We start from the raw sequence: 143348 nt of genomic DNA, 5'->3' as shown, positions 1-143348 counted from the left end.
ATTACATAGTCAGTGTTTAGATTATTATACCTATGTAAATACTGCCCATTCCTTTCTTCTGTAGCTTTTTGCTTTTCCTGGTGTTAATCATTGCCTCAATGTTTTCTTTGTAGAATTCTCAGGTTAGCTTTTGATAATGTCTTCCCAAATGCTTTGAAAATGTTTCAGATGCCCATCAATTATATTTCTAAATGTTCATTAGGCATTAAGTAATATATCTGTTTCATTATTTTCTTGGTGACCTCTCTTTTCACTCTGATCTGGAGCCATTCTTCCCATCATCCTTCCCTTCTCCATCATTCTGGGACTTCCTCTCACTATTTTCCTGTGGTTGGATCTCCTGTTCCTTGGATCCTGTGTTTTTGTCTAATTTGATTTATGTCCTTGTTTTGCTGGAGCACATCCTCCAATAACTTCCACAGAGGGGTAAGTGGGAAGTGATGTCTTGGTGACTCTGAAATCCTTCTGTCTAGAGGGTTCTACTCTGCTCAGTGCTCATACTGGCCCCCTCCATGATCCAAAGAGACAAAATCATCCAGAACCAAATCCCAGGCCAGAGCCAGGTGAGTTCCAGATGTCATAAGAGTAGGACAAGCTGTGGGTCATCAGCCTCCAGAGGATCCTGCCTCCTGCATCTGCCCAGGGCTCACCCCAGCTGGTCTGGCCTTGAAGGCCCTTCTTTCCCAACCATCCTGCCCAAGCCTGCTAAAGCCTGGCCTCATGGTATGTAACCTCTGCAGGATCACCCAAAGGGGCTCCTGCCTTGGGTACCAGCCTGGGGGCCCAGCCTTGGGTGAGCTTCACACACTCAGTGGCCACACGCTTTCCCCAAACCCCGATATTCTTTTTTTTTTTTTTTTTTCAGAAAAGAACACTACCCCCCAGCCCCCATGTAGCCTACTTCCTTCTCCAGACCTGTCTCTAGTGTGTATCATAAGGCAGTTCAGGTGGGAAGGCCCTGAGCTCAGAGTCAGAAGCCTGGATTTGAACTTCAAACCCAGCCACCATGAGCAAGTCACTCAGCTCCATTTTACAGTTGAGGAAATAGAAGCTCAAAGATCCAGAAATACTTTCCCATGGTCATGTTCAAATGAGAACTTATATGAAAGGGTTTATATAGTGTTTACACACCACACTCAGAGTTTGGGATTGTTATTACTCTTGAAGGAAATGAAGTCATTCCTGGGGGTCCAGTCTATTGGTTGATTTGCCAGGTTGCTGAGATTTTCAGGGTCCATTTTACCCGTGTGCAGATGCTATGCAGAATTGAGTGACTATCTTAAAGCCAGAGGGATGCAGAGTTTCCAGGGGCTCATTTTAAAGCAGAAGGAATAAAAGTGTTTAGAGCAGGGCTTCCCTAGTGGTGCAGTGGTTGAGAATCTGCCTGCCGATGCAGGGGACACGGGTTCGTGCCCCGGTCTGGGAAGATCCCACATGCCGTGGAGCGGCTGGGCCCGTGAGCTATGGCCGCTGAGCCTACGTGTCCGGAGCCTGTGCTCCGCAACAGGAGAGGCCACAACAGTGAGAGGCCCGCGTACCGCAAAAAAAAAAAAAAGTGTTTAGAGCAGTGGTTCAACCTTGGCTGAACATTAGACTTACCTGGGGAGCTTTAAAAAAAATCTTGCTGCCCAGGCTGTACCCCAAGCCCATTAAATCAGGATCTCTGAAGCGAGGTCCTACCATCAGTAATGTTTAAAGCTCCCAGAGAATTCCAGTTGTAGCCAGAGTTGAGAAACTCTTGCATCCAAGATTCCCATGAAGGGGTGATTTTCATCTCTGGCTTGGCATTCAAATCCCCCACTTGGGGGTGTGTTAAAACCCTGATGCCAGACCTCACCAAAGAGGGCTGGATTGACTAGTTTTGGGACAAAAACAGCCCAAGTGATTCAAATGTGCAGGCAGGTAGAGAAACTTTGCTCTAAACCTGTCATCATCCTTCTCTGGGCCCCCAGGAATTAGAAGCCAGGGGCTGAGAGTGGGTATCTTGTGATCCATGGAGCTTCAGGATGTAAAATGTGCTTTGCCTGGAGGAGCCAAAGGGAGCTGGTATTGCCTTTCAACTGCTTGTCCTGCCTTCGCAGTCGGTGCCGGCATTTCTTTCCAAACCATTTGCCCCATCATTTTCTCCGCCAGTGCAGCAGACTCTACAAAACTGGGGGTGATGGAGGGCAGCCTTTCTGCTCAGCTGGAAAACTCCATTGGTGAAGTGGGCGGGGCCCGGGCTGGAGGGTGCACTTCCTGAACGCGTGCCTGCAGAAGCTTGGGGTAGTTCCTTTGCCCACCATAGTCGAGAGGTCTGCCTGGAATCTGGGGACACTCAGACTGCACACAGAATGTCTCACCCTTATGAATATACCATGATGGGGGGGATAATTATTGGGAATGGTATATACCTTTTCCCCTGGAGAGAGATGAAAGAATCTGGGTTTGTCCTCCTGTAGAGAACTTGCTCGTTGTCTGAGACATGGCTTGCTTACTGCCTCTGGGTATACGGAGCACCCTCATGAAGGGTGCTCACTTCCTGGCCCACAGAGGATAGAGGCTTGCCAAAAAGCAGCAGGATTTGGGTTTCACTTCCTGGCCATCAAGACAACAATACCCTGAACTAGTCCTCTTCTTGAACTGTTGGATTCACTCTGATGAATTAACAGCATAATTGCCAGGCACTGTTGAGCTGCCAGAATTCCTGGATGAAGACTGCAGTCCTTGCCTTTAGGACCTCCCCCTGGTGCCACGCCGGCAGGAGGCTGAATCAGGCTCAGCATGGAGGCAGGTGGATTGTAGGTTGGCATTTTCACTCACCCATCCTTGCCCTGGACTTTGGATGGAGGTTTTCTCACCTGTCAGATAAGATAATTGCTTTACTTTACAGGATTTTGTGAGGCTCAAACACGATAATGCTAGTGAATTGGCTTTGAAAAGCATTTCCAAGGCATATAAACACAAGGGATTATAGGGCGAGGTCCCTCTGGCTCGGCGGTGCTATGAAGCTGTGTGCACAGCCCGTGATCCCCCGTGGAACTGGGGACTGCAGAATTCATTGCCTTTGGAGTCTCAATTTGCTGTGTGTGCACAGTGAAGAGGAACGGAGGAGCCTGGCCTTTGCCTTTTATGTCAGTCTGGGAACTTGAAACAAACCCATCATTCTCAAAATGCTTTTTATAGCCCTTCAGAAGCTTTATGTCTCCTTCAGAAGCGTATGTCTCGGAAGATCCACACATCACAGGTGTGCGGCTGGACGGGCTCATTAAATCATGAGCTAATGCAGGGGCTAATTAAATGCTTCTGACACTTGTTACCATCTGCTGAGGTTGGAGTCTGAAAGTTCTGTGGGTTTTATTAAAGCCTTCCAGTCCCCACCACCCCTTGGGGTGAGCTCCTGTGGTTTCAGCCCCAGAACTAAGCAAACGCTATCAGAAGATGGATTTGATCCTTCACTGATTTCCATTTTAAGACACAAGCATTGGGGATTATTACAAAATTACTCTTCAGTTAATTAAAAAAGAGAAAAGCTCTGAAGTAATTTACTAGTGTTTATGCATTCAGTCCCAGAGTGGTCTCTGCAGATATACTAAATTCTGGGACTGTGTGGCTTTCCCTGTCACTGACCGCAACAAGGAGAATCTATGAGATTGATTATTGACATTGATTTTCTTGGTCATCAGATGAATCCCTCAGTAACTCTGAAGAATCTTGGTCAGTTGGGCCTGGAAAATTGATTGACTGGTTTCTTCGAAGTGGCCTTCTTCTTCTCCTGCAGTAAACAAACATGTGAAGAGATCATTTCCATGGTTAAAGGGAGGTTGATGATGTCAACCCCCGGCCCCCCACGTTTCCACTCTCCCCAGATGCAGTCTAAGCCTTCTCTTAATTGATTTTCATGTTTACATTTGGCTCTAGGAGAAAAGAATTAGAAAACTTTTATTCAAAAAGAGTGGCTTGTCACCTATGGTGCAGTGTCTACTTTGTCCTTAATGATTAGTAAGGGCTCTTGATATATTCCAGACATGACTCCTTTGTCAAATATATGTATTGCACATACCTCCTTCCACTCTGTGGGTTGTGAAGCCCTAATGAGCGATCAGCACCTGCCAAGATGGGTGATGGGTCTGTGGATATTCATTATAGTATATCTCTGTGTAAATATTTGAAATTTTCTACAATGAAAAGGATTTTTATTTTTATTTTATTTACTTATTTTGGTTGCACCGGGTCTTAGTTGTGGCAGGTGGGCTCCTTATTTGCGGCTCGCTGGCTCCTTAGTTGTGGCATGCATGTGGGATCTAGTTCCCTGACCAGGGATCAAACCCACGTCCCCTGCATTGGAAGGCGGATTCTTAACCACTGCGCCACCAGGGAAGTCCCAAAAAGGATTTTTTAACGAGGGTTTGCTCCAAGCCAGGCTGTCAGAGGAAGCATTACTAAAGTCTTGAAAGCAGCGAGTCCCTCTTCTCCCTGTGATTTGGTTTCCTGGCTTCACATGCCACTGATCCTTGAGAGCCAGCCCCACGGTGCTGTTCCACTATTCACAGTTCCCTTTGTTTCAGGAGGATGGTGTGAAAGCTTCCAGTTGCCTAGCAATGGTTGGCAGCAAATCGATCCTCCGCTCTGTAGCACAGTAGTTGAATATTGATTACCTGGGTGATTTGGAGATTTGACTTTCTGGATGAACAAATTTTTTTCCTGGGTAATTGATCAGGGCTGTGGCAGGGGTGAGCAAGAGAGGGGCTGGGATCAGGTAAAGAGACTGGCAAGGAAAAAGAGAGTGGTCAGGGAAGGGGTGGAGAGCGGCCGACTGGTGGCAGTGATGTCTGAATACTCAACCCTTGAGTCTGCTCTCCAAGACCTTCCAGAGGGCCTGCACCCCCAGCCCCCGACCCTGCTCTCAATTCAGCACCTCTGCAGCTGGACAGTGCCTTGGGAGGCCAGGTTTCCTGAGGGTGGGCTTCTACAAAGCACATTCCCTCACGTGCTGGGATGGTCCCTGTTACAGCTGGCTAGTTCAGCGGGTTAGCACACATTGTTAAGGAGGCCAAGGCCTCAGCCTGGAGCCTGATACTGACCAACTGGCTTGACAAGCTGAGCTAGCTTTGCTCTACTTATAAGCATATTGATAAGTATTAGGGCGTGGGGTTTTGTTGGGCAGCCTGGGTAGATAATGGGTCTGATTCCATGTAAGGAGACCCTCACTCCTGGAAAAGCTACTCTAAGTTCATGCTCTTCTTTGCGGATGATCAGCAATGCCAATTGCTGCCAATTTCATATTCAAAAGAATAGCTAGTTAAAAAAAAAAAAGAAGAATAGCTAGTGGGAATGTGGAAGGAAAGGAAGCCTGCACCCTTGAATTAGTCAACTATTCTTGCTTACCAACCAATTGCAAAACTCAATGGCACACAACAATAAGCAATTACTTCCCACTCATTTGTCTGTAGGTCAGTGGGGGTTTGGCTGATCTTGTTTGGGCTCAGCTGGAATCGGCTCCACAGTATGAGTGGGGTCCAGACCCACTCCATGTGCTCTCATAACTCATGACTCATTGGATCTGGAGTTATTCGGGGCACATTCTAGTCATAGGTGAAGGCAGGTGGGCAAGAGGACAAGCCTATTCACATATATATACTTCAACCCACTGCTTATATTATGTCTGCTAACATTTCATGGGTCAAAGCAAGTCCCAAGGTCAAGCTCAATATCAGTGGGGCAGGGAAGTATGCTCTGCCTGGAGTGTACACAGTGAATATTTGCTGAACAGTAATTTAATTTATCACATCCCACACCTGAAAGGTGGTCTGTATTCTAGCTTGAATAGTCCTGAGAGAGACATTGGTGGGAGGGGAACTATTAACAGTGCACACTGCAGTTAGCAATTGCATGTGCAGGGTCTGGCTCTCGCCCACCTGCCCTCCATGGGTCCCTGAATGGGATAAGAAGTAGGGAAATGATGCAGGAACCTGGAAGCTGCCAGCTGCCATCATGGGGCTAAGAGAACCCCTGGAGGCTGGGAAAAGTCTGTAGCTTTTTTGAGCTGAGCAGATTTGCAGCGTGAGTTCTCCTCTGTGTGTGTGTGTGTGTGTGTGTGTCTGTGTGCATCTCTCCCTCTATTTATAGACTCCTGAGGGGGGCAGGGATAAGTAAGGCCTCCATCACCACCAGACAGAGAAGGCAAAGGAACTGTCAAGTCTGCCAAAGATGCTTCGAAGATGCAGTCTTGTTTGCACAGAAATCCCTGGCGCACAATAAAGGCTGGGAAGAGCCAAGAGACTGAAATTAAAACACAGGCTGGCTAGTTACTAAACACAGTGTTTTCTGGGAGGTGTTAACAGCTGTTTAAATTCCAGAGCATGGAATAACATGTAACTCTGTCTTACTTAGTAGCAACTACACAGTGCTCTGGCTGGAAACTGACACAGAGTAACTGGAAATGCAAATGCATCAGCAATCCCACGGGTTCCTAGGTTCCCCTAAGGGGACCTGTCTTAGCTCTCACTGCTATAACAAAATAGCATACACTGGGGTGTTTCAGCAACAGACACTTGGGACTTCCCTGGTGGTCCAGTGGGTAAGATTCCACACTCCCAATGCAGGGGGCCCGGGTTCAATCCCTGGTCAGGGAACTAGATCTTGCGTGCATGCCGCAACTAAGAGTTCATGTGCCACACCTGAAGATCCCACCTGCTGCAGCTGGGACCCGGTACAGCCAAAATAAACAAATATTTTTTTTAAAAAACAGACATTTATTTCTCACAGTTCTGGAAGCTTCGATCTAAGATAAAGTTGCTGGCTGATTATTTTCTGGTAAGAGCTCTCCTCCTGTCTTGCAGATGGTCACCTTCTCACTGCATCCTCACAAGGTAGAGAGAGAGCAAGCTCTCTGGTGTCACTTCTTTAAAGGGCCCTAATCCCATCATGAGAGCCCCACCCTTATGACCTCATCTAAACCCAGTCACCTCCCCAGAGCTTCATCTCCAAATACCATCACACTGGGGGTTAGGGTTTCAACATACGAACTGTGGGGGGAACGGGGTGCAATTCAGTCCTAGCAGAGCCTGTGGTGGATTTTGAGCTGCCGTGTGATGTGACCAGGTTTGTGTTTTGAAATGTTGCCCTAATGACTGTGCAGGAGAAATTTGAAGTGTTAAGACTGGTTATGATATTTTATGTGTGTGTGTGTGTGTGTATCTCTCCCTCTATTGGAACAGGTTTGAAATAGCCTGTGGCCATAAGAAAGGATCAGAAGGCAGAGGACACAGTTTTGAGAAATGTGCTGGCAAGAATGGCACTTGGAAGAGCGAGGTAGATCAGGTGATGTGAGCAAGCAGGGCAGAACGCCTGGGCTTCCTGCTTGGGGACTGTGGGCACTAAACCCCCCCTGAGACTTCAGGATGAGATGCTGGCCTGCAGAGGAGTAACAAGAATGTGCATTCTAGTGTGAACCTGCCCAGGCATCACAAACATCCTCCTAGTGAGCCATTGGAAGAGAGGAACCATGGGGACAGGACCTTCTCTGGTTTATTCACTGCTGGACCCTCGGTGTCTCAAACTGTGCTTGTTACCTCAGGAAATGAATAGCTGGTTAATATATGCCTGGGCATTTGAGTCTGGAATTCAGAGAGAACTCTGGCCTGGGATCACGATTTGGGGGGCCATCCAGATCCAGGCGGTCACTGCAACATCTGGGGACCAACTTCTCTGTAATTGTCCTGAGCAGTCTGGTGGATCATGTGGCCATTATAGCTGGTTATTGTTTTCCCCCTGAGTCTTTCCCCCTCCATGGTGAAGAATTCCCATTCCTCCAGCATGTTCCTCTCCAGCCTGTTCCCACCCCCATCAACCCCCTCACTCCCATCCCCTCACTGCACTTTATGGCCTTTCCTTACTGTGGACGCCCCATCCCTCTTTCAGCCCTGTATGACCCTGCCTCTTCCACGCCTTTACTCCTATAGTTCTCCCAGCTTTGCATGCCCTCTCTCTCTTTTTCATGTCCTGAGATGGTACTCATCCTTCAAGGTGAACCTTAAATATCACCTGCTCCATGAAGCCTCAGCACCTCACCGCTCCAAAGGAAGTGCTCCCACCTCACAGGCCCCTGCTGTGGTGTAGGCCTGAAATTAACATGCGATACTAAATGCTGCCTTGAACTTGGAGCTTCACAAGATCCCAAAGGCGTAACTGAGTTCTGCTACTCTCACCAGATATCCACCCACAGTGGGAAGGCTCCCCACCTGGCTAGTTCCCCCACCAGCCAGACCAGCTGCACCTGACTTGGTCCTCAACCTCATGGGTCTCACCTCCCTGCCAGCCTGCAAAATTATTCAAACAAGCCAGTTGCATCCTCCCATGGGAACCAAGGGTCCCCTCACCCTCTTGGTACTACAAAGCCTGCTCGCCACAGTCCCTGGTTTCTCACTCTGCTCCTGAGCACAGCCCCCATGTGGCCGTGCATGACCTATGGTGTCTTCCTCCCCCAGCTGTGAGTATCTGTCTGTGAATATCTGTATTAGTAAGCTGCTGACAGTCTCATCTGTCCAGTGTCTGGTGTGTGTTCCACCATCTCATACTATTTAGTGTGGGCTTCCCTCCATCACCAGTGGGGTGAATAGGATAAGGGCAGAGCCCCTCCCCTCCTGCCTGGGGTTGTTAGGCATTTTTGTGCCCTTTCCTCTCTTCCCCTCAAGGTCAGGGACAATGTGGCCACATCTTGGTAGCCCCAGCATCTTGTTTGGCCCAGGAAATGTGTATGAACTAGAAGTTTCCTTCACCTTTGCTGCCCCACCCCCTCCCTCATCCCCAGCTCTCCCAGTACCCTCCTCAAGTTCTCCATCCCCCCAAGACACATGGTACAAATAAATGCTTTTAACTTGGGGGCATATCTTGCTTTCTAAGTCTTCTTTGTCCACATCTAAGCTGAGTTAGGGAATTCTGGACAAACATTTATAGACCACCCTGAGTCCTTGCAAAGATTTCTTCCAGAATCAATACCCAAGACCATTTAAATATTGTCTGATACCAGGCCAGTCCCCCTGCCCATCCCCGCTGCTCAGCTCTGAATGATGTTTAATTTTTCTATAAATTAACTTGCACAGCGTCACACCACATTACCACACCTTGGAACATTCCTACTTCGATATGTGAGCAGCTGACATGCCGAGTGATGCCATGATTTTCTCCGGGGACATTTTCCCATAATGTAGCTGATTAAAATATAGCTGACTGTAGGAGAAGCAGTGTCGCTCCAGCCGGCCTCGGGCGAGCCAGTGAAACCCAGAGATAATGAATAATGGTTTGTGGCAAAACTGATAATGCACTCGCTATTATATTGACTGGGGCTTCGGTTTCAGTTAATCGTTCTAAATTGCTAGGCTGGAGCTCTGTTCCACTGGAGGCCTGGCTGCTACCGTGCTCTTCTGAAAATGTCCATTTGTCTGAAGTTGGGTTCCTGTTTCTTCCTCCTGTAACTCCATTCAAATGAGATGGCTATTTTTGTTGGCGGCTGCCTGTGGGAGTGTGAGTTTGGAATATGCATGAAAGCTATGAACTCCATCTGCCAGCCTGTGTGCACACCTTCCTATTGGGGCATATATTATGTACGCTGGACCCGGGGTGCCATGCCCTCCAGACACGTGTTGTCCAGGGAAGGAGACAGACACCCCACCCATTGTTTCTGTGCTGCCTATTAAGGGCTATGTGTGGGGCTCTGCAGTCCGTCTGGGAGGGGGTTCGAATCCTACCTTCCCCACTTGGTAGCCACGGAGCTTGAGCCTCAGCCCCTTGTCTATAAGGTGCCCACTTCAGAGTGTCGTGGCATTAAATGGGCCACAGAAGTAGCCTGTTTAACACTATGCTTGGTATAACGCGAGCTCCTGCTAAGCGGGCCTTGTGGTCATAACCGAGGCCTGTGCAAAGGGCCACAGGGCACAGAGGAAGGAGTGACCGGCTACTGGGAAGGTCAGGACAGTTTCACAGAGGAGGTGACCGGGAGTCCAGTTTGTAGGAGAGCAGAGGACAAGGAGTGCTTGTGCAAAGGCCTGGCGTGGCCGGAGAGGGCAGGGGGAGGCCCGTCCCGCCGATCTCGGCCATGGCCGGGGGGCGGCCCTGACTTGTCTCCTGCATCAACCCCTGCTTGGAGCAGCCCCAAAATACAGAGGTGCCAGTGGCCCCGGAGACAAGCCTCCGCCACTGTCCTGGAGTCTTGGCCTCCTGCCCTGTGGTGGGTAAGTCTGGGGCACCGTCCTCACGGCTCCTAGGGGCCCCCAGAGGCTGGGCTCCCAACGCCTCCTTCACCAGCTTGTCCTTGCCTCCTGCTGCCTGGGGTCACCCCCTAACAAACCATCCACATCCACATCCTTGCCTCAGGTTCTGCTTTCGGGGAACCCAGCTGAGGGAGACGAGCATACCCCTCACCATCCCACCGAGTCCACACGTCCCTGGATGAATCTTGAGAAGAGGAAACATGGACACACCCACCCCACACCCATCCTGGCCAGTGATATACCCGCAGCGGGCAGGTCACTGGGACATAAGGGTGGGGAAAAGTCACCCCAAAGAGAAGCCTGGCGGGGGGCTGGGGGCTGCCTGGAGGGATAACTGGGGTCTTCCCCCAGCTGCGGCCCACCCTCCATCTCACTACAGTCCTCAGCAGGGAGTGGAGGGGCCACTGGCCCTTGGTGTCCAGGGCCCTTCCTTAGCTCCAAACCCACCAGAAGGCGCCCCAGGTGCCAGAGCCGCCCACGTGCAGCTAGACTGGCTGACTTGCCTGATGCAGGTTTTGGTTCAAATTCAAGTGTGTCAGTTGTCAAGTGCCACAGAAATGGTGCCATGACAACTCAGCCCTCTCTGGCATGCCACACAGAACAATTGCTTTGGCTCACAAGGCATCTACGGCTGGCGGGGCCATTCTGCAGCTCTGGGCTGGGCTTGGCCAACCTCAGGCCCTTGCAGGCAGGCATCTGCTGTCAGAGGGTTGGCTGGGGTCCACTGCCATCCTCCCCAGGCCGGCCTGGGCTGGTGCTCACCCTGGTGAGGGGGTCTCAGGAGAAAGGGGGGAGGCTGCGGCTTGGAGCTGGCGGGCCCACACTTCTGTCCCAACCTTGTGGCCAAAGCAAGTCACATGGCCAGTTCAGATTCAAGGGGTGGGGAGTAGGCTCTGCATCATCTGAAAGAGTGTGGGTAGAGGGGAGGGCAAAGGATTGGGGCCGTTTTTGCAATCAGTTCAGAGGCAGCCTGTTGTGGGGAAAGAACCAGGTTGAACCCCTTCTCTGCTCCTCCTCGCTGTGTGGACTTGGGCTGGTGCTGAACTCCTAGTCTCCGTTGTATCATCTGCAAAAGGAGATTAAACCCACCAGGAGGCTACTTGTGTGGATTAGAGACGATTCATCTAACCTGTTTACTGAGTGTATACTATGTGCTAAGCGTTCTCTAGGAACTGAGATAACCAACGAATTAGAGCCTGTTCTCGTGTTGTTTATATTCCAGCAGCAGGAGACAGACCATGAACAAGAGGCATGGTCAGTAAATGAAAGAGAATTTAGGAGGTGTTAAGTGCGGTGGCAAAGTAAGGCAGAGAGGAGATGGGGGGAGTCTGGGGTGTGGGAGTAAGGGTGCAATCAGAGCAGGCTTCACTGAGGAGGTGACATTTGATCCCAGGCATCAAGGTGATGAGGAAGTTAGCTACGCAGACATCTGGGGAAGGAGCATTCCAGGCAGAGGGAGCAGTGCAGAGGCCCTGAGGCAGGGGTGTGGCTGGTGGTATTTTTTAATTTAAATTTATTTATTTATTTATTTTGGCTGCGTTGGGTCTTTGTTGCTTCGCGCAGGCTTTCTCTAGTTGCAGCGAGCGGGGGTTACTCTTCCTTGTGGTGCGCGGGCTTCTCATTGCGGTGGCTTCTCCTGTTGTGGAGCATGGGCTCCAGGAGCGTGGGCCTCAGCAGTTGTGGCACGCAGGCTCAGTAGTTGTGGCATGTGGGCTTAGTTGCTCCATGGCATGTGAGATCTTCCCGGACCGGGGCTCGAACCCATGTTCCCTGCGTTGGCAGGAGGTTTCTCAACCACTGTGCCACCAGAGAAGCCCTGGCTGGTGGTTTTGAAGAAGAGTAAGGAGGCCAGCATGGCCGGAGCCACGGAGGTGATGGGGCCAGATTGGGTCGCACTTGAAAGCCCCTGCGAGTACATTTACTTGGTGAAACAGTAACCCGTGGAGAACCCCAAGCATCTGATTGCCATGTGTGAGAAGCTCCCCGTGCTTCCCCATGGAGAATGCTCAATGGGGGCAGTGCTGCTAAGAACCAAAGAAGCAAGACCCGTTCAGGGGAACATCATAATCCATGTGGTGGGAGCTGGGTGGGAGCAGCAGGGAGAGATGGGGGGCATGGTGGTCCCACTCTGGGTCTATTCTGAAGGTGGAGCCATGGGATTTCCTATGGATTTTGGATGAGGCGCAGGAGGGGAAAGGGAACCAAGAGATACTCCACGCCACGTACAGGAGGTGCCTGGAACAGGGTCGTGCAAGGGGAGAGGAAATAGAAGACGTATGTGAAAGGCCTCAGGACAGGAGCGAGAGGTGACTGCAAGCACAGGCTCCCGAGTCCTGCGGGCCCAGGTTCGAGTCCCATCTCTGCTGTTTACTAGCTGTGTGGCCTTAGTCAAGTCGCTGCCTTCTCTGTGCCTCTTTATAAAATGAGGGGTTAATAATGTCATCTTCGGGACTTCCCTGGTGGCGCAGTGGTTAAGAATCTGCCTGCCAATGCAGGGGACATGGGTTCGAGCCCTGGTCCGGGAAGATCCCACATGACGCAGAGCAACTAAGCCCGTGTGCTACAACTACTGAGCCTGCGTGCCACAACTACTGAAGCCCACGTGCCTAGAGCCCGTGCTCCGCAACAAGAGAAGCCACCGCAATGAGAAGCCCGCGCACCGCAATGAAGAGTAGACCCTGCTCGCTGCAACTAGAGAAAGCCCGCGCGCAGCCACGAAGACCCAACAACGAAGATCCAATGTGGCCAAAAATAAATAAATAAATAATTTAAAAAAAATAATAAATAAATACTGGCATCTTCCTCACAGGGTGCCATGGGTACAAAAACAGCTAAAGTCTGAAGCACCATCTGGTGGGATTCGGGACAAAGATGATGATGCTGTGACGCGTGGGGCTGAGGCCCCCGGTGGGGTGCCCACTGACCCCCTCCCGGCCTCTGCCGCCTCCCCCTCTGCTCCGGCACAGGGAGAAGGAGGCCCAGACCCGGTTTCCAGGCCTCATGCAGGGGTCGCCCCTTCGAGCTCTGCGGTGGGCTCCCCATCAGTATTCTCTCAGATCCGCGTCCTGGGTAAGGGCGCGGAGTGAAAGACCAGCTGCTGAGCTGCAGCGATTTCCCCTGGGTCTTTGGCAATTACTTATCGCCTTCACAGCCCAGAGTGATTCATTCTGCACAGCCGGCTCTGCACTCCGGTGTGCAAATCGCAGTGCTGAACTTCCTGACCTCAGGGCTGGTGGGCGTACTCCCTCCAGGCTTGGAAGCCCTCCACCCTCTCCTCCCTGCCCTCTCCTCCCCCATCCAGGCCAGATAATGTCCCCCAGTGGTCGAGGCTTCATCCTGCTCTTTAAAGGCGATTCATTAAATGGACAATCATATGCGAATTGGCGTGCACACTTTTGGTGAGGCTTTTTATATAAGTAAATGGCTAAATCAGGGAAACATCTTTGGGCAGACCATCTGTCTCAATTTGAGCTTTGAAAAATGTGGTCACCTAGCAGTGTTCCCATGTCAGACTCTAAAAACGAAAACCGGGCAGGCAAGCGGACATCACTCATGCTGTCAAAGTGGACTGTCGGCCTCGGCTTCATGAATCACTGAAGACCTCCTTCCAGCCACAGCTGACTGGGTCTGGGGCTGTCCAGAGGAGGGGCCAGCGGGGGGAGGGACTGGGGCTCTTTGTGGAGGAGGGGAGGTGAGCAGCCCCACATCTGCCTCTGGGGCCTCAGTCCGACCACACTGAGAGGTGCATACACAGCGTTATCAGTGTTCTCCTGTTTTATTTTCTACATCTCCGTGGCTTTCACTGTGGCCAAACCGGGCTGGCCTTTGGGGCACCCCACCTCCCCAGCTGCCTATCCCTCGTGAAATCAGATGCAGCAGCTAGGCATCCTTTAGGGAAGCTGAGGCAGCTCAGGACTGAAAGATATGGAGGGATGTGAGAGAGATGGGGTGGGTGGTGAGTGGAGGAGTTGAGTTCCAAGTGTGGAGGTATGAAAGCATACAAGGACGGCCCCTCAGTTGAGAACACAGGAGAGGAGATTCAAGGATGGAGCTTGGGTTGGACCAAATACTCTTTGATAATTTTTTCACTTCCATGACCTTTTCCTTTTTCTTATTATATTATCTGAATATCAGTGAGGGCCCAAACAGGAAATAGAAAACACTCCAGGTATTAAAACTGGAGTGTATTTAATGTAGGGAAGGTTGGGAAAGGCAGTCACAGTGTGCCGTCTTTCCGCCTGCACCGTCGCATACGAACAGGCCGTGAGCCTGGAGCGTGTCCTCACAGAGAGATAAAGAGCCTGTGAGGGCATCTCCCTTTGTTTGGGAATATCTTTCTCTGCTCTGGGTTTGGTTGTACTTCTTTGTTCTGCTTAAGCGGGTCTGCCATACGGCACGTGGCCAACCCCACTGTTAGATCTGCTCCTGTGGGGAGGGGTTGTGGTCCCTCACCTGCAGCATGAGAGGGGTGCTTGCAGACATCGCCCTGCGCTGGCTGTGGGCCAAGACCCACTGGCCATGGGGACCAACACACTTGAAGCTGATCTTGCCTCCTCATCTCCGTGCACCTGGTGCCCACGTAAGTCGTGCCTCTCTTGGCGACCCTGACAGCTGCAAACCCTGGGGCTGCTGCTCTTGGTGGCAGATCCCCCAGCAGTGAGCTCCCTCCCCTGCAGGTGCAACAGGCACCACGTGCTCCAGAGTCAATATTTGCACAGATGTCAGAAGAGCTGAGGATCTAACCAGGGCAGTGAGGCGACCTAGAAGTTGGCATTGATAGGAAGTTGCTACCACCCTTAGGGCTGCAGGGACGAAGGACAGATGTGGAGCTACAGGACCTCAGGACTGGGATCACTGGTGGGGCCACTGGGAGAAGACACAGCCCCTGTGGAGGCACCACCCAGGGCAGAGGAAGAGGGAGGAGCCCTCAGGTATTCCCATCCTCCTGTTTCCCTCCAGTGTCCCCCATGGCCTGAAACCACTCAGAAGCCCACGGACATGGAAGCCCAGGAAAGAGCCTGCAGGGCTCAGACCCCCAGACCTCAGCCACAGAAGGTGAGGAATGGATCTGAGTGCACACAGGTCCCAGACTGACCAGGTCATACATACATTCTCAGGACGAAACTCAAAAGGTATCAGTACAAGGATAGTTTCCTTTGGCTGTTGTAACGAATTACACAAACCTGGTGACTTAACTCAACACACAGGTCCGGAGATCAGAAATCCAAGATCAGTTTCACTGAGCTGGAACCAAGGAGTTGGCAGGGCTGCACTCCCTCTGGAGTCTCTAGAGGAGACTGTTTCCTTGCCTTTGCTGGCTTCTAGAGCTGCATCCCTTGGCTTGCATCTTCTCCATCTTTAAAGCCAGTAGGGTAGCATCTTCAAATTTTTCTCTGCTGAGGTTCTCACACCACCTTCTCTTTTCCTTATGGTCAAATCTCCCTCTGCCTGCCTCTTATAAGGATGCTTATGATTACATGTAAGTCCCAACGAGAGAATCCAGGATAATCTTCCCTTCGTAAGATCCTTAATCACAGCAGCCAAATCGCCTTTGCCATATAAGGTCACATCTGTAGGATCCAGGGAAGAGGAACAGGATATCTTTGGGGGCCATTATTCAGCCTTTCACAGGTACAAAATTGTACAGCCTCCATAATACTTATCTGTTTCTGTATAACAAATTATGCCCAGGGCTTCCCTGGTGGCGCAGTGGTTGAGAGTCTGCCTGCTAATGCAGGGGACACGGGTTCGAGTCCTGGTCTGGGAAGATCCCACATGCCACGGAGCAACTAGGCCCGTGAGCCACAACTACTGAGCCTGCGCGTCTGGAGCCTGTGCTCCGCAACAAGAGGGGCCATGACAGTGAGAGGCCCACGCACGGCGATGAAGTGTGGCCCCCGCTTGCCACAACTAGAGAAAGCCCTTGCACAGAAATGAAGACCCAACACAGCCAAAAATAAAAATAAATAAATTAAAAGAAGGCTCAACATTAAAAAAAAATTATGCCCAAATTCAGCAGCTCAAAACAATGAACATTTATTATCTCACACGATTTCTGTGGGTCAGATATTTTGAAGTAGCTTAGCTGGGTGCTTCTGGCTCAGGGTCTCTCGTGAAGTTGTGGTCAAGCTGTCAGCCAGGGCTGCAGTCATCTGAAGGCTTCACCCGGCTGGAGAATCCACTCCAGGGTGGCTCATTCATGTGGCTTTTGGCAGGAGACCTCAGGTCCTCACCATGCTGGCCTCGGCATAAAGCTGCTTGAGTGTCCTCACAACATGGCGGCTGGCTGGCTTCCCCAGACTGAGTGTTCTGAGTGAGAAAATGGGCTGGACACCAAGATGCCTTCATGACCTAGCCTGTATCAGTTTGCCAGGGTTGCCATGACAAAGCACCACAGATTGGGTGCCGTGAACCACAGAAATATTTTTTTCACAATTCTGGAGGCTAGATATCTGAAGTGAGCATATCAGCAGGGTTAGTTCCTCATGAAGCTTCTCTCCTTGGGTGGCCAACAGCCATCTTCTGTGCGTGTCTGTGTCCAGATTTCCTCTTCTTATAAGGACAGCAGTCCTATTGGATTAGGGCCCACCCATATGGCCTCATAGGACCTTAGTTGCCACTTTAAAGGCCCTCACTCCAAATACAGTCACATTCTGAGACACTTAGGACTTCAACATATGCATTTGAGAGGGGACACAATTCAGCCCACAGCACAGCCTCAGAAGTGATATACTTCTGCTGTATCCTCTTGGTCACACAGACAATCCTGCTACAGTGAGGGAGGTGGGAAATACTAGGAGGTGGGGCTCATTGGGGGTTGTCTTGGAGGCCTCTCCCTTCACTCCAAGAGGAATTCTTGTTATTTATTTGTTTGTTTGTTTGTTTATTTTGGCTGCACTGGGTCTTAGTTGAGGTATGCAGGATCTTTGTTGAGTCATGTTTAGTTGCTGCATGCGGGCTTCTCAGTTGTGGCATGCAAACCCCCAGTTGCGGCATGCACGTGGGATCTAGTTCCCCGATCAGGGATCGAACCCAGGGCCCTGCATTGGGAGCAGAGTCTTACCCACTGGACCACCAGGGAAGTCCCCTTATTTGTTCTTGTATGTGTCTCTAGGGATACCCTACATATGTATAGCTGTGTGTGTGTGTATATATATATGTATGTATATATATAAACACACAAGTGATTATATATATAAATATATATGTATACATATATACACACACATATATATACAAATATATATATATATATATAAACGAAGCGCATAAACCTGTTGTTCTGCTCCCCGCTTTCTTCACTTAGCCAGTCCATGAAGAGCTGCCTGATTCCTTGCTATATTCCACTGTGTGAATTGCTGCCATTTATTTAACCAGTCCTCTGGATGTTTATGTTGTTTCCAATATTTTGCCATGGCACATGATGCTGCAACAAATATTCATGTACTTGTGTCGTTCCTGGTGTGTGCCAGTGTGTTTATAGGATAAATGCCTGTTGTGGAATTGCTGGGTCAAAGGCCATGAGCCTGTGATAGATGTTGTCTGGTCACCAAGTCGCTTTCTTGGAGGTGTTCCCACTTATACTCCTGCGAACAATGTACGAGGGGGCCTGACTCCCCACAGCCTGGCTGACTGACACGGCTGCCATCAACCCTGTTCCTCTTGCCAGTCTGATGGGTACAAAATAGTATCCTGGTGTAGCTTTTTTTTTTTTTTTTACACAATTGAGGTAAAATTCACATAACATAATATTAACCATTAAAGGGACTCCCTGGTTGTCCAGTGGTTAGGACTCCATGCTTCCACTGTAGGGGGCACAGGTTCGATCCCTGGTCGGGGAACTAGGATCCCGCAAGCCACACGGCACGACCAAAAAAAAATTAACCATTAAAAAGAATACTTTATTTTTTAGAGTAGTTTTAGGTTCATAGCAAAATAGAGCAGAAGGTCCAGATATTTCCCATAAACGCTCTGCCTTGACTCACGCACAGCCTCCCCCATTATCAACCTCCCCCATCAGAGTGGCAATTTATGACAATGAACTTCCACTGACACACCATAATCACCCAGAGTCCATCGTTCACATTACGGTTCACTTTTGGTATTGTACATTCTATGGGTTTGGACAAATGTTTACCAATATTTTCCTATCCCATCACAGCTATTGCAGAGATCTTGAAATATCACTTACACTTATCACTATTAAAAATTACAGTGGTTATTAGGACTTCCACTGGCTCATGCTTCAATGTGCTAGTAAAAAATAGTACATAGCTTTCTACTGTTTTTTTAATATTTTGATAAGTAGATTTCAATACAGTTGGAAGTTGCCTGCTTCATGGGGCATTGGTAGTCAATAGTTCATTTCTACTGTCCCTCAGTGTGGGTCCAGGTGCCCATCTGCCTACCAGCACACCCTCTCCCTCTGTGGGCATGATGCCCAAGAAACTCAACTCACCTTCCACCACCCTCACCCTTTGACTCACCCACTCCATTTTCCCCTTACCTTTTCCCCTTGCCTACCAGAAAACTCCTACTCATCCTTCAAAACCCAGCTCACATATGACTGATGATCCCCCCCAAATAGTGTTGGTTACTCCCATGACTCCTCTGTGGGCACACCGTCCGACACCTACAGAATAAATGTTATAAATGTATAGAGTTGGTTGTATAGAAAATTAACATAATACAGCCTGCAGTAGGCAAAAAATCTGCTCTTCCCCTTTCCCAAATAAATGTGCTCTCTTTGATTCATTCATCACTCATTTGGAATTTGGAGGAAATAAGAGAAGGCTAGACAGGCTCCTTTAGCACTGTCCATAATAAATGACTTAACCTTTCTAATCTCCATGTGTAAAATCAGAGTCATAACCCTCTGCACAGAGGTGGTGTGAGGATTAAAAGGGATAATGTGTTCAGAGTGCCTGGTACCTAGTAAGTGCTCACTAAACAGGAGTTGTTATTAATCCTACAAGACAGCAAGAAGTCATTGGCAAAAAAGTGAAACAAATGAGTTATGAGGGAGTTCACAGGATGGAGAAATAGCCTCCAACAGAGGGATAGGAAGATATAGGAATAGATGTTTGCATCTGGAAGGTGCCTGGTAGAAACCGCAAGGCTGTTTCCTGGGAAAGCACTCTGCAGGGTTTGGCATGGTGCATAGGGTACCACCGAGTGGAAGCAGAATTAACTTTCCATCCTTCTCTCATACATGATGGAAATGCTGATTGCAAATTGTCTCTTCCCGTTCGCTCCAGCAAGAAATTTGACTAGGCAAATTCTATTTTGTGAGTTATGTTGCTGTGCGTATTTTAGAAGTTCCTGAAAAATCATCCCAAACTCTATAATTCAGTCTTTTCCCATAGTAAGACAGAGCTTGACTCCAGTTAGTCTAAATTAGAGCTGGTTTTGGAGGACAGAAGCCAGCAGCCACCTATAGGGACCACCTGCTGTCCCTGTTCTCTCCTCGGAGATTATCTGGGCAACACGTGGGGTAATGTCAACCTCCCTCCAAGTGTGGATGCTACGACTCCGTGCAAAGCACCAGTTTCTCCAGATAAATGGCTGTTCCTAAGGCTTAATGAATTGTTTTCATTCCTTTTACGAATTTCTGCCAGCCACAATTCCAGGTACAGGGATGTAAAGGTGTTGGCGGTTTGGACCTTGCCTCCTGGGTTGGTGGTCTGTGACTGGATCAGTCCCCAGTCTGAGCACCCTTCCCCCTCCACCCCTCCTGCCTACTGCCTGCCCCTGCATTTCCTACCCCCGTTCCAGGGGGTGGGAAGCTGCAGCAATCCTGGGGCTCACTGGGCAGAGGAAAGTGGTGCTTGAGAGCACCAACCAGCAGCCTGCTTCTAGTCCTGGCCTCTTCCCCATGCCTCAGTTTCCCCATCTGTAAAATAGAGACAAGGTAGTTGTGAGCATTTCATGAATTAAAAATTATAAAGTTCTAAGAGCTGTGTCCTGCCCAGAGGAAGCTCTCCCTAAATGTTTGTTAAATTACATTCATTCAGTCATCATTTATCTATTATGACCCCATTCTTTCATTATTACTTTTTCTATTATTCATTCAGTTCTTCTTCATTCAGCCCACAGGCCCTGAGCGCTTGCCAAAGCCCAGGCCCTGACTTCACTACTGGGGACATGAGGATGAACAGGGTGGATGTGGCTCCTGTCCGGGAGCACGATCAAGGCCACTCCAGACCCATTCCACCTGCCCCATCCTGAACCCTGGAGAATGCCAGGCCTGGCTGAGGTTAAGTGACAGCCCAGATTTCACAGCCGGCAGATGGCAGAGGAGGATCTGATCCTTGGTGCGCCCACCCTGTTAGGCCCCCAGAGCCCTGCAGCCACACACCCAGCACCTCCTGGGTTTTGGCAGGAGGCCTCTGAGTGCATCTGACACATTCCTGGCAAGTGGCAGCAGGAGGGAGCTGCCCTCTAACAGATGGCACCCAGCCCAGTGCCTCGGCGCCTCCCAGCCCACCTGTGGGACTCCGAGATGTCCTGGGCCCCATCTGGGCTGCTTGTGGGGCATGGAAACCCTGGGAAGGAAAACGGCACAGGGAGGCTGGCCCGGCCCAGCTCCTGGAGTCTGTCCTCAGGTCCTGGTTCCAGAGATGCAGCTGGGAAAGTTATCCACAGACACACTTCTGGAGCAGCCCCGCTGGGCAGGCGTTGATTAGCCGCCCTCCCTTTGGTATTCAGCACTGTAGCTGCCTTGCAGAATCTTCCCTCCATGGAGAGCAGGGGAGCCGACATCCATCAAAATCCCCCAAATCCCCAGCAAGTGGCAGTCCTCATGGGGGTCCCTTGCTCCCAAATCCCTCCCCCACTGAGCTCGCTGAAACCCCCGGTTTCCTGCAGACCCTCGTCCTGGGGGGATGGGAATGCTCTGGGCAGGCAAAGCTGCTCAGGCTCTGAGGCGTGTGGGTGGGGAGTGTGTTCAGGCCCTTCCTGGGAGTCCAGTTTGAGGGCAAGGAGGGGAGAGCCTGCAGGCCCTGGGCCTCAGAAGTAGAAGGGTGAAAAGGTCAAGGCTGGAGACTGTGGGTCTGGTGGTCAGGCCTGCTGGCCCTGGCCTGTCCTTAGTGTGGGAGCCTCTGAGTCTTGGCTGCATTTCGGGGGTCTGAGGAGCACCCATCACCTGGAATGTCAAGGGTTTGAGCACTATCTTACTTCTCTTAGTACTGACCTGGGGAGGCAGACAATCTAATGATCCCATTTTACAGATGGGGAAAATGAGGCTTAGAAAGGAAGCAATCATCCCAAGGTGACACAGCTGGACTGCAGCAGGGGCAGGGCTGGACCTGTGCTCTGCTCCCTCACCCCCAACGCCCTGTCCACGGGCTGTGCTGGGCCCACAGGGGCTCAGAAGAAACAGGGAGTGTTCTTCGCTCCCCAGAAGCTTCTGTTCATGTGTTCAGCTTGGGACAAGCATTACGTTTCCAGAGACTAAGGTAAGATAATATTTAAGAAAGGAATGGGGAGGGAAAGGCAGAGGCTGTAGAAGCTCAGAAGAGGGCAGCTCCCAGGAAGGGGGAACTTGAGTTGGCCTTGAAGGCTGGGCAGAAGTCAGGAAGACAGAACTAGAAGGACGTGGAGCGTTGAGGGGCAGTTTGAAGAATAAAGCATTCAGATCTGGGAGCTGAGGGGGACAAAGGGACATAAAGTCAGAGGGGTGCCCTGGGGACTCGCTGGGACAATTATATCCAGATTTCAAGCCTGGGCACTGGCCAGGCAGAGCTGGGGGCCTCAGGCAGAGGCTGGACTCGGGAACGGGGCGGGGGTGGAAGACAGCATCCTCGGTCCCCTTCACCCCTGTAGAGGGTTGAATAGTGAGTGTCCCCCTAAAATTTGTGTTCACTCGGAACCTCAGAAAGTGACTGTTATGAAATGAATTGCATCCCCTCGAAATTCCTATGTTGGGGCCATAACCCCCAATGTGACTGTTTTGGAGATGGGGCATTTAGGCAGGTATTAAGGTTAAATGAGGTCATAAAGGTGGGGGCTGATCTATGAGAATTAGTGCCCTTTAAGAAGAGGAGGATAGGGCTTCCCTGGTGGCACAGCGGTTGAGAGTCCGCCTGCCAATGTAGGGGACATGGGTTCCTGCCCCAGTCCGGGAGGATCCCACATGCCGCGGAGCCTGTGCGTCCGGAGCCTGTGCTTTGCAATGGGAGAGGCCACAACAGTGAGAGGCCCGTGTACCACAAAAAAAAAAAAAAAGAAGAAGAAGAGGAGGATACATCAGAGAACTCTCTGCACGCACAGAGGAAAAGTCACATCAGGACACAGCTAGAAGGCAGCCGTCTATGGGCCAGGAAGAGAGGTCTCACCAGAAACCAACCCTGGTGGCACCTTGATCTCAGACTTCCATCCTCCAGAAATGTGAGAATATAAACTTCTGTGGTTTAAGCCACCCAGCCTATGGTATTCTGTTATGGCACCCCGAGCTAATACAGTGATCTTATTTGGAAACAGAGTCTTTGCAGATGTAATTAAGTTTCAGATGAGGCTCACCTGGATTAAAGTGGGCCCTAATCCAATATGACAGATGTCTTTATAACAAGAGGAGAGGGCACAGACACACCGACAGAGGTAGAAGGTCACGTGACAACGGAGGCAGAGATTGGAGTGAGGCTGCCACAAGCCAAGGATGCCAAGAAGTGCCGGCCGCCACCAGAAGCTAGGAGAGGAATGGGGCAGATTCTCCACCAGCCCCCAAAGGAACCAACTCTGATGACGCCCTGATGTCAGACCTCTGGCCTCCAGAACTGTGAGAGAGTAGATTTCTACTGTGTTAAGCCCCCCAGTTCATGGCGCTCTGTTACGGCAGCCCCAGGAGACGAATACAGCCTCCTTATCTGTATTGTATGTCACAACATGAAGCTTTTGCCAGCAGTGTTGGCTAAAAGAGGGGTCTGTTTGTCCTATGGACACTCTGCTCTGAAGAATGAGCCCATCCAGGGCAAACTGGACTCGCAGCTCAGAGTACAGGGCATCTGTGGAGTGGAGTGGGGTGCGCTGGGGTGGGGACAGGAGGCCTCCCCTGGGTGCTGGCAGAGATGGCCTGTTCCCCTGGCCATGCAGAGTCTCTGCCCTCTGCACATCGCTCTCCTAAGCTCAGGTACCAGTCTTGAGAGGCACTGGAGATGAGACTGTTGATTCTGGAAGAGGGGTCAGCAGGAGCTGTTAGATGTGGGAACCACCCACATACAGGCAGAATGCAGGATTCTGTCCCCCTACAGGGCCTCAACTCCTGGGGAAAGGATTTCTGTTTTGAGATCCAGTAAAAATGAGAGCTGTCTCAGATCTTTTTTGGCCTGTGACGCTCCTGCCCCTGGGTACATCCTTCCATACATTTTCATTAAAATGTAGGAACTTAATCAGCACTGATTTCAACATGACTTAAAGCACTCCAGATTCTTGCAATTTTGATTGATGTGCATTTGTATATGTTAAAAATTAGTGAGATCAGTGGTTGCACATTCCTGGCATGTAAATAAAAGCAGAATATACATTATCTAAATTTCTGTTGGTGGACTCGGTCTGCATATTTTGATTTTTGTTCCCTGTACCGCCTTCCAAGATGCTAAAATTCCAGAATTTGTCTAGCTGTAGCCCAAGTTTGGGTGAACGCTTTTATTCAGGGGCCTTTCTGAGACCACTACTCAGAACATTGATTCTGGAAGAATACACCCAATGACAGTAGGACATGCAACGCCCCAAGCAAAGACTGGCCTGGGTCTGTGTTAACCAGTTAGTTCCCAGAAAACAGTTCCGATGAGAATGGCAAACCAGATTTCCGGACAAACATTGGCATACAATAGCTTCATAATACAAAGCACTCTGATTTAATCAGCGTACATTTTCACAGTTACTTCTGCACAGTACGTCACCTCAGCTTCTTTGAACATAGCCTACTCCAGCCCATCACCTTGCATATGGGCGCTTGAAGACAAGCAGTCAGTGATGGGCAGGAAATAATGGGGACTAAGCAGCTGGCTGGGGCCTCTGCCATCAGAACACCTGAGGGTCCCCCTCCCCCCATCAAGGAGTAAACACCACTAGCTAGGACAGGACAGACCCCGATAAAGTACCTAAATGCCGCTGTTGGTGGGGTAGGTAAGTATGGTCCCACGGAGGGAGCCAGGGGCCAGGAGGAACAATATGAGGGTCAGAAAAGGTCTTTGGGGGTTTTCTGAGCAACCTGATAACCCAGTTGCTAGAATAGACCAGGCCTGGTGAATCTGATGACATGGACCCCTTGCTATAAACATCAGCTACCTGACTTCTGCATGGTTCGATCTCCCCTGGCCAGTGCTTCCCCTCAGTCCAGCCGGCCAACGGCACCCCAACCCAGCCTCCTTCCCAGGCCAGCTTCACAGGAGGACCCTGTGCTGGGTTGGATGCTCTACTGTCACCAACTTGAAATACTTAATAATTTTTGAACAAGGAGCCCACATTTTGATTTTCCACGGGGGGCCAGAAATTATGTAGCTGGCGCTGCTCCTTCTATGTCGGAAATTTCTGCTGTCTTGTCTGTCTCTTCTTCTGGACTACAGACACGTAACCCTCTCAGTCTGTTTTATTGACACGTGCGTCCCCAGAAAGGACCTCCTCTATAAGGGGGACCTATAAGTGTGGTTGGATAGATAAGGTTTCTAAGCAGTGGAGTGTGACCAGCGGACTGGTCAGGTGGGCCCAAAGCCAGCACTCTCCCCGCATTCGGAGCCCGAGAAGAACCCCAATTCTAGCTGCAGGTCAGCGCCTGTCCCAGTGGCTGCTGGTGGGCAGCACAACCCATTAGCTGATCTAGGGGGGCTGCATTTCATGGGCTGCGAGTGAGTCTCTGCTTCTGAAGTTCACTCCTGGGGAAGAACTTAACGGCTGGAGTGGCATTTAAATATCCTAAAATCGCTGCTAGGAGTTTAGGGTAGATTTTCATGCATGCAAATGAAATGTCTTTGCTTATGTAGAGAGCTTGGCAGGAAAATATTTGGGGAGCAAACTGGGGTGGGCGTGTGGGCAAGTAATGGAGCAGATCCAGATAGAAGGGGCAGCTGTGTGTCCCTTCCTTTGGCAGATGGGGAGGGTCTTTTCTTTTCAGACAAAGCAGGTGAAGGTAATAAAGCTGTACTCTGCTGGGCCTTGTGTGCCAGGTGCAGACAATAAGGTACACACAAGAAGAAATTCTTAATTTTGGCACTTTAATTTCATCCTTTCCTCCCCGAAGCTCCAGGCTGAGCAGCTGTTTAGCAGGAAAGAAAATTCAGAGCAGGGTAATAAAGAAGATTCGGGGACGGGAGCAGCTACCAGCGTGTAACTGTATTAACCATGTTTCTAGTTTCTGTAAACTCGGTGTCTTCACATGCACGTGCTGGATCCATCTTGTTCTGGACAACCCAACAATATGCCCGGGTCACGTTACCTTGGACTCCTTCTCCCTCACCTGCTTCCACCCCACCCCCCTTCTTACTCTCCACCCTGCACCTCCCCCCACAGCACAGGGAGTCCTCCTCCCTGAGGGCCACGCTTGTCCGATTCAAACCAACCAGTCCAAGAGTCCACATCGCAAACACCTTCCTTATCAGGCGCTCAACACTCCCGGCCCTAATCACCCCATCGCCAGCCCCTATGCTCCAGGCCCAGCTGAAATTACTCAAAGTAGCCAGTCCTAAGCCTGCTCACCCTGCCTCGCCCCCTCCTCTCCGTGGAAACCACAATAAAGACTCTTGTTCACAGTTCCCTGCTCTGGATCTGCCTCCTGACTGACCCTGGTGCTTCCCCACGTGACCCCTGGGGGATGCTGTGTACCGCTCTCTTGGGAGCCGTGAGTAATTAACTATCTTTTCAGGGTCAGTCATCTCCTGATCTCTTGTCCTTACCATACCTCAGATTTTCTATTAATACACTCTTTTATGTGTTTAATTTTTTAATTTTATTTTTAATTTTTATTTGTTCACAGTCCAAGATCAGCCCTCAGAGGTTTACTTGAAGGATGATTATTATTTCTTTTTTTAAAATTTTTATTGGAGTATAGTTTATTTACAATGTTGTGTGGGTTTCAGGTGTACAGCAAAGTGAATCAGTTATACATATACATATATCCACTCTTTTTTAGATTCTTTTCCTGTATAGGCCATTACAGAGAACTGAGAGTTCCCTGTGCTCTACAGTAGGTCCTTATTAATTATCTATTTTCTATACAGTAGTGTGTATATGTCAACCCCAATCTCCCAATTTGTCCCTCCCCCTCTTGCCCCCAGTAACCATGTTTGTTTTCTACATGTGTGACTCTGTTTCTGCTTTGTAAATAAGTTCATTTGTACCCCTTTTTTAGATTCCACATATAAGCGATATCATATGGTATTTGTCTTTCTCAGACTTACTTCACTCAGTATGACTGACAATCTCTTTAAGTCCATTCATGTTGCTGCAAATGGCATTATTTTGTTCTTTTTTATGGATAATATTCCACTGCATATATGTACCACATCTTCTTTATCCATTCCTCTGTTGATGGACATTTAGGTTGCTTCCATGTTCTGGCTATTGTAAATAGTGCTGCAGTGAAATTACACTCTATTTTATTTTTATGTATTTATTTATTTTATTTTTATTTATTTTTGGCTGCGTTGGGTCCTCGTTGCTGCACGCGGGCTTCCTCTGGTTGCGTTGGGGCGGTGCACTACTACTCTTCGTTGCGGTGCACAGGCGGTGGCTTCTCCTGTTGCGGAGCACAGGCTCTAGGTGTGCGGTCTTCAGTAGTTGTGGCACACAGGCTCAGTAGTTGTGGCTCGCGGGCTCTAGAGTGCAGGCTCAGTAGTTGTGGTGCACGGGCTTAGTTGCTCTGTGGCATATGGGATCTTCCCGGACCAGGGCTTGAACCCGTGTCCCCTGCATTGGCAGGCGGATTCTTATTTTATTTTTGTGGTACGCGGGCCTCTCACCGTTGTGGCCTCTCCCGTTGCGGAGCACAGGCTCCAGACGTGCAGGCTCAGCAGCCATGGCTCATGGGCCCAGCCACTCCGCGGCATGTGAGATCCTCCCAGACCGGGGCGCGAACCCGTGTCCCCATCATCAGCAGGCGGACTCTCATCCACTGCGCCACCAGGGAAGCCCGGAAGGCAGATTCTTAACCACTGTGCCACCAGGGAAGCCCTACACTCTATTTTAAACAGTAACGAACATTCAGGCTTCTTACCCATTTCCAGAATAGGCAGAAGAATTAATAAATGATTGCTTCTCTTTTCACCCACTCATCCTTTCATCCATCCATCCATCCATCCATCCATCCATCCATCCAGTATTTATTGAGCAATATGGTGGTTTTAAAACATCTCCCAGAATGGAACTTGTCTTTTTACTTTGTTACATCATCTTTTTAGTTTAAGAGCTTTCATTTTTACTGCAGTCAAATATAATTATCTTATTCTGTATAACTTGTGCTTTTTGGATCCTAAGAAGCTCTTCTCTATGTTAAAAAAGAAAAGATGTTCTATATTTTCTCCTAAAAGATTTGAAGTTTTCTTTTTCACATCTAGGACTTTAATTCGTCTGGAATTGATTTTCATGCATAGCATATGGTAATCACAAATTTTATGTGTTTCTCACGGATAGCCAGGTGTCCTAATACCATGTATTATATGACTCAGTCTTCCCACCACTGACTTGTACTGATACCTTTGTCATTTGCCAAATTTCCACAAACTGATCATCAGCTTCTGGTTTCCCTATTTTATCTCATTGGTTTATTTATCTTAGATCCAAACCACACTGTTTTCTTTCTTTTTTTTTAACATCCTTATTGGAATATAATTGCTTTATGTTAGTTGCTGCTGTATAACAAAGTGAATCAGCTATACGTATACATATATCCCCGTATCCCCTCCCTCTTGCATCTCCCTCCCACCCTCCCTACGCTGTTTTATTTCTACATATCACTTTATAGTAAATATTTACATCTGAAAGGACAGACCTCTTATCCTTCTGCTTCAAAATGGTCTTGGCGATTGTTGGACTTTTACACGTGGACATGGTGGCAGGTGTGGTGGACCTTGGGATGAAGACACTGTGCTAGGGATGGTAAAACAACAAGATAGATGGAGTCTGGGTTCCTGGGCAACCTCATGAACCACAAATATCAGCCCTGGACCACATCCAGATACTCATGTGAGGAAGAAATACCCATTTTGCTTAAGTCACTATCAATTTGCATGGATATCAATTAAGTGCAGGCAAATATTTATCTTAAGTAATAATATTTTTCTTATTTATTAACTTAGCTGAAGATCCTGGTAAAATACTGAATCGAAATGGTGGAGCAGGCAACCTTACCTTGTTCTTGGCTTTAGAGAAAATAATTCTAATGTTTTACCATTGAGTATGATGCTTTTTTGGTAGATGTTTCTTATTGGTTTAAGAAAACTTCCAGCTATTCTGTTTGCTGAGAATTTTCTTTAAAGAATTATGAGTGTATATTACATTTTACTGAATGCCTTCCCTGCGTCTAAGAAGATGATTATATATGGACTTTCTCCTTTAATCTTTTTTTAAAAAAATAAATTTAGTTATTTATTTATTTATTTTTGGCAGCTTTGGGTCTTCGTTGCTGTGCGCAGGCTTTCTCTAGTTGCGACGAGCAGGGGTTACTCTTCCCTGCAGTGCACGGGCTTCTCATTGCGGTGGCTTCTCTTGTTGTGGAGCATGGGTTCTAGGCGCGTGGGCTTCAGTAGCTGTGGCACGCAGCCTCAGTAGTTGTGGCTCACGGGCTCTAGAGCACAGGCTTAGTAGTTGTGGCACACAGGCTTAGTTGCTCCACGGCATGTGGGATCTTCCTGGACCAGCATTCAAACCCGTGTCCCCTGCATTGGCAGGCGGATTCTTAACCACTGTGCCACCATGGAAACTCTCCTTTAATCTTTTTAATGTGGTGAATGACTTTTAACAGATATTTTAGTGTTAAGTTGTCTTTATATTCCCGAGTTAAAGACTCTGTGCTCGTGATAAAGTATTTATATATAGATTGCTGGATTTGGTTTGCTAATTTTGATACAGGATTTGTGCATCTGTGTTCCTATTTTTCTTGTAGATACTGTTCTTGTCTACTTTTGGGATCAAAGTTCTGCTACCCTTATAAAAGGAGTTGTGGGGGGGTCCGTTCCTCCTGCCCCCATCCCAGGAAATTTCTATGGAACAATTTGTATCTGATAAGGGTTAAATGCTCCTTGAAGGTTTGGTAAAACTTGTCTTGGTGTTACTATACAAAACTTAGAAGTACAAAACTTACTTGGTAATACTGTCCAGTTTGGTTCTTTAATTTTTTTGCAAATAGATTTGTGACTATTGGTTTAATAGTCTTAATGCTTACAGGGTTTCTATTACTTTTTGAGATAGTTTTGATTATTTCTACTTTTTCTATGTATTTGTCTGTTTCATCTGTTTTTAAACATTTTGACATAAAGTTGCACTAGGGAATGCTCTCTTTATTTTTCTAAGAACTCTACTGTGTAGTTATGTCTTCCTTTGCATTCCTGATAATATTCATTCGTGATTTCCCTTTTTTTCTTTCATTCTTTCATGATCTTTACTTCTAAGAGTTTATCTACTTTGTCTTCTTGAAGAATCAATTTCTCATTGGTTAATTATTTCTTTTGTAGATTTTATTTCACTAATTTCTGTAGTTATCTTTATTATTTCCTTCCTCCCATTCTTTTAAAAATTTCTCTGGTATTTTAATTTCTTCTGTTGAATGCTTAATTAATTTTCACTCTTACTTGTTAACGAGTTTTTTAAATTACTCGTTACTGCTTCAGCTATCTCCCCTGTTTGGAAATGTAGTCCTTTCATTGACATTCAGTTCTAAATATTTGATACTTTTTATTATGCTTTATCTTTTGAATGATTTAGAAGTATGCTCTTCAGTTTCCAAACACTTGTGATTTCTCATTTCTTTATTTAGTGTCAGGAAGTGATCTAGATGGTATCAATTCTCTGGTATTTGTTGAAACTTCCTTTTTGAGCCTAATATCTGATTAAATTTGTTAAGTGTCAGATGCATGTTTGAAAAGAATATTTAGCTCCTGTGTATGTCTACATCAAGCTTTTATTAATTATGTGGTTCAGATCTTCTATAGTCTTACTAATTAAGCTATAATTTTTCTGACAGAGATATGTTAAAATTTTCCACTGTGATGGGTTTCTCCTGAAGTTTTGCTTTTTTTTTTGCCACGCCTAGTGGCTTGCAGGATCTTAGTTCCCTGACCAGGGATTGAACCCGGGGCCACGAAAGTGCCAGTGAAAGTGGCACAGTGAAAGTGCCAAGTCCTAACCACTGGAACACCAGGGAATTCCCAGTTTTCCTTTCTATATTTGACACTAAATAGTTAGAGGCACAGAGGCTCAGGTGTGGCGTATTTTCTTGAAGAATTATGTCTTTCATTATTGAGTAAAGGCTTGCTTTCTGTCTTAATGACTCCTTTGTGTGGCTGTAGTGCTGCTATACCTGCTTTCTCTTGTACACATATTTTTTTCAACCTTTATTTGTTTTCAACCTTTCTGTGTTGTTTGGGGTCAGTTGTATCTTAAAACATTTTGTACAGGTAGATTTTTTTTCATCCAGTCCAGTTAGTCTGGATTTTTTTCATCCGGTTAGTCTGAGTCAATTAACAGGTAAGTGCAATACATTTACCACTATTGTAATTATGGGTATATTTGGATTTACATCTGTTATCTTATTTATCATGTCTCTACCCTAATTTTTCCCTCCTATCTTGCATGTTATTCTCGGCTAGCATTTTAGTTTCAGTTTGTTTTTAACCCCCTTGTTTCATCATTATTTTTATTAATATTATGGTTAGTTATAGTCAGTGCGCATTGGGTTGATTATCATTTAAATCATTCTGGATTTAATTTCCACTCCAAACCTAGTTCATTCAGTGAGGATCCATGAATAGCACACTCTTTTTGTCTCTGTCTGAAAATGTCTCTATTACAATCCTTACTTTTGGATGATAGTTTAGCTGGGCATATAATTCTAGTTAACAGATACATTCTCTCACTACTTTGCAAACACAGCTTTGTCTTCTGGCATCTATTGTTGATGCTGAGAATTCTGTTGATCAAATTGTCATTTCTTTTTAGGTAGTGAGTCTTATCTCTTTGGTTGCTTTTGAGATCGCTATGTCTTTGATGCTCTCTTGTTTCTCCACCATGTGTCTAGATGCCTATTTATTTTTATTTGTCCTGTTTGAATAATGTGACTCTTCACTCTGATGACTCATTCTTTCAATTATGGAAAAACCCTATAATTTTTTCATTTTATATTTCCCTCCCCCCATTGTCTTTATTCCCTTCTTCTAGACCATCTATAAGATGTGTCTTCAACCTATGCATTCCATCTTCCACATTGATGTATTGTGTTTTCATATTTTTTATCTCTTTATATCTCATATTGCATTTGGGATGAGTTCTTTCTATTTATCTTCTACTTCTCTAATTCTTTCTTTAGCATTGTAAACTTTGCTATTAATCTCACAAATTTAATTCATACTTTCAATGAATTTTTTTAAAAATTTAGGTGTGTTTGATTTTTTTCATGTCTGCTTATTCTCTTTTCAAAATGTCCTATTCTTTCTTTATGGCTCTGATTCCTTCTTTTACTTCCCATGTCATTTAAAATATACTTTAAATGTATTTCAGATGTTCAGATGTTCTATTAAGTTTAGTTATAGGAGAGCTAATTCTCCTTTTATTATTTCCTTTTTTTTAACTTTATTTTTCTTTTATTTTTCATTTTTTGGCTGCGTTGGGTCTTCATTGCTGCATGCGGCCTTTCTCTAGTCGCTAGGAGCGGTGGGGTAGGGCTACTCTTCATTGCGATGCGTGGGCTTCTCATTGCGGTGGCTTCTCTTGTTGCAGAGCACAGGCTCTAGGCACGCAGGCTTCAGTAGTTGTCGCACACAGGCTCAGTAGTTGTGGCTCGTGGGCTTAGTTGCTCCATGGCATGTGGGATCTGCCTGGACCAGGGATCGAACCCGTGTCCCCTGCATTGGCAGGCAGATTCTTAACCTCTGTGCCACTAGGGAAGCCCTCCTTTTATTATTTCTAATGTCTCTTTTTTATGGTGGTTTGTTTACATACAAGTTTTGTAATTTTTCTATTGTGGGTCCATATTAAGAGTATTTGCCCCTGCCCCATGGGAGTCCAGTATGCTCTGGGTTGTGAATTGTCCTTGAAGAGAAGTTTCATATTTGCTTCTGCCAGGGTACGAGTGTTTAAATGGTTCTAGACCAGTTTTTATGTTATTCTCATGACTTAGGTTTCCTCCACTTCTCGGATTTCATAAAATTATAACTTTCCCCCATTTTTGGCAGAGGCCTGGGGTTTTGATTTCTGATAGGTGGATTTTTTTTTTCTATCCAGGTCCCTAAGTAACTGGCCCAATAGGTGGAGTTTTTCTAGCCCCCTTCGCACCAGCTTCAGGGCAGTAATGGGCAGCTCTTAAAGACTCTAGGCTTCAAACTGGGCTTCCATTCCAGCTACATCACCTCAAGTAAGCTCCAAACGTCACCTCTTCTTGACACATTAGAACCTCAGCCCCCATCCCCAAACCTGGGGACTGTTGGGGTCAGCCTCTGCTATCCTGCCCCAGCCTTTAATGATCTATTTTCCACCCTGGGAATTTTTCTCTCTCTCTTTTGAGTATGAATACTCATTTAAAAAACCTTTTGGTAGTGGCATTATATTCTGTTCTGCTTATCCTTGTGCTAGAAGAGAGGAGAGAAAAGCCCCCATCCACTTGGTCTGCCATGTTGCTAGTCGGCCTTCTCTCCTTCCATTCACCTGCCCTCCACCTGCTTTTAACATAGACACAGGCATGTTTCCAAAGGCCCTTAGATAGAGGAGGTAGGGGGGAGGGTCATGGACCAGCAAGGGAGAGGAGGATAAATAATAATGGACGGATGCATGACCTGAGTGACCACAGGGCCAGTCTCTACAGGGATGGATTTGGGGAGACCTTGTTTGGGGTCAGGGATGGGCCTATTTAAATAGGCAACTCGGTAGAGTGGTTGGAAAGAGTCCTCCAGAGTAGATGTCCTGTGTCTCACTCTATTATCTTTTCAATGGTAACATGACCTCATGGGAATTAACCCCATGGTTGCCCTAGGTCAGGGCCATGTTCCGGCCAGGTCAGCCACCTCCCTCTAGCAGAGGTCCAGCCTGCAGACCATCTCAGCCCTTGAGCACCCTGAGACCCGTGGCTCTAGAATGCAGGATGGAAAGAGGACACTGGAGGGAAAACTTCACAGAGAGCCAAAAAAACGCTGGGGAAGAGGCATCCATCTCTCGTCAAATAGAAGCCTGCTCAGTTCTGATCTCCAATCAAGCAGAGGAGACGGAAGAGGCAGCTGTCATCAAGCGGCCACAGCTCCAGAATCACTGCTGAGTAATTGCTTGGAACTTCGAGTCTGGGATGGAGGCTCTTCAAGCCATATTTCATGGGAGAGATACTGAGCCCTCACCGGGAGGAAGAAATATGGTCGTTAAATGACAGCTAATGGTCCATTATTCATCTGGGGGCAAATCAGTGAGGTTCATTAAGCTGACCAGGCCAGCCTTGGAAGAGGAATGTAAAATTAGCTGGAGGATGGAAGCGGTAAGAAAGACACTGGAGGGAAGTCCTGTAGAGGAAGCTTGTCTTCCAGGTGGTGGCTCTGGAACATGAAAGGGAAGGAGGTGGAGGTTTGTTTTCTTCCCTACTCCTTGCAAGGAATGTTTTGACTCTGCGGCACAGACTTCTGAAAGGAATCCCCAGTCTGTGCATCTGACTAGCCAGCCCCCCTCCAAGATCACCAACTTCCACTGTTAAATTCCCACCCCACGCCACTCCCAAAACCTTTCCACAAAAGGCTGCACCATCAACCCAACCTCTGAGTAATCAGAAAATGGAGAACAAACTCCCCTCCCAGGGAAAAAGCTGGAACCTACCTGCCCAGGGAAATCTATATGTAAATTCAGACAATCTGCAGTCTTCCTGGTGCAACACTTTTGGTCTCCAGCCAGGTCACAAGCAAAGATAAAACAGGCTGGCAGCAGATTTCTGGTCAGAGCTGGAACTGCCGGGATGAGGGGTTACTGTTTGGGCAGGGACCACGGGAGGGGGGTCCATGTCCCAAAGCCATGTCAAAAGTTCTCTGCTTTCTCCCAGAGAGCCCCAACCGATAGCTTACTTTCAATTCTTAACATTATAATTGATGCACTTGAAAAAAAAATAACACAGGTGGAAGAAAATTAAGTAGTTTCAGATATTACGAAGCAAAGCTTTCTAAAAGCATGACACTCGGCAGGGTGTGCCTCCCACCACTGTCCAAGTTGGCCTGGTCACTGGCCACACCTGCCTTCCATGCTTCGAGGCTCGTGATCTCCTCACCTTGTGTTACCTAATGTTTAGCATCACTCAGCACAGGCCACGTGGTGCCGTGGTGCAAAGGCAAACAAGCCCCGAGTCTCAGGGGCTCCCTGTGAATAGGGTCCATTGTGGGTCATCTATGGCCCTGCCCCCAGTGGTGACAGAGGCAGAGGTTGGAGTGACGTAGCCACAAGTCCAGGAACACTGGGGGCCACCAGAAGCCGGAGGGAGCAAGGGCAAATTCTCCCCTAGAAGCTTGGGACGGAACACAGTCCTATGATACCATGATTTCTGACCTTGGCCCTCCAGAACCCTGAGAGAATCCTTTTCTGTTGTTTCAAGTTCCTGGTACTTTGTTACAGCAACCATAAGAAACTGATACAAGTTATATCTTCACTCAGGGACCCAGGTTGACCGAGCAGCTTCTACCCAGACCACTGGAGGTTTTCCTGGAAGCAAAAGAAAGCAAGGCACAAAGTATGAGCTGGTTCTCAAAGCTTCCGCACAAAAGTGACCCAGTCACTCTGCTGACATTTCATTGGTTGGAGCGGATCACCTGGACACCCCTGAGTTCAAAAAGCAGGGGGATCTAATCCTCCATCGCAGAGGTTGACAAACTTCTTCTATAAAGGGCCCCATGGTAAATATTTTAGACTGTGGGCTGCATGGTCTCTGTTACAGCCCCTAAGAGAGTCTTGAAATGTGTCCCTTATAGTTGAGAGATGCAAAAGACAGACACCCAGCCCAGCCTGAAGAAGCTTGCATGAATAGGGACGGGGTCTGCACGCCCAGAGACAACATAGCAGGGAAATGGGCTTCGGCTCTTCAGATGGCAGAGCCAGGAGAGGGCTTAGGGGTGAAAGGACAGCCCACAGGCCCAGGTTTTTCAGTGCGAGCAAGGAGATGAGATGTTCTTTGTGGACCAGAGAGGGAATCTGCCAGGGGCCACGCGGGGACCTGCCCAATGGGGTTGTCTGATGGGGTTAGGGGCGGTGCCCAGCAGGATGCTGCAGGGACTCCTGATGGCTGTTCAGTCAAGAGGAAGGAGTCACATGGGACCATTCAGAATTTGACGAGCACACCTAGGGTCACAGGTACCCCAGAGACAGGCAGGGAACGTTTAAGGAATCCACAGAAGCCAGGAGAGGAAACTTTTCTTCACAAGCAGGTCCTGGAGTGTTATTATAAACTGGCAAAGCTCACTTACCATCCTGCCTGCCTGCAGGAGCCTCCATGAACCCCGCAAGGCGGCCAAGGTTTTGAGGCTCCTGGATTTCTGCTTTTGAGGTGCATTTGTTCTGCACACACCCTCCCTCAAAGAGATGGGAACCCGGTTAAGGCAATATGAAGTGGGAATATTGGAGTCAAATTCAAGATAGTGGGAGAGCAGGAGAAAAATAAAACCCCATTGTCTTTGAAATTTCAGGAGGACTTTGGGTTAATTGCGGTGCCAGGGGATCTGCAAAGCACACTCCACCACTGTGGCCAGGGCAACTTCCCAAACACTCCTTAATTAATAGACGTCCTTTTCTGCAGTGGTTTCTGGGTCTCTCATCAGCCAATTGAACTGTTCTCCTGGACACAAAGACCTGTTTGGAGGTGCTGGACTTCCGGTAATTTCTTTCTTCCATCTCTTTGTCTGGAGAAGGTGCACTGAATGGCAGGTCCGATGAATTCCATTTCTCGATGACAAAAGCCCTGGGGGGCGGGGGCGGAGGACGGTTGCTATAGTGACTGGGGGTGGGCCACTATTTGCAGAGGAACCATGAGGAAGTCTCCAACCCTCAGCAGGAAGTCTGAGCTTGAAACGACCATTGTCTCCTGAGTTCTCCATCATCTCCAGGTGAGGGAGAAATGGACCCACAGGGTTAGCGCAAGCGCAGGATAAGAAAATTGCCTAAGACCTCTGGGGGCCCTGGATGGCGATGTTTCTGCTCCCAGTTCTTTCCTAATATGTTTTGCATGATGCATCCCCGTCCAGCTCTCCTGGGAGGTGGTGCACACGTGTAGGCTGTGCATTTGAACAAATAAAAACATCCACCAGCCCAAAGAACAAATTGGGAGAAACAGCTTCTCAAGGCAAGGGCTGGGAGGAGGGTGGGATAGGAGGGATTTCCTGGTATCATGAGCTGCCTTCACAGTCAGGCAGAACTTGTGCTGAGTTTCCTTTTATCTGAGGATGAGGTAAAGCAAAAAGGGAAACTGCTGAGGAAGGCTGGGAAGGACCCCACCTCTGCTGGTCCTGATGCAGGACTGTGGTCATCGTACCCAAATGGCCTTCACCTCTCTAGCCCTCCCCATCCTAGGTCCTGGAGCTCAGGGCTCAGCCTTCCAGCAGGACTGGGGGTGCATGGGCATGCCCTCCATCCACAGAGCCCACAAAATTTGGAAGGCAGCTATGCTCACCACTATACCAGCAACACTGCACTCAAAATTTGAATCAGGGGCTTCCCTGGTGGCGCAGTGGTTGACAGTCCGCCTGCCGATGCAGGGGACACGGGTTCGTGCCCCGGTCCGGGAGGATCCCACATGCCACGGAGCGGCTGGGCCCGTGGGCCATGGCCGCTGAGCCTGCGCGTCCGGAGCCTGTGCTCCGCAACGGGAGAGGCCACAACAGTGAGAGGCCCGCGTACCACACACACACACACACAAAAATATTTGAATCAGATTTCACTCCCAATTCAGGAAACGCCTAAGAGCCAGTCACAGAGTGTCCTCAGCAGGATAATGGCTCGCACAGTTGTCCACATCCTAATCCAGGGAACCTGTGAATATATTACCTTACATGGTGTGAAATAATAAAATATATATTTCGTTTTTGTCCCAGGTCCTAGGCACAGAGCTCCTAAGACCCTTGGAATTTCCTGAGTGTCAGGAGTGTCCTCTGTCACTCATAAGGAGCCCTCCCTTTTTAAAAATTGAAATACAGCTGATTTACCACATTTCAGGTGTACAGCAGATTGAGATATACATACATACATATATGTATATATATATTCTTTTTCAGATTCTTTTCCATTATAGGTTAGTACAAGATCTTGAATATAGTTCCCTGTGCTATACAGTAGGTCCTTGGTGTTTATCTATTTTATGTATAGTAGTATGTATCTGTTAACCCCAAATTCGTAATTTATCCCCATAAGAAGCACTTTTTTTTTTTTTTTCTCGGTACGCGGGCCTCTCACCGTTGTGGCCTCTCCCGTTGCGGAGCACAGGCTCCAGACACGCAGGCTCAGCGGCCATGACTCACGGGCCCAGCCGCTCCGCGGCATGTGGGATCTTCCCGGACCGGGGCACGAACCCGTGTCCTCTGCATCAGCAGGCGGACTCTCAACCACTGTGCCACCAGGGAAGCCCAAGAAGCACTTTTTGATCTCACCTGAGTTTACGCTGATGAGGTGACTTAGGGTGCCCCCTCCAAGATGGCCTCTGGATGGGACTGGTCTCCAGAAAGACCAAGTGATTGGAGAGTTGGACCTAACCCCACCCACTGGCCTCCAGGGAAGGAGAGGGCCCGGAGATTCAGCTCAGTGAAAACTCTTGAAGAAGATTTGATGAGCTTCCGGTTGGTGAGGTTGGCTCATCCCACAGGGACAGAAGCTCCTGCTCTCAGGTCACTTCTGGCCCTGGCCCTGTGGGGATTTCCTCATCTGGCCATTCATCTGTATCCTTTATAATCAACTGGTAAACGTCAGTAAATGTTTCCCTGAGCTTTGTGAGCCATTCTAGCAAATGATCAAACCTGAGGAGGTGGTGGTGAGAGTCTTGATTTATAACCAGTAGGTCAGAAGTACTGGTGACAATCTGTGTGTTGCGGGGAGTCCGGTGGGACTGAGCCCTTAACCCATGGGGTCGGAGGCTATCTCCAGATAGATAGCGTCAGAACTGAGTTGAGTTATAGGACAGCCAGCTAGTGTCTGCTGAGAACTGGAGGATTTCTTGATGTGGAAAACACCTCCCCGCTCCGCACACACACATCTGGTATCAGAAGTATTGAAAGAGAAGAGGAAAAAAAGTTTTCCCTTCATATGAAAAAAGACTTTGCAGATGTGATTGAAGACCTCAAGATGGGGAGATTATTGTGGATTATGCAGGTGGGCCTAACCTAATCACAGGGCTCTTTCTTTTTTTTTTTTAATTTATTTAATTTATTTATTTATTTTTGGTTACGTTAGGTCTTCATTGCTGCGCGCAGGCTTTCCCTAGTTGCGGAGAGCAGGGGCTACTCTTCGTTGCGGTGCACAGGCTTCTCATTGCAGTGGCTTCTCTTGTTGCGGAGCATGGGCTCTAGGCGCGCGGGCTTCAGTCGTTGTGGCTCGTGGGCTCAGTAGTTGTGGCTCGCGGGCTTAGTAGTTATGGCACATGGTCTTAGTTGTTCCGCGGCATGTGGGATCTTCCAGGACCAGGGCTCGAACCCGTGTCCCCTGCATTGGCAGGCGGATTCTTAACCACTGCGCCACCAGGGAAGTCCCCCACAGTGCTCTTAAAATGAGGAAGAGGGAGGCTGAAATTGGAAGCAGAGAGAAGGACTCGACTGGCCATTGCTGGCTTTGGTGGTGGAGGAGGGGGTGCTGCGAGCCAAGGGATGCGAGTGGCCTCTAGAAGCTGGAAAAGGGAAAGACACAGACTGCCCCCACTCCAGAGCCTCCAGAATGAACTCAGCCCCGCTGACACCTGATCGAGTCCAGTAAGACCCATGTTGGACTTCTAACCCATAGAACCGTCAGAGGATAAACAGCTGCTGTGTTAACCCACTCAGTCTGTGGTCATTTGTTACAGTGACAGCAGGAAACTCAGACACAGGGCACACTTCTGGAGGCTCTTGAGGATCTCAGCTAAAGCTCCAGTCCCTTCAAAGAAAGAGAAGTAAGACTAGGAAAGAACCGAGCCACAGTTTGTAGGAGAGTAGATGGGCACCTGATCTCTGAGTTCCAGCCTCCAGAACCATGAGAAATGCATGTCTGTTGTTGATAATCCCCTCAGTCTATGGTAATTGGTTACAGCAGCCTGAACTAAGAGAGCGTCAGCCCACAGGAGTGGGAGGGGGGCCACTCTCAGGATGAAGGCGGATGAAAGGAAAGAAGGTTCCCGGGAGGAGGGTTTGGCCTCCATCGTGTGCAAAGAATCCCAGACACACAGAGGCTGCCTGAGAGCACACAGCAGGTGGGACTCCCTCTGAGCAGACTGTCTTTGTCCCCAGAATGCGTGTCACATGGTATACACGGGTGTGTGTTCCCGGTGAGCAGGGAATGTGTTCACACACACGGGCTGGGTGGGGTGCAGGGGCTGGAGCAAACACCCACCCATATCCACTGGGGAGAAGCCAGCCTGAGCTGGGAGAGAAGTCAATGCTCAGAGGGCGGCCCGGGAAGCCAGACCCCCTTCAGAGGGTGATTCTCAACTTGGGTCGGGGAGGGAACAGCCCTTATGCATGTAAACTTTGACGTGTGCTCACAGCCAAGCGGTCAGAAAAGGTTTTTTTCTTGAACAGCCCATGTTAAAGAAGCACCAGGCAGGCTTTCGTAAACAGCCAAGACCTTCCTGAGGAGGCAGGGAAAGAGGGGAGACTCAGAGCCCTCAGGGGCAATAGTACCTTGGGTCCCAGATGGGCAGGACTGAGTTGTTCCCTGCTGGGGCGGCTATGAAGAGAAGGCAAGTCCATCTCGGGAAGGCAGAGAACAGACAGGAAAAATAAACTAGAGAACGTCTATATTTTCTGAGCCAAAAATTATGCCTGGATTCCCCCCCTTCACCTCGAGAATGCATTTCAGTAAAAAAGATGACGATAGCCAGTTCTATTCCCTGTGGGCAGCTCCAGTCCAGCTCTCCCCAGCCCGGAGCTTCAGCTCTTCCTGGTTTCCCTGCACGTCACTCCTTCCAATAACCCCATGACTCCAGGTAACCACAGTGCATCTGGCGCATCGACAAAACAGCCATAAACATTAAGTCACATTCTGTTATACATTGAACAGCTCTCTTTTATGGAAAACAATAAAATCTCGTGAGCAGAAATAGAAAATCCTGCAAAAATGTATACCCGTTAATATAGTGAAATTGCAAGGGTTTTTGGAAACCAGGGAAGAATGACATCTATCATCTTGGGGACCCTGCCCCAGGGTGATGTCTCATGGGTAAGATGAAAACATCTTCCGCCGTCACCCCCACTCACCACAAATCATCTTTGGAGTCCAGCTCCACTTCACCAGGCCAGTAGGTGGGGTCCCTGAAACCTGGGCGTGAGTCAGAATTTTGTGAGTTGAATTCTATTTCCAGTGCCCCAGGTGTGCTTGCTATTTGAAAGGGAAACTTTAGGCACAGTAAAAAAATAAAATAAAAAATTATTATAAGGCACATCAGCCCTATCTATTCTATCGTTTTTTGGTAAAACTGATTTTTGACTTCCATGTTTAGATCTGGAAAGAGTGTCCATGAGGGAAAGGACTGGGTGGCTACAGGAGCTGGTCAGTAATGGTCCAGCAGAATATTCTAGGGCAACAGGAGGTTCTCAGGGCATGGACGTAGTGAGAACTTGGCTCTTTTCGCACTTCCGTGGGGAAGGAGCTGCAAGGACTTTGAGCCCTAAAGCCTCAGGTCAGGGGAACCAGTTGGCTACTCTGCGGAAGTGGCCTTTTGCCTGTGACCCCAGGTGACCCCATGTGATGGTTTAGCAGAGCCCTGGCGCTCCCCTTGGCATTCCCTCATCTCTATTCTCAGTGTCAGGGCTATTACAGATGAAGCTGCTATGACTATTTCTGTGCAAGTCTTTCTTTTTTTTTTTTTTTTTGCGGCACGCAGACCTCTCACTGCTGTGGCCTCTCCCGCTGCGGAGCACAGGCTCTGGACGCACAGGCTCAGCGGCCATGGCTCACGGGCCCAGCCGCTCCGCGGCATGTGGGATCTTCCCAGACTGGGGCACGAACCCGTGTCCTCTGCATCAGCAGGCGGACTCCCAACCACTGCGCCACCAGGGAAGCCCTGAAAGTCTTTCTTGAGTAAACACATTTTCATTGGGGAATGGAATGATGGGTCACATGGTAGGAGTACATTTCACTTTTTAAGAAACGAACCAGATGTTTTCCGAAGTGGTTCCATTTTTCATTCCCACCAGCAGCATCTGAGCGTTCTGGTTCCTTCACATCCTCTCCAACAGTTATTTTGAAAGGCAGGCGGTGCTATCTCATGATGGTTTTAATTTACTTGCATTTCCCTGATGGCTAACGATAGTAAGCATCTCTTCATGAGCTTCTTTGCCATCTGCATATCTTCTTCGGTGACGTGTGTGTTCAAATCTTTTGTCCATTAAAAAAATTTGGGTTGGGCTTCCCTGGTGGCGCAGTGGTTGAGAGTCCGCCTGCCGATGCAGGGGACACGGGTTCGTGCCCCAGTCCGCGAAGATCCCACATGCCGCGGAGCGGCTGGGCCCGTGAGCCATGGCTGCTGGGTCTGCGCGTCCGGAGCCTGTGCTCTGCAACGGGAGAGGCCACAACAGTGAGAGGCGCGCGTACCGCAAAAAAAAAAAAAAAAAAATTGGGTTATTTGCATTATTATCTCATGGCAACAGTACTTAATACATTTTGTCTTGGGAGTGGGTGGGACACTGTGGCTGGCTCTTCATCTTTTCACACCAATCCATCAACTTTATGTCCTAAGTCCTTCAAAGCTGACTTTTGCAATTCAAAATCCCAGGTCCCTACCAATCAGAAGCAGACTCACCTCTGCTTTTCTGCTCTATCCTGCTGCCTTCCCTCCATCTCGATGGCCTGGTGAGGGTGGCAATGCCTCTTCCCAGGGTCAGCTGGACGGCTCATTTCCAAGCAATTTTGTCTTTGCCCCACCCAGGGTCTATGCCTGCTTCCCGAGAGCCGCTAACTGCCCCATGACGTGCTCTATGAGCAGAACCTCCCCACATGTCCAGTTGATGGCAGGAGAGGTTTCAACACAGGAAGCCTTTAATGTTCAAGCTTAGGAATTCCTGGGTTGTGAAATTTGGGGCCGGGGTGGGGTGGGGGACCTGCTGACCCACTCTTGGACCCTGTGATTCATCTGGAATCCTGTAATTCTGGCCTTTGCACAAAACAAGCACCTTTCTGGGTCCCATGTCAGCCCGGAAATGGGCAAGTAGGACCCTGTTTATGGGCACCTTGATACCCCCTCCAAGATGGAGCTGCATTATTACTTCAAAGCAAACCCGTGCTTCTCCCAATTGCCAGTACACAGAGCTACTGTTTCTTTTTTCCATAACATCTGCCAGCACTGTTTATTATGCATGTGCTGTGTCTATGGTAGCTTGTCTGATCCCCCCACGAGGATGTAAGCGCCTCCAGGGCAGGAATCCTTGTCATACACGTCCATCCCCACATCTCCAGAAGAGCGCCTGGCGAAGAGAAGCAGCAGAGTGGCTATTGGTTGAGTGAGGATGATCCCAGGAGGCCGAACTTCTTGGGGTCAGCCTCGGGACCTCTTCCTCCAGATGCCCAGCCTCCCCGACAGGGAGGGGTCTCTAAAGGGTGGGAGGCTGCTGTATCTCCCCATCCTGAACAGGGAGAGAGGCTGAAATTACACCAAGCTGCCTCCCCGCCCCCCATCACTGCCTTTCTGCCTAGCACGATCCCCCAGTTCCCTTACTTTGCCAGCGAATGGTACATGATGCCCTCCAGTACCTCCCTAGTCAGCCTAGGAGACACCAGTGAGGTCTAAAGCTGTTTCTATGGCAACAGGATCAGAGATTTGATGCTGCAGGACTTGGTACAAGGGGGCTGCCTCCTGCCCTCCTGGTGAGGGGGTGTATGAATTGGGGGTGGGTGGGGCCCTTGGGGTGGGACCACATCGCGAGGTAGAAATCACTGAGGCATCGATGCACCTAGATTCTTCTTCCAAATGTGTCACCTTCTTAACTTCCCTGACCCTCAGTGCCCCAACCCTAGAATTGCCACTGGGTCAGAAGATGTGAGGTGCCCAGCATGGGCCTTGCACGTAGCAGGAGTCAGTAGATGTCACCAAGAGCCCTGGCATGGCATCAGGGAGGGGATGTCTGGGCAGATGTGGGTGGCACCACTCAGGGTCAGGGGCTCAGAACCAGTGCGAAGGACGCTGGTTATGGACGGTTCACCCTGACTCTTTCCATAGCCCGTCCCAGTCTCCCAGCTTGTAGGGCCCTCACTCAACTACCCTTTCTTGTCCCAATCTCAGCCTTGGCAGCCCAATTCCCCAGAGATATTTTATGCTCTTTCTGCTCCCATCATGACAAAACTGCCCAGGGTTGCGTTCCTCTAGGGCCTGCTTTCAGCTGGAGAAAATGCACATGGGGATTAGTCAAGGCACCCAGGTCCCTGCCAGGGTGTTCCTTAGATGACATCTTGCCTTTCCCAGGGGACAGCAGGCTGGAATCTGTGTAGCATGTGTGTTCACCCCAGCTCTGAGGAGTGGCTCTAAGGTCAGGGAGTCCAGGCTCCCAACGGGCCAAGGGGCAGACTCTGCACAGGTTGAGGACAGACCTTGGGGGTAAGCCAGCCAGAACATTATTATAAATGTGAATGACACTAGTCTCGTAGGGCTATCTTTTAATCCCTCCCAAGTGGCATGATTAACCATAGAAAACATTAGTACCAGAAAGGCCCGAAGAAGCCACCGGATCTGAGTTCACAGACTCATACAGCTACAGAGCCCGTCAGGTGATGGAAATGGTCAGGGAACACTGTAGGGCATGGTGCAACCTGTGGAAAACTGAAGAGCATGTGACCCCTCTAGAGGGGGGCTGCTACCCAGCTCACGAGGGGTGTCACCACATGGGCGCCTCCTAGCTGGGTGACCTCAGGCAAGTTACTTAACCTCTCTGAACCACTGCGTCTGCATCTGTAAAATGGGGCAGATGAGAGAACCTGCTGTGTCTCGGAGGATCCAATGAGACAATGGGTACAAATGGACTGTCCAGTGTCAATACATGGCAGCTGTCACTGTGACTGCCCCTGATGACCTATCCCATCCTCACTCCTCCCTCTGGGCCTCTTCTGTGTTTTGCTTGTTTGACCAGTATTTATTGAGCACCTGTGTGGTGGGTGCTGGAGCTGCCCAGATCCCTACTCAGCAAGGAAGGACGGGGGGCCTGAGTCACCGACACTCAGCCCTCAGCTGGCAGCTCCTTTTGGGGACTGCCTCGTCTGAAGACAGCAGCCTTGCTTGGATGACACCCCCTTCTCAGGGTGACCTGTGTCAAAGGACTAATCAACACAGGGATTTAAAGTCCGGGCCTCTCCTCCCACCTTGGGATGGCTCTGGGGGTCACCCATCTTCGCAAATCCCTGTGGGGTCAGCCGGGGCTTCTGTTGAGACTACATCACATCCCAGCTTTTCCCCGGCCCAATCTGTTTCCTTCCCTTCCCTTCCACAGGCGTGATTCCAAGAGCACCCCAATCAACCTTGTGATGCTAGTCTCTGACTCAGGGTCTGCCCACTGGAGAATCCAGCCTGGGGTGTCAGAAGGGTCCAAAACACCCACATGGAGTTGGATTTTGGAGCTGGGTCATCTACCATCTGGTTGGCAATGAGGACCCCAGCAGTGGTCAGGGGAGCATAGATCTTCACACAGGTAGAAAACATTGTGAAAATTTTCCCCATGGTGACCTGGCATTTTGGGGGAGGAGAATGCACCAGCTGGCGTGGTATATCTGGCATTCGATAAATACGGAGGAAACACTTATCAAATGAGGACCGCAATGCTTTGGGAAAAGATAATGTCCAGCTGAGAGTGATTAATGGGCAATTAAAGGCCAAGTGTGAAAGATGGAGGGCCTTCCTGGGAAAAACATAAGAGGCTCTCATGTCTTGGGGTGAGACCCCAGTTTTGGCCCAAGACCTGACGCCAAGAGTAGCAGAACTCCATAGAAGGCTAAACTCCTAATCCAGGAAGATCTGCCATGCCAAGGTCAGAGTCCTGGTTGGGAAGAATGGGACCCTGACACGTGGGATAGGAATTTATGGGATGATATTCCCCAAATCTTGAATCTCAAGATTTCTCCAGCTCTCAGCTTTACATTATCTTCAGAGAGGCCCATGACTGCATGTAGCACCCTCCTGCTTGATGACCACCTGGAGGCCTCTCCCCTGCAAAACAACAGGCATCCTTTTCAGAAACTGCTCCCTCCTCCCCCCCTGGTGGCCAGGGCAAGTTGGCAACATAGCTCAGCTGGGGACACTCTGGGCCTGATGGGAGAGGAAGCAGACCACGCCGCAGAGGAGCTTGGGAAGCGGCCGGCTGGTTCCTGCAGAAGGCAGACGAATCCGCACGGAACCGGTGCCAGACGTGCTGACCAAGTAAGTGGAACACGGGGCTGGCCGGGGGAGCACTCTTCTAGGCAGGGACCCCTGGAGGTGATGCGAACACCCTGTTAGGACAGCCCCCAGCAGCATAGGAAGGTGATAGCCCGCACCAAGAGAGGTAGAAATGCCCGAATTCCATGGGGTCAAAAGGCCAGAGAAGTGGGTGGGTTCAAGGAGATCTACCAGGTGAGGCCAGAAAGCCACCAGATGAGCAAGCACCACGGGAAGTCCCAGAGGACACACCATTTACCAAAGCGTATGGAACGTGCTGGGGAGAGGGCGCCAGCATCGCTAGAAGGTGCACTGGTGCCTCCTCTGTAAGCCCAGGCTGAGGGTGGGAGGTACAGTTGCCCAAAGGGCAGAGCTGAGAGCAGTGGGAGGAAGAGGACCCCACCCCGCTCTCTACGTCCTCCCCTCCCCGAAACAACAGAGGCCACGTGGCAACACCTAACCATCAGCATCCCAATGGATGCAGTTATCACAATGAACAGCAGGATCGGAAGCCACCATATTGGTACCACTCCACGGGGCCTCCATGGCCATATCCATGGAAATTACAAATGCACATACCCTTGGACCCAACAGGTCTACTGGAAATGTATCCCACAGCTGTCCCATGTTAAGAAAAATAATCCTAAACTGGTGGCTGCTTGTCCTTTCAGTGTCCTGTGAGGGTATTGTCTACCGGACCCACAGGAGGATCATCTAATTTTATAGACATTTGCACCTTGGTTTGACCTACTTTTTGCTATGGGTTAGGGTATTTTACAGTGCTGAAGGGCCAGTGTCAGCTTGTAGAAAACTGTTAGCTATGCAAATGGTGCTTATCTAATAACAATTCAAATGAATTTTGTCTGGAAGAGATGCAAATAATTTCTATCCTGTAGAAGTACTAATCCCAAAGGTTACAGTTTTACTGCCCTGGAGTTTATACATTAACCAGTTTTCTATGTAACACAGTTGCCTTATTCCAGATTTCTTTCGTGCCTATATGTATCCAGCCTCTTTAATTCTCTTTGAACAAATTTTGCCATCCTGCTGGTTCCTCCCTTAATGAGTTCAAGGTCTTTGACACACAGTCACTTTATAGTGGTGCAAGAATCATGCTTTTCACTTCTTGGAAATAAAACTTTGACCCCTAGCACATATACAAATAAAAGCATTTGTGGCATTGTTTCTCGTAAGAGAAAAGTATTGGAAACTAATGTCAATCAGTAAGGAACAGGTTAAATTAATTATGGTGCATAGACACAAAGGCACATTGTGCAGCTCGTACAAAGGATGAGGCAACTGTGGATGTATTTATATGGAAGAATCTCTGAGATTTAATGTTAAATTAAAAAATAGCAAGGTAGGGACTTCCCTGGTGGCACAGTGGTTAAGAATCTGCCTGCCAACGCAGGGGACACGGGTTCGAGCCCTGGTCGGGGAAGATCCCGCATGCCGCGGAGCAACTAAGCCCGTGTGCCACAACTATTGAGCCTGGGCTCTAGAGCCTGTGAGCCACAACCACTGAGCCCGTGCACCACAACTACTGAAACCCACGTGCCTAGAGCCCATGCTCCACAAAGAGAAGCCACCACAATGAGAAGCCCATGCACTGCAATGAAGAGTAGCCCAGCGCAGGCAGAGGACACGGGAAGGGGTGTTCTGTCCTGGGAAGACCTCACAGGGTCCTGCTTGGTTACTCTAGGAGTGGGATGCTGGGTTTGCTTAACTTTGTAAGAAACTGCCAGATATTTTCCAGAGCTGCTGCCCCATCTTGCATTCCTTACAACAGTGTACAAAAGTTCCTGTTGCTCTGTATCCTCACCCAAACTGGGTATTGTCGGGGTTTTTTTCCCCTAAGCTTTAGCCATTCTAATAGGTGTGTAATGGTATCTAGTTGTGGCTTTAATTTGAATTTCTGTGAAGACTTATGATGTTGAACATCTTTTCATGTACTTATTGGCCATCTGCCTCTCTTCTTCGGTGAAGTGTCTGTTCAAATGTTTTGCTCGTTTTTTATTGGCCAATTGTTTGTTTTCATATTAAGTTATGAGAGTTCTTCACATATATTCTGGATACAAGTTCTTTATCAGCTACGTGCTTCACAAATGTTTTCTCCAAGTCTGTATCATGACTTTTTAAAAACTTTATTGGCTTCCTGCTGTAAGCATGAGGATTTAGCTCACTTCTTTCTCTTCCCCTCTCTGCCTCTCAAAGTTTGAAAGTTGTTGTTGTTATTTTGTTCTCTTGAGTACCTTTCAACTCTAACATATGAACCTCTATTTCATGTTGCCATTAACTTTTGACAGTATCTCCTGACTCCGACTTTGTAACAAGGATATGTGCCCGCCCACCCTTTTCCCTAACAATCTTTTCCACTCCTTCTGACAACCACATTTGAATCTTTACGTCGTCAAAGTTCTTCACATCTATAATCTGTCTCTGAACGACAACCAAGTCTTGTCTGCTTTATCCATAGTTTGACTTTAATCATATGTCTATCATACTGTAAATTCTATGGATACCCCTGCCCCCAGCCAACCTTGCTCTTAGAGTCTTTATTCCTCCTGCTCCACTCTTGACTGGTTGGTCTCGAGGCCTGGGGTGAACAACCATACTGGTTTCCCAGCACATAAATAAGCCTATTAGTGCTAAAAATGAAAACATCCTGGCAACCTGGAATGAGTCGGTCACTCGATCCTGAAACTTCCGTTGACTCCTAGGTTGACTCCAGCTTTCTGGATACTATATCATCCTCTTGCTTTATTTCCCGACTTCTCTGATATCCTCCAGCAATTTTTAGAGAAAGGGTGTGTTCAAGATAAACTGTGTCCTTTCATGTCTTTAGTTCTTCCCTGAGGTTTATTGATGGATAATTTAGCTAGATATAGAATTCTAGGTTGGAAATAATTTTTCCTTGTAACTTGGAAGGAATGTTTCATTTTCTTCAAGCATCCAGTTTTACTGATAGGTAGTGTGGCGCTAGCCTGACTCTCCTTTCTTTATTGAGCCTGCTTCTCTCTTCTCCTATGCTTCCCATCTCTGTTTCCTTTAGTCCACTTGTTTTCTGGTGTGTCTATTGGACTTTTAATCTTGGCAAGCATGTTTTTAAAATTAAGAGCTCTTTAGTTGTTCTGATTTTATTCCCCCAACCAAACTCAGTTCTTGTTTTATAGATGGAACATCACCTCTAATCTCTGATTATATTCAGCAGAGGATTTTTAAATTTATTTTTTAAATTTTTATTGGAGTATAGTTGATTTACAATGTTGTGTTAGTTTTTGCTGTACAGAAAAGTCAATCGGTTATACATATACATATATCCACTCTTTTTTTAGATTCTTTCCCCATATAGGTCATTACAGAGTATTGAGTAGCGTTCTCTGTGCTCAGCAGAGGTTTTAAATGCTATCTTCTGTTCATGACTCATCTCTGCTTCCTCAGGGCCAGTGTTTCTGTTGTTTTCCTGAATCTTCTCCTTCACACTAGTGACCTTCCTCAAATGCCTGGTGACCCTTTGTGGCTCATTCACGTATAAGAGACAAGGACTGGGTGACAGGTTGGTGTTTCCTCTGCCATTGTGTCACTAGGCCTCTCCATCCTCTCTGGAGTGAGAATTCTATATAAGCCTGGTAAGGGCAGGCCTTATTTCAGAGAGAGCTACCCCAGTTCCCCAACCACCTCCCATTGCCAGAGGGGTAGGGCTTTATAGTATCCTCCTGGGTACCACAATCCTACTTGGTGGCCTTGCAGCTCAGTGGCCTTAGCTTTCCCTAACAGTTGTTTCAACCTCTTTAGCAAGGGAGCCCGCTGGAGTTTGGTTGGGTGAGAAGCACAGGGACAGGGAGGGGTGAGCTGCCCCTGGTGCCATTGTCTTATAAACAGACCCTCCATCCCTCCCCTGTCCTCAGCAACCCCTCTTCGCGCTTGAGTTCTGCAGTGTCTCTTGACCTGAGCGCAGAGCCTCAGGACTGGATCAGTCCTCCCTCACCTGCATGGCCTTGCCCTCTCTCTGCAGCTCTGTCACAGTCTATTCTGGGCTGAAGCATGCTCCCCCTATGTAGCCCCACAGTACCCTCTTACCACTGTCTCTTCCAGGAATTGGTGAGCCCCCCACCCAGGGCTATCTTTGCTGTTGTGGCCGTTCCTTTCCTGCTTGTACACTTGCCTTTCACTGGGGACTCGGAAGATGCTCATGTGCACAGCACTCAAAATGGAAGCCTCACCCCAAGATTGAATTGGGGCTCAGTAGGAAATAGACGTTCTCACAACACGAATGAAATTGGACATTGATCCCCACTTGTAACACACCAGGCACAGCGCTTCACGTGCTTCTCTCATTTATTTCTTGTTGTTATTCTTTCCCCGTTTTATAGTTTAAAACCGAGACAGAGAAATTAACTCACTCCAAATTGGGGGGAACCAGAATTCCAACCCCAGCGCATTTGCCACGAAGGTCCAGATGGCTCTGCAGCCTCCCTGTGGCCCCACTGGACCATCGTCCATGGGCAAGACAGCTCCAGCCTTCAGGAATCAGCAAAGTCCACGCCAAGCATTGGGGGAGATATTCCCACACACCCAGGCCCTCGCGTCCGATATCCTCACCCACACTTGTGTTCCAGGAACACTGCCAACACTAGCTTTCTCTAGGGCCCTTGCTGCCCCTTGCGGCTTCTTTCTCTCTTCTGGGTTATTAATGCACCTCGATTAGAGCCTCACCTGGGGCCACCTCCTGTTCTGAAGGCAGCTGTATGAAGAAGGAGATGAGATGCCTGATGGCGCGGGGATACCTGAGCCTAAGGCGGAGCTGTCCCCATCATCCCCCACCTGGTCTGCAGGTAACACCACCTGAGGAGTTTCAGAGTAATAGCTACCATCTATTGAAGGCCTCCCACAGTCACGTGCATTACGTACATCATCTCTAATTTTCCATTAACACTTTCAGGTAGGGATGACCATCCCCATTCTTCTGATGAGGAAGCTGAGGCTCAGAGGTTAAGAAACTTGTCGAAGAGCAGCAGCTGGTAAGTGGCATAAACATTAACCTGTGTCTGAAAGTTACGGCCGCGTGCCCCGTACATGGTGACAGGATTCCCACCTCTGCCACAGCCTGGAGTGGCCCGAAGGAGCAGTCAAGCCCCAGAGGCTCACCCCAAGAGGCCCCTGGCCTGGGTGTTCCCAAGGCCACTGGGTTGGGAATTTTGGAGGCTGAATCCTGGGCGCCCCCCTCCCCATGGTCCTGGAGAAACAGCCACATTGTTGTTGGTCAAGATTCTGGATCAGTCCTCCCTCGCCTGCATGGCCTTGCTGGCCACCCGACCCCGCTCGGCCACTCACAGCCTTCAAGCCTTGCAGAACTTGATTCCGCCTTTCATCACCTGTGCAGAGCAGGCGGTGGCAGCCCTTACAGAAGGTGGAAAAAACCCAAGAAAGCACACGGGGAAGGGGGTGTGATGGGAAGGAAAGGAAAGGAGAATCGGAAGTTAAATCTAACTTTTAAAGGGGAACTGTCCCCCAAATTGGTAGCTGGAGAGAAACCTTTTGAAAAGCATCTGGTTCAGTCCCCGCCCCCTCCACTTTCCCAGCAGTAGGTACCAGGGCCCTCGGTGGAGGGCTGGTGTCTTGGCTCAGAGGGGCTGGTGGGAATGGAGGGGGCCTGGGGACAGCAGCCTTCTGGGCGGGGAAGGCTCACACTGAGCCCCCTGACAAGTGGAGTAGCAAGACAGAAAGGACCTCCTGCTTCGTGCCAGGCGCCCGCATGCTGAGCTCCATAAATTCCTGCCCCCCCGCCAGCCTCAGGACAAGGTCTCACAGATGAGGAGGGAGAGGCTTGCCTCGGGAAATTTCCATTCTCACCCTCAAGGGCTGGCCTTGGGCTTTGGCAATCGATCCTGCCCTCTGGCAACCCTCGCCCTGACCTCTCTCCTCCTTCCCCATCCTGGAGGCAGAGAAGGAAAGAGTGAGGGAGCTGCCGGCCGCTGGGGCCCCTGGCGTCCCCAGGCACAGCTCCTCGTACATAAAACAGGAGGAAGCTTTTCCTCCGCAGTTAATCAAAACCTCTGGGCAGAGATTGCAAATGAAAGGCCCCTGTCATTTCCCTTGCAAATGAAGCCACTGCTCCCGTGTCTTTTCCTCTTTAAAACCTCATCAACTCAGCGGTAGACCCAGGAGCCCAGGGCTGCTCAGCTCACCGGTCCCCAGGCAGGTAGCTGGCACATTTCAATTAGCTTGATGAGTCCCCATTAAGCATACGGGGCACCTTCGATCCCTGACCCGCCCCCCCACACCCCGGCCCTGGCTGAAGCCCAGGGAGCTGGGGATCCCACCTTCAGTGGTAATTAGTGTATTTTCAAGACTGGTGCCCCAAAGCCAGGCCCAGCGGGAGAGGTCTGCTGCGCAGGTCAGGCTGGACCTGTCACCATGCCTCTCAGAAGTCCGAGGATTTAGACTTCGAGGTGGAGGTGGGGAGGTGGGGTCAGGGAGCCCAGGGACACACACACCAGATCTTAAGGGAGACCCCCGATGGGGCCCTGGTGGAGGGACCTCAGCTTGCAGAGCTCAGCCCCAGATAAACCAAGAGATGAAGACTCATTGCTCATTCTCTGGGTGCCTGGAGTCCCCTGTAAAATGCGATAGTACGATTATCTGCCTTGTAGGGCCGCTGTGAGGAGTAAATGAGATGGCCTGGGTATAGCCCTTGGCACAGTGTCTGGAACTTAGAAAGCATTTCATAAATGTTAGCCATGATTTGTATCAATGCAGTATTCTATCAGCACCAACATCAGACCACCCCTACTGTGGACAGCTGCCATATTGTATTGATAGAATCAGCCATTCACTAAAGGAGCAGGAGCTTGGATATGTTACTTAACCTCTCTGTGCTTTCCTGTTCTCATTCTACAAATAATGTACCTATTTTGTGGGGTTAATGAGGGATTTACTCAGATAAAAAAGCTTGAGGACTCTCAGAGGCACCCAGACTCTAGAGCCAGATTCCTGGGTCCAAATCCCAGCTCCACTTAGCTGTGTGACCTTGCGCAAACTACTTTACCTCTCTGTGCCTCGGGGTCTTCCTCTGTAACATGAGGGATGACAACAGTACCCATGCCAAGGACCGTGAGACATAGCTAAGGGATACTTTTTATGAGGGTAAAATCATGGCTCAAATGGAAAATGAACATGTATCAAAGATTTTCTTGAACTCATTAATTCCTGAGGGAACCAAGATGTTACAACCAGTTCAAAGGAGAATTCAAAGAACACACACATGTGGGTAACTGGGAATGCTGAAATAAATTTATGAAGCGATGCAAACCTGGCCCCAGGACAATAATCAATTGCATTCCATCAACTCAGCTCCTATGCATTCCTATGGACAAAAATTACGTGCATTATTATCAGTTTTCTACAACTTAGAGCTGTAGCTCAAAGACAACAAAAAGTGGAGATAACCCCAGAGGTGTGTGAGATAGGATACCCAGTAAGAGGTTTGGGTTTTTTGCCCATGTCAGGGTCTTTTTCAGCATAAATGAATCACTACACACAGTGCCCAGTATATAGTAAGTGCTATACAAGTTTTTGTAAAAAATAATGTGGAGGGCTTCCCTGGTGGCGCAGCGGTTGAGAGTCCGCCTGCCGATGCAGGGGACACGGGTTCGTGCCCCGGTCCGGGAAGATCCCACATGCCGCGGAGCGGCTGGGCCCGTGAGCCATGGCCGCTGAGCCTGCGCGTCCGGAGCCTGTGCTCTGCAACGGGAGAGGCCACAACAGTGAGAGGCCCGTGTACCGCAAATAATAATAATAATAATAATAATAATGTGGAAATATTGATACATAAGTGAAGACCAACCAAATGAGAATAGACAAAGACCATTTATTCAAGATTGCTGTAGCCCCCATCACTTTTCTTTCAGCAGAAACTCAAAGGCAGGCAAGTGAGTGGGAAAGCCTTCTAGGGGTGCAAAGAGGAGACCTCAGGTGTGTGCCGATTGGTGGCTGGCAGCCTGGGCAAGCTGGTGGGGGTCTGCTAGCAGCCGGGCATCCCATTGGTTAGGGGGGCATATTTGGCACTCTCTGGTTGGTCCTAAGTTGGAAGTGGGGGCAAAAATTAGGGATGCTGCCAGTTATGAATCAAGTCCTAGCTGTTTGGGGTCAGTTGTTACAGGGCTGGTTGTTAGGCTTCCAGGATGTTTGCTAGAGATAGTGGTCTGAATTCCTCCAAGTCTGACTTACAGCCAGCAGGCCGGCTTCCTGGACTGGTTACTGTAGATAGGGTTTGTTTCCTGGGCTGGTTGCTGCAGGTTGTGGGTCAGCGTTCTATTTTTATATACAGTCTGGCTGTTATCCATTTGTATATTGAGTCTCTCAATAACCCCAGTGCCTGACACCTTGGACCCTCCATCAGTGGCAATTACCATCAGCTGATACTCACTGATTACACAAGATAGCCCATTCTGACTGGTTTAAGCAGAATCAGGAGTTTGTTGCCTTGGGAGCTCAGAACATATGGGGAGAGCCAGGCCAGGGAGGACAGGAACCAGAGTGGCTCCAGCCCCATGCCTGATGTAACCCATTTCTGCCCTGAGTCACTCTTGGAGATAAGGTCCTGGGGGAGGATGGGGTCCTGTTGATCTGCCTTGGGTCATGTGCCACCAAGGGAGAGAGGTGACTATTCCCTCAAGGAAAACCAGGGTGCTGACACCATAAAAACGAGGCTTGGGGGACTTCCCTTGTGGCGCAGTGGTTAAGAATACGCCTGCCAATGCAGTGGACATGAGTTCGAGCCCTGGTCCAGGAAGATCCCACGTGCCGCGGAGCAACTAAGCCTGTGCACCACAAGTACTTAACCTGAGCTCTAGAGTCCGCGAGCCACAACTACTGAAGCCCGCATTCCTAGAGCCTGCGCTCCGCAACAAGAGAAGCCACCACAATGAGAAGCCCGCGCACCACAACAAAGAGTAGACCCCGCTCGCCGCAACTAGAGAAAGCCTGCGTGCAGCAACAAAGACCCAACGCAGCCAGTAATTAATTAATTAATTAAAAAAACAAAACAAAGCTTGGTTACCGGATCACCAGAAAAATACCAGCATCCAATCAACAACCCCAGGACATGGGTGTCATGGATGGCCATGGAAACATCCACGTTTCCAGCTGGGGACACTGAGGCACACAGAAGGTCAGTCATTTGTGGGATTCAAACTCAGGGTCTGCTCTCTTCAAAGCCCAGGCTCTTCCCTCTGTGTCCCTTTGCCTTGGTGTGTGGTGAACTTGGTGTCCCCTGACCCTCAGGTACATCTGAGCTCCCACCTGCCCTGCCCAGCACAGAGCCCTCTCCCTCTCTGAACTTGGGTCCTTCTCTGCATCAACACCCTTTGGCCCATTCACATCACTAATTGCTGTGTGTGTGGCCTCCTTCCCCAGCAGGGGACAAGATCCTGGGGGTCACTTGTCTGTAAACACAAAAGAAATCTTGAAATCCAAGGGTCTCTGAGAGAGGAACCATCAGAGCAAAGGAAAGTGAGCCAGCTATCTGGAGCTGTTCATTTTCTTACTGTTGAGTTTTAAGAATCTTTTGTATGTTTTGGATAACAGTCTTTATCAGATGTGTCTTTTGCAAATATTTTCTCCCAGTCTGTGGCTTGTCTTCTCATTCTCTTGAAATAGATAGCACTTGGCTAACTCCAGTAAAATCTTACTCCAAATCCTGCTACTGAGAGAGGCAAGAAGTTTGGAGTCAGTCATGTTTTCTGCCCCCCACCCCACCCTCTCAAAGGTCATACAAGAATGGGGAAGCCCCCATCTTTATCCCTGCATGGTCCCCGTGGCGATGCTCCTCGTCCAAGATGCTGGCGGTCCCTTCAAAGATGGGCAGCTCCATCCCTGGGGCAAACTTGGGTTTGGGGACACCTTTGCCAGGGCTCCCGAGGCCAGAGCTCTTGGGATCTGTCTACCTCTGTGCATCATCCCTTCTGAAGACCTATCTCCTGATAAGGATCCTCATGGGCCTGGGACACAGGTTTCCCCACCCTCAGAATCATCCACCCTCAAAGCTCTGAACTTCTTCCTTCCTGGGGAAGCCACCTCCCAGCCAGTGTCCCCATTCTGAAAGCCCCGGAACTGTCCGCCCCCAGTAATTCAGTCATCTGGACTCAAAGCCCACCCCGTCATGTTCTTTTGGGGTGGACAAGAAAAAAGAGCTCTCTGAAGTGGGATTCTTTTACAGGAAGGATACATTAGACATGCCACATGGGAAACTATCCTGCCTCAAGCTGTCAGCAGGAGCCCAGAATGGTACCTTTGTTCAAAGGGGGGTTTTCTGAGTTCGGGAATTCTGCCAGGAGTTACCGCCTCCGCCTCCAGGAAGCCTTTCCTTTCCCCACCTCCCAGCCATCCCTTGCCGGCTGAGCCGCACACACACACACCCGCCCCCCTGCCCCCTGTGTTGCCATAACACCGTGGCTGCCGCTCTGATCCCACAGTGGTGGGATGGGGAAGTCACCAGTCCGTCTTCCTGTTGGGCTATGAGGTCCCTGAGGGCAGGGCTGTCTTATTTGTCTCCCCAGAATCTGGCACAGATGGCGCCAACACATTCCCCGTGCCCGCCCCCAAATGAAGGTGCAAACTCCAAGTCTTGGGTCGGTGCAGGAGGCTCCCCACCCTCGGGAAGCTCCTAGGCCGATGGGGTTGGGGATAGATGCTGCAGTCCTTGGCCTTTGGGTTCACCCGACTTTCCTAGACTCCCCTTCATGCAACTTTCCTCGCCCACACCCACCACAGCTGGTGAGAGCGGCTCCTTTGAGATTCCTTTTGCATTTTCATTAATTTCTGTTGAATAATTGAAACCAGAAAATTAGTACTTTCAACCTAAACCTGAATTGCAGTGTGTGTGCTTTTTATAATTATAATTCCACTGCAGTCTGAAGCATTTGAGTGAGCCCGCCTTCTCCAGGGATAGATGGAACAAATCTATGTCTGGAGAGCTTAAAACACAGTGCTTGGCTCAGACAGCGCACCTGGACATTGCTTTTTTTTTTTTTAACGCGGGCCTCTCACCGTCGCAGCCTCTCCCGCTGCGGAGCACAGGCTCCGGACGCGCAGGCTCAGCAGACGTGGCCCATGGGCCCAGCCGCTCCACGGCATGTGGCATCTTCCCGGACCGGGGCACGGACCCACGTCCCCTGCACTGGCAGGCGGATTCCGAACCACTGCGCCACCAGGGAAGCCCTGGACATTGCTTTTTAATTAATGGATGGATGGATGGAAACAAGGACTCCAAAGGTCAAGCATCAAGCCAGCTGTATAGAAGCTTCCAAAATTAGGGATGATTCTCCTTACTTTCTGAGCTAAAACCAATTTTGTTTCTCTTATCAAAATGAAATGGAGAGACTCCCCTGGTGGTCCAGTGACTAAGACTCCACACTCCAATGCAGGGGGCCCGGGTTCAATCCCTGGTCAGGGAACTAGATTCCATATGCCGCAACTAAAAATCCCATACGCGGCAACGAAGACCCTGTGTGCCACAACTAATTTATTCGGTGCAGCCGAATAAATAAATAAATAAATATTTTTTAAAAAATGAAATGGAAATTGCAGGACACCAAGGGGCTGAGAAACTGGCTAAAAATGTCTGCTTTTCCTTTCTGCCCTATCCGATGCCAGCCCACCTCACGTTCTATATGTGACCTGCTTCCAGCCTTCTCCTAGAGGCAGGATTTTTAAAGCATTGGCACCATCCTGGGCCTGGAGTGTGCTTACTGATGAGGGGGGAGCAGAGAGCTTTGGTCTGCAGCCCTCAGCATGGCCCCCTTTGGGGACAGCCAGGTGACCACTCTAGCAGGCAGGGACACCCTTCTAATACCTTTTACTCTTCTCCCACTCCTGGCAGGAATCGGGGGTCCTCGGTGTCACCTCAGTGCAGTTCCCATTAGCCTTACTTGGGATACAAAGGGATAAGCATCTCTGATTTTAGAGAAACGTAAAGAGCAAGCGAGCAGGGCAACCGCAGATGGTCCACGTTCATGTGACCGCTGATCTCTGGGAGGGTCCCTGGCACCCTGATGCGTCCTGTTCATTCCGTTCTTTCCCCAGGAGAAGGGGAAGGACACAATCATCATCCAGAGTCAGCAGTGACTCATGGCCTCCTGGAGGAGGTTTTCCCAAGGGGTTCTCAACAGGAAAAGAATAAGGCTGATGCGGCCAGGGAAGCCAGGAAAGGACCCAGCTGGAGTGAGATGGAAAGCTGAGTGGGAGGCAATCCCCAGGGGAAGCTACCTCCCAGGCTCCACCCGTCCTTGTTCAAGGCTGGGATGCCCGGGCTCTTAGGGTGGGGTCCCCCACCTGGCTGATCATCACAAGCCCTGGCAGGTTAGGGTTCTATTGCTATATTCTTCACTGCCATCTAAATGCCTCTCCGTTTGGGGGTTCAACCACAGTACCTTGAGGGTCTAGCCCAGGGCCAGGCATGGAACTGGAGTTTAGGACTCTCTGTAAAGAGCGCGGAGTCTGATCACCACTCTCCCCATCCCTGTCTTTGCTCCACCCACACTTGCCTCTTTTTTCCACCTTGCACCTGCCTCAGGGCCTTTGCACAGGCTGTTCCCTCTGCCTGGGATGCTCTTCCTTTTGACTCACTTCCTCCAGCTTCCTGGCCAAATGCCATCTCAGCAAGTGTCTTCTTATAAACCAATAGCCACCTTCCCACCTTCCATACTCCCTCTCCTTCTTGCTGTAATTTTCTCATTTTTGTTTATTGTCTATCTTCCACCAGCTGCAATATATGCTCAATGATAACAGGCGTCTTTTGTGCACAGATCTCCTGAACAGTACTTAACACATAGTAGGTTCTCAATAAACTCTTGCTGACTGAATGAGTGAATCACAGTTGCTGTCTAGGGAAGGAGCACAGGGTGTTGGGTCTAAAAAGAGAAAGTCTTAACTTTGGACTCAGCTGGCACAGAAGCCATGTGGTCCAAGCTTGGCACACAGGCTGTGTCTTGCCCTTTCATGGAGGGTGGCCACCTGCTTCTAGGCCATCTGCTTCCCTCCCCACTGGTGGCCACAGCTGCACCAGCCCTCATAGACTTGAGGGCACACCCTGATCTTTGGGGACCCACTCCCCAGGGCCCTTCCCATGCTTTCTGGCTGCACCTTTATCCCCATGACCAGGCCCCTCACTCCCGCCTTCTCAGGCCCCATCTGCAAAGTTGGGATCACAGAGAGGTGTGGCGGCACTCATGCTGGGCAACAGAGCCAAGCTTTCCGTTGCAAATCAAAGTTTAAAAGATGCCACTTTTAATTATGTTTGACTGCAACGTACCCTGAGGCTTTTATGGTAAACGGCTCTCAATAAACAGTTTCTTCATTAATTATTATTCATTATTGAGCAGTGGCAACAGGGAGGCAGGACCCTGCTCAGTCCACAGCCACATGTCAGCTGTCAAACCCTCGGATGAGTGGGGCTCTGAGCAGCTGCCCTGTTGGCTCCATCAGGCTCGCCTGGGCCGAGGGTGGGCAAGGGAGCAGCCTAAGTGGGGCCAGAGCCAGAGCTGGGAACTCCAAACTTTGGGAGGAAAGAAGGCAGGGGAGAGGGAGAGGGCTGTACTGGCAAAAACACCCCTTCCACCTGGGAGAGACCTCGCCTCTGGAGATCCCCTCCATGGGGTAGTGAGGACTTTTGTCTTCAGCAGAGCAGGAAAGAGAAGAGAATCACCACTTACTGAACAATGACGGAGGTGCCTTACACATGGGATAAACCTACTTTCTGAAAACAAAATGCAAACAAGACCTTCAAAGCCCTGATCTGTAGCACATGCCAATTTCCAAGATGTAAACACTCCCACCATGGCCAGTTTCAAGATACCAACAAGTTAACAGTTGGCTTGTAAAATTCCTGAAAATTTAACAACCATTTCTGCACGTTAGTGAGAGCCATCCCCAGCACCACAGTGTGTGTGATGGTATTCAAAGCTTCCCTGCAAGAAGGTGTCATCGTTAGTTAATTTCATGTGTCAGCTTGACTAGGCCATGTGTACCCAGATATTTGGTCAAACATTAACCTGGGTGTGTCTTTGAGGGTGTTTTGGATGACATTAACTTTTGAGTGAGTAGACTGAATAAAACAGATTGCCCTCCCCAGTGTGGAGGGGCCTTGTCTAATCAGTTGAGGACCAGAATAGGACAAAAAGACTGATGCTTCCCTGAGTAAGGCCTGACTGTCTTGAGCTGGGAAACTGATTTTTTTTCCTGCCTTTGGACTCAAACTGAAACACTGGTTCTTCTGGGTCTTGAGCTTCTGATTTTTGGACCGGAACATACTCTATTGGCTCACCAGATTCTTAGGCTTTGGACTCAGACTAGAATTACACTATTAGCCCCCCTGGGTCTCCAGCTTGCCAGAGGAAGATGGTGAGAGTTGCCAGCCTCCATTTTACATATAGATAGATAGATAGATAGATAGATAATCTCCTGTTGGTTCTGTTTCTCTGGAGAACCCTAATACAGGGGTAGTGGTGGTCACCAGAATAATGCCCCCACCTACACAAAGATGTCCATGCTCTAATCCCCAGAACCTATGAATATGTTATGTTACATCATGTGTTGATTAGTTTTATGTGTCAACTTCACTGGGCCACAGTGCCCAGATGCAGTCAAACATTATTTTTGGATGAGCTTACCATTTAAATAGGTGGACTTTGAGTAAAGCAGATGGCCCTCCCTAATGTGGGTAGGCCTTATCCAATCAGTTGAAGGCCTGAATGGAACAAAAGACTGAGCTCCCCTAAGAGAAAATTCTGCCTTCAGACCTGAATTGCAGCATCAGCTTTTCCCTGGGTCTCCAGCCAGATGGTCCACTCTTCAGATTTTGTACTATCCCAGCTCCATAATCACATGAGCCAATTTCTTAAAATAAATCTCTTCCTATATATGTCCATATCCTGTATATACACATACATACACATCTGTTTCTCTGGAGAACCCTGACTAATACACATGGCAAGGGAGAAAACAGGGGAGAATTAAGGTTGCAGATGGAATTAAGGTTGTTAATCAGCTGACTTTGAAATAGCGAGATTGTCCTGGATAATCCACAAGGGCACTGCGGAATCACAAGAGCGGGCAGGAGGGTCAGTGTCCAAGTGATGAGATGTAACAGACCTGGCCAGCCATGTCATGGGGCCACAAAGCAAGGAATGTGGGCAGCCTCTAGAAGGAGGAAAAGGCAAGGACACAGATTCTTCCCCAGAGCCTCTAGAAGGAACACAGCTTTGCTGACACCTTGAGTTTAGCTATGAGACCCATCTCGGACTTTGACCTCCAGAACTGTAATACATTTGTATTGTTTTATGCCACTAAGTTTGTGGTCATCTGTGACAGCAACCATAGGAAACTAATACCAACATGTATTGTCTGCAGTTAAGTAGATGATGAACCTAAAACTCAGAGACGCAGCCTGCCCAGGTTGCCATAGTGATGAAGGTCAATGGGGTTTGAGCCTAGGGCTGTCTGATTCCAAGGACCAAGTTCTTCGTTCTGTCTCATGAGAAAAGCCATTCTTTAAATGTAAACGCCCTTAGGAAGGTTACCAACTTAGTCCTATTTCAGCCTAGGTATCTGGAAAGTTTTCTTTACCAAACACCAGAAAATAAACCACCACAAAGAGCGACCAGGTGAAGGCAAAGCTGAGCTGTTGGAGGAGGGAACCCGCCCCCTCCGCGGGGTAGGTGTGGCCCAAATGAAGCTGGAGATGAAAACTACCAGGTGTTCAGTGTATGAGCCTGGCCTTTAAGCCTATGAGGCTGAGAGGCGTTTCCAAACCCTGCACCAAGGGGCTTGGATGTCAACCTCTCCCTGGAGGCGGGAGACGGGGCCTGGAGATTGAGGTGGGGAAAAGCAACCTCTTAAGGACCACAGCTTCAGTAAAAGGGTAGAGCAGAAAATACCTGTCCCAGTGCAGGGAGATGAGGAGGCGGTTCTTTTTTTGTGGAAGAGGCAAAATACGAGGAGATGCTGGCTGAGCACTTTCCAGAACGGATGAAAACCAAGCGTCATCAGATTCAGGAAGCCCGGTGAGTCCCATTACCCCAGGTCCTGGATGCTGGTGCCCAAAACACGGGCACTAGGTGGGAGACTTTGTATCTTCTGGGCCAAACGCTGCAACAAGCACTTGTGCTGGGCCAGTGTTTGCTGGATGAATGAGTGACGGGAAATGAGGATGCCAGCTTTAGACAAGGCTGGGAATTCACAATCTCCACCCACCCCTCCATCCGCACCTTCTTAGGACCCCAGAATGGGGTGGACAGAGAGGGGTTCTGGGGAACCGAGGGGGGGCTAGGGAAAGGGTATCAAGCGCCGAGGGATATCTCACGTGGGTCCAAGGCACCCTCACATGACCTAGCCCCCAGCCTGAAACTCCAAAAGCCAAATGCCCAACCCCACCCAAGCCCTGGGGATCCCTGCTGGAGAAGACGCCGCCGAAAGGGTCTTGATAGGAAGAGGTGGCCGATGGTCAAGCCTGGGAAGCCAGGGACAGAGGAGGTAACTGAGAGTTGAATTGGAAGAACAAAGGGTCTCTATTCCGTTCGTTTCACACCCAACTCAGGGGACTCAGCTGCACCGTTTCTCCAGAATCACGCGTCTCTGGAGCCCAGTATTCAAATATATGCAGAAGTCGAGGCTGGGCTATATTTAGCAGAGTCAGGGGGAGATGATCTAAGGCTGATTGAGCAGAGCCAACCTGGGAAGTCAGGCTGGAGGGACCGCCCCCCTCCTGCTGGAGGTGCCCGGATGCTGCTCCCAGGTGCCCTGAGAGCCCGTATTCGGGGGTTTCGGCGGGGAGGAGAATGGGCATGATCCACAGCCTGCCTAGATCCCTGGGCACAAGCGTTGTTTTTCCTTTGGGAGCTTTTATTGAGCTAGCACCACGCTTTTATGAGAAAAGATGGACTGGGCTGTGTGCTGGGGCCCACAGCCTGGCCGGGGGGCCATTGGGCTCATGACTGAGGGCACTCAGTCTGGTTACCTCTCTCCTGCTATTATCTTTAAAAGCAGCAGAAATCTGACCCCATCTGTATTCGTTTCCTATGGCTGCTGTAATCAGTTATCACAAACTGCATGGCTTTAACAACAGAAATGTATTCTCTCATAGTTCTGGAGGTTAGAAGTCTGAGATCAAGGTGTTGGCAGGGCTGCCTTCGCTCTGAATCCTCGAGGGAAGAATCTTCCCTTGCCTCTTCCAGCTTCTGGTGTTGCAGGCAGTCCTTGGCATTCCTTGGTTTGTAGCTACATCGCTCTAATCTCTGCTCCGTCTCCAAATCGCCTTCTCCCCTGTGTATGTATGTGTCCAAATTTCCCTCTGTGATAAGGACTCAGGGCCCATCCTAATCCAGTATGACCTCGTCTTAACTACGCCTATGAAGACTCTTTCCAAATAAGTCACGTTCACAGGCACTGGGGTTAGGACTTCAACACAGCTTTGTGGGGGCGGATGGGAAGCGGTGCTCAATTCAATCACGACACCTTGCATCTCGTTCTACCCAAGGACAGCCATCCCCCACCCCCAGCAGCTGTGGCTAGAGGAAGGCCCTCCAGGTTGGGGGTTCAGAATATCTGGTGCAGCAGTAGGCTGGGAGCAGCATTTCCCGCGAGCCTTACTGGTCTCACCTGCCCGGAAGGGGCGGTCAGCCCCTCCTACCTGGAAGCACCTGGAGGCGACCCTGAGCCTTCACAGCCCACTTACTCAACGCCCGCCTCATCCCACACATCGCAACCCGGCTTGTACCTGCCTGACCTTGGTTCATCTTTAACCCCCGTGTGTGCTGGGAGCATTTTCCTCGTTTCACACAGGAGAAAAAAAAGGGCAAAATAAGGTAAGCTCCACGGCAGCAGGTTGGGTGCCCGGATGCCAGCCTGGGCCTGACTCAGCTCTTTTAAGAGCTGGAACAGGAAAAAAAAAAAGAGCTGGAACAGGGGCATCCACACCTGTCTTCCCTTCTGAGCTGGGGGCAGGGCTGCACAAGGAGAGGCCATGGGGAACGGGGGAACCTCTCCCTAGCACCGTCCTGAAAAGACCCCCCAATTAAGGAAATGTTGTGACCACTTTAAAGGTTACTAGGATAAGATGCTGGAGGAACCAGCGTGACCCCCATGGGCCACTGGGACTCCCCTGGCAGTCCAGTGGTTAAGACTCTGTGCTCCCAATGCAGGGAGCGTGGGTGCGCCTTTTTTCTTGAGACCTCACCCCTGCCCTGGGCTCATTCCCCCAGACATGGCAGGAGGAACACATGGGGTTTCAGGGGACTTTGAGTCAGCTAAAGGGAGGGGCTGCAGCTGCGGTGCCAGGACATGGGGGAGGCATATCTGCCAGGCCCAGCCCCGGCTAAGAGGGTCCTTGGTGACCAGGGGAAGGAACTGGAGTTGGGAATGCCTTTCAGCGCTCTGCAGAGACTAGAGGAGACTCTGCCCCTCGGCAGCCCTCCCCCCTCCCTGGTTCTGGGCTAGCAAGCTGGTCAACAGCCTCCCTGCACTCTCTCTCCTGGCCTTGATCTCAGGATTCTGTCTTGGAGCCTATGTGCGCTCTTGGCTCCAGGCCCAGGCCGGACCCAGCCTCTTCCCTCTTCATTCCCAGGCTTGGCAGCCTCCCGAGCCCTGGGCTGCAGGGAGGAGCTGCTTTAAGCCTGAGGGCTGCAGGTGGGGACTGGGGGGGTGCTAAGCCTTCAAAGGAGGCCTCCTCCAGCGCCCTCAACCTGATTGGTCTATGAGAACAAAGCCGGGAGGTGAGGGAGCAGGGAGGAGCCATCCAGGCATGACGGGGAAACCGGTGGTTCATGCTGGACACACATTAGAAACACCGGAGTGTTGGGTTTTTTTGTTGTTTTTTAAAATTCTGATGCCTGGCCCCCGCCCAGAGATTTCAGTTTAATTAGCCTGGGTGCAGCCTTGGACATGGGGATGGCTAACGCTCCACAGGTGACTGCAAAGGCTAGGGCGGGGCCTCATCACACCTGCTTCCTCATCTGTAAGTGGAGAGAATGGAGTCGCCTGGCAGGGTGGTGATGAGGCCGGTCCATGCCTATTTCAGCAGTGGTAGGGGTGAAGCAGGGGGTGGCCAGCTTCGGTTTTAGGGAGGAAGGGCCTCCTGGCACCAGCATCTGGTCTTGTATCCGGGCTGCAGTTTCTTCCCGGCGCCTGACTTCTTTCTCTTGCCTGCCCCTCCAGCTTCACCTGCCCCTCCAGCTTCACCTTCCCCCGACCCCACCCATCCACCTCATTAACATTTTAAGAGAATTCAAATGTAGTCTCCTATACAAAGAAGCCTCAAAACTCAACAATAAGAAAGCAAACAACTCGATTAAAAAATGGGCAAAAGACCTGAACAGACACCTCACAAAAAAGATATACAGCTGTCCAGTGGGCATATGAAAAGATGCTCCACATCCTATGTCATCAGGGAATTGCAAGCTAAAATTCTATTAAAAATAAGTAAAATAGCTACTGGTACCCACTTGATCTAGACCAGCGGTGTGCAACGTGTGGGCCTTGGGCCTGCAGCAGCAGCGCTGCCTTGGTAAGAACTCGAATTCCCAGCGCCCACCCCAGACCGACTGAATCAGAAACTCGGGGGGTGAGAGCATTATGGGTTTTAATAAGCTCAGACTCAGGTGATTCTGATGCCCATCAAAGTGTGAGAACAGCTGGCCTAGAACAGGGTTTCTCCCCCTCGGCACTGCTGATGCTTTGGGCCAGATTGTTCGTGTTGGTGCCGGCCGTCCTGTGCACTGTGAGAGGTTGACCCACATCCCTGGCCTCTACCCACTGAGTGCCAGGAGTAGGCTACTCCCCTGCCCCTATCATGACAGTCAAACATCTCCAGATCATGCCAGTTGTCCTCTGGGGAGCTAACTGCCCCCGTTGAGAACCACTGGCTAGGGGAGCATCTCAAACACAGGATTATGTAAAACCATGAACATATCCTGTGGCTTGGGCACCATGCTGGACTGTCCCTCTATTGGGTCATTTGATCCTCACTTTATAGCAAATCCCATCTCACAGCTTATAAGCTGTGTGACCTTGGGCAAGTTACTTAAACTTTGTGCCTCAGTTTTCTCAACTGTAAAATGGGGATAGAATAGTACCTACATGGTAGGATGGCTAAGCACATAAAATGACAAATCATGGTGTATCAAACTCTCAGCATGGTGTCTGAAGTACAGTAAATGCTCAGGAAATACGTCTTTTTTTTAAATGGAAGTATAGTTGATTTACAATATTGTATTAGTTTCAGGTGTGCAGAAAAGTGATTCAGTTATATATATGTATACATATTTTTCAGATTCTTTTCCATTATAGGTTATTACAGATATTAAATATAATTCTCTGTGCTACACAGTAAATCCTTATTGCTTATCTATTTTATGTATAGTAGTGTGTATCTGTTAATCCCATACTCCTAATTTTCCCTCCTCCACCTTTCCCCTTGGTAACCATAAGCTTGTTTTCTATGTCTGTGAGTCTGTTTCTGTTTTGTAAATAAATTCATTTGATATTTTTTAGATTCCACATATAAGTGATATAATATTTGTCTTTCTTTGTCTGACTTACTTCACTTAGTATGATAATTTCTACGTCCATCCATGTTGCTCCAAATGGCAAGGTATTATTCCAATATACCTCTTCTTAAGCCAGTTGTCTGTTGATGGATACTTGGGTTGTTTCCATGTCTTGGCTATTGTAAAGAATGCTGCTATGAACATTGAGGTGCATGTATCAGTTCGAATTAGTTTTCATCTTTTCTGGATATATGCCCAGAGTGGGATTGCTGGATCATACGGAAACTCTATTTTTACTTTTTTAAGGAACCTCCATACTGTTTTCCACAGTGGCTGCACCAATTTACATTCTCACCAGCAGTGTAGGAGGGTTCCCTTTTCTCCACACCCTCTCCAGCATTTATTATTTGTAGACTTTTTGATGATGGCCATTCTGACTGGTATGAGCTGGTACCTCATTGTAGTTTTAATTTGCATTTCTCTAATAATTAGCAATGTTGAGCATCTTTTCATGTGCCTGTTGGCCATCTGTATGTCTTCTTTGCAGAAATGTCTATGTAGGTCTACCCATTTTTTGACTGGGTTGTTTCTTTGATATAGAGTTGTATGAGCTGTTTGTATATTTTGGAAATTAACCGCCTGTCGGTTGCATGGTTTGCGAATTTGTTCTCCCCCTGTGGGTTGCATTGTTTGCAAATTTTTTCTCCCAGTCCATAGGTTTTTTCATTTTGTTTATGGCTTCCTTTGCTGTGCAAAATCTTTTGATTAGGTTCCATTTGTTTATTTTTGCTTTTATTTATTTTGCCTTGGGAAACTGATCTAAGAAATATTGCTACGATTTATGTCAGAACGTTTTGCTATGTTCTCTTCTAGGACTTTTATGGTATCACATATTATATTTAGGTCAAACCATTTTCAGTTTGTGTATGGTGTGAGGGAGTCTTCTAACTTCATTGATTTACGTGAGGCTGTCAGCTTTCCCAACACCATTTGCCGAAGAGACTGTCTTTTCTCCATTGTATACTTTTTCCTCCTTTGTCGAAGATTAATTGACTGTAGGTGTGTGAGTTTATTTCTGGGCTCTCTATTCTGTTCCATTGATCTGTATGTCTGTTTTTATGCCAATACCATGCTATTTTGATTACTGTAGCTTTGTAGTATTGTCTGAAATCTGGGAGGGTTATGTCTCCAGCTTTGTTCTTCTTCCTCAGGATTGCTCTGGCAGTTTTGGGTCTTTTGTGGTTCTGTACAAATTTTAGGATTATTTGTTCTAGTTCTTTGAAAAATGTCATGGGTGATTTGATAGGGATCACATTAAATCTGTAGATTGCTTTGGGTAGTAAGGCCATTTTAACAATATTAATTCTTCCAATCCAAGAGCATGGGATAACATTCCATTTCTTTGAATCATCTTCAATTTCCTTTATCAATGTTTTATAGTTCTCAGCATATAGATCTTTCACCTCCTTGGTTAGGTTTATTCCTGGGTACTTTTTTTTTTATGTGATTTTAAATGGGATTTTTTTTTTAGGTTTCTCATATTTCATTTTTAGTGTAAAGAAATGCAACTGGGACTTCCCTGGTGGTCCAGTGGTAAAGAATCCGCCTTCCAATGCAGGGGATGCGGGTTTGATCTCTAGTCAGGGAACTAAGATCCCACATGCTGTGGGGCAACTAAGCCCGCAGGCCACAACTACTGGGCTCACGTGCCTCAACTAGAGGGCCCACATGCTGCAAACTACAGAGCCCATGTGCCCTGGAGCCCGTGTGCCACAACTAGAGAGAAGACCACATGCCACAACTAGAGAGAAGCCCGCATGTCGCAATGAAGAGCCCACGCACTGCAACGAAAGATCCTGCATGCCACAATAAAGATCCCTCATGCCACAACTAACGGTGCAGCCAAAATATAAAATAAATTAATTAATTAAAAAAAATAATCTGCCTTCCAATGCAGGGGATGTGGATTTGATCCCTGGTCAGGGAACTAATATCCCATATGCCACAGGGCAACTAAGCCCATGTGCCACAACTACTGAGCTCACGTGCCTCAACTAGAGAGCCCACGTGCCACAAACTACAGAGCCTATACGCTCTGGAGCCCACGCCACAACTAGAGAAGAGAAAACCTGCACACCACAACTAGAGAGAAGCCCGTGCGCCACAGCAAAGAGCCTGTGTGCTGCAATGAGTGCCGCAATGAAGATCCTGCATGAAGTTCCCTCATGCCACAACGAAGACCCGATGCAGCCAAATAAATAAACAAATAAATGTTTAAGAAAAAAGAAATGCAACAGATTTCTATATATTAATCTTGTATCCTGCTACCTTGCTGAATTCATTTATTAGGTCTAATAGTTTTTGTGTAGAGTCTTTAGGGTTTTCTATATAGAGTATATCATGCCATCTGCATATAATGACAATTTTACCTCTTCCCTTCCAATCTGGATATGTTTTATTTCTTTTTCTTATCTGATTGCTGTGGCTAGGACTTCGGATAGTATGTTGAATAAAAGTGGTGAGTGTGGGCATCCTTGTCTTGTTCCAGAATTTAGTGGGAAGGCTTTCAGCTTTTCACTGTTGAGTATTATTGTTGGCTGTGGGTTTGTCACTAATGGCTTTTATTATGTTGAGATATGTTCCCTCTATACCCACTTTGATAAGAGTTTTTATCATGAATGGATGTTGAATTTTATCAAATGCTTTTTCTGCCTCTGTTGAGATAATGTGGTTTGTGTATTTTGTTGATGTGGCATATCACATTGATTTGCATATATTGAATCATCCTGGTGACTCTGGAATGAATTCAACTTGATCATGGTGTATGATCCTTTCTATATACTGTTGGATTGGTTTGCTAATATTCTGTTGAGTTTTGTTTGCATCTATATTCATCAGAGATATTGGCCTATAATCATAGTGCTGTGGTCAGAAAAGATGCTTGAAATAATTTCTATCCTCTTAAATTTGTTGAGGCTTATTTTTTATCCTACTTTGTCATCTATCCTAGAGAATGTTCCATGTGCACTTGAAAAAAATGTGTATTTTTTTAAATATATAGTGTCCTGTAGATATCAATTAAGTCCAACTGTTGTATTGTGTCATTTAGGACCTCTGTTGCCTTATTGATTTTCTGTCTGGATGATCTGTCCATTAATGTCAGTGGGGTATTAAGGTCTCCTAATATTGTTGTATTCCTGTAAATTTCTCCCTTTATGTCTGTTAGTATTTGTTTCATATATTTAGGTGCTCCTATATTGGGTGCCTATGTTGACGAATGCAATATCCTTTTCTTGTATTGATCCCTTTATCGTTAAATAGTGTCCTTCTTTGTCTTTCTTTACGGACTTCATTTTAAAGTCTATTTTATCTGATATGATTATTGTTATCCCTGTTTTCTTGTCATTTCCATTTGCATGAAATATCTTTTTCCATCCCCTCACTTTCTATGTGTGTCTTTCACCCTAAAGTGAATCTCTTGTAGGCAGCATATTGTAAGTGCTTGTTTTTTATTCCATCTGCCACTCCATGTCTTTTGATCAGAGCATTTAGTCCATTGATATTTAAAGTAATTATTGATAAGTATGTATTTATTGCCATTTTAAACCTGGTTTTCTAGTTGATTTTGCAGTTCTTTATTCTTCTTTTGTTTTTCCTTTAGTGTTCTGATGGTTTTCTTTTGTATTGTGCTTGAGTTCCTTTCTTTTTGTGTTTTTGTGATTCTATTATATGTTTTATATCTGTGGTTACCCTGGTTTTCAAGTATGTTAACCCATAACTATATATGCTTGCTGTAGACTTACAGTCGTATAAGTTCAAATACATTCTACAAGATCTACATTTTTTTTACTTCTCTCCCCCACATTTTGTGATTTTTTTTTTGCGGTTCGCGAGCCTCTCACCGTTGTGGCCTCTCCCGTTGCAGAGCACAGGCTCTGGACGCGCAGGCTCAGCGGCCATGGCTCACGGGCCCAGCCGCTCCACGGCATGTGGGATCTTCCCGAACCGGGGCACGAACCCGTGTCCCCTGCATCAGCAGGCGGACTTTCAACCACTGCGCCACCAGGGAAGCCCCATTTTGGGATTTTGATGTCCTATTTTACATCCACATGTTTATCCTTTGCTGTTAATTACAGTAATAATCACTTTACAAAAATATTTTGATTATTTTTTAATCTATGTACTGGCTTATTTAAGTGATCTTCAGTCCTTTGATATATTTGCCTTTCCTGTTGTGTTGTTCCCTTTCCTATTGATTCTTCTTTTCTATTTAGAGAAGGTCTTTCAATATTTCTTTTAGGTTAGGTTTAGTATTGCTGTATTCTTTTAGTTTTGCTTGTCTGAGAAATTCTTAGTGTCTCCTCCTATTCTAAGTGATAATCTTGCTGGGTAGAGTATCCTAGGTTGCAGATTTTTCCTTTTCAGTACTTTGAATATATTATCCCTGCTGGCCTGCAAAGTTTCTGTAGAGAAATCAACTGATAGCCTTATGAGGGTTCGTTTGTAACTGACACTTTTTCTCTTGCTGTCTTTAGAATCCTATCTTTAACTTTTACCATTTTAATTATGACATGTCTTGGTGTGGGCCTGTTTGGGTTCATCTGTTTGGGACCCTCTGTGCTTCCTGTAGCTAGATAACTGTTTCTTTCTCTAGGTTTGGGAAGTTTTCAGCCATAAGTTCTTCAAATACATTTTAAATCCCCTTTTCTTTTCCTTCTGGAACCCCTATTATGTGTAGGTTGGCACATTTTATATTATTCCATAGATCTCGTATATTGCCTTCATTTTTTTTTATTTGTCTTTCTGTCTGCTATTCTGATTGGGTGATTTCCATTATTCTATCTTCCAGATCACTTATTTGTTCTTCTGCATTATTTAGTCTGCTATTCATTGCCTTTAGCTCAGTTTTTATCTTGGCAATTGAGTTGTCTAATTTTGACTGGTTCCTCTTTATAGTTTCTAGTCCCTTGTTACAGTGATCTATATTTCTATCAATAATCTTTCTTCATTCCTTTAACATTTTTATTACCTCCTTTTTGAATTTGGGGTCTGGTCAACTGAAGAGGTCTGTTTCATTGTTTGTTTTTTCAGGGGATTTCTCTTGTTCTTTTAATTGGGAGTAGTTCCTCCACTTTTTCATTTTACTTAAATTTTGTCTCTGAATTTAGGAGAAACAGTTTTCTACTGTGGTCTCGAAGGGCTGCTTTTACATGGGAGTGACCCGGTATAGACTGTGTGAGTCCAATATTTTTGGTGTGAGGGCTGTTTTTGGTATGGATGTCTGCCACATCTTTCCTCAGGGTGTGCTGGCTGTTGTCCCTTTGATAGGGGGTGTGTTTGGTGTTGTGGTGACCAGAGCCTGCACTGGATGTTGGGTGGGTCCTCCTCTTTGCTCTGTGGTTGTCACAGCTATGTTGGGGGCAGGGTCTGCTCCCCAGCTGTTGGAATAGAAGCTCCCAGATCCGGCTCTAAGCTGCAGTGTGAGGTAGGTGGGACTGGAGCACTTCCGCTGGGAAAAGAACCCTTGTGTATTCCTCACCAGGGGTTGCCCACAGGGGACATGCAATTCCGTGATGCTGCCTGACACCCAGTGTGCCTACCAACAAAGTCAGCTGCTGCTGGACCTGTCCCTGAACCTGCCCCTGCTGAGGGAGTGCTGATAATAGGCTCAGATGTCAGCCCTGCCCCCGCAGTGTATGCACTCAGAGAGCCCATGGCCACTGTAGCCACGCCCCACCTGAGCACACTGACAGCAGGGGTCTTATATGGCAGACTTGCGCCCCATCTTGCACGTGTTAACAATAGTGCCCAGACCATATTCCAGGCCCTTTGGGCTGTTTCCACACAGCTAAATCAAGTGTTCTCCCTGGGTCTGTCCGGTGAAGCCCCAGCCACTGTGCATACTAGCAGTAGCATGTTTTGGGCTGAGAAGTGTGGAGACGTGGCCGCTGTCGGTGCTGGTCTCTCTCTACCCTGCCTGGCAGCAAGTCAGCACCCACACACACCTCCCGAGCAAATGGTGAAGGGGGATCCCAAGGCAAAGAACCTTTCCTCTTTCAGAGCTCCCTCCCAGGGGCCCAGTTTCCATACTGCTTTGTTTTTTTTCTTCTTTCCTACCTGGTTACAAAGAGATCTTTCTTACAGCTTTGGTTGTGAAAGATCTTCTGCCAGCTTTCAGTTGGCTTTCTGGGAGAACTCTTCCACCTATAGATGTATTTGTGATGTTTGTGGGGGGAGGTGAGCTCTGTGTCCTTCTATGCAATCTTTTAAAAATTTTTGGCTGCATTGGGTCTTTGTTGCTGCGCGCAGGCTTCCTCTAGTTGCGGCGAGCGGGGGCTACTCTTCGTTGGGTGCGTGGGCTTCTCATTGCGGTGACTTCTCTTGTTGCAAAGCATGGGCTCTAGGTGCGTGGGCTCAGTAGTTGTGGCTCGCGGGCTCTAGAGTGCAGGCTCACTAGTTGTGGCGCACGGGCTTAGTTGCTCCGTGGCATGTGGGATCTTCCCAGGCCAGGGCTCGAACCCGTGTCCCCGGCATTGGCAGGCGGATTCTTAACCACTGCGCCACCAGGGAAGTCCCTATTCTGCCATCTTGATCTCCCTCCCCTAGTTAGTCTTCTTATCACGACCTGGCTCAGGCTGTCATCAAAATGCATTTATGTTCTCTGACCTCACAGCAACCACAGCCAGCAGAGGCCAGCCCCAGGTGAACAGAACTGGATCCAGCCCTGCTGGTCAAGCGGGGTCCCTGGAGTCACAGTGCCGGAGTGCCGGGAGGGGCCGTGGACTTCTGGTGCCCGCAGGGACTTCCTTTAGGCAGCCTGACACAGCACCAACTTTGTAGCTGGAGTGACAATGTGGAGGAGGGGCCCGGGGGCCCCAGATATTCACCCCCCGCACCCAGGGTGTCCACACCCCCTCACTCCTCCAGGCCTGGGCGTCCCAGGAAAAGATGAGAAATAGCACAGCTCCTCCTCTGCACCTCACATCCCAATAAAATATTTATTATTTCAAGAAATCTTTAAAAAAAAAAAGAGAGAGAAAAGAGTATCTCTATTGCTTTCCCCCAACAGGTCAGGTCCTTGATGACTGTTGAGTTTCTGTGGCCACAGGAGCTGCCCAGGCCGAGAGGGCTCTCTGATGGGAGGTATCCACCTTCAGGCCCTGCCCTCTGGACTCAGGGCCCTGTGGCTGTCTCCCTGGAAGGGAGGAGGGGCAGGCCTAGGTGAGTGGGGCGGGTTGCCTGGGAGTGGGATTAAAAACGGGGGTGGGGTGGCAGTGTTTCTGACTGCCCGATCTGTTTCCTCAGGCAGCGCTCAGGGTGAAGGGGGAGGCATGCCACACGGATGGACGGCTGGATCCAGAGGCGGTTTGAGGCTGGAGGAAGCTGGAGGTTAGGGACACAGACACAGCATTGATGGGGCAGGGGTGGCTACGTGGGGATAGCAGGCCTGGGCATCCAGGAACTGGGCCACGTGTGCCATGGGGCTGAAGCTTCATCCCAAGCCTACAAAAGATGCTTAGGAGGTGGAGGCAGGGTAGATTCTAGAGCCTGTTCTCAGAGGCTGGGGTGGGGACTGAGGCTTTGGAAACAAATCCACGGTCTGGAATCGCAGTCATGCTGGGATAGGTTTCAGGAAATGCCCAAAGTGAAGAAAGTTGGAATAAGCAAGAGGGAAACAATTCAACCCAGGGTCTAAGTGGTCCCTGCAACCCTAACTCTGGTGCCCAAGTGTGGAAGGGAGGGGGAATTTGGGAAAACAGGAGGGGTGGGGCTGCGGCGGCATGAACGGGGTCCCCCAGCCTGGCCTTCCCCCAGTCCTCGGCCTTTTCTGTCCACACCCCAAACAACTCCACAGGGACAAGGCTGACCCCCTCATGCATCACTCCCCACTCTGTGGACCCTCCAGTGGGCCACTGGGCAAGCATCACCCTGTTTCCTCTATCATATGCCCAGAGGCCCCATCCTTGGGCCCAAGAAGGACAAAGGCCCGCACTCCATCTGGTCCAGATCTGGTCTTGCACAAAGCAAGGGGCCTCCGACCACCTGCTCCTGGGCCAGTGGGACCCTCTGACCAACCCCCAGCTGCTTGCCCACAACGCTGCCACGAGCCCTCGGGGTGAGAACAAGGAGTCTGCCTAGGGTGGGCACGAGGCACTCGGCAGACTTGCCTCCCTCCCCAAGACCTGCGCACCTATCGGCTTGGCCCACGTCCTGGCCAAGAAAGGAGGCTCCAGCCTGGGGGCTTTGGGGCGGGTGTCGGGGGGTGGTAGGGCGGGTCGCTGGAGCTCAGAATCTGCTGGTGCTTTCTCCTGCGGCGGGGAGGGCCAGCCGGGTGGGCGCCCTCACAGACAGTCCTGGCACAAGGCCACCTGGCCCTTGCGGAAGTCTCGGCAGGGGCAGAGCCGGCGGTACTTGGTGCTGGAGCCGGCGCAGCTGAAGAGCAGAGGCTCCTTCTGCAGGAAGCACTCCTGGCCCGGCTGGGCAAAGGCCGGGTACAGGTGGTTCATCTCCGACTCAGTGCCATCACAGGGCACCTGCAGCCTGGGTGGGCACCAACGGAGGTGGTCACTCAGCGGACGGGGCGGGGGCTGCCCCAGCCTGGCACTGCCCACTCCCTCTCCCTAGCCCATCCCATTCCAGACCCAGGGAGATGTCTCTAGGAGGCGCCAGAACAAATGCTGGGCTGCAGCTCCTCCGCGCCCCTGCTGTGAGACAGGAGAGTGGGCAGGAGGGCCGGGGCCCCAGGCTCACCCATCAGGAGGAACCTGGGGCAGCCTCTGTGACCTGGACCTAGAAGATGCCCAGACAGGCTGGGCAGGGGCTGAGGGAGGGATGAGGAGGTCAGGGGCTGGGCAGGGAGCTGCCCCTAGTGGTTTGGGGCAGAGGCTTTGCCAAGAGTGGGCAGCTGTGCTGTGGATACCTGCCCGGAAGGTCCCTTCTGGATCCTTCCTGACTCACTGGAAAGCACTGCATGCCCCCACTGCTGGCAGGGCCGGGGGCAAGGTGGCCACGGGAGCAAAGGAGCTACAGGTGAGGTCAGCTGGGCCGGGGCTCACTCACGTCTGGAAGGCGTCCTGGCTGTTGAGGAACGGGAAGAAGGAGGGCTCGCAGATCAGCCCGTGGTCCAGGCAGGCGTCCGTGCAGGCCCTCCCAGCAGCGGCCAGCCAGGCCCGGAGGGAGTGCGCTGGGGGCCAGGCCCCAGGGGCCAAGCTGGCGTTGCGGGCCCACTTGAGGTGAGTGGCGTTGGGGGCCAGGATGAAGGGGCTCTCCAGGGCTCGGGCCCCTGGGGGGGCAGGGCCTGGGGCCACACAGAAGTCCTGCCCAGAGGAAAGCAGTGTCAAGAGGGAAAATGGAATACCTCACTCACAACTCATCCTGTGGGTAGGGGTTGCAGGGGGAGGGTCTTCCCTACTCCCCACTCACTAAACTTCTAAACAGCTGTGTAATAAAAATGAAAAATGAGTCTTTGCATTTCTGTGCTGTGATATGGGGGTTGGGACTCGAGCTGGGGGCCCAGGGCAGGGGCGCCCCAGGCCTGGTCTCTCAGCAGTACTGCTTGGCTCCACCCATCTCCAACCCCGCGGGGAAGGAAACAGACCGGAGGAGGACCTGAAGGTTAAAGCACGCTGCACCCTGGGCAGAGGTGGGTCCTCAGACACTGGAGCCAGCTCGGCCCGTGGAGACAGAGAGCGGGGGACCCACCTACCTGGTGCTGGATGTAGGCATGGACCCGCTCCAGCATCCCCTCACACGTGTACTCGTAGGGCAGGTAGGGGTCCACCTGTGAGCGAGACAGGCAGACACGTGGCGTAGGAGAAGCCCTGGGCCTCCCCAGACCTGGCTGCTCAGCCTTGGGAGCAGAGATCTGGGGGCTCTCACGGCCTGCACCCAGAGAGCCGACCACCCTATCCACGCAGATGACCCGCTCCCCGGCGCACCCTTCAGTGGCCCTCAGGGGGGCTCACGACAGCTCATCCCTCCCTGGCCCCCTCCCAGTTCCACTGAGCGCTTCTCCTCTTTCCGTAAAGCTCAGCATTCCATCCCCTCCTCGGCTGTGATGCCTGCTTTTCTCCAGCCAACCACCGGATGCACCCTCCCCTCTTAGACCTCACCTCCTCCAGGAAGCAGACCCAGAGCTCCACCCCCTCTCCTGTTAAAGGACCACTTTCCTTTGCACACACCCCAGACTTCCCCAGTAGAGAATTAGTGCCTGTGTCATCATTTCTGATTTATCCCTTGTCTCCCTCAGGTCATAAGCCCCATGGGCTGTGGGACCACGACTTGTTCACCATTGAATCCCTGGTGCCTGGCACAATGCCTGGTACACAGCAGTCACTGAGGAACTAGTCATGGAATGGAAAAGCATCCCCAGCTCTGCCTGTGCTCTGCCCAAGATGTGGAAGTTTCACGCAAAGCAACACAGGGTATCTCCCAGCCTGACGGAATGAGATGACATTTGTAAAGCTTCCTGCCCAGACCAGGCACCCGGGAGCTACATGAACTAGGTGCCCCCAAAGGGAGGCCACATACCCTCAGTCTAAATATCAGAGTTATAGAACAACGCATGCTGGGGCCGACGGGACCAGATGGATTTGGTAGCTGGGGCGCAAGGAGCAAGGGGAACGGAAGAGGTGATGAGGAGGCTGCCTCCCCAGCGCGGGTACCCCCACCTCCTCTCCACTCTTCTTACCTGGCCACCCCCTCCCTGTTTACAGCAACCCTCAGTGGCCCAGCACACAGCCTCCTTGGAGGAAACGGTCGGCCAGGCGGGCGGGAGGCGAGATCGCGGTGACCTGGGAGATGGTCCACCTCAGACTCAGAGGAAGGTCTGTTTTAGCCTTTGGCCCCACCCCCCACTCCCCAACATGTGTGTTGGCACCATACCCAGCCCAGCCGCCTCCTGTTAATGCCGTTTCCCTGCCAGCAGCTCCAGCAATCAGGCAGTTTCAGGCCAGGTAGTGAAATCTTGCTGGTGTGCCCAAGTCCTTTCTCCTCATCAGAGATGGGTGTGTCAGAACCCAATCAGGCTACGCTGGGTCCTGCTTCCTGTGGACCCCACCTCGAAGGGCTGGAGGCCCATCCTGGGCCCTCTGGCCCAGGGGACATCCCCGACTTCAAGCTGAGGAGGGTCTCAGGGAAGCAGCAGCTGCCACCAGGACTGATTCTCGGGACAAGGCCCCACCCATCTGACCTTGCCCCGGTTCTGACTTCGCCTGCACTGTAAGCCCGTGTCCTTAATCCTGGGGCAGTTCTGGGATCCCAGAGGATCCCCAGGGCCACATGCAACCACCACTTCACAGCCCATCAACCAGCACAGCCTTTCCAGCCCTGAGGTCCACACAGCCAAGCCCAACCCCAGCTGATGGCCACTGAGGCCCTGGCCACCAGCTGCTGCCCCAGGGGATCCCCAGTCGCCTCGGGTCCAAGACTTTAAGTCCTGGTTATAAATAAACCCCACAGAGAAGAGATTTCCCCTCCAAATGTCACCCTGCCTGCTCCTGGCGGCAGCCACCGAGTTATCCCCCGCGTGGTTCGAAGCCCGTCACGTGGTGATTCTAAGCCCCCCTCCACCCGTGCGAGGGAGGGGACCATTCGCAGCAGCCATGTCCCACCTGCCGTGAATCTCCCACCGGAGGAGCCAGCCTGCCTGGAAATTACCCCCATTAGGTCTAATTACAGGTGTGCACGGTGATCCGTCTGGACAGAATGGCAGGTGCTGGTCCTGCTGGGATTGCTGGCCTGTGATGATGAGGGGGGAAGGGGGCGGGAGCAGGTGCTGGCATCCCCCCCAACCTCCTTCCCCTCACCTCGAATGGCCTCACCCTAGACGGAGGGCAAGCCCACCCCCACCTGGAGCCTCCCGGCTGCTTGCTGGGTGCCTCAGGTCTCTCTCACCCCTCCTCCCTCAGCCCGCAAAAGGCCCCACGACGTGCAGGAGCTGCGCCCCCTGATGCGGGCCCTCACTCGCTCGCTCAGCTCCTGCCAGCTGTCTCTAAGGCAGTTTTCTAAAACAGGATGATCAGAGTTACCCACGGTGCTTGTTTGAAACGCAAACGCCAAGGCCTCACCAGTCCTTTTAAATCAGAAGCTGGGGATGTGCCCAGGAATCTGCATTTTAAACACCACCACCACCACCACCACCCCTCCCCACCCAGGCAATTCTTGGGTAAAGGGCTAACTGCCCAAGAGTCAGGGTGGGGGTGGGATGGCTAAAGGCAGGGGGGGCCACGGGCTGGTTTGGGGTCCAGCTGCAAGTCAGCCTGACGAATTTGCAGTACCTTGGTTCCTGGACCCTTTTGTTATTGATTTTTAATTAACTAACAATTAAACAGATGTTCATGTTTTTAAAAATCAAGAGAAAACAAGGCAAAGCAAGTTCTCCTCTGACCCCAGACGCCCAGCCCCTTCCCCAGGACAGGCACTGTTAATCAATTTCTCGTGTGTCCAGCCAGAAATAACGCGTGAATAGATGAGAATGCTCACACGCACAGACGCCCCCCAACATACACCCCTGTTTAGGTCTGCGGCTGGGAACATGGCTCTCCACAGGGCTGGGACCTCGCTCACTCAGTCACAAGGGATCTTGAAGGTGGAGCCAGACCTGAGGCCTGGGGGTGGACAAAAGCCTCCCTGGTCCCCTTCCCACCCCGCCCCTGCCCCCCTGGGGTGGAAGCCCCTGAGGGTTGCTTTTGCAACAGGTGCAGAGAGGGAGCAGGAACAGAGTGTGGGATGGGGGTCCCCTGCAGGGCAGCTTCCCACAGCGCCCTCCCCCATACCGTCTGTCGGGGGTGGGCGGCTTTTTCTAGCTTGCTCAGCCCAATGTTGAGAGCTGACATCTGCCCCTCCCGGTTCAGCCTCAGCCAGCGGTGGATGGAGTTGTGGGAAAAACACCCCGGTTTCCTCATTTCTCAGGACAATCCGGGATGCGAGTACCCCACCTCTCGTAGGTCCCGCCGGCATTGAGCACCAGGTGCCTGAAGGCAGGGGTAACCTTCTTGATAACACACCCTGACTCACTGGCACTCCAGGACCTTCCTTCCTGGGATCACCCCCCAAATAAACTACTTGTGCTCAAATCCCTGCCTGGGGTCAGCTCCGGGAAGAACCCAATCTCAGCCCGGGACCTGGAGGAACTTCCAGCAGAGGAGGATTTGTTTAAGCGGATGCTTAAGAGGGGGCGGGGGGCTCTCCCTGCACCACTGGTGGAGGTCCAGGGGTTCAGCCACTTCGCGGGTCAACCTGGCCACATCTGCCAGAACCAGAGATGCACCTAGGCTCTGACACAGCAGTTTCCTTGGTACTTTCACTAGAGAAACACTCACACCCAGACAGGAGGGAAGGACGAGAGTGGGGTGGGTAGAGGAAGGGAGTGGGCAGGGTGGGCAGGGATTTTCTGGGGTCATTTGCTGAGGCAGTGGGCTAAGGCTGGGAGTGCCGAATGGAAGGGACTGATCCATGGGATGCAGGAGGGTGTTAAAAAGAAAAAAAAATACAGGGACTTCCCTGGTGGCACAGTGGTTAAGACTCTGAGCTCCCAGTGCAGGGGGCCCGGGCTCAGTCCCTGGTCAGGGAACTAGATCCCACATGCCGCAACTAAGAGTTCGCATGCCACAACTAAGGAGTCGGCGAGCCACAACTAAGGACCCCGCCTGCCGCAACTAAGACCTGGTGCAACCTAATAAATAAATAAAATTAAAAAAAAAAAACTGGCAGTCCAGTGGTTAGGACTCGGCACTTTCACTGCCGGGGCCTGGATTCAATCCCTGATCAGGAAACTAAGATCCTGCAAGTTGCATGGCATGGCCAAAAAAAAATTAAAAAAATATGCAACCCTGCCTCACAGTCAGGACAACCAGGCAGGGCTCTGGACCCAAAGCTAAGCCCTTAAGACCGCATGGGGCATCGATGCGTGCTGGCCTCTGCCCCAAGCCCGGCAGTGTCCCCAGCTCCCCAGACAGCTGTGTGTCCTCCTGGGCAGGGCCCTCCCTTGTGGCGGCCCCTGCCCCAGCAGCCTAATGCTCTCTGATTCTGCCACAAGTCTGCCCAGAGCAGCCCAACCACCTCCAGCGCCCCACCAGGGAGGGCACGCTCAGTGACCTTGGTGATGGGCAGAGAAGGGGACCTGACAGGAGTGGGGTTTTTTGCTCAGCCTGGTGTCCAAGCTACCGCAAGAAATGGGTCCAGAGGGATCACGGAGAACAGGGCCACCCCTGCCCCCTGTGCTCACACAGTCTGCCCGCTTCTCAAAATGAAGGGACCGCGAGAGCACACACGCACAGGGAGCCATCAGAAGCCACAAAGGTGCCCATCGGGGAGAGGAGCTGCACAAGCCCCTCGTTGCCCTCCGCCCACACCCACCAACACTTACTTGCCGGAGGAAACGCAGAACAAGAACGCTCTACCCACTTGCTATGCAAAGGTGGCACCACACAGACCTGGTCTGAAATGCAGGGCTTCAGCCCCACCCAACTTGCTGACTCTAAACCTGCGCTTTAACAAGATCCCCAGGTGATCTGTATGCACATTATAGTCTGAGATGTGCTGCTAAAAGACCACAGAGACAAAGAACCTTCAAAGGTTCAAAGAACCTTCACGCATTCACCCTGAAAACATTTACTCAGCACTTAACCTGTGCTAGGAGCCCACAGGACCTGGCACCCAGAGACACGCGATAAATGATTCTGGATCCAGGGCCGCCCTGTAAGGCTGTGCAGGTTTCTCACAGCACAGAGGCAGGTTTTCCCCCCACTCCCTCAACAAACACACACGCATCCAAGTTGCCAACCCAGGCCTGCAAGTCTGAATTCACCAAGAGGAGCATCTTTTTCTAATTATAGCAAAGACCCAAAGTTTAGGATATTGGTGGTCCTGACTGGATCCGAGCCTCACCTGGGTTCTCACGATGGCCTTGATGGCTGCTTCAAGCTCCTCTGAGTCGTTGTAGTTGACGGTCCACACGTGGGGCTTGCCAATGAAGTTCTCTGCGTAGGGATGCTGGGAGAACACCTAGCCAGGGCACAGAGACGGGAGGCTTCTCCCTCTGCCTGCCAGGCTGGGCTGCGTGAAGACCAGGAGCCCCCCACCCATCTGTCCCATCTCTCCCTTCACCCCATGTCTCAGTCTCCCCCTTCCAGGAACTGCAGGGGTCCCATCTCGGACCCTCCCGATGTGGGACCAGGCCCTTCCCACTCACCTCTCTGGAGGTGGGTTTGCCCCGGAAGAACTCATGGTTGAGCGAGCTGTGGGGCGGGCTGAAGCGGGACTGCAGGAAGACACAGCCGTTGGCGATGGCCTCCAGCGGGGCAGGGCCCTCGTAGGGGAAGCCAAACCCTATGAAGAGCTGCAGAACCGAGGTGGCACGATGGTCAGGGAAGGTTGGGTATCACAGCCGAGGAGCCCCAGGAAGCTGGGAGCGAGGCTGGGGTTGGGACATTCACAGGAGGCAGCTGGGGCAGCAGAGAGCCCAGAGCAGCTGTGCGCCTCAGCCACTGTGAAATCAGGACGTCTACTTAGGTCCTATCAATGGCCTCCTCCTGCTCTAAAGGCTATGATTCTGGAGGGGAAAAGAACAAGGGTTCCCAAGCTTAGAAGGCTTCAGGCCACTCCTACAGCTGACCTCAAAGGACCTTTACTCATTCACCCAAAAAACATTCATTCAGTACCTGACTTGTACTAGGAGTGCTCATAGGGTTGGCCCCTGAAGGGTGATCAGTAAGTGATTCTGGGGCTTCCCTGGTGGCGCAGTGGTTGGGAGCCCGCCTGCCGATGCAGGGGACACGGGTTCGTGCCCCGGTCCGGGAAGATCCCACATGCTGCAGAGCAGCTGAGCCCGTGAGCCATGGCCGCTGAGCCTGCGCGTCCGGAGCCTGTGTTCCGCAATAGGAGAGGCCACAACAGTGAGGGGCCCGCGTACCGCAAAAAAAAAATAAATAAACAAAAAAATAAAATAAGTGATTCTGAATCTGGGATTGCCATGTAGGGTTGTTCAGGTTGCTCACTGCACAAAGATCCCTCTCTCCACCCCGACATACACACACACACATACACATATCCAAGAGCCCTGAAGAAATAAGTTATGGTGAGAACAGGAGAGGACCTGGCAGCTGGCACTTCAGAACCCAACAGCAGGATCACGCTCCAGGGACACAGCTCAGGGAATTCCAGAAGCAGTTCGTCAGAACTAGTGTCCCGATGGAACTCCAGCCAGGCTGCTCCCCATCCCTTTGCTCCCAGCCTGCCCTTCCACCCTCTCAGTGGCTCTGAAAGCCAGGTCCAGGAGTCAGCTGGGCCGGACTGGTGTTGGGGCGGGGGGGCAGGTGGGCAGCCCAACTCCTCTTCACCATCACTGAGCCCCACTCAGGTCCCTTTCACTGTGGGGCCTCCCCTGCCTGATGGCCATCCCCATCTCTGCCCCCAGCTCTGACCAGCCCCTAAGAGGCCCAGACACGAGGCTCAGGGCAGCAGAGTGTGCTGGGCATGTCCACACGTAGAGGGGGCCACAAGTGATGGTGGCAGGCGTGGCAGGCACATATGGGCACCTCCTGGACATCTATGGCCGGGCTGGGGTGAGGATGGAGGACGGGGTGGGGCTCACCTTGGCCTTGCGCAGCAGCTGCTGGAACTCGGGCTGCGGCAAGAGGCCGTGGTTCTTCACGAAGGCCGGGACTTCAGGGGGCCGCTGGCTCTCATAGTACACGGTGCCGTGGATCTCCATGTACTTGTTCAGGATGCTCAGGAACTTCTCCTTCCCCTGGAAGAGGAGGAGGAGGGGATGGGAGCCTTGCTCCAACCTCAGACGGCAGAGCCAGCTGAAGAGACACCCATGGTCAGGAAGTCGGAAAACATGGGGCCAGTCTCAGTTTGGCCCCTAACCAGCTGTGTGACCCTGAGGAGGCCCCTGCCCGCTCTGGTCCTCAATTTCTTTATCTATGAGTTACAGAGGTTGGATTAGACCAGAGGCCTCCAGACTATTTTTAGCCACGGACCTGTTTTCTTTCCCAAGGTCTCCTACAGAGACCAACATTTAATTGTATCCAGCTGGAGCTACTTGGCCTCCCCTGAATCCCTGATGACCTCCAAGGACCTCTGAGGAGGCATGGAGCATAGGTGAATACATAACACCTCAGCGTCCGGGCACCCATCTGACCCTACGGCCAGGGCCCTGAGCTGGGAGCTGCGGTCTGTGTAGGACCTTGACAGGAATAAGCATGGGATCGGCTGCTGGGTTCTATTTTTTAGAGCTTTTCTGAGGCTTGCAGAAGAGAGGGAGGGGAAAGTAGCTTCGAGATCACACAGAAGGGTGGGGCGTGGGGCTCTCTTCAGGGAGGATTAGTTCCCAACAGGCCAATGGGTCAGAGGAAAAGAACTCATGGTTCCCCAGGTCCCGCCGGCCAGCATATCAGACCGCCATGAGCTCCAGCCCAGGTTCACTTTATAAACCACAGCTCTTGAAGAATATTATCAATGGACATCAGAATAATTGTTAACAATTCACATTTTGAAACTCAAACTGTATACATTTTTCACAAGGAGGCTTTCCACTTTGGGTAATGCAGATCAGCCCTGCCTGAGAATGACCAGGAAAAATGGGAAAATGTAAAAAACATCTATGAAGGCCCTGAAAAATCTAACAAAGAATGAAGAATTACAAGGCCAAGACCTGGGAGAAGGAGGAAAAGAGATTGCTGAGGCCAGTGTTGGGGTTGGTTTTCCTCCTGGGGGCACCTGCTGATTCCAGGGGCAGCATCTAGGCAGCTAAGCAGACCTGAGAGACAAAAGTCAGAGTTCGGGGCCTGCCAAAGATGGGGAGCCCTGATGGAAACCCATACTTTGGGTTGGAACTCTGAGGAGTTACAGCCTGGACGAAAGGGGGGACCAGAACTAGAGCAGCTCTGGCAGGGGCTGAATCCTTTTAAAATTGCCTCAATCACTATCATTGGTTGAGGTGATCTGGGATTGCTAGGGCTCCAGCTGTGATCCAAGAATAAAAGTAAATCCTCTCTGGAAGAAGAGAGCATCACCCTTGACCTCAAATTATTTCTACAGTTTTTCATATTCACCTTCCAGAACTACCTAGAGGTAGTTTTTCTCAAAAAGAATAAAAAAGAAAAGAAAAGAAAAAGGAACCAGTGAAGTCCCAATCAAAATCCCAGCAGGCTTTTTAAAATAGGAATTGACAAGCTAATTCTAAAACTCATTTGGAAATGCAAGGACCTAGAAGAGACAAAATAACTTTGAAAAAGAAGAAGAAATTGGGCAGACTTATATTACCTGATTTCAAGACTTATTGTAGAGTTACAGTAATCAAGACAGTGTGATATTGGTTGGCATCGAGAGAGATCAACAGAGCAGAAGAGAGAGTCCAGAAATAGACCTACACATGTAGGGTCAATTGAATCCTGACAAAGATGCAAAGACATTTCAGCAGAGGAAGGATAATCTTTTCAACAAACAGTCACGGATCACTCTATATGCAAAAAAAAAAAAAAAAAAAAAAAAGGAGAGGGAAGGGAAAAAAAGACTTCAACCCATACTTCATATCATATATAAAAGTTAATTCAAAATGGATCACAGACTTAAATGTGGACCTAAAACTATAAAACCCATAGAAGAAAAATCTTTGTGACCTGGGGTTAGACAAAGATTTCTTGGATACACCAAAAGCACAATCCATAAAAGAAAACACTGGACTTCATTAAAATTAAAAACTTTTTGCTCTTTGAAAGATGCTGTTAAGAGAAAGACAAGCCACAGCCTGGGAGAAAATTTTTGCAAAGCATCTATTTGTTAAAGAACCTATATCCAGAAAATGTAAAGAACTCTAACCACTCAATAATAAGAAAATAAACAACCCAATCTTTTAAATGGGTAACATTTTTTAAGGTATTTCACCAAAAAAGATAAACGGAAGACAAATAAGCACACAAAAACATCTTCAACATCCTTAGTCATTAGAGAATTACAAATTAAACCCACAATAAGATAATACCGCACACCTGTTAAAATGGCTAAAATTAGAAAGACTGACCATGCAAAGTATTGATGAATTTGTAAAGGAATTGGAACTCTCATACATTGCTGGCAGGATTGTAAAACGGCAAAACCACTTTTCTTAAAATGTTAAACATAGTTCTACAATATGATCCAGCCATTCCACTCCTAGGCATTTACCCACAGGAATGAGAGCATATGTGTATACAAAGATTTGTACGTGAATGTTCATAACAGCTTTATTTGTAATAGCCAAATACTGGAAACAACCCAAATGTCCACTAACAGGTGAATGGATAAATAAAGTGTAGTCCATCCATGCAATGGAATACTACTCAGCAATAAAAAGGAATGAACTATCGTTACATGCAACAGGATGAAGGAATCTCAAAATAATTATACTCAGTGAGAAAATCCAGACAAAAATAAGTATATACCATATGATTCCATTTATATAAAATTATATCAATAGAAAATGAAAACTAATCCATAGTGACAGAAAGCAGATCACTGGTTGCCTGGAGATGAGGAGGAGAGGAGAGATGGGAGGAAGAGATGCCAAAGGGAAGAAGGAAATTTCAGGGGTGGTGGATCTATTCTCTCTCAGCCATAAAATTATACACTTTAAACAAGTTTAGTGTATTGCATGTCAATTTTCCCCAATAAAGCTATTAAAATAGATGTTTAAATTTAAAAATTTAAATACCTTGATTTTTAAAAAAAATCACATACATAAAGAGACAAGACTATATGACCAACACCCAAGAGACATGACAATAAAAACAGATTCATAGGAGATCTATATGCTGGAGTTACCAGGCACAGACCTTAAGATAAATATGCTGAATATAGTCTAGGAAATAGAAGATAAAATTTGAAACCAAATGGAAAAAAAACCCCACAGTGGCAGAAACTAAAGACTAAATGGATGGATTTAACAGCAGATTAAACACAGCTGAAGAGAAACTTCACTTACTGAAAGAACAAAAGAAAACATCCAGAATGAAGCATAGAGAAACTAAAGGATGGAAACTGCAGAAAAGAGTGTTGGAGACAAGGGGATATGATGAAGATTTAATGTCTGTGTAAATGGAGTCCCAGAAGTACAGGAGAGAGACTGGGGCAGAGGCAACATTTAAAGAGAGAGTAGCTGAGAATTTTCTAAAATTAGTGAAAGATCAAACCACAGATCCAAAGAGATCTACAAACAACTCCATGTAGGATAAAAACAAAACAAAACAAAACAAACAAACAAGCAAAAAACCACACTGAGGCTTATCATAGTAAAACTTCTGAAAGCCAAACGGAAGCCTTAAAAGCAGGCAAAGGAAAACACAAAAAAGAAATGACCTTTAAAGGAACAATCAGACCTACACTGACTTCTCAGCAGAAATGACAGAAGGCAGAGGACAAGCTAGAATTTGTACATAGTGAACATATCCTCTGAGACATTTTTAGAAAACCAAAAACAGCAGTCCCAGACTAAGTTGGTTTCTTCTGGAGACAGACAATGATTCCAAATGGAATCTCAGAGATGTAAGAAGGAACAGAGAACAATACAAAGGGTAAATGTGGGTAAATGTAAATGAATATTGACTTTGCAAAACAACAGTAGCAACAACAACAACAATAATAATAATATATCGTGGGGTATAAAATATTTGGAGAGTATTAAAATACCATAAAACATATAAGATGGGGCCGGATAGAAATAAAACATTTTAAAGTTCTTTTATAACCCAATGAAACGTAAAAGTATTGGCTTAGACTTTGATAAGTCAAAGGTGCGTGCGTGTTATAACCTTTAGGGTAGCCTAAAGAGTATAAAAATATGAAGATCGGAACCAAAAGAATATGAGAGTACAATTAGCTAAAGGAAGGTGGATTTTTAAAAGTATATCAATGTAAAAAGATAAGAAATGAGCGGAAAAGGAACATAGAACAGGTAAAAAAAAAAAAAGAAACCAACTAATAAAATGGTAGATTCAAAGCCAAATAATATCAGTAATCACACCAAAATTTTAAAAGGACTACTTATTATAAAACTGAATTATGGCCCTAGAAAAAAATCAAATCAAGGACATAAAGTGTTTAGAAAATGTCTCCAAAGTCCCCATTCAACTTCCTGATCCCATTACCAGAGCAGCTATGATTAAGTTTCTTGTGTGCCTTCCTCAGATCTTTTATGCATTATAAGCAGATGTACATTTTCTTTAAAACACACATACATGCACAAATGGGTTCATGTTACATGCACAGTTGAGTAACTTTTTTTCACCTAATCATACACGTGTGTGTATTTATGTATGAAAACTTAAAGTTTTACAAAACAATAATTACTCTTAATACATATAAAGTCCTCTGATATCCTTTTACTCTATTGTTTCTAAGTTATTCTGCTTCATTTAAAAGGCTAATCAAGGCTCTCTGAGTTAAAAATAGACAAATACTGCATGATCTCACTAATATGCCAAATTGAAAAGAGTCAAAGTCATAGCAACAGTAGAATGGTGTGTCTCAAGGGCTAGGCGTGGGGGGGATGGGGACATATGGGTCAAAGGGGACAAACTTTCAGTTTTAAGATAAATCAATTCAGGGATTTAATGTCCAGCATGGTGATTATAGTTAATAAACCTATATTGTATACTTGAAATTTGCTAAGAGAGTCAATCTTAAATGTTCTCACCACACACACATGATAACTGAGGTGGTGGATGTGTAAATTAGCTTGATTGTGGCACTCATTTCACAATATAAATGTTTATCAAGCCATCATGTTGTACACCTTCAATACATACAATTTCTCTTTGTCAATTATACCTCAGTAAACCTGAGGAGAAAAAAAACAAAAAACAACCAGAGCCAAGTTGCAGTTTGAAAAGTCCACCTTAGCTCCCCCAGAAGCACTTCTGAGGCCTGGAATGTTTCCTCCAACAGCAAGGCTGGGTTTGCCCTGCGTCCGGCCAAGCAGCCTCTCTCCCATCCCTCAGTGCTTCTCCCTGGGACAGGCCCTCCTAAAACAGCAGCATCTAAGCCTTAGCCTCCAGCTCTGGGGACCCAGGATAAGACAAGCCTCCTCAGCACAACATTCACCAAAACCCTCTTCCTGACCCCGGCTGCCGCTCCCCTGAGGACGTCACGACCTCATACCGTCCTCCCTCCTCCGCTTCTCGCCACCTGGTCCCCTGAACTCTAGATGGCATTTGTCCCAGGACGTTGCTGTCACTCTTTTCTTCAGCCAGCCACCTCTGCCTTCCTTGGGTCACAAAGACCAGAGCAAAGAGGTCTTGTTTTGGAAGCAGCTGCTTTGAGGTCTCTTGCTGCACAGCGTTGCTCCTGGCTATCCCAGAAGCTCCTGAGCTACAGAGAAAACTGTTCTCTTCCCAGGCCTCATAACCTCTTATTCTCTTGGGGCAGTTTCTTAACAGTATTTTCTGGTACAAGCAGACACCGTCTGTGCTCGCTCCCTTGCCCAGCACCCCGGGCATCCTGGCAGCCAGCTTGTCTGGCATCAAATGAGGATGAGTCCTCGCCCCTCTCCCCACACCTGGCAGTGGGCACTGATGTCTCAGCCAGGGCTTGGACCCGTAGTCCAGCCTAATCCAGAGCTTCTCTCTGCCTCTATCCAAGGCGTCATAACCGGGGAGGCTATGTAGAGTCGGAGTTAAGTGTTCTGGCTCTTAGAGTTAGATGTGGGTTCAAATCCCAGCCCCACCACTTAACTAGCTTGTCACTCTAACCTCATAGTTGATGGTCAAGTGAGAAAATATATGCGAGCACCTGGTAACAGTAAGATCTGGATGGACCAATATTAGCCATGGCTATGACCTCATAGGGTTGTTGTGGCACAGACCATGAGATGTCCCATAATATCGCTTTCCTCCCCCTTCCTCGGTCACAGAACTCCAGGGCTGAGCTGGGCACGTAGTTGCCGGGGGCACAGCCACTTCCAGCATCCCCTGAGACCGGGCATGGCCATGGGACCGAGACCTAGCCACAGGGCCATATGGGGAAGAGATACGCGTAACGGGTCAGGCGATGTTCCTAAACCTGCCCTTCCCCAGCCCCTTCTCCTTCCTCCTCCTCCTCTCCCACCCCCTCCCAGCTGGAGGGCAGATGTAATGATTGTGCACTGTTTGTGGTCATCTTAAACGATGAGGCAGGACCAGGGTGGGAACTAAACAGGGCGGGTCAACCAGGGGAGAAGAGCCCCAGGTGTCAGGCCAGGACTGACACCTCCAGAGTTTGTCAACAGAAAAGAAGACATACTTCCATCTTGCCTCAATCACTATTATTCAGGGCTTTTCTGTGACAGCTGGACTTAATCCTAATCAACACAGCATGAGAATCATTAACTAAGATGGTCATGTGAGAGGCTTGACACGGGGTCCAGGGGCTGCTCAATGTTCCCCACGATCGGCGTCTTTATTATTAACCTTTAGCCTCATGCCGCCTGCCTTAGGTCAATAGCCCATCCTAGGAGCTGCCCGGCGCCACGCGGAGCTGGATCCTGACCTCCAGGGCCTGCCTCCCCTCAGAGGGCCCCGGGAAGAGCCTGAGACCCCGCTGTCCCCATCACCCTCCTCCCACCTTGGTCTGGTCCATCCACAGGAGCCACAAACCCCGGATAGCCCGCCTCGGGAGCACCCCCAGGGGAGACCCTATAGAGAGTAGCGGGGGCAGGAGGCGAAGGGAACACGTGGCATACCTGGAGCTGCCTCGTTGCCAGGGGGGCAGAGAGAAAAGAGGAGAGAGAACAAGTCAGTGGCCGGGTGAGTGGGTACCCTCCCATGCTGGCAGTGCTTCTCGCGGGACCCCGCCCTGAAGATGGGGTTCCAGTTCCTAGTCCACTCCTGCTTCTCCACTGCCTCCCACCCCACAGAATCCCCACGTCTAGCCTAAACCCCCTTCGCGGGGTTAGAGTGTCTGTTGATCCATCCGAGGGAGGGTGGAATGTTAAGCCATTTGAATATGTTGCAAAGCATGGGAGCAGGGAGAGGGGTGAGGCATGAGCCCCCAGGCTGGTATTTCCAAAGGCAGTTAGAGGCCTCTTTTCTGACCCATTAGTGGGGGCTGTTTTCCACCGTCGTCCAGTGCTGGGGGCGGTGGATGGGAGCCGAATCCTGGGGCTGGGAGCCCCTGGGGGCCGAGGGCTGGTGCTTGCGGTCAGCGGGGCTCACCTTCCAGATACTCGCCTCCTTGCCGTACACCACGGCCATGTTGCTGGCCTTGCCGCCTTTGATGAGCTGCTTCTCGGTCTCGTTGAGCTCCTGGGTCACGAAGCCCATGAAGGAGTTGTCCGGGGTGTGAGCTGCAGCCAGACCACGAGGTCAGTAAGACGGTTACCAGGCAGCCAAGGGCACACCCTGGGTCTACCCGGCCCCGCCCCATCAGAGGGCTCCCTGTTTGGCAAGGATGGGGAAGGGGGCTGGGAGGTAAGGGGTCCTGTTTGGGGCCGGAAGAGCATCAGTGCCCTGGCCCCCTTCCACGGCATCTCCTACCACCGACCCAGCCCTCTCTCCACGCAGCCCTTTGCTCACAAGGCCCTGCTGAGAGGTCTTTCCTGACCCCAATTCCACTCTGTCTCCTTTCCCTGCTTTATTTCTTGTCCCAGCACTCACTGGCCAGATGCAATAGTATCTATTGATTGGGTTGTGTATTATGATCAGAATCTAAGCCCGGTGAGAGCAAAAGCTGTGTCCCCGGCACACGGGAGCGCCCGGCTGGCTGGCTCACAAATGCACGGAACATCTTCCCTTTCACACCTGCCAGCTTCTGCCCTGCCCTTCCCTCTGCCTGGAGCGCCCACCACCCTTTTCTAGGATGAGAAAATCCTATTCCGCTTCAGGGCCCCACTCACACGTCACCTCCTCTCCTCCCGGAAGCCTTCTTTGGGGTCCACGTGCCCTCCCCTGTGGCCCCATCCACTGTGGTTAGGTCTCCGGCAAAGCGCGGATCGCACCGTGCCTCACCTCCCAGAACCGAGCACACCAGGGGCGAGGAATGCGTTTCAGCTAGGGCTCCAATTCCTCAGCCACGCTGCAGCAATGTCACTGATGAGCTCTGTCTGCCGTGGCAGGGTAGAGGTGCAGGCACAAGTGCCATCCATCTGCAAGTCACATGATCCCTCCCTTCCACCTAGAGGACCTTGAATAGAACGCTTATGGAACCCAATTAAACCTACTCTACCTTCCCAGGTGGGAGAGGCTGCGGGGAGTAGGTTGGTAACAACCATACACCCTTGATTTCCCAGAACAGCCCTGATGCCAAATAACCTATTTCTTCATTTCAGATGCACGTTTTTTCACATTTTAGCATTTCTGAAATTGGGATGCATACTTTAATCAAATGTGTAGATTTAACACAATATGTCTACCCATTCCTCTCAATGCCCACAAAATTTATATTCAATATCTGGTGCACCTTAGAAGAGGTAGTGGTTTTCTGTTGAAATGCCCCAGAAAGCTCACGGATTCTTGAGTCTGAAAATCCGACCACTATAAGGACGGGCTGCAGAACAAAATGATCTCTCCTCTAGGGCTTCAGAGGCATAAGGGGGGCCCTGGAGGCCTGGAGTTGTTTCTGTGACGGTCAGAGCTCAGGCAGCTCTCCTGTCTCAGGAGGCTCTGCCAGGCCAGGGAGAGGCCCCAGGAGGGCAGACCAGACCCTCCCTGACCCAGTTTGCCTGCCCAGCCCCACCCTGGCCTCTGTCCCTACCCTCTGGCTCTAGCTGGGGCTGCACCCAGGTCTCTCTCCCATTCGCCATTTCCTCCCTATTCTCAGAGATGAAGAAAATCTCATTCCACCAACCCCACCAGAAGGGACAGGTTTAGAACAATTAGCTAAACTAGTGGGCGTGAGACAGCGAAGTATTGCAACCAACTAAAATAACAGGGACCATTAAGCAAAGAGCTCCTGGGGGCAGGGCAAGGCAGGGAGAGGCAGCCAGCCTCCCAGTTAGCTCTTTGGGGAAATCAACCAGCTATCAATAGATGGGGAAAGAGGCCTGCTCATGAATTCCTTCCTGGACTTGGTATATCATTAAGACAGGCAAGTCTGTTTTTTGTTCTCTCTTTCTTTAATTGATTCAGTCAATTAACATTTTTTGAGGACCTCTGATAGGCTCCAGGGAAATAAAGATAAATCAGTCAGTGGCTCCTTTTTGAGTGATTCATACATAATCTATCAGTGGAAATAAATGTATAAGCAAATAACTCTATTTCAATATATGCTTTAACAGAATTAGGTTTAAGAGTGATAAAAGCATTCTGCCTGGAATAGATAAGGTGATCAGTGAAAGTGACAGTAAAAAGAAGAGACATTTGACATGGGGCTTTGGAGGACGAGTAGGAGTTTGCCAGCTTTGGAACTCTAGATCCAGTGCGTTTTACCCCAGGGCAAGTCCTCATTTTCTCAGTGTAGATTATCGCAGAGGGCTCTTAACCCATCTCCTGCTTCCCCATCCTCTACCACTGTCCCTTTGGCCATCTGCAGTCTGCCAGAATAATATATCTCAAAAAATTGGGGGGGGGGGTAGTTCCCTGGAGGTCCAGTGGTTAGGACTCCGTGCTTTCACTGCTGAGGGCCTGAGTTCAATCTCTGGTCAGGGAACTAAAATCCCGCAAGCCGCCCGGCGTGACCGAAAAAAAAAAAAAATTTCTCCATGATATTCCCTAGCTCAGGGACCTACAGTGAACCTCGAATTACCATATCCGATGTAAACTCAGGAATCTTTGCTAAAAGACCCCATCCCTCTGCTCCCACATCCTCAATCGTATTTTTTCTGCTCTGCTATCACATATGCTGTTTCCACAGCCTACAGTATCACCACCACTACCCACCCCCACTTCCTTTCCCTCCAGAAATCTCCTCAGGACCCATCCCACTCCAATCACTCTGCTGGGAGCACAATGCCACCAGATGACCTGTTAGGACAGTCACTCTTCTCTTGGAGAAGCCTCATACAACCTTGCAACGGGCTATGGGGAGGGAGTCTGGTCCCCACAGAGCCATGTGGCCTCAGACAGCACATTCCACCTTTCTGGGCCTCGGTTTCCTCATCTGGGCTCCAAGGAAACTTCCCACGTTCCCAACCCTCTGGGATCCAATCAAGCCATTACTCATGTATTATTCAGAAATCTTGTCTGCCTCTAATACAGCCTAGAACCTGAAGAGTAATACAAAAGCAGTCCCTAAGCACCCAAAAGGGAGGCATTCATTTGACAGGCTCAGCAGAGATCAGCTATTTTACTTACGAGCAAGTTCCTCGGGACCCTTCTTGGAACCAAGCTCACTCTTAATTTAGACACAATCCTAATGAGGGCGCTTATCCGGCTTTCTGACCCACAGCCTTCAAAGAGCCGCCAATTAGACGTCCAAGATGCTGCTGGATGCAGATAGCTTGACGATGATTAAAAGTGACAGCTGACAGTCTCCCAAGTAGGAGAAAAGGCGCCACACCAAACAGCGACAGGAGAAGGGGCCACTCAGCAGGGGACGTGGCTCCGCACACCTCTGCTGGCCCCGCAGGGCAGGCTCCACACCAGAAAGATAGAGCACTGACCCTGAGCTGTCATGAAAAGTTAAAATTATTTTCAGCGCGCTGCATGTTAAGAGGGAGGTCAGTGTGTATATATTTTAAAGTCTCATTAAAAATAGCAAAAGCGGGCTTCCCTGGTGGCCCAGTGGTTAAGAATCCGCCTGCCAATGCAGGGCATAGGGGTTCGAGCCCTGGTCCGGGAAGATCCCACATGCCGCAGAGCAACTAAGCCCGTGCGCCACAACTACTGAGCCTGCGCTCTAGAGCCCGCGAGCCACAACTACTGGAGCCCACGTGCCTAGAGACCGTGCTCCGCAACAAGAGAAGCCACCGCAATGAGAAGCCCGCACACGAGAGAAGCCCCGGCTCACCGCAACTAGAGAAAAGCCCGCACGCAGCAACGAAAACCCAAAGCAGCCAAAAATAAATAAATTAAATAAATAAAAATTTTTTAAATCGCGAAAGCTCAGCTCGAATGGCATCCCTTGCCCGAAGCCCGTCACCCACAGGGGCCCCAGCCACCCCACCCCACCCAGCCTTACTTCCCATTATCCCCAATGCTAGAGCCTCCCGGAGCATTTGCATTTCCAGAACCTTCCGTTCTTTCCATATCCATCTTTACAACGTCTGTTCCCTCTGCTTAGAAAGCCTCCTTATGCTGCCCCCTCGCCACTCACTTAAGTCTCCCTCCACGTTGGAATGTCTCTCTTTCTCAAAGGCCATGGAACCCTCTTTGTTCTGGAACCCTGTGCTGCGCCGCTTTTGAGAGCAAGAGAACAACGTGTGCTCCAGGGGGACAAAGGCCGCGTCCTCCGGGTGCTGGAAAGGTCACCACGCTTCCCCCCACACCCAGGCTGCCCCCTCCCTACACACCACCAGAGGCTTCCTCTGTGGCTCACACATCTGCAGAGAGGGGAATGAGGCTTTCCCGTCCAAGGGGACAGGCCAAGGGAGTGTGTTCCCCTCCCCGCACGGGCCCCAAAAGGAAGGAGAGGAAGGAATGGGACCTGCCTCCTCCCGGGCCACCTCGGAGAGGCCCCCACCGCCTCCCAGCGGCCGGACACTCACGGAACATGGTCATGAACTGCTTAGGGTTGAGGTTCCAGTAGCCCCAGTTTGTCCGGTAGCCGTGCAGCGTGGCGTACTCCTCGTGGTTGTACGCAGGTTCTGTCCCGAAGGTGTCTATGACTCGGATGCGGCACCTGTCCACCCCCCCGGGATCAGGAACCAGGGTCACCAACCTCCCTGTGTCTCCCTGGGCTAGGATTGTGACAGCCGTGGGCTCTGTAACCCGAAGGTGGCTGGTCAGGATAGTGTGATGTGTGGTCAGGGCTTGGGCTCAGACAGTAGCTGGCTGTGTGACCACGGGCAAGTGCCTTAACCTCTCTGGGTCAGCTTCCCCATCGGTGAAATGGGGATAACTGTCTCAGGGTCTTCGTGATACACCTGAACCAGGGACCATTAACTCAGAAACCGTTAGTTTTTACAGAAGCCCCAAGGGAGCCTAGAAGGGGAGGCCCAGCCTGGAATGGGATCCCTCCCCACTGCCCCAGGGATCACTTTTACGATATCTACTTTCCTGGGCAGGGAGTCCACAGTCCCTCTGCCCAGGAGCCTGACACCTGCAGGATGTGCCTGGGTTATCTGGGCTGAGACGCAGAAGAGCAGGGCCCCAGAGGGACCAGCCACTGCCACAGGCCCATCGTGCCCATCGTGCCTCAAAGTCTCCTGCAAGGGTGGCCCCTTCAGGTGGGCCTCCCAGCCGGTGGAGGCTCTGTCCCACCCTTTGGCCCATTGAGGCTGCTGTCGATGGGCCAAAGCCCAGAACCTCTCCCTCCATCTGGGCCACCCCGGGGTGGGCACCTGAAGAAAATCGCTGAGACTCAGACACCCCTACAAGGAGTTCCCTCACCCAGAGTCCTTGCCGGTGACCCAGAATGGTCCGGACTGCTGAGGTCGGCACTCCTCCCCCAGAATAGGCGGGGATGGCAGGAAGAGGCCCCCAGTGCATGGAGAACATGCATTAATAATAAAAGCAATAACGCTGCCTGTCACTATTTTTTTTCCCTAATAAAATCGTGTGGGATAGTCAATGAGACTAGAGCAAACGTAATAAATAGCAGGGCTCTCTGTACTAAATTAAACCCCGTACCCGGCTGGCTGCAGAGAGCCAGAGCTACGGCATTGGCCTTCCTCCTGCCCTGGAGGGGGTGGGGTGGAGGAGGGAGGGGGGAGGGGCTGCTGGGTCCCCACGGACAGAGGTCACGCCCCGTTACCTGCCTTGTTCCCCGCCACCGCTCCCTGCAATTCCTCTGCCCCCTCCATCTGGGTCAGCTCTGACCCTGCCCCCCAGCCTGTCCAGCAGCACAGGGGCCTGGATGGCCTGGCTGTGGTCTATTAATTGTCTTCTGAGTCAGCCTTAGTCAGGAGGCGGAGCTGTCAGAGAAGGAAGGCAGTGGGGGAGGGGAGCCTTCTCTCCACCGCGGAACCTCGGGATCCGCACCAGCTGGGACCAGCCGGCAGCCAGACCCCGGGGGCTGCCGTGGGCCATCACCACCGTCCCGCTGCCCTCTCACCGGTACTTCTTGAAGGAGAGTCCCATGTGCTGCTTCATCTGCTGCAGGCCGTGGTAGTCGGTGTAGATGAGGTCGAAAGGCAGGGGCATGGTGAGCGGGCAGTTCCCCCGGCCTGGCGGCACCCCTAAGTTACTGAGAGAAGAACCCTTCAGAGTCTGAGCCCCGAGAGGGACCCACAGACAGCAAAAACCCCTCTTCCCAAACAGGCTTGCGTTGGGGGAACCTGAAGCCCACCCTGGTTCCTATAGCCCAGAATAAGTGGCGGGGAGGACACTGTAAAGGAAAGTGAGGTCAGTGCATGAATCCTGGCGAACTCTTGGAGAGGAAGCAAACAGGGCAGCCATGTACGGCTGTATAGGTTTTTCACTGCACAAGACACTCCAACGAGGGGCAGATGGGACTGAGATCCAGCCCCGGCTAGCTTGCCAAGACTGTACCTGGCCTGGGCTACCTGCCAGAAGGAAGGAGCACCTTCTGTTAATTTGCACAAACCTGACCCCTGCAGGGCTGTGTCCACCCAGAGGGGGCACCTTTACCCAATGTTCACAAAGTGCCATAAACACCCGCCGAGGTCCTCAGCACAGCTTCGGCATTTGTTAGGAGCTGAAGGGTCCCCAAACCTGTGCCTCAGAAGATATAATCCTGCTCTGCTGACTGGCCCCTGGCCCACGGAGATGGCTAGCCCTGCCCCACAGGCAGACCCTGCCTGCTGGGTCACTTACTTGCAGGCTTTCATATGGGAACAGGGCTGCCACTGGTGACCCAGGGTGGAGACTTTGGATCATCTCACTGGAGCCTGAAGGACACGGCCTCCCATCTGCCCAGTCCACCTCCCTGGAGACAGGCTCAAAGCCCCCTGCCTGGCCCCCACAGTGCCAGCGTGAACTTTGTCCTGGATGCCCCTGCCCACCATCCGGGAGCCTTTGCTAAGCCTGACTACACACCCCCTGCAGAGATGATGGGGCTTTTAGATGAATGACTCAGTAAGTCTGTACTGAGCGGCTGAGCCAGGCAGAGAGTAGTGTCGGCCCCCAGGGAAGCCCTCCAGCAGCTGCCCACCTCCCCCATTCCCGCCTCCCTTGGATTCGTGGTCCAGATGATGGAAGGCATCCATGAGACCTCCCAGTGAGCCCCTTCAGGGAGCAACATGGCAAAAGGCCACAGTTATCATCAGTTCCCTGGGTCGTATCTCCGGCTCCTTGAGACAATTCAAGCCATGTGGAAAAGTAGCACCTGGACGCCTCTGCACTACCTTGCTCACATTCAGCAAGACACACACAGAGGCTCAGTAAACACTGTCCCCTGAGCAAACTGCCCTAACGCGGCCTTTTCAGCGATGTTTATGACAACCTGATGACAAGGCCATGATGGAAAGATGTCAAGGCGAGCTTCGGGCGACGGGGATCAAGGCATCAGGGGTTGGTCTGTGGCTGGCAGAGAAGGGCATGCCCTCCCCCAGCCAGTGCACCCAGCCTTACTCAGCTTCCCCACGCTGGCTCCCCCAGTGGTAGAACCTTTGCTGCTAAGTGGGGAGAGAGGAGTGCAAAAATCTTATAAACATTTTCTCCCCATTTCTTATCTATAAACTTAAAAATGGCCAAGCACCCCCCCACCCCCGTCTCCACCCGTCCAACCCTCCAATGAGTCCCTCTTTCCAACCAGACGGCCACACAGGATTCTCAAACCCAGGGCTTCTAACGCAGGGCGTGCTTCTTCGGCTTTTTTGCTGAATTATTCAGAAAGCAAAGGGGAATAAGCCCAGGACCCCAGGGGTCTGGAGCCATCACAGGAAACAGTTCCCACAACCTAGAGACTTCATGAAATATTTGGTGGTATTTTTAAGTGTCGAGCAGGTTTTACATTCTCCTCTGTAGGATCCCTGTTTTCTTTCCAGTGTGGCTGTCTCTCACACCCCAAAGTCCTCCAGTCAGATGGAGCATCATTTTTGTCCCGGGCTATAGAAGCTCCGGGTTTAGGACAGACCCTGGTCCCCCTCCCCACTTCCTCCACTCAATTGAGAACCACAAATAGAAAGACAAGGTGATGATTCCTCTTGCAGAAGTGAGGAAGCGGGTGGCTGCTCCTCCCTCACGGAATCTGGGTCTGGGAAAATTAAGATGATTCTGAAAATATAAACCGTAGGTGGGTCTAGTTGCTGCTACCTGCACCAGTGGCATGCTTGATTTTCCCACACTGCCTTTCCGGCTGGTTACCAGGCAACGTGTTGTCCCTCTGTGGCCATGGGTGGTGCCAACAAAGTCATGGGGGCTTCCTTTGGTTGCCTCAACCCTGGCCCCAGCCCCAGACACCAGGGCCACTGAGAGGCCAGATGAGCAAGTCACAGCCCTCTCCTGGGAAAATGACCCCACACTGACTTCCTAGAGCCTGTGTCGTCTTCCTCACCTTCATGGCCACCATTTTGAACACAGGCACCATTCTACATGCTTTCAACTTATCAATTCTTCAACTCCTTTCATCTGGGCAACTACCCGACGAGATCAGACCCATTCCCATCCTGCTCCCCTCTTTACAGATTAGGAAACAGAGAGGTTTAGTCATTTACCCAGGATCATACAGCCGGGAAGGCATGGAGCTGGGATTGGAACCCAGGCAGTGGGCTCCAGCACCCACACTCCCACTCACTGAGCTCTCCTTCCTCCCCAGGGCCACCGGGCATCAGACAGCACAGTGGTGGGTCACTGGACCACAGTGACATCCTGAAATTGGAGCCCCGGGCTGCTAGCAGAGATTGGGCCCCAGTCCCAGTTTTGTTGCTAACTTTGGAGGGGCCATAAGCCTCTAGGGATTTCATTTTTCTCATCGGCAAAAGACAAATAAAAATGCCTACCTCACGGGGTTCCTGGTAGGATCAAGTGGGGCAAGGAGAGTGAAAGTTCCATTGATTACTATTACTTTAGTCATCAGGTTCACCTTCTGAATTTCCAAGTCTGGCAACTCCTTACCCCGTCCCCACGCCCAACACACACACCCCTCACACTTAAGGTCCCGGTCATTTTTCAGCTAGAATCTTGAGATAATTTCCTCTCCATTCTGCCTCCCTCCTGTCTTGCCTGACTCTTTTCTAGAGAGATCTTTCCACGATGTCAACCTGGTCAGTCATCCCTGGCTCTATCTGATCCTTTCCAGAGACTTCTCACCTCCTGTTCCTGGACTCAAACCTTGCCTCCTCCTCCAGGAAGCCCTCCTTGGACCTCTGGTCAGAGTGAGACGCCCTTCTCCCTCGATCCCCCTGCCCCAGCATCCCACTCCCCTCCCTACCATTCCTCTGCACTGCCCTGAGTCACCTCCTCACAACCAGGACCCCTCCAGGGCAGGGCCAGGTTATCTTTGAAAGCCCAGAGCGGGGACAGGATCTGACCCAATAAGTACTGTTGTGTTCATGAACGAATTCACAAGGTAATGAGCCAGGGGATCCCACCCTCCCCCCACCCCTGGAAGAACTGGTTTAAAGGTTGAAAATATGGTCAAGAAAAGCATGTTAGGAGAAAGGGGGTGGGTGAGTGAGAGGGGCCCAGGGCTGATGGGCGTCGCCGAGGGTTATTAGCTGAGTAGCCTCCTGGTCTGGACTGGACACAAGTGGCCCCACGGGTCCCAAAAGGACATCACAGCAAGAAGAAGAGGATGAGAGACAAATTGGTCCAGATACAGCAGGTTCCCTTCCCAGGAGGAGTTAACGAGGAGACCCACAGTCCCCCCAGCCCTAGAAAAAAAAGATTTTCAATTTACGGTGACTTCACTGGAAATGTGTCTGAAGCTTCCTCATTACTCTTGTCACAAGGAATCTGAGCTCGTCCCAAGGAGAACACAGAGGGTCAGCCGAGGGGAGAGGGGGCTGTGGTTTTATCACTTGTAATTTAAGTTCACTTTTATGGGCAATTTTACTCTAAGTGGTTGGTTGGAGCAGTGACATGAATTGAAAAATGCTGTCTCTTGACAACCTTCAGACAAAGGTGCCCAGGGAGGCTCAGCTGTACAATTCCACCTTCCGTGCTGACTCCTCAAAAGGCCCCTGTCCAGACATTTTCCTAATTCCAATGTCAAGTTCACTTCTCTTCCGACTCTTAGCCCAGGGCTGCGTCGGGACGGGCTCACAGAGCCTCCCCACCCCCATGGCCCTGGTGAGAGGGGGACAAGCAGCCTCTCAGCATGAAGGGACTTCAGATGCACCCACTCAGCCTCCCCTGCCCGCCTACTACCACCCTCAATGCTTGGGAAGTTTCTGTGGAATTGCCAAATTGGGTGGTTGGAATGAATTTCCAAATGTCCCCAGGCCACCTGAGTGGGAGTCCAAATACAGATGAAGGGGGTGGGGGAAGGAGTGATCTAGGGAAAAAGAGCCTTTCTACAGGTCACCTCGTCATCTGGTCCCAGTGCCCAACCCAGATTAATCCACCCTTGAAAGCCAATCTGTCAGGGGCAGTGGGGGATGGGGACTTAGGGTTTAATGGGGACCGTTTCAGTCTGGGAAGAGGAAAAGGCTCTGGAGATGGATGGTGGGGATGGTTGTACAACCACGTGAACGAACCTAACGTTACTGAACCGCACCCAGTTAAGATGGTAAATTTTACGTTGTATGTACTTTACTACAATTTTTTTTAAAGAGCCAAAACCAAACTGTCCACACTCACAGTGTCCGTGCCCAGACGCGCAAGTGCACGCCCAGCACTCTGTCTCCCAAAGGCACCCCTGTCCCCATCTTCTCCAGGGCCCCCCACAATGTAGGGGCTCAGCAAATAGCCAGAGCAGGATGCCTGTTACTCTTTGCTAAAAGATCAAAAGGTGAATGGGTAAATGGGACAAGGCAGAGAAAAAATATAATCTACACCCAAAAGAAAACAAAAACCTCAGCTAGGAATCAAAATGCTGAGTTCTACACGTGAAGAGCATCCCTGGGTGTAAGCTCCAGGGACCTTGCTGGGTGACCTTGCACAGACACAGAATCGCTCTGGTGTCCACCTCCACTCCCATTCCATGATACATGGACAAATCTCCACGGTTCCTTCTAGGCTAAAAATTCTCCGGTTTTATTTCTCCCTGTGCCTTTGGGCTGTGGCTAGAAATAATCTCTCCAGGTAGTGCTCAAATTCTGGAACAAACTATTCTCTCTCCCTCTCTGTCTTCTCTGTGTGGGATGGACCTAATTAAAAAGAATCCTTACAAAGCGCTCAAAGATCTTTGTCTCCAGGCGCGAAGTGCCCATGGGGAACTTCAGCTTCCCTGGATCCATCTCATTACTGGGAGCACCCCGCCTGGGCAGCCCAGGACCTTTGTCTCCTCTGGGGCCTGCTAGCCCTCTGACCCCGTCCGGTGCCCACCCCCTGAGCACTAAGGCATTGACCCCGTCTCTCTCTCACGGCCATTGTTAGAGCGGCTGCCGCCCCATCCCCAGAGCGTGAGGACCACAGAGAAATAAACCCAGAAAGTTAACTGGGCTTCTAACGAGCTGCTTTAGCAGGTAGGTTAGGATCACTAACAAGGAAGGAACTAAATTCTCCTGAAGGGTTTTCTTCCCTTGCCCAGCGTGAGCTGACCTTCCTGAGCCAACAAAAGCAGCCTTATGAAGCCCTCATGATGGGCTCACCTGCAGCTTCTGTCTCCTGAAAAGGCAGGTGTCCCAGTGCCCTCGGAGGGTCAGGGATCACAGCTAAAGAGAACGGTCAGGTCCCCAGTGGAGTCAGAGCTCAGTGGAAAAGGGAGTTCAAAGCAAAAGCCACTCCTTAGCCAAAGCCCAAAGGAAACACAGGCAGGAGGATTCGGAAATGGAACTGGGCGGCTGCACTGGGCGGCCTGCATTGGGCCTGTGGTCCAAGGCCGACACTTTCTTCCCCAGCGTTCCCTCCTAGTAAGCAAACTCAGGGCTAAAAATATGGCTGCTGCTCCCAGGATAGCTGGATGAAACGACAGACTCATTCCTCCAGCTCGCTGGGGGCCGCCGGGCCCGGGAACACATCCCTCTGGCTGTCCCCTGCCTCCTTCCCCCATTTATGTAACAATGCATGTGAATGCTGAGCACGAATCAAGGCTTCTCTCATCCAAGCCAGGATTTCAGTGAAGGTGGCTCTCAGGCCCGGGTGCAGGTTAGGGTCACTGAAGCCCGTGTTGGCTCTTGACGGCCAGGTCAGTCCCAGAGGTGCCACCTCTTCGCTCTGGGGTGGGGTCTGCCACTGGGATGTTGGTTTTCAGTTTTTCCGGGGATTCTCAGGTCCTAGGGGCTCTCGCTGTTCTATCCAGTCCCACAGACCTTTGTGGGGAACCAACCCATGGAGGAAACAAAGATGGGTGAGGCTCTGCTCTCAATCCCACTGGAACAAGCCCCGTGGGGGACTTGGGTTAAAGGAAAGACACAGCCCTGGAGCGCCGCCACGAACCGTAGGGTAATCTGCGTCCGTTCCTGAACAGCCGAGGAAAGCACAGTCTGGCTCCCAAGATAAATCTTCCCTTGACCAGAGCCCTTTTATGATTTCAGGGAAGTCAGAAGGAGTGCCAGGGGTTATTTGTACCATCCTATGCTTCTGCCAGCTTCACTAGGAATAAAAGGAGTCCCAGGCCGGCCCTGCCCCTGCTCTGAGCCCAGAGCAGTGGAGTTTTATCCCTCCTGTCGAGGGGCATTTCAGTCTCCAGGAAGTTCATCCCACTGTCTGCCTTCTTCCTCTCCAGCCGCCATGGGACAAGACCTCCTCTTGCTCAGGACCCCACCTCTGTTTACAAGAACCCATGGCTCCTCAGATTTGATGAAGATGTACTGATGCATCCCTCCCACCGCCCCCCCGGAAGGAATCCCACCTCCTTACCCTTCCTTCAAAAGCCTTCAGAAGCCAGCCCTCTCTTCATTTCTTCTCTGACTCCCCCCAAGTTCTCCCCACCCCACTTGGGTTGCGCGGACCTTTCCTGAGGGCCTGTGATTTCTTTTAAATCGTTCCTCCTTTGCAACCTCCAGCCCCAATGTCGACCAGGCTGGAGCTGGAAAAGGCGCCTCGGCCACTACATCCGTGAGGTCACACTTATGGGCCAAGGTCAAGGCTTAGGGGCCCTGATTTGCAAGAGACAGACTCCCACTCTTTGTGGCTCAGAGCAGCGTGGAGGGGGAGGTGCAGGGAATCATCCCTCCCGGATCCCGGGGAAGGATGAAGCGCAGGGACCAGTGAGGCTCTGGGCCCCCAGCAGCAGAGGCCCTCATCTTCCTCGGTATTCAGCTACACCGAACACGATCCCGCTACGCAGATTTAAATGCCTCCTTGGAACCCAAGGAGGAAGAAGGCAAAAGAAGGGAGAGGCGGGAATTCCCTGGCGGTCCAGTGGTTAGGACTTCACGCTTCCATTGCAGGAGGCACGGGTTTGATCCCCGGTTGGGGAACTAAGATCCTGCAAGCCATGCGGCACAGCCAAAAAAACAAATAAACAAACCAGAAGGGAGAGGGAGGGGATGCAGTGTTTTAGTGAAAATTAGTCATTTGCCTCTCATGCCTCCTGTGGGAATAGGTGGGGGAGAAAGAACCACTGTGTACAGGGTCTGCTAAGTGCCAAGCAGATGCTGGATGCAGCTCTTCCTCCCCTGTTCGAATTGAACAATAAAATATTTCGAGCATCCAGAAAGTTATAGAAAATAATACAATGATATAATGAGTATTTGTGCTCCCACTTCCCAGCCTTGTCCAGTCATAAGATTTTGCCATATTTGGTTGAAATCTCTTTGTTAAGGGCTAACACATCACAAATCCAGGGCGGCCTTCAGGGTGTTCTGGTCTTGTCCACTCTCCTCACACCTCCCGCCCCCTCCACCTCACTCCCAGCAGATGTTCATCCCTCCTACATCAAAGATAAAATCAAAAGCATCAGTGGGCATGCTCCAACCCCTGCCTCCATCCCTGTAGCCCCATCGATACCCCCACCACATCCCGCCCTCTTCTCCTTCCTCCTGGGGGCCATCCTCTTGGGCCACTATGCATGATACTATCTTCCCTCCTGTAGCTTCAATTCCTCCTTTTTCTGGTTCCTTCACACCAGCATTTAAACATGCTTACAACTCTCCCATCTTGAAAAATAAACATGCAAACCTCTGTTATGGGTTGAATTGTATTCTCCCCAAAAGATGTTGAAGTCCTAACCCCAGTATCTGGGATGTGACTCATTTGGAAATGGTCTTTGCAGATGGTCAAGTTAAGGTGAGGTCATTAGTGCCCTCACAAGAAGGGGAAATTGGACACAGAGACAGACACAATAGAAGGAAGATGGTGTGAAGACACTGGGAGAAGACAGACATCTACAAGCCGAGGAAAGCCTGAGGCTCCCAGCATCTAGAAGAGGCATGGAGCAGTCTTCCACCAGCCTCTGGAGGAACCAACCCTGCCGACACCTTGATTTCGGACTTCTGGCCTCCAGAACTGGAAGACAATAATCCCCCAGTTTTCAGTACTTTGTTTCAGCAGCCCCAAGAAACTCACACACCATCTACAACTCCACTGTCCCCCCACTTCTCTTTCTCTCTCCTCCCGCTCACAGCTCAACTCCTTGGAGAAGAACCTAACTCGCTGCTGGTTTCCTCAGCAGCCCCCTCCTTCCACAACCCACAAATTTCTGGCTTCTGTACCCACAACTCAACCAAAATGGCTCTTTCTAGGGTCGACAATGACGCCCATGTGACCAAATGCTGTGGACATTTTTCAGTCTCCTTCTTAGTTTTTGTGAGATGTGACATCATTGGCCACACCCTCCTTCTAGAAGCATCTTCTCCATGGGTGCCCACTCCTTCTCAATCCCTCTGCCAGCACCTCTCTCCCCAAGAAGCCTTTCAGTGTTGCTGTTTCTTAACGCTTTGCTCTCAGGCCTCTTCCCCTATCACTTGGCAATTTTATTCATGCTTGTGTTCAGTTACCAGCGGCTGCCGAGACTCCGTCTCCATTCTGAGCCCCCGCGGCCCATCACTCAGCTGCCTCCACGTGGGCACCTCTAATTCGACATGTCTAAACCCAAATTCAAGGTCTTCCCCATGTGCCCCCCAAAATCAGTGCTTTTCTCTTCTCTCCCCTCCCCCCACTCCAGAGAATGGCAGCACCATCCCCCCAGTGGCTGCCTTAAGCTGGCTAGTTCAGGCCAGTTTGAGCCAGTCACAGACAGATCTGAATGGGTTCAAACCCTGAGGCCTGCCTGGACTGGCTCCTTAGAGGGTTTACTGGCTGCAGCTTGGTCAAGCTGGGCTGAGCACGAGGGACAGGATGTGGTCGCTGCCTTCGTCATTCTCTGGGGACCCTCCCCAGTATTTCCCTTGAACAAACACTGAACAAACAAAAATGCCAGGAGACCGATTTCCACAGGGGCCAGGGCTACACAGCCGAGCTTCCCATCCTCATCCTCCTTATTTAAACATTCTCCTCTCAAACTTTCATTATTTTCCAGTTAAGTCAACTAATTTTCTACTAAACCCAATTTCACTCATGGAGGGAGGAAGAGCTTGGTAATTTTTCCTCATGTCAATGTACTATTAATGATGCTTGAAATTATGCAAATAAAATGGATGAGCATAGCCGATTCTGGGCAGGCAGGAAGGGAAAGGCTTCACTTTAAAATGCCCACCGTGGATCCGGGCATCCAGGAGGATGTCTCAGATGCAGCTGACGGGAGCTCTGGCTTCATCTCTCCTCCCGTCTCACGCGCAAGGCACGGGCGGGACTGTCTGACATGCCCAAGCTGCAGTCTGATCAGGGCCCATTGTCCCTGCACGCCAGCGCTCTCACCCCGGAAACAACTTGCAGCAGCAAAGCCAGATGCAGATTCTGTGCATTGCCCCAAACATCACTCCAGTGAGTCGGTTAATTAAAACACCAAAACACGAGGAGCAGAGAAAAGCGGCTCATCCGTCCAGCCTCGTCGTTGAGTCAGTGGCCAAGACAGCTGCCGTGAACATCTGTGAATAAACTACAACAAATGTACAGGCGGCGTCTCTGTCCTGCTGTCTTCCCCACGCGGGGCATTTTGCCAGCCCAGGGAGACGTACTATGGCAGGACCCAAGCTGCGACTCTCAGAATTCGGATTAGCTTCACATCCCGTTGACCTGTTTTCACATTACCCCGGTGCCACCTGCATGGAACAGCTCCACAAGGCTGGGAGACGGGGCTCCCGGATGATCCCACCTCCCACAGAACCCATGGCAGTGCCATGCCTGTATTCAATGGTATCTCTGCCCACAACCCCTTTCTAGGTTCAAATGGTCACCATCTTGTTATGGGTTGCATTGTGCACCCCCTGCCGTTCATATTTTGGAGTCCTAGCCCCCAAAACCTCAGAATATGACCTTACATGGAGGTAGAGCTTTTACAAAGGTGACCAAGTTGAAATAAGATCATTAGTGTAGGTACTGATCTGATATGACTGGTGTCCTTATAAGAAGGGGCAAGTTGGACCCAGACACATACACAGAGAGAATGCCATGTGCAGATAAAGGCGAAGATGGAGGTGATGCTTCCACAAGCCAACCAGCGCCAAAGATCACCAACAACTGCCAGAAGCTATGGGAGAGGCCTGAGACAGGCCTCCTTCACACCCTCAGAACCAACCAACCCTGCCAACACCTTGATCTCGGACTTCCGGCCTCCAGAACTAGGAGACAATACACTTCTGTAGTTTAAACCGCCCCCCAGTCTGTGGTACTTTGTTATGGCAACTTTAGCCAACTAAATCCCATCTGTATTTTAATCTCCACTCAAGGAAAGGCCTGCACTTATGCAGCGTCCGGGTGGTCCCAGCAAAGAATCAGTTTGAGGAGCGCATAGCCCCAGCCGACAGCTGTCACCAGGGAGAAGTACATCCAGGAAAGGGCAACGCATGAAGTACATTCCAGGGCAGAGGTTCGCACGGACGTCCTGGGTGGGATGCGAGAGGCCCCGCTACCTGGGCCACCTCCAAGGAGTACCTGCCTGGCCTGCCCCTCCACTTGACCCCGACCCTGCAACCAAGGGTAACATTGGTGCTTTTGAGTGTGCAAATGCAGGCTCGGGAGGAATCCGCACATCTTTAAGGCGCTGAGCCCTTACCCCAGGCCCTCATCCTGCTCCTCGGGACTATGCACACATTCTGCAATGTCCTAACCCCACAGCTATCCTGTTACCCAGACTGGGGGAGCAGGGGGGGCGTTGAAAAGCCACAGCCTCAACTTTTCTACTTCCCAACTGTCACTGCTCATTAGATCATAGATTGCCTGGGGGAGCTTTGAAGACTTGATACCCGGCGCCACCCCAGATCAATTAAATCAGAGACACCAAGAGTGGGCCCAAAGGTCGGTATATTTCTAAGGCAGTTTGGCTACAGCCAGGGTTAAGAATTCCCACCTGAAACGAATTCCAACACAGCGGGGGCTGTTAATTTTATAGATATAAGTGTGCTGTGTCTCCTCGGGAAGGTGGTTTTCTTTTTTTTAAATTTTTATTCATTTAGTTGTTTTAAACTGTACCTGCTAGGGCTTCCCTGGCACAGTAGTTGAGAATCTGCCTGCCAATGCAGGGGACACGGGTTCAAGCCCTGGTCTGGGAAGATCCCACATGCCGCGGAGCAACTGGACCCGTGAGCCACAACTACTGAGCCTGCGCATCTAGAGCCTGTGCTCCACAACAAGAGAGGCCGCGATAGTGAGAGACCCATGCACCGCGATGAAGAGTGGCCCCTGCTCACCACAACTGGAGAAAGCCCTAGCACAGAAACGAAGACCCAACACAGCTAAAAATAAATAAATAAATGTATTTAAAAGAAGTCAGGAGACACTTTCTAAAAAAAAAAAAAAAAAAAATTGTACCTGCTAACAGACTTAGAAAGAGTCTTCCTGAGACTGTTTCCTGAGGTGACTGAGCTGTTTACACAGTTCTGCCACGTCTGAGCAAGAGTCTTTGCTTGCACCTACGCCCCACAGGGAGCCAAGGGCAGAGCTGTCTGGGCACAGCCTTGGGCCTGCCCCTTTAACACACTGCAAAGCGGAGGTGGGGCGACCTCTCCCTAGAGCCCCTGCTTCTGGGAATTTCAGATCCGTGCAGGCTTGGCAGGAAGTGACACACTGGTGGAAAGATATGGATTCTCTGTGGGGGGTGTGCGTGTGTGCATTCGGGGTGTGCCTGTGTGCATGTGTGTGCATGAGTGTGCCATGGGCTGCATGTCATGCACAAGGGTATGTGCGTGTCCATGTGCAAGGGTGTGTGTTTGCATGGGTGTGGAGGCATGCACCTGTGTGCAGGGGTGTGCAGGGGTGTGCATGCGTGGGGTGTGCACATACAAGGGTGTGCATGTGTGGTTGTGCACAGGGGCGTGCATGCACGTATGTGGGTGCATGTGTGGAGTGAAAGAAATGGCAACAGGGGCATATTTCAGATTCTGGCACTTTTCACCAGGGCCTCACTTTCAGGGCCTCCCAAGTGCAGTGACCCCCCATCTTCACTGCTCTGGCACTGTGATGGGCAAAAGCAACCTCACTGACCACAGGCTCAGCTCCAGCAGGGCACAGAGTGGCCAGAGGAAGAGGAAGTACTCTGGGCAGGTAAGGACTCAGGGTCCAGGTTGGAAGAGGAGACACCCCAGCACGGGCTGAGAAGCAGAACAACTGAGTTAAATTCCTGCCTCTTAGGGAGACTTGTCATAACCTGCTCTCTCTCACGGAAGGATGGTCCTCTAAGTGTGATGTTGGGCTGTCACAAATGCACGGGAGCCTTCCCATTCCCTGAGGGAGCAGTAAAGGAAGGAAGTTCTCACCTCTCTGGCCCCAGAATATGCACGATCAGAAGGGAGGAATCCAGCTCAGTGCCCTTTGATAAAAGTGAATTCATCTAACCCTCGAGGTGGAGCTGGGTCCGTGGTGTTGACCAAAGAATGCTTCACACTGACAGAGGACTTGTATATGGCAGAGTCTGGGATGAGGGCTCTGGACTGTCCCCACCCCCAGGATTCTTCCCACTGCAACTTGGGGTCTCTGGTGACCCAAGGGACAAGGGTCCCCTGACCCTTGCCTGCTGTTCTGCCTGAGGCAGGTCTGGCTTCCCACAGCACTGGCTGTGCCATCCTAAGTGGCCTAAGACCTCTTTGGTGTCCCACACCTCGGGTCCCTTTCCTCCTCCCTCCTCCTCCCCCCACCCCACCCCATCTGAGTTTCCCGTAGGAAGCTTTGAGGCCAGGGAGAGATACCTCTTTTTATTATTTGCAAATGTTAGCTGCCTCTGCAGTGCTGTGCTCCACACACAGTGTAGACACATCTCCTGAGCCCTCTGTTCAGAGGGAGCAGGGCCGGGCACAGCTCAGCGAGGAGCAGGGCGCTGTAGTGGGCAGCGAGAGGGCACACCGCTCTGAAACGGCCCGCACGATGGGAACAGCTTGTCTGACAACAAAATGCCACAGGGATGTGCCGGTTCCCTCTCCCAGCACCGGGTAGCTAGTTTGACGGTTCAGCACCGGCATACGGGGACAGCTCCCAGCCTAGTTCCTTCCCACTCTGGTGACATTCAAACAGATGGGGCAGAGGTGCCATTTCAAGGTGGCACCTCCTCCCCCAGAACCTGCTGCCCCCCCACCCGGGATGGGCTTTGCAACGCTGCCACAACCATGCAGCCCCTTTGTCAGTCCCTGTCGCCTTCTCCCCCTCAAAGCGGACCCTCTTCCACATCCACACTCACATGTTCCGCTCCCCTCTGAAGACACTTTCCATCTTTACTAGGCCTACTGGAGACAAGCGCATCAACTTAAAAGGATGACTCCAGAGGGGTGAATTTCAAGCCATGGGGATGTAAACCTTCAAAGCACACCCCAGTCTCAGCCTCCCTCTCCCCCTACTCTCTCTCCGACTGAGGTCACAAGAAGTTCTACCTGAGTCACGGGCAGACTTTAAGCCGCAGGGAAAAACTGCAGAGGCTGATTAGCTGCCCGAGACCAGTGCTCCCTGGGCCCTGTCGACCTAGGATTGTCGATGGCTCTGTCCCCATCAGCATCCTCCTCTCTCCAACACTTCCACGCTACAGAGCATCAGCACTCGTGGTCGGGACAAAATGCCAATCAGAAAAAGAGAAACACTTCTAGAACAAACAGACCATCCGGCTGGTGGGAGGGCTCTGGAGAGGAATCACATTCTAGCTTGAAAACCACCTGAGAGTAAGTTAATGGGCTGATGGAGAAAAGTTCATTTGCAGGCAAACAACTCAGAGGCCTTCCTTAGTTATGCCCTGGCACAAAGTTAAGACAATCTTATCCCAATGCCAGTGAAAGGAATAGAAATTCACCAAGCATAAAATCCCAAGCCGTAAAGAAAATATTTGATAACTTTGATTACATTGAAATTAAGACCTTCTGTTCCTTAAAACAAAACAAAAGACCATAAAGAAATTACAAAGACAAGCCACAAATTAGCCTTAGAAGATTTTAAAACACATATAATATACACAGGATTTATACCCATAATATATAAAGAACTCCTCCAACTCAATATGGAAAAGATAAACAACATGGCAGAAAAGTGAGCAAATGACATGAAGTGGCATTCCATCAAGAGGAAAGGAGGAGGGCCAAAACTATAACAAACCGCTCAGCCTCATCAGTTGTCAGGGAATACAAGTTAAGACCATAACAAGATATTACAATACCACTCCACACCCCTAATGAGAAAGTCCAATAACACTAAATGCGGGTAAGAATGTATCCCACTGGGAACCTACACACGGTAGGACTGGACTGGTACAGTCACCTAGGAAAACAGTTGGCATTTTCTTGTCAAGCTGAATTTTCAGACACCCTAAGTCCCAGCAACTGTGCACCAAAGTCTATACCAAAGAAAAAACTCAGTCTATACCCAAGGGAAACTGACCCAGGGACACCAGGTGACATGTACAAAATGTCCACCACAGCATCATTCAAAATAACTTGTAAAGGACTCCCCTGGTGGTGCAGTGGTTAAGACTCCGTCTGCCAATGCAGGGGACATGGGTTCGATCCCTGGTCTGGGAAGATCCCACAGGAAGCAGAGCAACTAAGCCCGTGCGCCACAACTACTGAGCCTGCGCTCTAGAGCCTGAGAGCCACAACTACTGACCCTGTGTGCTGCAGCTACTGAAGCCCACATGCCTAGAGCCTGTGCTCCACAACAAGAGAAGCCACCGTAGTGAGAAGCCCGCGCACCACAATGAAGAGTAGCCCCCGCTCGCCACAACTAGAGAAAGACCACACAACGAAAGACCCAATGCAGCCAAAAAAATAAATAAAATTTAAAAAAAATAATAACTTGTAAAAACAGGGGAAAACGTCCACAGACAGGAAGAAGTGATCAATTACGGTACACTCACACAATGGAATATCATACAGCACTGAACATGAATGAAATAGAGCTACAGGCAGCAGTGTGGAGAAATCTTTAAAACCTAATAATGGGGTTTCCCTGGTGGCGCAGTGGTTGAGAGTCCGCCTGCCGATGCAGGGGACGCGGGTTCGTGCCCCGGTCCGGGAAGATCCCACATGCCGCGGAGCGGCTGGGCCCGCGAGCCATGGCCGCTGAGCCTGCGTGTCCGGAGCCTGTGCTCCACAAGGGGAGAGGCCACAACAGTGAGAGGCCCGCGTACCGCAAAAAAAAAACAAAAAACAAAAAACAAAAAACCTAATAATGGGTGGAGAAAACAAGTCTTAGAGGCTACAGATAGCAGATGTCATTTTTACAGAGTTCAAACCAAATGAAGCAGGCGTTGGTGGTATAGTGGTAAGCACAGCTGCCTTCCAAACCAAATGAAAATAAAACTAAACAATATATTATTTATTGATGCATGAATTTGTAAAAAAGCAAAAGAGGGACTTCCCTGGCTGTCCAGTGGTTAAGACTCCGAGCTTTCACTGCAAGGGGCAGGGGTTTGATCCCTGGTCAAGGAACTAAGATCCCACATGCCACATGGCCAGCCAAAATAAATAAATAAATAAATAATAAAAAGCAAAGAATGATAAACACAAAGTCCAAGTTCCAGGTTTCCTCCAGGGCCGGGGCGGGGGGGTGGGGGTGGGGTTGGCGGGCAGGACAGAGGGATGGGCAAGAGGAGTCCCGGGCGAACATGAGGGCCCTGGTAATATTCTCATTCTAAAGGTGGAGGCAGAATCACGGGCGATCACTCCATTCTTGTACTTCATGACATACGGTACGTATATTTTTGTATGTATCAAATCTCATATAATAAATATTATTAAATAAAAGAAGAAAAACCTTACATGTTTCTACATCCCACAGATACAGTGGTTAAAATAAACCTCATCATACACACACACACACACACACACACACACACACACAAAATCCTACCTACTCTAATCACCAGTCTCCCACCTCCAACAATATCCGAGGGACCCTGGAAAGGCAAGCACTGGAAGGGGTAGGCATCGCCGGCCCACCTCACCACCCTCCAGGTCTTCCTGGCCCCCAACCCCCAGAACAGGCCCAGGAAGGAGCCCCGTTCCAGAAGAGGACCCCTGAGGCTGCACCAAGTCCACCAGGACAGCAGGCAGAGGGGACCCCATCTGCATGACAAGGCTCAACTCCACTAGCCAGTATTGGTCCGTCCCTGAGCACAAACACTAGACCCCTGTCAGCCCTGAGATGGAGAACAGGACCCTGTTTGAACAGCACTATGCAAATACACTCCCTTGGTGCATCCCCCAAAATGACCAGGCATCAGCGTTGAGGACGGAAGGGCAGGAGGCAGACTGAGCAGCTGGAGGAGGGAATTAGGAATGTCACCATCTGACAACAGCAGGAGCCAGAGCTCCTAGGGGACGACGGACTCCCCTTCCTCCCCTCCACTCCCCCGGCACTCACCTCTGCAGCTCCTTCAGGGACACTGTGATCCGGAGGCCGTGGCCCAGGACGTAGAGAGCAGCCAGGATGTCTGCCCACTGCACCATCTCCCCCAGAGGCCCGCCCTTCAGCACCCGCGGGCTGAACACGTCCCCAGACTCCTCCGTCAGGAAGCCGATGTGGACAAGGATCTGGTGGTGGAGGGGGGGACACAGAGGATCGGCACAGAGGAGCAGCAGCCCTCAGCCCTGCCACCCCCAGGGAGACCCGGCCAGCAGAAGACACTGTCTCCAGGCTGTGCCTGGAAGGGCGCTTTCTGGCACCAGAGCACAGCGGAGGGACCAAGAGGCAGAGTGACCTCGCTGGAGACACAGGTGAACAAGACGGTCACATCCTGCCCTCTAGGCGCTTATGTTCCAGATGGAAGAGGTAGACAACAGTAAACACAGACAAGAGAGAATTTCATGAAATGATAAGGACTCTGAAAGAAATAAACAGGGTGATGAGAGAGTCAGGTAAATATTTATTGCATGAACGGATGGATGGACAGACAGACGGACGAACCAATGAACCAAGGAACTTCCCCCACACAGGCTACGTTATTCCCAGCATTCCAGGCAAATGCCATGACCCTTCTGCCTGACAAGAACAAGATGTCTACAGACTGCAGGACTCCTAAGGCGGAGGGGGTGTCACTCTGCCAGAAACATGAAAAGGGCCAGGGCTACCGCATGCATCTATCCAGACTCTGACTCCCCCTGCCCGCGGCTCAAATTCAAATAAACGCAATAAAACTTTTGTAAGGGTAGACCCCGTGTCTACTTGGCAGCCTGAGGCCCTGAGCTACCTTCCTAAGCTCTCTGAGCTCAGTTCCTTCAATGCACATAGAGGATAAGGTACCTGCTTCTGGTCCCTCCGGGTGCCCCCCAGCTTCTGCGCCAGGCGCTGGGCAGCCAGTGCCCACTGGGCCGTGAGCCGCTTGGTACGTTTCTTCATGAAGATTAGGGATTCCTTCCCGCTGCCCATCAGCTCCAGGAGGTGGGATAGATTGCTCCGGAAAACTGCCTGGAGGAGGGTCCAGACCTCAGTTCTCTAATCCTTCACCCAGCAGCCACGACACCGCCATCATCCACTGCCCTGGGCACAGGGGCTGGCACCTTCCCCATGAGGCTGGGCCTGTTCTAGCTTCTCCAACTTTTTCTGTTTTCTTGTTTTTTGATTTTATTTTTTGGCTGCGAGCACCCGGCACATGGGATCTTCGTTCCCTGACCAGGGATCGAACCCACACCCCCTGCACTGGAAGTGTGGAGTCTTAACCACTGGCCCACCAGGGAAGTCCCTCCCACTTTTTCTAAGAGGCCCACCAGTCCCCACAGTCAGGGAGCCCAGCTCTCCTCCCCCAACACTCACTCCCCAGCCACACTGGTCTGTCCCAGCCCAGCTCCAATCAGCCACCTGTCCCAAGCCCTTCGTGAGGGGGTCAGCTATGACAATTCCCAGGATCCCAGCCGCGACAAGGAAGCAGTAGGTAGTGGTCGGAGCCGGGGCTCCAAGGGCAGGGAAGCCAGGCCGCCTTTCAGTGGAGCCAGAGTAACTATATGCCTTGAAGAAGTTAACTCAGCTCTCCAGACCTCAGATCTGTCATCTATTAAATGCGATTGCATAAGGACTGCTGGGAGATTTAAGTACAAATAAAGTGGCACACAGGAAGTCCTCGATGAGTGACAGCTATTATTACCATTATTCCAGTCCATTAAGGGGGCACCTCCAGGGCCCCAGCCTGCCCCTTAAGCAGCCTCAGCTTTGCAGCATCCTGCAGAAGTCGGGACGGGCACCCATAGGCTGGCGGGCTGGGACCAGCCCACCCACCTGGCAGAGCTGGCTGGCAGCCCCGTGCCGGCCCACTCACCTCCCACACTTACCTGGACTTTGGGGAGGGGCTTGCGGGCTCTCTGGGTGGCCGTCCGGTTTCTCCAGGGCAGCGGGGGGCAGAACCACTCGACCTCACTGAGGTAGATGAGGAAGGAACACTCGGTGCCGTCCACCCCGAAGAAGGCGTAGCAGGGGTCAGAGGTCCAGCGGGCACGCATCCACTGTGGAGAGGGCCAGCCTGGGCCAAGGAGCCAGCGCCAGCCCCATGTGCACCCTCGGTGAGCCCCTGCATGCATGTCCCTGGGGACCCTGAGGTCCCCCAGGACAGGGTCTCTGGGGCCCACCCTAAAGATGCAGCAAGGCTAGAAGCAGAGAAGAGAGACTGGACCAGGGCCCTAGGACCCAGCCCTGTGTCCTGGCTGCTGAGAGCCTCAGGGAAGGCCAGACAGGACCACCATTCCCCAGGCCCAGAAAGAGAAAGACGCTGGGGGAATGAGGCCAGTCCAGGACACACGCGGCCAAGGTTCCAGGGGCAACAGTGGAGGTGCAGCAGCTCAGGGCCTGGCTGGTCCCTCTTCCTTTGTCCTCCGCCCGTAACCAAGAGCAGGGTCCAGCTGAAGCCAAGGTCAGGGAGCAGCCTCTGAGGGGGGCCAGGGCTGCGGCCAGGGCAGGACTCATCCACAGTGACCCCCACCTGGCCCCCAAGGAAGGGGTCTGCAGTGCCAACACCCCACACTCTTAGGGATTTCAGCACCAGTGAGGGGGCTGGCTTTTATGCCTGTGGACTGGTTCCCCGGATGGACAGACTTCATGCAGCCAGAGGTGGGACCCTGGAGGTGGGGACAGGGAGGGGGTCTCTGCATCCAGCTGGTCAGCTGGGCCGGGAGGGAGGGGGAGAGAGAATGAGGTCCACACCTTGTCTGAATTTGTTGGGAATCAGGCTGCTTGCTGGTGGTGCCATACGTATACTTAATAGTTCGTCTGCTGTAAGAAAGTACTGAAAACCCTGCAACATGACCCATCCTGGGACATTTGGGTTGGTGCCCCAGGCAGATGGCCCAAGCAGAGAAGTGGTTTCCCTGAGGTGGGCCTCTGCCAGCTAGTGCCAGGTTCTGGGTCCAGAGGCCAGGCAGAGAGGCCCTTGATGGTGGATATCCCTGCCAGGAGCAGAATCGCAGAGCTAATCTGGGGTATGGCCCCTGTGGAGGAGGGGCCCCTGGTCATCCCCACCCTCAGGCCCAGGCCTCACCTCTACCTTCCCTGAGCAGTCAGGGAACTTGGGGTCGCTGGGTGCCTCACACTGGTCCCGCCGGCCTTCAGACACTGCAGGGAGAGAAGGTCACCTTGCTGGGGACCTGGGTCCAAGGAGGAGCGCAGTAGAGAAAGCGTGGGGCAGGTGGGCTGGCCTGGGGTGGGGCAGTGCAGGAGCCCACTCTGCCCTTGGCCTGAGTTTTCTCCCCTGAAAGGCCACCACCAGGGGGTCCCTGTGCCTGGGGTGCCCCCTCTTCCAACACTCCCACCCTCCTTAGGGGGTTCAGAACCAGTGCGGAGCTGGTCTGAATGGCTATGAACCAGCTTTCTGGACGGGCAGACCTCGGGCATCCACCCAAATGTACTCCTGACTTTTTGACGGGGACAGAGGTTGGGCCTCCCAGCCTGATGCCCCCACATCAAGAGGAATGGAAGGGGCCGCCCAGGGACGGTGGGGTGAACCCTGAGGCACCCCGCTGAGAGCCCGACGCAGGGCCCCTGGGAGCCAGGGCAGCTGCCGTGGGGAGAAATCAGGGCCCCACCCCGGACGCCCCACCCTGTACTCTGGCCTCCTGGGAGTAGAGGGGTGCCCCCGGCCCCCACCCTTGCCGTGCAGGAGCAGGCTGTGGCGCAGGATCTGGTCCACCTTCACAGCGATGTCCGAGACGTTCTGGGCTATGGCCTGGATCCGCTCCATGAGGCCGGCCCCGGGGGGTAGCCTAAGTGGGAGAAGCCAGGGTGAGCCTGCCACGGTCTCCTTCCCGGGCAGGGCAGGCCTCAGCCTGCCAGCAAAGGCAGCGGGACCGCAGGGCCCCCGGCACCCAGACACCGCCCTGCACCAAACGGAAAGGTAGCGATGGGTAAAGTCAGGCCAGGAAATGGAGCCGCTGCTGCCCCAGCCCGGGCTGGAGGGTCTCGCTAACCATCAACGGACCCACGTGGCATGCATCTGGGAAAGCCCCCATCTGCAGGTGCCAGGCGTGTCTGCACACGTGTGAAGGGCAGTGCCTGAGGCTGACATGGGCAGAGGAATTCCATTCAAGAGCCTGCATGGGCTTCCCTGGTGGCGCAGTGGTTGAGAGTCCGCCTGCCGATGCAGGGGACACGGGTTTGTGTCCTGGTCCGGGAAGATCCCACATGCTGCGGAGCGGCTGGGCCCGTGAGCCATGGCCGCTGAGCCTGCGCGTCCGGAGCCTGTGCTCCGCAACGGGAGAGGCCACGGCAGTGAGAGGCGTGCGTATCGCAAAAAAAAAAAAAAAAAAAAAAAAAAGAGCCTGGACGATCTGTCTAGGGATCTCCAGGTGCTGGAGGCCCTTTTCCTGAGCACAGCCGGCTGCCCTGAGTCTGTTTTCTCTATTTTCTCCCAGAGGAGTTGTATCTTGCCAAAGTAAATTCCACCCAGGGCAGCCTGGGGACTTGCCAACTATTAAACCTCTAGTAAATTATTGTTGGGTTCCCAAGAATGAATTCTTCCCAGGATCCTAAATGAGTTTAGTGCCATAAACATCACAGCCCTTCACCTCATCATCAATACTCGTGCTGCCTTTATTTTTGGAGAATTTATTTCCTGGTGTCGATTACTACTCCCCTCTCAGAGTTTATTAGACATCAGATGCAGTATTTATCTCATTGCAAAAACTTCTACTGAGACAGATCCCACTCGGCTGGCACGTGGGTCTCAGAGCAAGGAAGGCTCTGGAGGCCCTTCTCCAGGAAGCTGCTTACTTTTTCTGAAGACGATAATTCCAATTCCTTTGATTTTCACCACCTCCTCTGGCTTCGCAGGCCCCGTTTAAGCTCCATTTATCCCTTTACAAGGACTTTGTTGTAAGGTCTTTATTGCCGCACATAATGAGAATTATACGAAGGAGGATTTTTCCAACCTGGGCTCCTCTGGGGTCTGTAAACCCCACCTCTCACCAGAGGAGGCACAGTGGTGCCCCTCCTTGGCCACCTGGCACCTCGGGCTGCCCCCGCCCCCCCTACCTCTACCTTCTGTAAGGAGAGGAAGGGCGTGGCTCCATCCACAGAGAAAGGCAACTGGGATGGGAGACATGGAGGTGGGGGTGGGGACAGAAGGCAGAGGTGACAGGAAGGGGGTGACAGACGAGTCCTCCACACACATATACACATGTGCACACACACATATACACATGTGCACACACAGTCCAGTCCACCCTCTCCAAACTCTAATGGAAAATGGCATTGCCGTTTATTCACTTCCTGCTGTAACAAATGACCACATACTGGGGGGGCTTAAAGCAACACAAACGTCTTCTCTCACACTTCTGGATGCCAGAAGTCTGAAATCAAGGTGTCGACAGAGTTGGTTCCTCCTGGAGGCTCTAAGGGAGCATCTGTCCCAGCTTCTGGCTGGGACCAGCGGTCCTCCGCGTTCCTGGGCTAGTAGATGCATTACTCCAGTCTCCTCCGCCTCTGTCTTCACTTGGCCTTCTTCTGTGTGTATCCGAATTTCCTCTTCTTATAGGGACACCAGTCATTGGATCAGGGCCTACCCTGATCGAGTATGACCTCCTCTTAGTTTGATTACATCTGCTAAGACCCTATTTCCAAATAAGATCCTATGCATAGGTACCGGGGGTTAGAAGGTCAACATATCCCTTTGGAAGACACAACTCAACCTTCAACAACCTTCTATGAAATTACAAATAAGAATGAGCAAAGACATATAAGATGATGTTTCTTTTGCTCAAGAAAGTCCTCAGGCAGGAAGTAGCAGTATTTCTCCTTGGTCTTCAGATTGTCAAGGAACGTTGTAGGGAAGAGAACAGTCAGTTCGTCTCCAATTTACAGTGACACACAAGGAGATGAGCTGAAGCTCTGCCTCTTATGAGCTGTGTGACCCTGGGCAAGTCACTTAGCCTCTCTGTGCCTCCGGCTCTCATCTTTGAAAATGGAGGAGAAAGGAACTTCCCTGGTGGTCCAGTGGTTAGGACTCTGCACTTTCACTGCAGGGGGCCCGGGTTCGATCTCTGGTCAGGGAACTAAGATCCTGCAAGCTGTGCACACGGCCAAAATAAAAAATAAATAAAATTTTTAAAATAAATAAAAAATCAAATTAAATGGAGGAGATAGTGGCACCTCCCTCATAGCACTGGGGGGACTCAGTGAGGAAATGTGTAAGGCACACAGAACAGCAGTGCCTGCGTGAAAGCAGCTCTGTCTGTGTTAGCGATCATTATTGTGGAGGTGGGGTTGGAGCTGCGGCAGAAGGGATTTGGGCTGGACCATTGTTTCTCAACCTTTTCTCATTATCACCCCCTTAAGGAGCCTTTTTAGACATTGTTTCCCCTTCTCACCCTCCTCCCTTGAAATGTTAACGCCAGGGATATTCTGCAGATCTGTTTACACTCTATAGCCTGTGGAGGGCCAGAAACCACTGTAGTAGCTAAAATTACAAGAGCCAATTCTCACCCTTTAGGGGGTGATACGCACCCACTGACAATGCCTGGGCTACAGCAGAGAAGGAACGTGAAGACCGTGATGACCTTGGTGTCCGTTGGGCTCTGAAATAAATTCTGAATGAGGGTCGTGGAATGCTTTCCCCACTGACCTCCAGGGACAGGATGGACACTGCACTGCCTGGAAGGAGCATTTTGGTGATGGAGGGAGGTGGCCACGGCAGAAGGCCAGACCTGACAGCTGCTGGGTCAGGGCTGGCCCAGAGCAAGGGTGGCTGAGGCCCAACAGGAGGGGCTCCCAGGTGGAGAAGGACTGGGTGCCCTCCAGCTTCTAACCAGAGACCTTAGGGCACAAGCAACCCCTGTGTGGGACCAGTGGGGGTCCTGCCAGGTCCCTGGAAACTTTGGAAGGGACCCCACCTCACTTCAAGCCTTCCTGAAGGCACCTCTCCGTCCAGGTTCTGCTCCATCCACCTCTCTGGGCACCCCCATGCCTGGGGGTGGTTATGAGTGGCTGGTTTAAAACCCCCAAAGGAGTCCTGTGCCTTCAAGGACAGAGATTTGCTTTCATAAGTGGAGCGTGGTACTGCCCCACACGGGCCACATGCCCAGAGCTCCATCACTGTGCTGGGTTGAACAGTGTCCCCCCAAAATTCACATCTACCTGGAACCTCAGGATGTGACCTTATTTGGAAATAGGGTCACTGCAGAGGTAATTAGTTAAGATGAGGTCACACTGGAGGAGGGTGGCCCTAAGTTCAGTTGCTGGTGCCCTTATAAGAAGGCCATGTGGAGACACCCAGGGAGAAGGAGGCCACGTGACGATGGAAGCAGAGACTGGAGTGACGTGTCTACAAGCCAGGGACACGTGAAGCCACCAGAAGCTGGAAGAGGCAAGGAAGGATCCTCCCTCGGAGACTTCAGAAGGAGTGAGGCCCTACTGATACCTAGATTGTGGACTTCCAGCCTCCAGAATGGAGAGAAAATAAGTCTCTGTTGTTTTAAGACGCCTGGTTTGTGGTCAGTTTTTACGGCAGCCGTAGGAAACGAAACACAATCACCATCTGCAGAATAGAGGGAAAACGGCTTTTAATCCATTACAGAAAAAGAGCCCAGGTTCTCCTGCCACCCTGCTGTCAGGAACGGTCTTATCTCCCACCCATCCTCCTCTTGCAGAAGTCCAGCCTCCATCCTGCTGCTCCTTTCATGGGAGATGAAGAGTCATGGGGGAGCGGGGGGAGTCCTTGACTCCTCCCACTTCTAGGTCCATGACTCTCCACATTATTTGGAGACTTATTGGACCAAGAAAGGGCCCCAGAATCTGAGGTCCTGGATTCAAATCCTAGTTCCACTGGAGAGCTGTGTGACCTTGGACAAGTTATCTAACCTCTCTGAGCCCCTTTTATAACCCTTTATATGAGGGTTAGCTCATATAAAATCTGAATAATCTCAACTACCTCACAGAGTGATGAATTGCAAGGATTAAACATGAGGCTGACTGTCAAGTGCTCAGCATACAGTAAGTGCTCAATAAATGCTTGAGATGCTTTCACTCCCTACCTATAGTGATCACCCCATCCCTGAGAGGAAGTCTCATAAGTCTAACTACGGAGCAAAGCAATTTACTTTCGGGGAGATTCAGCAATTTTCATCTGATAAGCATTTTTTGCATAAAACATATCACCAGCCCCAGCTTTAAAACAGTGCAGATGGCATCTGTCTGATTTAACAAGTTCAACTTGTTCACAACAGAATTACTTGGCATCTCTATTATTATACTGGACTTAGCATTTGCACAGCACTTTCTATTTTCAAATAATATAGGATTAGGCTTCTCTCCCTGGGAAGCTTTTTTTTTTAATGACAATCAAAGAAGATGTCGCGAGACCTCAAACCGCAGCACATCTATGACTTGGGAAATGCTTCCGTGGAAAAGAAAAAGGGGGGATGGATTGGGGAGCCGGTGTGCAGCTGCCTGCAGCTAACAGTGTTGTCACCACGGGGTCAGGGTGGTGGCAGGGCTGGCTTCCCCATCAGGCCCAGGCAGTTCAGTACCAGGGCCCATAGTGCTCTTAGGGGTCCACGAAAGTGTTTCCATCTCTTTAAACATCGGGAAGCAATTGCAGGTCAAAGAAAAGGTTTTAATATGTAATGTTACTATATGCCTCTTTCTGCCAATGCGGTCATAAAATATTAGTTTGCTATTGGTTAAACTGTGTCCCCGCGGTCCCACCCAAGTTTGCCCAGGGGATCAGCCTTGCTCTGTCCCCTTCCAGGCCCGGTACTCTGGAGGTGCCTGGGCTCCAGGCTGAGGCAGGTTTGACCCAGGCCTTGCACTTCCTCCAGTAGCAAAAGGTTCTTCCTGAGCCAGTGTGGGAGGGGCCCCACGAGCACCCCAGCAAGAGGAGTGAGGTTCTCTGGCCCCAACCTGTAGTCTGTAGGTGTCAGGCAGGGGCAGGAAAGCTGGGGACATTCTGCATTATCACACCAGCCCTAAGGGTCCAGCCATCCTCTCAGCCCTCCCCAACCAATGTGATAGTCACGTGGTTGCCCGGCTCTCAGCACCACGGAGCAGTGCAGACAAGGCAGGCAGGCTCGGCCCCCTCCAGCCCTAAGACCTAGGCCAGTCCTTTTCCTGTCTGAGCCCAGTTCCCTCAGATCTGTCAAATGCAGACCTGAATAGGATCTTCCTCATTGGGCCGCTGGCCAAGGTCAAAGTTCATAATATGTACCCAGTAGGGGGTAGCCGCTTTTATTATTCTCATCATTAATCATTATTACTGCTACTTCAGTTAGCTCTGAAACTGGCCCAGAGAAGGTAAAATGATTTCCCAAGGTTGCACTGCAGGCTGGGGACGGGGCGGAGACTCAGACACTCGTGCTCTGTGCCAGCCCTGTTCCCTCCCACTGTATTTGCAAAATAACTAAACATGCTCAGACTGTGAGCCCTGGGCCTCTGTGCACACATACTAAGTACCAGGCATTCCACCAAAATGATCAATTCTTGCTTGGAAAGGAAAAGAAGGCCAAGACAGGCCCCTGGTCACCCGCCCACCCCACTCTTCAGCCCCAGGGAGCCCCCCTGGGGTATTCGAAGCATCCATGGTTCTTTAAATCCTCAAACACCTATCTGAGCATCCCTCACTCACACTGACAGACTGGCCACCAGCACCTCCTGCTCGGGCGTAAGTGGCTTCCTGGAGCCAGCCATCCTCCAAGGTGCAGCCAGCCTCTGAGCACTGGCCCAGGGTCCCCTGAAGAAGTAACCAACACCACAGGCCACCCACTGGCCTCAGGACACTCTGCTCCCTCCACCACCCAGGGCCAGGGGCCAGGGGCCAGAGCCAAGCAGGAAACTCTGGCTCCAGCTGGTAGCCAGTGGCCACCTCCCCCCAGGACACCAGCTCCAGGCATCACCTCCCATCAGGCCAGGCCCCCAAAAGGCCCCCTTGAGGCTCGGCCCCCTCCTCCCAGCCCCACGAGGCTATCGCTGATTCCAGTCCTCAGTCCCCTGGCCCTGAGCGCGAACTCTTCAGGAAGCCGCGGGAAGGAGGTTTAATTTCGAGTTCCTCCCGTGATTTATGAGGGTTTCATTCAATTAATGAGATATTGATTTCTGCGCACCCAGCCAGCATGCTTGCTGCGAGTTGTTATTTTACTATGAAACTGATCGCTTTCCTTTTAAAACACAGAGACTCGCGCTCACAGGTGCCCGCAGACACACGTACCAAGACGTGTTGTAGACAAACACTACAGCCAGAAACACAAGCACCACAGACGGGAGATGTGTACTTTCTGGGTTTGTCTGTCTGTCTGTCTATCTGTCTACCTCTCACGCACACCACACAGGACACAGGAAACCCCCAGCCTGGTGTCCAGCCGTCCCTGCATTTTTACTGCTCTCCTCCTCTATTTCAGCCCCCCCCTCATTCCCATCAGAGGTCCTGATGCTGTGAGTGCTCCCAAGTGATGACTAAGGACCTGCCTCCCCTCCCCAAGAGCAGAGAGGACTCCTTCTCTCTTGCACCAAGAAATATATATACACGTACGTGTACACATATATATTTATATTAGATAGATATCTTCCCACTATTGATAGGAAGAGAGCTGGAGTTGGACTGCGTGTGGTTTCATCACTTGGGGAAGGGAGTGGTACCCCATGGGCGGGGCAAAGCCGGACTATGGACAGAGGCCCCACTCACACCCCAGGGCCCAGACTTCCCCTGGAGGATTTTCCTTTTTAACATCTCATATGTTTATTCTATTTAAGACACATTGAGATCCTGCTACATACGCCTTGTATCTTGTCTCTTTTACTTAGACTGTATGAATAAATACATTGCCAGTCAGTAAATCTCTCTTAAAACATATTTTTTAGTGGTTACATTTTATTCCATCACAGATATCCCTACTGTACTGGCCCTTTTCCTATTGTCTTCTTAATAATAGTGCTTTTGGGCTTCCCTGGTGGCGCAGTGGTTGAGAGTCCGCCTGCCGATGCAGGGGACACGGGTTCGTGCCCCGGTCCGGGAAGATCCCACATGCGAGCAGCTGGGCCCGTGAGCCATGGCCACTGAGCCTGCGCGTCCGGAGCCTGTGCTCCGCAACGGGAGAGGCCACAACAGTGAGAGGCCCGCGTACCGCAAAAAAAAAAAATAATAATAATAATAATAGTGCTTTTAAGTATCTTCACAGTACATGTGTCTATTTGGCTGTACCCTCAAGGATAAAAGTCTTATAATTAAAACATACTTGTCAGTTTGATAAGTTAAACCATTTCTTAAGGGTGGGATTTTTATTATTAGTTAAGCTGAGTTCTTTGTCCTGTTGAATGTTCTTTTGCCTCAAATTCTGCTTTGTTCGCTACAAACACTGCCATCTAAACTTTCTTTCTGGTTGTGTGTCCTGGATACATTTCCTTTTATTCTTAATTTCTGAGTCGTTTGTTTTTAGGCCTGTCTTACAAATGGCATATAATTGGATGTTGAGAACCTCTGTCTTTGTTAGGGGTGTTTAACCCTTCACACTTCTGTCACATTTGATAGGTGTCTGCGCTGGAGTGACTTCTCACCCAGCCGCCAACTACCCCCGACCCCCACCAGTCTGGCCTCTCCCTAGCCCAGGAGCCAGATACGCCCCCAGATCTATCCTGTTAGGAAGGGGCAAATCCAGAGGCTGGGCCCAGCACAGGGCCTGAGAGAAGTGAGGCATATCTTTTAAAACTGAGCCCAAAGTCATCTTAACCGGTAGCGTCTCCCCACCCTCACACATAGAACCCCAGGGAAGCTACGTTCCCCGGCACCTGGCCCCGCCAGCACAGAGATGGCCAGGAATGTCTAGAAGCGTTTTTGAGTTTTTAAATAAAGCTTAAAAAAAATTGGGACAAAACCCTCAACTCCTCACCCACAGACAAGAATTTTGATGTCTCTTCCTTCCTGCCGTCTCCTCTGCACAGGGACAGGGTGCTGGCTCCCTCTCCCTAAGAGGCTCGGACACTCTTTGAGGACAGAGCTCTCTGACTTCTGTCTCCTGGGTCTTCACTTATCCCTGACGCTCCAGCCCAGACCGCGCACACAGTAGGCATTCAACAAATACGGACCTGCTTGAACACAGACAGCCTCAAATCCCGGCCGCATTTGCCACTGCAGAGAAGCCTTATGGAAAATTCAGAGATCACTACTATTTGGTTTTAGGATACATAATATGATGCCATTTGCAACAAATCTGCAAATAATCCCAAATTTTGTTTTCCTAGGCTAAAAAAGGCAAATTTGTTTTCCCTGATGATAAACCAGCCATGAGTGGGAGGCACAGCCCAGAAGCTTCCAAGGGGCAGAAGGAGGGCAGTGGAGATTGTTCTTTTTTAAGCCACAGATAATTGTAAAGTGAGAAATCCAAGTGCAGGTCACTGAAGAGTTTGCTAGAAACACAGCAGGGTTCATGTCTGCAGGATTCTGGCGCCCGCCAGCTCCATGTTGACAGCCCGGAGGGGGATAAGGTGGGGAGGGGGCTGCGGTGTTTGTGCACATGGGGAGTGGGGGCAAGCAGCCTCAGCGTGCCCTGGACACACCCATGGCTTCTCGCCCTGAAACCAGAAGCAACAGTGTCCCTGAAATTTATGGCTCTGCCCTTGGGGTTTGATGGCTCTGCTGGTCATGGTAGATTGTTGCTATTTCCTGGGATGGAGCTGGAGGGGGTAGAGATGAAGGGTAGAGCATGGGAGGGAGGGAAGGCCAGGACTGGAAGAAACCAGAGACACTGAATGTGCTGGCAGGAGCACTCCCAGCCCAAGGAGGCAGGCCCAGACCCTCTGCCCTCACCCTGATGAACAGACCTGTGGACAGAGGTTGGATCCGCAGCCCAGACAGGTGGGAGCACAGCTGGGGGCAGCCAGGAAGGTGGAAAGGATGAGAGGGGGGCGAGGGGCTGAATCAGAGGGGACACAGCAGCATGGGAGAGAATCGCCCGGTGCACGTGGAGAAGAAGCACTCTCACGCCTCCGGGGGGGTCCAGGGGAGCCCAGCAGCTTTGCCTCCGTCTCCTGTCTCTGCCACTGGCCCCTCTGCTTCCCCTCTTCCCACCCCGCTAATCCAGAGACTCCCCGCAGCTCTAAGAATAGTGTCCCAATGCTTCTTACCACAGCTGACCCCTCCCAGAACCCACCACGCTCCGCCAGGTTGGCCTTCACACTGGTTCCTTTCCTGCAACACACCAAGCTTGCTCCTACCCCAGGGCCTTTGCACTTGCTGCTCTCTCTACCTCAAATTCTCTGCCCCCCAGCTCCTCACGTGGCTGGCTCCTTCCCATCATGTAGAATTGGGCTCAAATATCACCAACTCCCAAGGGCCTTGCCAGACCGCCCTGTTTGAATAGCCCCTTTCCCAGTCACCCACTGCCTCATCCTTAGAACATGGCTCAGTATCTGACTTTATCTCATTTCTTTCTTTTTCTCAGTTACTGTCTGTCTTCCCTGCAGGAATAAGGACAAGGCTCATCACTGTGTCCCCAGCACCGGGAGAAGTGCCTGGTGCTTAGTAGGTGCCAAGACATATTTCATGAGCAGACAGATCCCTTTAGTTTCTTCTGTCAGATGCTCAGTCCCTGGAGGGTGAGAGCATTTAACTGGGGACCCAGCACACAGCCGCACAGCCCAACCAGGGGCCCCGACTTCCCGCGGGTGGAGAGCTCCCACCCGGAGCCAGGCACTGAGGTGGGCTCCTCACACCCACAACTGCATTTCATCCCAGGCTCCAGGACTGTAATTTTAGTGCCTACATTTTCCAAAACAAAAAAAATCAGAGCAAAGGTCTAACAAAAGATTTGTTTGCCCTGAGCTGTGAATTAATTGATAAGAAAAGTCTTGCAAAGGGATAAAAATGAACCCCTATGTAGCCCCATATTTAATGAACGGCCATGAAGAGCACACTGGTTAGAAAGGTGGGGCTCTGGGGCCATCTGACCTGGCCCCAGCTCCTCAGCAGCTGTGCAACTTTGAGCAGGTTCATGAACATCTCTGTGCCTCAGTTTCCTCCTCTATGCAGCAGGGATTAAAGCCCCCCATAAGGTGGCTGTGGGATTGACAGGATCATGGAGGTAACTCAATAAGGTGAGCTTTCAGTAAATGGCGCCCATGATGAGGACAGGGATGCTGACATCGGCTGACCTGACTGGGCATCCAGAACATTCAATCAGCAAGGCCTGTTTGAGTTGGGACCCATGGCCAGTAGTCCAGCCCAGGCAGCCTATGGGGCAAAGGATCCCCGACTAGACCAAAGAGGTGGGCTGTGCTTCAGGCTCCACCCAGCCAGGGACCCTCAATGACCAGGACTCACCACCATCACTTTCTTTGATTTTGCCCAACACCGAACTTCAGAAATGCCTGGAACTTTGGCTTTTACATCACACACATTGGCTGAGGTATAGCTTTCCCACAAATTGTCTAAAAGTGTGGATTTCAAACATATTTTTCAGCAGTAGAACACTTTTAGCAAATCACACTGGCCGAGGTATAGCTTTTCCCAAATTGTGTAAAAGTATGGGTTTCAAACTAATTTTTCAGCAGTTAGAACACACTGAGCAATTCCGTCTCATCAAGAACCTCAACATCTAAAAGGTCAGGTGCAGAGTGCCTCCCTGGGATGGGTGGGGTCCAAGCCTCCTCCCTCCACATCCAAGTCTGGGGCCCAGGACTCCCAGCTGGGACGGCCCTGACTTCACGCCCCCTCATTCTCTGGGATTCAGGAGAACCCGACACTTAAGATGCACCACCTGGGTTCCTGGGGCTACACAGAGGCACATGGGGCTGCAGCACAAAACCTTGGGGAACTTTGTACATTCTGGCCTCAATGGGGGAATATTTAGAATGAATAAACCAGGAAATTCTTCTTGCAAAGAGGGCCCATGTCGGGGCTTCCCTGGTGGCGCAGTGGTTAAGAGTCTGCCTGCCAATGCAGGGGACATGGGTTCGAGGCCTGGTCCAGGAAGATCCCACATGCCGCGGAGCAACTAAGCCCGTGTGCCACAACTACTGAGACCACACGCCTAGAGCCCGTGCTCCACGACAAGAGAAGCCACTGCAATTAGAAACCCGCGCACCACGACAGAGTAGCCCCTGCTCGCTGCAACTAGAGAAAAAGCCTGCATAGCAACAAAGACCCAATGCAGCCAAAAATTAATAAATAAACTTAAAAAAAGACGGCCCAGGTCCACGGGAGGAGGACAGATGATCACTATGGCCATCACAACCAAGTGCATATCCACAATGCCCATCGACATGGACAGAGCTCAAAATCACCACCGTGAGTGAAAAAAGCAGGGGCAACATATGTACAATGGGAAGCCACTTAGGGAAGATTTATAAAAACCATACACTATGCATTGTGTGTGTGTGTGTGTGTGTGTGTGTGTGTATAAAATGCATTTTGAGGCCGAATCCCCAGCCCAGCGCACAGTGGGGTGCCCCTTTCCCTCCTAGGGCCCCCTCACCTGTCCACAGGGAAGTGCCTGTCGCCGGCAGCCCGGTGCAGCTCACTACTGTTCTCCAGTCTGGCCAGCATGTCCATGCGCTTCACCATCAGCTCCAACAGGTCACTCATCTTGCGGAGGACACCGCGGGACTCCGGCCCACCCATCACTGCAGGAAGAATGTGGGTGCAGTCAGACACGGCCCAAGCAGCCCGGAGGCCATCTGAGACCACCTGGTGTCTGGCGGGGTGGCTCAGACCCCAGCCCCACCCCCATCTTCTCGGGAAGGGGAGGGGTCAGGAGAGTGAGCCCGCCCCACCCCCCACCCCTGCAGGACAGGGATCCAGAGAGGCCTGGGCCCACCCTACTCCCTGCCAGCTGTGTGACATTGGGATGACCTTTTAACCTCTCTGGGCCTCAGTTTTTGTCGCCAGCAAAATCTGGCTTTAGACATAATCTCAGGTCTGTGAGAAGACAGGGAAGGCCCAGTAGTGGGACAGGAACCCCAAAGCCCCTTAACAGCAAGAACCTGTAAATCAGGGTTTCTAAAAGTGTGGTCAACCATCCACCCGCACCTGAATCTCCTGGCCAGGCTGTTAAAGTCCAGATTCCTGGGCCCTCGCTGTCTAGATCTGCCAATTCAGATCTCTAGGGCATGGGGCCCAGGACCCTGCATTCTGCTTGCTCTTCACGTGGCTCGGATGCACAGGCTGTGAGCCCGTGTTCAAGGGGTTTGGGGCCCCAGCCACCTCCCATCCCCATCCACTCCCCCAGACACCACCCTAGAAACACCACTGTGAATTTGTCCCGACTCTCAACCCAGTCTTTGGGTTCCCAGAGATCACCTCCAGGGTTGAGGGGCCGGGAGACCTTGTGAAGAATAAAATTAAATGAAAACGAGGTGCTTCAACCAAGATCCCATTAACCAGCCCGAGACTTTCCACGATTTCCTTTCTAATCACTCCTGATCATTAGCACCGCACGTGCCAGTGTGGGAGAGCAGCCCTTACCTTCCTTTTTTTTTTTTTTTTTTTTTTTTCAGTATGCGGGCCTCTCACTGTTGTGGCCTCTCCCGTTGCGGAGCACAGGCTCCGGACGCTCAGGCCCAGTGGCCATGGCTCACGGGCCCAGCCGCTCCGCAGCACATGGGATCCTCCCAGACCGGGGCATGAACCCGTATCCCCTGCATCGGCAGGCAGACTCTCAACCACTGCGCCACCAGGGAGGCCCCCTTACCTTCCTTTTTAATTAAATTTTGTGAAGGGTTTAAGCAGCCCCTCCAAACCATCCATAGGTGCTCGGTTCCAGACACTGCAATCCCCAACCAGGCTGCCTGCAAACCCCAGGGGCCAAGCTCTGAGTCACTCTTAATACATGAGCTGAATCCATGGGGACACAGATGCTCCCAGGGACTCCCCAGGCTGCTAGAGGGGCGGGGGTGTCAGGGGGTGCCTTGGGTGGGGCTCTCCAGAATCAGACCCTGAGACAAGGGTTTGAGGGCAAGTCGTTATTTGGGAGGTGAAGGGAAGTGGGGAGGTGACCCAGGGACGAGGAGGCAGCCCAGAGAGGGCATGTCATCAACCTGGGGAAACCAGCAGGTGTAGAACCGGCCTCAGAGTTCTCCCCCGGGGGGTGAGGGGGCCAGGCATGTGCACACCACCTCCCGCCAGTCACTGCTTAAGGGCTGCTCCCAAGGATGGCCATGTTCTGGTACTTTCCACCTGCCATGGGGTGGCAGAGCCGTCTCCAGCATGTGACAGGAATCGTGAGGGCTGAGGACATGAGCACCAACAGCATCTGCTTCTCAGGAAAGAAGGGGTCAGGACCCAGCGGACTCAGAGGGGCTACAGTGGACACCTGGCCTCTCATCTGCCTCTGCCAGTACCCGCTGCATGGCCATATGGCCAAGGGAGTCATCATACTGCTCTCAGCCTCAGTGTCCCAAACCCAAGGCAATAACACCAGGCCCTGTCTGCAACCCAATGTCAAGGTGCCAGGAGCGGGGCAGGAGAGACCACGGCTGGCCACTGAGGACCAGAGGCAGAGACAGGGGGAGAAGTGGGGAGGGGGGCCGGAGGGGGCCAGTCTCCTATGCTCCATGCTTGGGACTGAGCCAAGGAGGGGGGCCTAGAGAGGCTGCACGTCACCAGGGCTGCTTGTGACATTTCCGCTTTGCTTGTCCCCCATATCCACTGGCACCAGGCCCGTTCCAGTGACTGCCACCGCTTTCTCACACCAAGTCACCTCCTGGCTGGGTTCCTCTGCCAGCTGAGCCCACCTGAGGTCAGATGGGAGGCCAAGGGGAGCTGGGCGGGGGGGACCCAGCCAAGCATCAAATCCAGAGCAAGGAGGAGTTGCAGGTTCCTCAAAGAGCCTGGATCCCTGGCTCTGAAGCAAAGGATGGGCATGAATCGGGGGGTGGGGGCCAAGGGTGGGGAGAGCAGAGGGAGCGGACGAGAGACACAGGGTGGGGTTGGGTACTGGAGAAACTGGGCATCAGAAGGAAGGAAGGAAAGAAACTGTCTCCAACCCCTCCCACCCGAGTAGCTGAAAGAGGTAATGGTCTTCCCACTTTCCCCTCAGAAAACTGGATGGGTTTTTCAGTTGGGATCAGGAAATTTCACCATAGTGTTAAATGAAGCAAAACTGAGGTCTCTCCCACCACTCGGCCCCTCCCGACTCACTCATGGCCTCAATCGGTTAGCCAATCAAAAAGCAAGTTATAAATAGCTCCTTCTCTCTTTCAACTCCACAGAGCTGGGGACAACAGTTGACTTTCAAATCACACTCATCCTGAGGACACCCCCCAAAGCCCGTCATTCAAACACAATACCTTGCTTTCAACCAGTGCTTGAAGCACAGAGTAAAACAAGAGGGGAGTTCCCTTCATTTCAGCTAGAAAAATAGGAGCCCATCAGATGATCTGGCCTGGCAGCACTTTGCACAGGCCCAGGGGAGCCGCTCATGTTGTGGGCCACCTGATGGATGTCCTGGAGTTGTGCAGTGCACAGCCTGGCCGACCTCACTGGGTTGCCCTGATCTCTCATAGCTCAGGCTGGGGTGGCCCCTTCCCCAAAGGAGTGGGATGAAAAACGGAGAGTGAGGCCATGGCTGGGAACATTCTCAGGCCAGAGCCTCAGAGGCCCCCCAGCCATGCACTCAGGCCCAACTGGACCACAGAGCCTGGGCGGCAGCTGGAACTTGAGACACAGCACTCCAGCAGTGCTGAGCCACGTCACTGCTCCTGGGGTGGCGCTGCGTTCCCACAATGCCTCAGGCCTAGCACCTGCCCTGTCACATGGCTGCTCTCTCTCTGGCCTCATCCCAAGCTTCCTTTTCCCTCTGAGCTCACTGTCCCTGCCCCTCCCAAGATCTCACTGACAACCATACCCCACCCCCACTCCCACCCCCATTCCATTTCAAAAACTTCAAAATAGCTGATGGAGCCAATAACTGCAAGATCTGGCCTAGAGCTACAGCGGCCCCAAGAGCAAGACAGAGCCTGGGGGCAGCACTGTGACCAGGAGAGGCCTTGACTCCAGACCTGCTCTGCCCCGACTAGATGGGGGAAGGGGCATGTCACTTTCCTTCTCTGGGCCTCAGCGTCCCATGGTCTACAGCCTGGGACTCCTGTTTCTGCTCTTCCCCTAACTGCCCCCATAGATCAAGGTAATAGAAAAGGAAAGAAGTGTTCCTATAAAAGCCATCAGAGGGCTTCCCTGGTGGCGCAGTGGTTGAGAGTCCGCCTGCCGATGCAGGGGACACGGGTTCGTGCCCCGGTCCGGGAAGATCCCACATGCCGCGGAGCGGCTGGGCCCGTGAGCCATGGCCGCTGAGCCTGCGCGTCTGGAGCCTGTGCTCCGCAGCGGGAGAGGCCGCAACAGTGAGAGGCCCACGTACCGCAAAAAAACCAACCAAACAAACAAACAAAAAAAAAGCCATCAGAATCTCTAGGGAGAGAGCTCTGTTTTGTTTTGCTAAACCCCTGGGTGGGCCAGAGCATCATCTAGATGCCCAGAGCAATGAGACAGAGAGAAACCTAAATGACGCTGCATATTCAGCTAGGAAGGCTGGAGTTTCCCAGCCCAGCCTAGGAGACCAGGAGAGAGGACAAGCCCTGAGGACATGGGCAGGGGGCAGGACAACGACCCAGAGGGGCTAAGCAGGATGGGGGAAGCTCCCCCGTGGGGAAGTGTCGGGGGGCGGGGGGGGCTGTGAAAGGCAGGGATAAAAGAGAGAATTGTTATCTGTTTGCTGTGCTGAGCAGTGGTCCGAGCCCCCACCCCTGTGGAGGGTTTAGGGAGGAAGCGGTGTCCTTCCCACTAGGTCAGTGTAGGGGACACAGAGGAGGCAGGAGGGGAGACATCCAGTAGGATAATTCGGTAGAAGCAGGGCATCAGAGCAAGAGGTGACCAGGGAAACATAAGCCCCCTAGAGTATTCGGAGATATCTGGGGGTTCTGGATTGCCCTTCATACAAGGGATGAAGCCAATTCTTTAAGAATGTCAACAGAGGGAATTCCCTGGCAGTCCAGTGCTTAGGACTCCGAGCTTCCACTGCAGGGGGCACGGGTTTGATCTCTGGTGGGGGAATTAAGGTCCCGCATGCCACATGGTGCGGCCAAAAAGGAAAAAAAAAAAAAAAAGTCAACAGAAAGAGGGACCCCAGAAGACCAGAGGGCTTATAGACTGGGGCTAAGGAGACAGATCTCAGATGGGTCTGTAAGGCCACCTCCATCAGATTGGACGAAGACCACAAGATACCCTCCCAGCACCTGGGGTTCGGGGGCCACTCCCATTGTGTGCAGATGGCGCAGGACTCCAGGAGCTCCTGAGACCTCAGGAGACAGCCCCCCACCAACCCCCCGGCCCCATCACTTCCTGAGGAGCTCCAGGACACTAGGCACATTTTCTGCCCTGGACGAGGCAGGGGGTGGGTCCCGGGAGGGAAGCAGGCCACACACAGCCAGTCCAGCCGCTCGGCCGCATGACGTGCTCCCTGGATGCCACCACCGCCGGCCAGGACTGACTGTCAGCAGAGCAGGCTCCCGACGTGCTTGCCCTGAGTCACCTCACGGCTCTCAGCGGCAGCTAAACTGAAATGTATTTAATGTGAGGCCCCAGTGACACATCTCAGAAGTCACACAGGTTCCCTCCATACTTCCATATAAATAAGGAAAGCTGGGATGCTGAGAGATACAAATGGTCCTCACATATATCGACAGGGGTGCTGTATCACCCACCGAGGCCCCATCCCCTCCCCAGACGTGCTGTTTCTCTCTCCTCTCTGCCCTTGTCCCCTTTCTTGCCCCCACCCGCCACCCATTCCCACTGGTTCCTGGAAACTGAAGGAGCCCCCACCTTGCCAGACAGAAGAGACCTCCCAGGCACTTGAGAGGGGGCTGTGACTTGGTGTTTGCACAGCTGGAGGAGTGTGCACACTTGTCTCTGCACACGGCCAGCGCGGAAACCAGCTGAGGCCACGGGAGCTCTGGGCAGCGTGGGAGACAAGGGCAGGCCCTGGCTCACCCATCCACTGCCAGCCTCTGAGAAGAAAAGCCCCCTTAGCACCGAGATCCAGGGCCAGAGCCAACCACAGAGCAAGGAACTACGTCTCTGATATGCCCCAGGTTCCAAGGCTGGCCAGGGTCCGGGACGCCTGGCAGGGCCAGTCCACAGGGGAACCTCAGGGCGGACACAAGCAGCTGAAGCAAGGACCTGTGGCCTGCAGCCCTCTCCCTGGAGACTGCCTCTGACCTCTACTTCAAGACAAGACAGAGAGCCAGGAACACCCACACAGGTTCTGGGGGATCTGCGGCGACCCCAGGAGAGAGGCCTCAGACATAAGTTCAAGTCCCCTCTCATTAGGAGTGAAGCAAGTTCCTCTTAAGACAAGAGCAGGAAAGCAGAGGCAGGAGGCAAGGAGGAGGGACGGGGGTGGGGAGGGAGGACTGCAGAGGGAGCACATAAAAAACAAAATCCTCCCCCAAGGCCCAAGCTGGGCCCAACTGCAGCACGAGGGAATTAGGCTATAGCCCTCCTTCCAGTTATGATTCTCTGCTCGGCCTATTGCTCCCCTGAATCTTAAGATGAGTGTGTAGAATATAGAATGAGATGTCTGTCACTTTTTTATCCCCAAACTAGAGAACTTTATCACAAAATAGGAACTGGCCCCACGGGGCAAATCAGAGCCTCCCCAGGGAGACCACAGTCCGTAAGAGGCTGTGGCAGGCTCTCCGCTTTTTAGAGAAAACCCTTCACCCTGCCCCTCCGCCCCCCCCACCCCGCCATGTCCTCCACGTCCTCACAGGCTTGACAGGCAAGGGAGAGGAGAGGTTATTTCCCTATTTGTGCTCAGACAGTTTTATTGACCAATGGAGGATTTTTCTTTCTACATCTTTTTTCTAACCCTTAGTGGGTTTCCTTCTCCTGGTTCTTCCTTGGGGCTTCACAGACCCCCAGAATAAACATTATCCAACATCCAACCCCCACTGTGACCTCCAGTATCGCTCCCCAGACCCCTGCACAACCGCCCCCCACTTCCAACCCCACCTTCCCTGGGCGGCTCCTAGGTAGAAATGCTGGCACCCCCTAGGTTGTCTGCAGGGCCACCCCAGGTCCGGGTAGGGTTCTCATTTGAGGGGTCATCTCTGACAGGATCAGGATTCTAAATCCACAAAGTCAACTTAGGGCTTTTCCAAGTCTCTGCTTTGGGTCTGTCCAAGCAAATCAACTTAATCCAAGGGCATGAAAAAAATTCAGGTGGGCTTCCCTGGTGGCACAGTGGTTGAGAGTCCGCCTGCCGATGCAGGGGACACGGGTTCGTGCCCCGGTCCGGGAAGATCCCACATGCCGCGGAGCGAGCGGCTGGGCCCGTGAGCCATGGCCGCTGAGCCTGCGCGTCCGGAGCCTGTGCTCCGCAACGGGAGAGGCCACAGCAGTGAGAGGCCCGCGTACCGCAAAAAAATAAAAAATAAAAAAAATTGAGGGGACAATGGGACCTGGGATGTGAACCGAATTGGGGTCAGTTCCCAGGGGTTCTCAGAGGGCTCCCTCCTTGTCTAGCTCCTCCTCCTGGCCTTTACTTCCATATTCCAGGCACGAAGCTTCCAGCACAGGGGCCTGGGAGGTGTGAAAAGACTTGAAAACACTTGGTCTGAGAACTAATGTCACAACACACAGGAGACCAGGCAACTCCACCCCCAGGTGCCCCCAACAGAGATGCCCATATGTGTCCACCACAGACATGTGCTGGAATGTTCACAGCAGCACAATTCACAAACACCCCAAATTGGAAATAGCCCAATGTCCGCCCAGGGGTAGAGTGGATAAATATATTGTGACATATCTACACAATGGACGCTGTGCAGCAGTGAAAACAAACGTCTGCAACCACACACCACGAGACGGATGAATCTCCCAAATGTACTACCGAGAGAAAGGGGGGCACGCAATGGAACGGCTGCCATATGATTCCATTCTCATAAAGTCAGAGAACCAGGCAACATTCCTCTGTGCTATTAGAAGTCAGGGGCCTGGAGTCCTTGGGGAAGTAGTGAGTGGAAGGAGGCCTGAGGGCACTTCTGGGGATGGATCACGCTCTGTTTCTTGATCCAGGTTGCTGGTGCATGGATGGGTTCAGTTTCTGGATACTATACTCCGATAGGAAGCTTAACCACGTGTACGCGCGCGCATGCACACACACACACACACACACACGCCACTAGTCTAACTGCATGACCCTGGGCAAGTCCTCTGCCCTCTATGGCTCTGCCCACCCCTTAGACACAACATCTAGATTGGAGTTGGACCGTTTCTCCCTCTGCCAGGCAAAACTGCACAGTGCAGAGCATGGCAGGATGCCCACAAGCCCCCAGTCCTCTGGGCACTGGGTCCACCCCCTGCCAGGATAGGGCTCCCATCCCCCCACCCCAGGCAGATAAACAGAAGAACCAGAGCCCAGTCATACATCCCTCCTCCCCCAGTCCCTGATTCCCACCTCCTGGGGCCCTGACCTTGCTGAAGGTCAGCTTGCCCAAGCCCCCTGCAGTAGCCCACCCAGACAGACACGCCCCCTTGCTAGGGATGGCACCCAGGTAGTCTGAGCATTGCTCCCTATACCCCTTCCCCCACTCTCCACCTCCCTCCACACCTCCCTAAGCTACCCCTCAAGTGCACCTTCACAGCCCCCCACCCCATCCTCAGGAGTCTCCCACGTAGAGACCCCGGTATCTCCTTGGTCCTCTTTTCCCTAAACATTCTTTCCGGCAATGCCCCCGTCTCAGACTCACCACATCCAGTAAATGTTTACAGAGCTCACAGTATTTGCCAGAAGCTGCTTGAGACCCTTCATATATGTTATCTTCGCACCCCTCATGACAATCCTGGGGAAGAGGGTATTGTTAGCCCCGTTTACCAGAGGAGAAAACGGAGGCTTCGAGAGGCCGAGGGATCTCTGTGAGTCAGAGAGGGGATAGATTCGTTTACACTCAGGCTAGAATGTCTAATACATGTGAAATTCCTGCTGGAAGCTGTTGCAAATTTAAAGAAGTGCGTGTTAAACCAAAGGCATGAATCTAAGGAGACACCAGATGGCAGAGTAAGTGCCCCTTGGGGCACCGACCCTAGATCACAACCCATCCTACTGGAGGGTTTATCCGTTGCTGGGAAGAGGGGAGCTGGATGACGCCTGGGGGGTTGAGAAGGTGGACTTCAAACGGAGACTCTCCCAGAGGGGCAGGGGAAAGCCCACAAAGCAGCCCCCTGAACAGTTCCAGAAACCCCCTTTGCCCGTCTCCCCACTATGTGTCTCCTTCCCACGGTTACTGGGAGAGCCCCCATGACACACTGAGCAGTTCTGAACTGTTCTCCGTTCTTCCTTGAGTAGGATGAGGGGAGAGCGGGACCCCCCCCATCAGGAGGAGGTCTCCCATGCCACCACCCCATCACACCCCCATGCCATGTGAGCCCATTTAATCCAACCCCTGAAAACGGTCACTGCTTTCCTTCTCTGAAGGCAAGTTAAGTGATGTGGCCAATGGCACAGAGCCAGTAAATGATGAACCAGGGTACAAACCAGGTCCATGTGGTCCCCACAGCCCATGCTCTGAACCTCCATTCCACTGCCTTGTAAGCATCATGTGGGCAAGAATGAAGGACCAGAGAGCTCGGAGATAAGACACGTGAGCCCACGGCAGTCCTGCCCTCTCCCCTGTGCCTGGGCCGAAGGTACGGAATATGTGTATCTCAGAGAGACAGGTGTCATATCCAGAAACCTCAAACCACCCCACTAGGGAAGCAACACAGGCAGCCTCTTCTGATGCCTGGGAGACCCTGGCTCAAAGGCCCCTCCTGGCCTGAGAGGCTAGACCAGAGGAAGCCTGATTACCACAGCCAGGACAAGAGCCAAAGCAGTGTGCAAGGCCCCCACCATTCACACATCCACCAACGAGGTGGCCAGATGCCCAAGACAGAGCCCCAGAAAGCCTCTTGCAGGGTTAGGTTCAAAGGCTTCCCTCTCCTCTGACCCCCAAACCCCTGCACCCCTTTCTGACTCCCCTTTTCCCCATCAACATACCTTCTGTGCGGACAGTGAAGGGGGAGTCCCCCGGGCGCCGGGCTGAGAACTGGCCTCCCAGAGACGTCATCAGGAAGCAGAGTGAGAAGAAGCCAATGCCCAGGACAAAAAGCCTGTGGAGAGCAATAGGGCAGGTCAGGGTTAGGTCAGCACATGCACCCCTATCCTGTAAGGGCTCCCTAGGAATGAATGAGGAAGGGATGGATGGATGGAGGAATAAAAGACCAGGGGGTTGAGCTCCCAGACCAGTAGGTCTCCCATCACACAGGATAAAGAGAGCTGGACTACAAGGAAGTGGCCACACGCAAAACCATGCAGGACGGTGAGGCATCCTTAAGGTATGTTTGGGCAAGTTCTAGCCTCCAGACGGAAGCTGGCTCATTGACAGCAGAGGTCCTCAATGTGTGGTCCCCAGACCAGCAGCATCAGCATCACCTTGGACATATCAGAAATGCTCATTCTTGGGCCCTAGTCCCAGGCTTACGGAATCACACACTCTGGGGGTGGGATAAGCAATGCATTTTAACAAGCTCTCCAGGTAACCCTGATACACGCTCAAGTTTGAGAACAACTGGTATAGATGGACACAGCAGGACCTGATGCCAGCCAGAGGGCAAGTAATTGGTCCAGACAAAACCCACCTGGAGCCCATCAATCACCTGGGCCGTGATCAGCACTTGTGTACACAGGCCTTGCTGCAGCAACCAGCTTGAACACATCCTTGTCATGTTCAGGGCGGGGGGTGGGGAAGGGCTGCCATCACTACCAGATGGTAAGATCTAGAAGGGCAGGGTCCTGTGGTTGCCTTCTGTGTCCAGACTCCCCTTATCCACATCTTCACCAGCCAGGCACACGGTAGATTACACCACGGCTCAGAGTAAGCCAACACCTGTGCACGGGGTGTCATACAAGCGTGTGCCATCACAGTGGTCAGGGGAGTTGGCCAAAACACGACTGTCTATACTTCAACACATAGTTTTTGATTACATCCCAAGTGCCAAGAACTAAGGTATCCCCAGAGGGACAGCAGGGAACCCACCCTCAAGTCTGGCCCCAGGCTCCTGCTGCTTCCATACTAGATTCTGGCCCAGCACAGCCTTAGGGAAGCAGAGGTGGAGGCTGTTCTGGGATTTTGAATCTACCCGAGGACTTGATGAACTGGCAGAGCTGAAAGGGGAGCCCCCCCAGGTCAGGGTGAGGAACCCCATCTCTGGTGGAGCCAGGCTCACCATGGGGGGGCCCCCCAAATCATGCCAGAGACCTCCAGCCTTCCCACCTCCACCTCCATCCTCAAACCCCACATTTGTTTGTATCTCTATGCAAGACTTGTTTATGCATTTTAATCTTCATTATTTGAAACTGGCAGAGCAGTATTTAATTAAAATTTGATTCATTAAAGAAAACACATAATTGTAGAAGAAAATAAAAGCACAACAAAATTCCCAACCCATATTTAAAGGAAGCTGTTAGAGATTGAATCAGAGAGGGGGGCAGAACCCAAAAGCAGAGATGGCACTGGGAGCTTCCCCCAAGAGATGGCACAAGGAACACTGCTCCTTCACCTCCCAGGGACCCCTCACTAAATTCTACCAAGCCTGGGGGTGGGACTCTAGCCCTGGGATCCCCAAGATGAAGTCAGGCTGGTCTCAGGCTAGCAACCAGAAGGACAGTGTAGGGGGAGGGTGGTCACACATCCAGGAAGATCCTGGGGGAAATCAGCAGCTTGTCCCCTCAGCCTAAGGACAAGGATGGGTCTCTCCAAGTTTCTCGTCCCCCACTCCCTCTCCCCTTCCCCAGCTATGGGGTACTTGTATTTAGAGCTGGGGACCTGAGCTGCCAGGGTCCAAAAACCTGCTGTGAGAAAGGTGTCTAGGCCTTTAACCCAGAACCTGAAGCCCCAAAACACCTCATCTGCATCACTCTCTGCCAGAGCCAATCCTGGGGCCATTTACAGTAGATTCAAGTTAAAATGGTTTCGTCCACCCATGTATCCATTCAAGCAACATTCCAGAAGCAATTATAGAATAAGGACCCTGCCAGAGGCTCTGCGAAAACCATTGGGAATAGGGCTCCCAGCTGCCCTTGAGGATTAACAAACAAGTAGGGCTGATATGGTTGGAGGTCGTAAACCCCACCCCCACCCCGCATCGGAAGGGGACTTGAAGACTTCACTGGTGGCTGTGGGTCTCTGGGAAGCCTAGGGATACCCTGAGAGGAAGTTACATAACCTGGGGGTCGGGAGGGGAACCTATGCAACCCCACCTCTGTATCCTGCTTTCAGAAAAGAGCCTGAAAGAGCCACAGGGGCAGGACCCAAAGGGAAGGAGCGCTAGGGAGCTGGCGCTGTCCACGGTGCTGGCCCCAGCCGCTACCTCCAATTGTGCCGGGAAAGGTCCAGCCAAGCTGGGGTCAGAGGCTGGGCTTCCCACGGCCTGGAGGGAGGGGCCAACACTGGGTGGGAGAGACAGGGCTGAGGACGGTCTGGGATGGCTAGGGATTTGAGGATTTCCCCGGAGGAACAAGGCCCTTTCCAGAGATGCTAGCTTCCCACCTGCTTCCCATGGGAACTTTAGGGCGTGGGGGCTCCTGTCACCCCCAATCACCTGACCAAGGCTCTATTCTGGGGACCCCTAGCTCTACGGTCGTCCCGAATCCTCTGGACATTGGTGGTCCAGCTTGACCCCTGCCGTCCTTAAAGGTTGTCTCCTCAACTCTGCACCCTACGCCGGAGGATCCAATAGCTGGAGGCAATGGCGGGGCGGGAGCCACGTGAGCCACGGTCTTTCCATTAGAAGGAAAACCAGCGGGGGGCATGGGAGGGGCCGGGTCTCCGCCTCAGGTCTGGAGGGGAGGGCCTCAGATCTGGCCCCTCCCGCCCCCCAAACTTCGAGCACCTCTGCCCGTACAGCTCCTGCCTTCGCGGGCTCCCTCGCGCGCCCGGACCCCACCTGTGGCCGCATCCGGAGTGCGGCCCACCCCCGCCCCCCGCCCCGGGCCCCGCCGCCCCCTCGGCGCCCTCCGCCGCTCAGCCCCTGGGCGAGGTGGCATCCTGACTCCGCTGGGCACCCATCGCTTAGAGCCCCTCCCCAGCCCCGGCTGCAGGCCCGGCTCCGATGGCGCTTGGGAGGAGCGGGAGCTGCCCCGGAACCGCCGGGCTCTGGGAGCCCCTGGGGTGGGACTAGCAGAACCCAGGCAGACCCCGACGGCCGTAGCCCTGCCTGGCCTTGACCGCCGAGGTTGGGGGGGGGGGACGGTCTCCGCTTCCATCCCGCCTCCAAGCTCTCGTCGCCCTTCCGCCCCACAACGCCGCCCCTGCCCCAGCCTCTCCAAGGCCCGCGATCGGGGATCGAATTCCCATCAGAGGGGGTCCTTGCTGCAATCTCGGGGATCCTCCCGTTGGACAGAGGCCCGCACCCCGCGGAGAGGAGTGCGCGCAGAAGGCGGGGTCAGAGGGGGTGGGACAGGCTGAGGGGGTGAGCGGGCCGACTCAGGGCTCCGCTGGCCCGCCAGGTTGGGATACGGCCCCGCCCAGAGCGCTAACTTTGCCGCGGGGGTTGGGCCGTCCGCGAGGTGGGGAAGGACCGGAGGGGCAGGGAAGGGGCACCCTGGCTGGGGCGACTTCCAGGGCCCAGTACCACAACATCGGTGACTTCTACCCCCATTCCCACCTTCACACCCCGAGTCCTCTCCAACCTAGACCAAACTCGGTACCCGTCCCAGAGTTACACACCCTCCCTCCCCACCCGAACCGGAACCCCAGCTCCATCCCTTTCCCAGCCCCACTAGCCACCACCAAGGGCTGAAGCACAAACCGCCCCCTCTACTAACGGGACAGGCAGCCTTGGGACAGACACTCTCGCAGGGGCTGACCTCGCCCACCCCAACCCACGACCCCTTGGAGAAAAAGACCTCCCCACGCCAACCGGGAAACAACTTTACCGAAAGGGTCTCAGGGTGACCAGGCATCTTCTGACCATTATCTTCCCATCGGGGTTGACTGTGATCATTGTTCAAACTTGTCTGGGCGAAGAGCCGCGGGCGAGGCCGGACGCACCGTCCCTGGCCCTGCTCCTACCACGTCCGGGCCACGAACCCGCTGCGGGCCGAAGCCGGGTCCGAGCGACGCGGGGGACGCGGGGGCTCGGCGGCTTCGCTGCCCGGGCCGCGGCCCGCGGGGTCGGCGCGGCCTCGGCGGGCAGGGGAAGGGGAGCGCGGCGCGGCTGCCGGAGGGCGGCGAGGGCGCCCGGCCGGGCCGTCTCTGCGTCTCTGCCCTCCCCGCTTCACATTCTGGGGGCCGGGAGGCGGCGCGCCCCCAGACCGCCGGCCACGCGTCTGCCTGCTCGGGCTCGCTCTCTGGGCGGGACGGCGCCGCGGCGCGCAGACGGGCTCCCCGCCGCGGTCGCCCTCATCCCCGGGCCCGCGCCCTCGGTGCCGGCTAGAGGCGGCCCCGAGCCCGCGCCCCGGCCCCTCGCGCCTCCGGGCCGCGCCGCTCCCCGGCCCCGCGCCGCACCGCGCCCATGGCTCCGGGCAAGGGCGCCCCGCGCCCGCCCTGCCTCCCGCTCGCTCGTCTGCCCGCGCTCGGGTGTCCGGCGTCCGGCCCCGCGCTGCGTTACGCCCGGAGGCGCCGCATTGTTTCCTCGGAGGAGGCGGCCGAGCAGCGTCTGGGGCGGCCCAGGAGCGGCCGCCGCGCTTCCTCGGCGCGCAGGCGCCACCTCGTGGCTGCGGCCCAGCAGCGCGCTCTCCCGGCCCGGGGCGGGGCGCGGGGGGCGGGGGCGGCGGGCGGGCGGCGGGCTGGGGTCCTTGAGCCTCCCTCCAGCTGTGCAACTTCCCCGGGCTGGATTTCG

General features: G+C 51.3%; 1 protein-coding gene across 2 annotated transcripts; it reads right to left on the bottom strand.

Annotated features, from left to right (window-relative positions):
• Positions 1-73480: 73480 nt before the first annotated feature.
• MGAT5B (alpha-1,6-mannosylglycoprotein 6-beta-N-acetylglucosaminyltransferase B) lies at positions 73481-142511 on the bottom strand (the record flags this gene model as incomplete). 2 transcript variants are annotated; one of them, XM_081217953.1, is made up of 18 exons in its annotated part: positions 73481-75050; positions 75570-75826; positions 76216-76290; positions 81399-81515; positions 81703-81849; positions 83104-83363; positions 90208-90292; positions 90680-90810; positions 95107-95240; positions 96615-96746; positions 113441-113610; positions 114320-114484; positions 115342-115512; positions 116541-116614; positions 117146-117261; positions 128950-129097; positions 138505-138617; positions 142444-142511. In XM_081217953.1, 18 exons carry the CDS (start codon positions 142509-142511, stop codon positions 74852-74854), a joined length of 2562 nt encoding a protein of 853 aa, XP_081074079.1. In that variant the 3' UTR covers positions 73481-74851. The 2 variants fall into 2 exon arrangements, with proteins under 2 accessions (XP_081074079.1, XP_081074080.1); XM_081217954.1 differs by lacking the exon at positions 90208-90292 and having other exon boundaries at positions 83104-83259.
• Between the last annotated feature and the right edge of the window lie 837 nt (positions 142512-143348).

Source organism: Mesoplodon bidens (genome assembly GCF_964165515.1).
Source record: "Mesoplodon bidens genome assembly, chromosome: 19".
Classification (NCBI taxonomy): domain Eukaryota; kingdom Metazoa; phylum Chordata; class Mammalia; order Artiodactyla; family Ziphiidae; genus Mesoplodon; species Mesoplodon bidens.
The sequence above is the reverse complement of the archived record's forward strand: the minus strand, read 5'-3'. Positions and strand labels throughout refer to the sequence as shown.